The sequence below is a fragment of the Lontra canadensis genome, unplaced genomic scaffold (assembly GCF_010015895.1).
Source record: "Lontra canadensis isolate GAN:19392208 unplaced genomic scaffold, GSC_riverotter_1.0 scaffold123, whole genome shotgun sequence".
Classification (NCBI taxonomy): Eukaryota; Metazoa; Chordata; class Mammalia; order Carnivora; family Mustelidae; genus Lontra; species Lontra canadensis.
The window spans coordinates 2,026,350-2,162,836 of record NW_022631117.1 but is presented as its reverse complement, the minus strand read 5'-3'; the positions used below and the strand labels follow the sequence as shown (position 1 = coordinate 2,162,836).

Here is a 136,487-nt window from a genome sequence, read left to right as displayed (position 1 = left end):
GGGGGGGGGGGGGGGGGGGGGGGGGGGGGGGGGGGGGGGGGGGGAATAAAGCGACTCCATGGGTGAACAAATCACACAGAGAAGAACACAGAGAGGTCGCTGTCATCTAGAGTAATGAACAGCGTCAAGCTGGAGAGGTTTAGTGCGCTAAGAAAAAGGTTTTAGTTAGCTGTTGGCAAGAGCTAAGGGGCCACAGGGAAGGGAGAGGGCGGCTTTTGCTTTGAGGGTTTATGGGTGAAAGTCAGAGGCAGGCAAGCAGATTCTGGGCCCGGTTAAGAAAAGCCTCTCCAACCCCACGTCGGTGACGGGGGCTGCGCGGCTTTGGGGGAAAACTCGGGTTTTGTTCACGTTGAAGAGCTGGCGACGGCCCCTGCCTGGTAAACCCGTGGGGAGTGTCGAGGGCCCTGGTTCACCTGGTGGGACGGTAGGGCAGGCTGGCGGACCTCTGCCACTCCAGCCGGGTTTGGGACTCTAAGAAGTGAGGCTCACCGGGCCCCCAGCTCAAGCGTGGCAGTGATCGTGGCCACGTTCAGTCCTTACCTTGACTGAGGACTTCCCCTTCTGCTTCCAGGCTGGAGGCCAAGCCGCACTGGGTCCGCCCCCTGCCCCGGGGCTTCCCATAATCCCCTCCCGGTTCCAGCCCGGCCAGCCCCACCCCGACCCCTATAGGTCAAAGGCACCGGGGATTTGCCTGACCTCTAACCTCCCTGCAGCGGGCAGGGGCGTGAGGCCAGTTTCCTTCATTTTCCCACCAGCGGAGGGTTCAGAGCCTCTAGAGAGCTCAGGGAGAGGGGACAGGGACTCTGCTGGGACACTTCAGGAGCCGGGAGAGGAAGCTGGAGGGTGAAGCGCAGGGCACAGGGACAGAAAGGATAGTTTCTAGAGTCACTATTATCCTTAGAGCGGAAAACAACAGCAGGACTCAAATTTCATACTACATAGGGAAGCCCTGAAAACCTTTGAACATTAGAGAAAAGGGAAATCAAAACACCTGTACTATGAGACCACCTTCATCAACAGTTTAAAAGAGAAATTTGAGAAAGCAACACCATGTTTTGGCTTTCTAAAGCTTTAATTTGGTTTTGGTCCCTTGCCCTTGACCCTGTCAGCCAATAATTCTGGGCATGGGCAGACTTGCCCCAAGAGCTCCTCCCGCACGTTCTGTTCTGGGTTTGGATCTGTCTGGCCTTGAATGTGAAGTACATGGTCTTTCTATTTTCTGTTTCATCGTGGACCTCAGCTCTGAATTAGCCATAGTTATTCTACATTTAATAATCTGGAGATCATTTTACTGGATTGGAAAAAATAGAATACAATAGAAGCCAAACGGTGAATTAAGCTTCCCTTAACCTTTATATTAGGTTGTATCACATACAATTGCCAATATGCAACCAGCAAAATGTCTTGAGAAGCTGTCTGTCTATTCCGTATTCTGTTCTTGACCTAAAGAATCTTCAAAAACCTCTCAACATTTTCCCCAGTCTCGGCTTTCCTCAGTTTAGGCCTGAAGCCATCCTTAAATGTACCCACGGCCTTGACCTGGAGGGCTATCTACACACACCCAACCCTCTCCATCAGATTAAGACACACCCCTATGGAAGACAGCACACAGTTACCCCATGTATGAATCAGAACTTTTTCTTTTTCTCCCTTTACATTGGAAAGGGGGTGGACTGGGAGAAAGATTTTATACGAGGGGTCTAAGACTATAGACACGTCCTGACCTGGAAAAAGTAACCCCCAAATGATAAAGTTTCAATTAAGAGAAACAAAAACATGACACATGTAATCTCACCTGGCCCCACAAAACTATTTTGGACAGAACATTTAGATCATTATTCTCTAAGATGGATTGATGAAAGCTATTTCAATGATGAGTGTAGTTAACCATTAAAAACCGAAGATGAAAAAGAAAATGAGCATCCCCTCTGTGCCCAGAAAAATGAAGTTGGACCAATGGCTGGGTGAGTCACACCGGTGGGCATAACAAGCTGTACACTGTGCAGAAATGGTTTTGCTTTTTATTTTTTTATTTTTATTTTTTTTTAAGATTTTATTTATTTATTTGGCAGACAGAGATCACAAGCAGGCAGAGAAGCAGGTAGAGAGAGAGGAGGAAGCAGGCTCCCCGCCGAGCAGAGAGCCCGATGCAGGGCTCGATCCCACAATCCTGGGATCATGACCTGAGCCGAAGGCAGAGGCTTTAACCCACTGAGCCACCCAGGCGCCCCTGGTTTTGCTTTTTATATGAGAGAACGAGTGTGCAAACAGAAAAAAGATGTCATTTGAAAGCTGGAGGTGGCTACAAAGAGAGAAGAGTTTACTGAAAATCACAGGGGAAGGCCAGATTCAAGTTAAAGGTTAGGAAGAGAATAGCTGGGGGACAGCTAGTGCTCTGGGGTGGCATTATCAATGAAGAGCGTCCGTCAGAAGAGCTATGTGAATGTGTACTTTGTAGATGGATGTGGGTGAGTTTGGTGGGCATCTGTGTATGTGTCTGAAAGAGAGAAAACAGGCTCCTATTAGCATAGGACAAACATGAAAAGGGTTGACAGATCAGAACTTGGATGCCTTGCTCAGAACATATGCTTTCCCGTTTTTCCCTTCATTTTCCAAAGTGATGTCTTACAAGAACTTGTCCTTGGCCAAGCAGACAGCTCATCCCCAAATAGCTCATATTTAGATAGTTGTGATCCTGCAGTAGCCAAGCAAACATTCCAAAATCTAGTCATTTGTAATATCTTTAAATGCAAATATATTTTCGGGCTTTTTCTTGGCAAAGACGTTTGCTAAAATTTCTAATACCAATCAGAGATTGGCAAAAAAAAACAAAAAAACAAAAAACACCACCACCAACAACAACAGTCTTCAGGCTCAAAAAAACACAATCCTATTTCTCAGCCATCCACCAGAAAGGAATAGAAGCTCCAGGCAGCAAGTCTTTGCCAGGAGTCACACAAGCTACATCATAGTCTCTGTGCCCAGGGGCCGTGGATATCATTCAGTCTGGCCTAACCAACCCATTAGACTGAGAGATGTCGACTTACCTCTGTGGAACTTCTCACCACCTCCCTGGAATGGATTCTCGACCTCCCACTCCCTTGTCACCTGGTTCGTTGGCCAGGCCTGCCTCCTCCTCCCCATACATGCCCAATGGCCACTGCCACCCTCAGTTCATGGCATGCTGGCATACCCCCCTCAGCCATCGTCGTCACCCTCCTCCTGCACCAGCACAGGGAGGGTCGAGGTTGGGTGTACACACTCTGTGCCGTTTGGGGACGGGGCATGGCTACATAGCATCTTAGGTGTGTGTCACAGCTCATTTGGAGGGTGGATGGTGGGGGCAAGCCTCTTGCCCACCTCCATTGCAGGTGCTGAGCGCGTCCCGCCATGGAAGCTGTAATCCCTTGGGAATCACGCCTCCACTGTTGGTTGGTGCCCTGGGCCAGCGAGAAGGGCCGATTGACTTACCTTCCTCTGCTGCGACATGGGACTGGTAGGAGGGGGACATGGTAGCCAAGGGTATTTGTGCTTGCATGCCAAAGCACAGGGGGCAGCTCCCGGTCGCCCGGTAGTGTCTGTACTCTCCCAGCAAATAGCCCCGAGGCCTGAAAAAGCATGACATGAAGTAGTAACATTAAAAACACCATGGGGGCACCTGGGTGGTTCAGTCAGTTAAGCAGCTGACTCTTGATCTCAGCTCAGGTTTTGATATCAGGGTTGTGGGTTCAAGCCCCATGTCAGGCTCCACACTGGACGTAGAGCCTACTTAAAAAAATAAAATAAAATAAAATAAAATAACCCCTTGGGGTGCCTGGGTGGCTCAGTCGGTTAAGCATCTGCCTTCGGCTCAGGTGGTGATCTCGGAGTCCTGGGATGGAGCCCCATGTCAGGCTCCCCGCTTAGCGGGGAGTCTGCTCTTCCCTCCCCCTCCCCTCTACCCCTTCCCCCTACTCATGCTTTCTCTCTCTCTCTCTCTCTCCTCTCTCTCAAATACATAAAATAAAATCTTTTTTTTTAAATAAATAAATAATAAAAAAATTAAAACCCCATGACAGATTGCAAGAGACCACAGAGGAAAGAAAAAAAAATTGTATTTAAGTATTTTCAATGGCATGTTTTTTCCTGGCTTTTGAACAAGGGATTCCACATTTTCACTTTTGACTGAGCCCCACAAATTATGTGGCCAGCTCTGTGTAGATGGAGCACTTTCGAAACATAAAGGTCATGAAGCCTTGGAAATTCAGAAACAGAATTTCTCAAACTTAATTATGCATAGGGATTTTCTGGAGATCTTCATTTCCTCCAGTCACACCCACCAAATATTCTGATTATTTGCCGAGGGAGGGGGCCTCCAAATCTGGATTTTACAAGCATCCTGATGATTCTACTGCCATTGGCCCACCAGCCGCACTTGGAGACACGCTGTGCTCCTAGGAGCATAGACTCTGAAGGCCAGAAGACGAGGCTTTGCATTATAGCTTCACCACTGACCTTAAAGGAGTTAATGTACGTATCTAAACCTTGGTTTGCTCATCTGTAAATGGGCATATTAATATTACTCCACAAAGTGTTGTAGTAAATGTACGTAAGCCTTAGCACAGTGATTAGTCCATAGTAAGCAATCAATAAATGTTCAAAAAATTTAAGAATGACTGTTAAGTCTGGATGATGGCGGCTACACAGGTGTTTATTATGTTATTATGTGAGTTTTCCTATATTTTTACATAAAGCATTTATTTATTTACGCATAATTGTACAAAAAACAACAGCCAGAAAATGAGAAAGTAAAGTGTGGAAAAGGGGTCGGGGCCATCTGGGTGGCTCAGTCGTTAAGCGTCTGCCTTGGGTTGGGGTCATGATCCCAGGGTCCTGGGATCGAGCCTCGCATAGGGCTCCCTGCTCGGCAGGAGGCCTGCTTCTCCCTCTCCCACTCCCCCTGCTTGTGTTCCCTCTCTCGCTGTCTCTCTCTCTCTGTCAAATAAATAAATAAAATCTTAGAAAAGGAAAGAAAAGCAAAAGGGGTCAGAGGCTTGCCGTGAGTCCACCCCAGAGTTCTTCGGGTAGGAGGCTGACGCTTGACTGTCTAGGACTTAGTAGGTGTTCAGTAAATTGAATTTAAGGCAAAAAGAATCTTCACTAGAATATGCACCAAGGACCTTCCCAGACTCACACTTGAGGCCATTGATCACTTTTTTCCCTTAGCTGAGAAACGGATTTATAGTGTGAGACGAGGTGTGCTTTAGAAAAAGAGCATGAGTTCCTAAGAGCTAGTCGGCTCCCGCATAAGGTTTACCAAATGTTCAGTGCGCCCTCTAGTGTCCATACTTCTCAGCTTTCTTCCTGAAGTGGTGGCTCGAGGCCCTTGGGCACACTGGAAGTGAAAATTCTCCGAGTTGATCTAGATATTGAGGGGGTAAAAATATCCACTGTCCACTCTGGTTATATAATCGATGTACGGATGAAAGAATGGACTGGCCTCTTGTCTAATAATGCCCGGGCTCAAACCAGCCCCCGAACGCCTCCATCCTGGCCCAAACACAGCAGCTAAGGAGATCTTTCAGGACAGAGGCAGCTTACTGGCCAGCCAGGGGGGAGTGGAATAGGGCTAGGGGAAAAGAGAAGGAGTGCATGTGTCCTGCTGTTCCTTACCGCCCTGATGGCTGTAAGCACAGTTCTATGGAGGCCAGTGGTCTCAATTCATAGTCTACAAAGGGCTTTAAAAGACCCGAGGGAAAGATCAGTACTATCTTAAATCACACTGTAGCAAGATATCCTCATGCAGCGACAGAAAACTCAATAGTAACAATGGATCTGGAGGAGTCAATTAAATTTCCGAATTTAGCTGCCGTATTCCCATGAAGCAATCTGTGCCATCAGAGAATCCGACTCACCTGGAAAAGGCATCCAAGGGCCCCAAATCACCAAAAGAAGCTGTCCCCTCCTAACTTGCCTCCTCTAGAGCTCCCCCTGGCTCTCCCTGCACATCCTCTTCAAGTCAGTTACAGAAATGGCTTTGTTGAGTGCGCTCCAGAAACACTAACTCATCTGCAAAGCTGACACTTTCCAGAAACACTCCAGCTCTGCCAGCACCTGGAATCAAACTTTGTGCCCACTCCTGTCAACAGCACCCGTATTTCTTTTGTTCTGGATCGAACACCTTAGGTAGTCAGTTTCACGATTTTGTTTCTACAGGTCCTTTTGAATGGGAGGATCGATGCGTTCTGTGGAGGGTCCATCATCAATGAAAAATGGGTGGTAACCGCAGCCCACTGCATTGAGCCTGGTGATAAAATTACTGTGGTTGCAGGTAAATAAACAAAAAAGGGTAGGAATCTGCAGGATCACTAGACCTTCTATATGACGGGTGCATCATATTTTCCTAAGGTCTACGAAGTTCTTTGCGAAATAATTTGGGTTAGTGCTAGGGGAGCCCTATTTCCGGACCCAAACTTCTTCCATCCTCCAAGCCCCCCAAAGTTCTTTCGGCGTGCCCAGTTTCGCCCCCATCTCGAAGGGGTACAATTACGTATGATGTGTGCATTTCCCCACCAGACTGAGCCTTCCCCCAAAGCCATGTCGTATCATTCGCCTTTGTACCTCTGGGGCCTGGCACAGCCTTTGAATGACCCAATGTCATTCTGTGCTCAGAAAAGGGGTCGAAATACTTGAAGTTAGGAGTGTAGGGTAATTCATGCCAAGTAGAGTAATTACCCCCTTGACCAATGTAAGATTTATACCAGCATGGGAGAACACGCCAGCTCCATGTTGGTCCCCATTGGGTTTTTGGTCTGAAATGTCTGCATGGGCCCTCGTTACTTTTTTTTTTTTTTTTTTTGCATTTTAAAAAAATTTATTTTTTTTTAATTTCTTTTCAGTGTTCCAGAGTTCATTGTTTATGCGCCACACCCAGTGCTCCATGCAATACGTGCCTCCATAATACCCACCACCGGCTTCACTCAAGCTCCCATCCTCCTCCCCTCCAAAACCCTCAGTTTGTTTCTCAGAGTCCACAGTGTCTCGTGATTTGTCTCCCCCTCCGATTTCCCCCCACTCACTTCTCCTCGTTACATTTTACCAAAACCCTAGCAATATAAGAATGAGATCGTTGACACTGGGCTGCCAGTTAATTGAGGGATGCCGAAAATCTTGGCCAAGCTGTTTCCTTACGTGTAAGTCTACCTGTGACCGAAGAGAAATTTTCTTTCCGTAGGTGAGCACAACACCAAGGTGAAGGAACATACAGAGCAAAAGAGAAACGTGATCCGCATTATTCTTCACCACAGCTACAATGCGACTATAAATAAATACAACCATGACATCGCCCTTCTGGAACTGGATGAACCCTTGACGCTCAACAGCTATGTGACCCCTGTTTGCGTTGCTGACAGGGAATACACGAACGTCTTCCTCAAGTTTGGATCCGGCTATGTGAGTGGCTGGGGGAGAGTCTTCAACAGAGGGAGATCGGCTTCAGTTCTCCAGTACCTTAAAGTTCCACTTGTTGACCGAGCCACATGCCTTCGCTCCACAAAGTTCACCATCTATAATAACATGTTCTGTGCTGGCTTCCATGAGGGCGGTAAAGACTCGTGCCAGGGAGATAGCGGGGGGCCCCACGTCACCGAAGTGGAAGGTGTCAATTTCTTAACTGGAATCATTAGCTGGGGCGAAGAGTGTGCAATGAAAGGAAAATACGGCATATATACAAAGGTGTCCCGGTACGTTAACTGGATCAAAGAAAAGACAAAGTCCACTTAAAGAAAAATCTGTTTCCAAGGTTGCCGTATTCGCGGTTGAAAATGGACAAGGTCCTTTACTAATCGCTCTCCTATCTCTTTAGATTTGACCGCATACATCCTATGAATACTGCTTTTTTTTCTCTTTCGGGGGAGAAATCGGTCTAGAATTCCTATCTTGCTAGAGTAAGTAGATTAGAAAATGGAATCACTAAAGAAACGTACTGTGATCGGGAACTATGACCATTCCCACAGGTCTAGCCCTTGACAAAACTGGGAAGTGAAGTGCTTCATCCCGCCCATGAGGCATGAAGTTTCTCCACCAGAGCAACTCTTTGACTTCCCCTCCTTAGCAGCATTCCATGTTCCAGATCTTTCTTACCTCTCCCACCAAAATCATCAAAATGTTTTAGATCTGTATCTGGGCTCTTTGGTCTAGTTCACGACAAGGTCGGCACCACCCTCATAAAGGAAGGACACAGGAGGAGCTGACAGGTTGAAACTCACCAGAAAACACCACTTCCTTTTCTGTACCCTTATTCCCAATTCCTCTATCTCTTCCATCTCCTAATCCCGAAATCAGTTTCTCTCTCTCTCCCTTTCTCTCCCTTTTCCTCTCTCTGCCCTTTTCCCTACAAGGGATTAAAGGAGGGAAGGGACACATCACACCGTTTTACTGCTGTCCACAGTTACACATGTCTGTCAAACCCAGACTTGCTTTCAGTTTGGTCTTTGACTTGCTTTTCGGAGCATCCGGTTGAAGTGAGGCGCCCGAAGATCTTGGAGGAAAAGTTACTCTGAGAGAGTAATGTTATTCACATACACACATCATGGAAGGAATGACCCATCAAAAGAGTTCCCCAAGAGCTTGTCATTGTGTTGTGATGGAGGTAACTGAGAAGGGTGACATCAACTCAGTGTATCTCCAGTACCATCCAGGGTTGAGGAGGAAGTTGTCCTGGACCAGAGAACATGAGAGTCATGTCTCCTAACCTAGCATATCCCCACTGTAGAGAAGGGTGCACTGGTGGCTCACTCCCCCTTTTCTGGCTCTCCGGGCGACCGATTATAATTAGACCTTCCAGATTGAATTTTCTATAGGGTTGCTGACCAACCTACACAGGTACTTTGATGTGTTAGAATGGCTTCCATTATGAGTTAATAAACTGATGTTCTGGTTCATAGCGCAGCTTTTTGTGAATTCGGTTGATGTGAATCGGTCACCCTGTATTTCATGATTTGTGAGACTCCTGAAGAAATCACGTTTGGGAATGCTTTGACCCCACTGGGCTGTAGCCATCACCTCACCCCCCAGCCAGGTCTCACTCTTGCTGATTTCTTTCAAGATCTACTAGTGAATCCCTTTTAATTTAGTCTTTCAAACATAAGTACCGATTAACGTATTTTCAGATTTCTCAGGAAGCGTTTCCTGTCACATCATTCACAGAGAAGTAGCACAAACACCACATTCAGCAGAACGCTGAGCATAAGTTGTCCAAGGACAATACCACACATCAGAGTCTGAAGCTCTACTACCACTGGCTTTCATCTGAGGCAATGTGTTCTGTGCCCTGGAGAGGGCAGTGGTCTGGATCCGCCTAGGACAGAACCGAGTTTAAACAGCTGTGGCTATGGCCTTGAATAAATCACTCCACATCTGGGGCTCTGATTTCTCCATTTGTACAATGAAGTTTGACAGGATGCTCTCAAAGGCCCTTGTTGACCTTGATAGTCTGTAATTTCCTGTTTTCATTCTTTCATTCAACAAATATTCAAGGACTGAATACTGCGTGCCGAACACCAACATGTTCATTAAACTTGAATCCGCATTTATGTATTTTGTGAGTGAACTAAAACACCGTATATAATTTGCTTTGTCCACGCCTGCTACATGACCAAACCAGGAGAGGCTCGACAAATGTTAGCTGAATCTGAACCCGTGTTCATCCCAGAGCAGGAATTAGCCTTGTGTTAAGTATCCTGAAAGGAGGCCATAATAAATAACAATAATGAGCAGGATGGAGGTTTCCAGAATAAACAAAAGAAATCAGCTCTGCTATTGTCAGCTACAATCGTTCAGTTAGGTTTGAGGAAGGTACGGATTTGTGCTCGAAATCAGTGACTTCACATTTGAATGACGGAGGGTCTGTAACCCCAGCACTCTGCAGCTGGTCAAAGGGAGCCATTCTGGCCTGGTTGCCATGGAGACTACCCCTGACAAAGGGAGCGATGGGGGGCGGCTTTACACCTCCTGTGATTGTCTTCCTGGCGGCAGAGAAAGAAGATCCCGGGCCCAGAAAGCTCTGAGCCCCAGTTATCCTCTTTCCCTTGAGCTCAAATGTGACAGGCTTCATCGCGAGCCACCTGAGGGCCCGTGACGTCGGAGTCAGGGCCTCGCTAGACTCTACCTGGGGCACGTGCCGTGGCAGTGAAAGAGTCATCAGTGCGTTCAGAGTCACTGGGGCACTTCACCTAAACGGGCGGAGACAAGCCGCTCCACTACGGGAAGTGACAGATGAAAGCGGAGCTCTCGCTGCGGGAAGAAAAGCGTGTTCGTGCGGTGCGGTCATGCTAACTCGCTGCTTAAGTGGGGCTGGTTTGGGTTCTTGGGAAGGTGCGTTGTTCTGTGATGGCAGGAACAGAGCCCTGTCCGACTTGCTCCGTCCAGGGAAAAAGAAAGGCTTTTCTCCCCCGCTCTCCTAAACCATGGCAGACCAGTTCGCAGAGTCGCTTAATTGTATACTTAAAATTCCTCGACAACTCCTGAAGGCTCCCAGTCCCATTTAAACATGTCAGAGCTGCAAGGGCCCATAGAAACCATCAAAACCACTGGGCCGCTTTAACAGAGGCGGCGCTAGAGGCCCAGGTAAGGCCACGGCCAGAGGACCGCAAGGGCAGAGCCAGGACCCGAGCTCAGGTCTCCCGCTCCCAACCGTGGAAGCACAAAGCGCGCTGGGGGACTTTCGCAGGGGAGGCCACCCTTTCGGCAAACCTGGGACCGAAAAGCACCTAGAATTCCTACCAGCGATGCTCTCCTTGATAAACAGGACCGACTGAGGACCCGCAGGGAGTCTGGGAGGCAGAGTGGCGGCGAAGATGGGGCGGGAGCTGCAGCCCCGGCTCCTAGCGGGCGCTCGGGAGCACGTGTGGAACACACCTGCGGGGCCGGGCTCTGGCTTCGAGCCCAGCGGGGAGCACTGGGCCTTCCAGATGTGCCATCTGACCTGTAGAGCAGGTTTGTCAGTGTCATCCCGGCAGCTGTGCAGGCTGAGACCCTCGTGGCAATGGAGACAGCAGCTGCTCCAGAAGCCGGGACCCCCACGGCCGGCAGCTGAGCTTCCCACCGTGCCGTGCAGCCGTGGGGGGCCAGGAAACCGAGGTCGGCTGCTGGCAGGTCCGTCTGCGCAAAGCACTCAGGAAATTGGGGCTCCTTCCGATTTTGAACCTAATGCCATCTAGAAATCTCGAGGTTAAGAGCTACAAAAATCAGCACATTCTGCAAACTCCAGAGGCTGTGGAAGGAATCTCAGGAGGCCAGAGACTGTGGAATCCCCGCCCTTTCATCCTATGCAGACACATAGACCCCTCAACTCGTTTTCTCTGACTGGACTTACAAAGCAGACCTTCTTTATCCTCTCCTTGAAGTTCTAGCTGACCTGGAGAGTCCCAGAGTTATTTCAACCTCTAGCAAAAAGGAAGAACAGCAGACTCTCTTATAGATAGACAAAGTAGCACTGGCTTCTGGAACAGGGCCATAGCACCTTCTCCACACCCTCACAGAATGACAGCAGTATTTCGAATGCCTGGCCAGATCATTTCGCTCTGGCCAGATCAAGTTTCCCTCTTGGTCCAGAGAAGGATGGAAATAGAAACAGGGATATTCTTGATGCCAAAGACTTCTTTTCAAAAGGCTGCTTCACTGCGATGTTAAATATGTGATCTTAATCTATAAAAATTGCCTAAATTGTAAGTATCCTGAATGCTGTCATTGTTTGTTCTTTTAATATTTTATTTGTTTATTTGATAGACAGAGATCACAAGTGGGCAGAGAGGCAGGCAGAGAGAGAGGAGGAAGCAGGCTCCGTGCCGAGCAGAGAGCCCGATGTGGGGCTCGATCCCAGGACCCTGGGATCATGACCTGAGCCGAAGGCAGAGGCTTTAACCCTCTGAGCCACCCAGGTGCTCCAATGCTGTCATCCTTAAACTTCTAGGAACGCAGTACTCTTTAACTTCTCCAGATCTCTAACCATGAAGTGGCTTAAGCACCGACCTCATAAAGATAAAGGGATCCCATGACTTAGACATTACATGCTTTGGTGAACATCTCTATCTAAAAATCTATTTTCCTCTTGGAACATATGACAAAAATAAGCACGCATTTTCATGATATTGAAACTCAGCTCTAAAAGAAGCCAAATTAAGAATGCAACAAGTCTCTGAGAAACTCAGCACAGGCTTGTTAAATGAACGGACTGCTTCATGAATGAAATGGGAGGACAAAGACTGCTATGGACCACATCAGTGCAAAACCCAGGCATCTAAGGTGGGAGTGAGATTGTCATCCTGAACGCATAAGGGAATATGTCATAAAAAGGGAGACGGACCAATAGAGAGAGACAAAGAGACCTCCTACAATCATTTCCTTCCAAAGATATTGTTAGGTCCGTTATTAAACGAAACGAGACTGAGACAAAGTGAAAGTTATTTAAAGCCTTATCTTATGCCAAGTATTACAAGTCAGACTGGTCAGGGGAACGAGACTGAAACAAAGAGTTATGCAAAGCATTATTCTATGCCAAGCATTAGAAGTCAGACTGATCGGTCACGGCCGTCTCCGAAGAGAGCGACCACCCCCAGCTTACAGACTAACTTTTATAGAGCAAAAGCCTGGCCACACAGAGGTGGCCAATGAGATTGTAACATTGCATAGTCATGTTAGGCCACACGCAGGTGGCCAGTTGAATTACAACTTACCCTTTAGTAGCTGTTTGAACGAACCTATTACTCTGGTCAGAACTGGCGCTCAAGTTTGGCGCCCAAAAGGCGGGGTTTACATTCTTTGGTGGTTATGGAGACAACATGTGTGCTTTTTACTGATTGGATGTCTCCACCTGGCCTGACTCGTCCTTGTATTCTGGGCTCTGTCATTAGGAACTGGCCGACCGTATTTTACTGGTTTCCCAGACTTGCTTCTAAGTAAGTTTCTCTGGGGGGAGGGGGCAGGGTCAGTTTAAGTTTTACTGCACAAACAACAAAATGGCTTTTTAACCAAGACGGAGTCGCTCTGGCTAAATAGGTCCTTACAGATATGAAAAGGAGTTAACACTAATCTCTAGGAAATGCAAAAAATAATAATAATAAAAATAAAAGATTAGTCTAGAAGACTATGCTTACAGCCCTGGCCTTTTCCTCTCCTGGTAACATTTATTGCTTTTGTGCTTGTGTTCTCTAGAAGCTGGAATTACCTCTCATCTGTGCTTCGTATCCTCATTTAGGTAGATAACTTGTTGTTGTACCTTTTTTCTATAGAGTCAGTTCTTGGCTTTATTTTGGATTTTAAAGTTTTATATCTGAATAAAACCTATTCTTTGCCACAAGGATTTCATTTCTTCTAATTAAAATATGCCTCCCCTATATTTCACTGTCCAGACACGTCCATATACTGTTTCTAGTCCTAGATGATCATGCTTCAGATCGGAATCTCTGCTTCTTTGGTTTAGAAAATGTAAATTTGTGTTATAGATATGCTAAAAGAACAGCTACGTATTACATAAAGGTGGATTATAATTCAGAATTCTTAGCACACTCTAGTAAGAAATGTTACTGAGCACTTGCTGTGGGCCTAGCACTGTGTATTTCATAAAAGTATCAGTAGTGTGCTAGAACTTGTATATTATGCCAACTCACAAACGCCAATTTTGCACATCTCCTTTCAAATCCCAGTACAGTGACATCATGTCAGTGGCTTGAAATCTACCATCGCAGGGACATTTACACTATAGATATTGACAAATGCTACAGATATGTTTGTTTTTGTTTTTTGTGAGAGAAAGAGACATGATGGGGATGGGGAAAGAGGGAAAGGGAGAGAGAGAAAATCCCAACCAGGCTCCACACCTAGCACAGAGCCCAACGTAGGACTTGATTTCATGACACTGGCATCATGACCTGACCAGAGCCGAAATGAAGAGGGAGACGTTTAAGTGACTGAGCCTCCCTAGTGCCCCAAGATTTTATTTTTTAAGTAATTTCTACACCCAACGTAGGGCTCAAACTCATGACCCCAAGATCAAGAGTCACATGTTCTACTGACTGAGCCAGCCAGACACCTGTTTTTGTTTTTAAAGAGATGCCATTGTTTAACATTTACTAACAAACCAATGGACGCAATCTGATTGTTTGACTAAAAAGCTTTCATTTTTACAGTCCTGCTACTCAATTACTGCTATGAGTGAGCACTAAATAACACTGTAAATTAAAATATAAAAGTTATTTTTGGAAGGATCTTGTTCGCAAGTTAGAAATACTAGAAAAACAGACCATTAAAGTTGTTCTCAGCAACAGGTAGTTGTTTTATGTTGTAAAATAAAACATTTTTTAAATGCAAATATTTCCCCTACAGAACACATTCATACGTTAGGTTGCCAAAGGTTTAGTCTATGGTAGTTTTCTGCTGGTATGTTAGTTCACTGTAATTGGTAAGATATTTACAAAGACCTTGGGAAAGAGTCCTTAACTGCTATTTTCAGCCAGCATGTAAGATTTTTTTTAAATCCCCACAAAGATAAGTGGAAATATAAATTTTGTGTAGGGCTTTACCGCCTTTAAATCATCGGGGGATAAGACGTTATACTGCACTTTTCCAGTACTGAATTAAAGTGAGCATAGTTTTCTACAGTATACAATGTTTTGGACACATAAAAATGTATAGAGAACAGTATCATGAACTCCCAAGTATGAACACCATCCATTCCTTCTCTCTCCCACCACCCACTTTCAGAGGTAGCCACCATCCTTAATTTGATGTTCATCATTATCTAGCATATACTTTTACTTTAAATTATCCATTAAAAGTACACATTTTGGGGGCACCTGGGTGAATCTGAACCCGTGTTTATCCCAGAGCAGGAATTAGTCTTGTATTGACTATCCTGAAAGGAGGCCATAATAAATAACAATAATGAGCCGGATCGAGGTTTCCAGAATAAACAAAAGAAATCAGCTCTGCTATTGTTAGCTACAATCATCCGGTTAGGTTTGAGGAGGGTACTGATTCGTGCTCGAAATCATGGTTTCTTCAGTTACATGTCTGCCTCCGGCTCCGGGCGTGATCCCAAGGTGCTGGGATGGAGCCCCACTTCCCCGCTCTCGCTCCCCCTGCCTGTGCTGGCACTCTGTCAAATAAATAAAATCTTTTTTTAAAAATGTACACATTTTGCATGTTTTTTAAGATTTTATTTATTTGAGATGGAGAGAAAATGAGAGAGAGCATGAGCAGGGTCCAGGAGAGGGAGAAGTGGGAGATGCAGTCTCCCCACTGAGCGGGGAGCCCAAGTGGGACTCGATGCGGGGACTCTGGGATCATGATGTGAGCTGAAAGTGCATGACTGACTGAGCCACCCAGGTGCCCCCACATTTTGCATATTTTAAAACTTGATATGAATGTTCTATCTATCCTACAGTTTCCTATGAGAGTCATTGATGTTAACAGCATAGCTCTAGATTTATTTTTCTAGATCTTTCATTTTAACTCCCACACAGTACTTTGTTGTAAGGATATTCTATAATATTCCATTCTTCTGTTCATGGTCATTCCTGTTGTCTCCAAAATCTTTACATTGCTGCTATGACCACTCTGGCACACATCTCCGCAAGCATGAGTGTGTGCCTGGGGCAGATACCTAACAATGGGACTGCTAAGCTATGTGATACTCATTTCAACTTCACTTAGTATTAGAAAATCATTCACCAAAGGGTTGTATCAATTTGTGTTCCCACTAACAATGTGTAAGAATTCTTCTTGCTTCATATCCTCCCCAACACTTAGTATTTTTAGAAATACTGGCAGATTTTGAAGTTTACTACTATTTGCCCGTAAAATGGCTGTTTTGCAGTACATTCGCGTATTTGGAAAGTAGTTAGAAGTGTATAGGTAAGTATAGCCCTGCATGCTCCCCGGGCTCAGGAAACAGATCACTTTAGCTTCTAATGACAGATTCCAAAATGTCCACAGTGGTCGAAGAGTTACACTGCACTTAGTTAAAAACATTTTGTGGGCTCTTGGTTGATTTCTCACAGATCTTCGTAACATAAGATCTGTGAACGTAAAAGCACGTTCACCAACAAACTGAGAGTAAAACTTACTTGAAGTAATCCTAGGCACATCAAGTTCTTTTCAAGCTTGAAATCTTTGACTTTCTCTTCTGCTTCACTGTGGTACCTTACTTTCTTCTTCAACCTGGTTGTACTTATTTGCTTACTTTGGTAGTAATCAAGTTAGTGAATCTATCTCACAAATATGGAGATGAAATGTACCTTTGAAACTGTTTCTATTTTATTTTGGTTGGCTTTAAGGAAAGTTTCATTTAGCTGAAGGAATCCAACTTCATGAAGTTCAAGTTCACTGGCTGTTCTTGGTACATGTTAATAGTCCTATTTGGTGGACATATGCTGAAAGTCTCTCCTCAGGATGTAATGGGCTAATTTGCACATGTGAAATGAGCGATCTACAAGTATGAGGTAGGCCCTCACTAAATGTAAAGGAGCACTTAAGACTTGAACACATCATGAGCTTTAATATAGAAGATACATTTAGAACTAGAGAGAAAAGCCTGCTGTCATGTCTGTGATTTTTTTTTTGAACAATATAAAGGGTTTAGATTATCTCTTTAATGCTGGTTTGTTCCTAAGTATTTCACTGTCCTTGGGCAGGCCCCATGACGCCAATTGCAAACCAACCATTCAAAATCAATGTACGGAAATGTACTAAAATGTAACAAAAATAACTTGTTTTCGCCATTACTTGCTTGTGACTTGATTTGTTAAGTACTCTTGAGTCTGCCACCCCTATGGGAAGCAGGTTCTTGTGCTCTAATACCTACTAATAATAAGCATTTTTCTCAGAGAAAGTCAATATTGAGTGACACTGGGTTGATTTCTGACTAAGCCCCAAATAAAATCACTAATTTCTCTTTCTTTTTACACTCTCTTACTTATGCTTACAAAAACATACTCGTGGAGAAGCTCTCTCTTGAGAGAATACCGTAGCCCAGATGTCAGGGTGGTTTCAGTAACTCTATCGTATGAGATTCATACACAGTTTTCGAAACATCAACAATAACATTTACTCTTCAGCCAACAGAGGAATAAAAACTGGAATACACATTTTAATCTTCAAGGAGGTCTTGGGAGATGGGTCAACTTATTAACTAGCTCACTGACAACACTTCCTTGAAAGGACTCACACTAAATTTACAGGCAAAAGAAATAATTTGATTCTGCACTGAGATGCTCATTGAGGCATCTGAGACATTACTCAGTTTTCACGAAATGGGAAATTGAGTCAAACCAACTTGAGAGATGTTTATCCCTTCTCTGTATTAAGCCCAAAGTTCTAGCTCCCTAATGCACCATGCACCCAACCACTGCATCTATCGAGGTGCTTTCCCGGCTTCCTTGGGCTCCAGTATATGGAAGCAGATTGTTTTTCAGTGTGTAGAAATATCCACTCATAAACGTGGCTACCGACCTATCCCCCTGAAACCTCATTTGCTGCTATCCTACAAATCCGGGTGAAGAAACTTTTTGAACAAAACATTTTACTCTGGTTCTAGTCAGATCTCCCTGTCTTTGTCTCTCAGGGAATCATGAAGCAAGGCTGAAGGTTAACATCTATTTTTTCCCTGATTTTCCTAGCGTCATTTACCAAACAGTCTCCAGTTGCCCCACATACAACGCTGTATCCAATAACACAGCACATTCCGTGTATGTAAGACTCCGTTTCTGGTTTCTCTCCTCTGTTCTGTTGCATCTGGCTATCATTGAGCTCAATGTCATTGTTTTATTTATGATGACGTTATGACAAACCTGAAGGTAAATACTTAACTCAAAATACTTATTGGTGCCTTTAGGGTGTCACTAATAAGTGAGAGGAAAGGAGAGGTCAATGTATAATTGATACTAAACTGAAAAAAATGCATGAATAAATTGAAGGTTGAATATTTTTAATGTGGAATTAACACAAGTACATTTACATTGTAAGTACATTTATGATGTAATTAAATTTTGAAGACGTAAAGGGAAATTGCTGCTATGTTTTATAGTAACACACATTTATAGCCCAATAAAATTAATACAGTGCAGTTCCATGTACAAATACATATACGAATGGAGCATTCATTGTACAGTGATTAAGACATTAAAAGACCATAACTGTATGTTTGAATCTATAGAACTCATTTTGTCTTAAAGGATTAAAATCCCTAGTTTAATACCATAAAATTAAAATGTTCTGTGCAGAGGGGCATCATCAATCAACCATTTTATCTCTGAATTCTGTCTTCAAACCACAGGATCAGCACGCAAAAGAAATGTACTTCGATCTCATTGTGGTGTTGTTATTGTCATAGAAGCATTAAGTGAACTATCAAATATATGGGCATTTTCGTGAGTGAGTTATAAATCACCCATCACATATTCAGCAAATTGGACATTAGAAGAGTTATAATTTACAGGTACCTTTGAATAAAGTACAATTGGTTTGTCATACAAACTGCTACATCGAGTGATACCACTGGCATAAACTATGATCTTGACATGACACACAAACCTATTTAAAAGAGAAATTTACATATAATATAGTTGTTGTTTATTGTAAAACCAATAATGAAAAAACATGCACCTAATATGCCAACTTGACAGGAAAACTCACAATCCATGATTCAAAAGGCAGCAATTTCAAACCATCGTCTTCGCTGGTCCAGCATATAAAATACTCCAAGCATAAACTCGACACTGCATGCAACAACTGGCCCTGGGCTTTAAAAGAAGTGATCACACTTTTTACATGTTTAAAAGAAAGACACGTACACGTGTATCATTAAAGAAAAACCCTAGGAAGAGGCACAACATAACTGAAGAACACCTTTCCCAGAATAGGTCTTTCTACAAAACTCGAAAGCTACTCAAGACACCAGAACGCAGAACTTGTGCAAATATGAATATTTAACTTAAAGCTGGGATAGGTGTATCTAAATTTCGATGCATAAAATGTAAACTTCAACACATCCTAACTACAGGATTTTTTGGCTTTGGATCTTTCCAGAACCATAAAAGACAGCTCTGACCACCGTAAATACCAGTCAAAGTGCAAAAGAGGTCCTTCAGAACATATATCCCTTTGGTACATTATAGTCCCCTAGATAGCAGAAGCAAAGAATAAAACTACCAACCAACAAAGGGGTTTAAAATCTCTGGTGATCTTTCTTCTCTCTTTGGATGTTTGTTTTGTTTTGCTAGTGAAAAGTTATGTCAAAAATGACAGGTACAGCTTTTTGCCTGCACATGTTCAAAATGATTGATTTCTGGTTTTGAGATGGGATCTGAATGCATGCCGTGAGAAACCCCACCAGGGACCGCTGTAACACTGCACTTTGCACCCGAGGGGACCGGAAGGTGTGAAGATGGTTCTCGCAAGAATGAGACAAACTGTGAATGACGAAGTCCTCCTCAGTCCTGAGGAATTTCTGTGAATGTCATGGGCAGCATAGATCATCCTGACTCTTGTGCTGTTTGCCTGTAACGCTTTTAAGAAATAGAATCTAGTTCACACCTCCAAAGGAAATCTTATTTTTAAAAGTCTATTCATTCTCCTTTAATTCAAGGGGAACTGAGTTTCCTTGTGTTACTCAGAGCAGCATCTACAAAATAACGAAGAATGATGTTAATACTCGAGAGACTTTGGAGACCCAGACTGCCAGTGCTAGGGCTTCTAACACTGAATGGGAGGATTCGAAAGGTTCATCTGAATTCAAAGGTGATGGCTTTTGGTTGGTTGACAACGAAAGCTGTCATTCTGTTCCAAAATCATTTCTTAAAGGCCTCTATTTTATGAATGGCACAGCTTCACTGGAAGCAAAAGAAACAGAATTCACATCTCCTGCAACTGGAATTCATAAATATCATATGAATTATGCTGTGTGGTCTAGAGAACAGGAGACATGGTAAGGACATAAGTATCAGAGACTTTTACACTGTATTTGCCAGATTTCAAATAAGATAGCCTAATGTCTATTTTGAAACCTAAACACTTCTGACAGGTGCATATGTGGTCAACTGTAATCTCCTAATCCACAAATTGGCACACATTTTTGTAGGCCACAGTGTACCATTTTGCTTGATGCCATGTAATGGGCAAGATCTCGATCAAAACCACTTGATATTATAGCATTCAACAGAAATCTATCAATAAGCATGAATTTCTCAATCAGCTGAAGTCAGAAGTGCATGTTATTTGAAAGGACTGTATACTTCTAAAAGATCTGAAGTATACTTCACTGTATACCACTGAAAAGATCTAGAGAACAGGGGCCAAGGGAAACTTAGTTCCTTGATCTAGTAGCACTGCCACGCTGAGAGTAATGACTGCTTTCAATGCTGATGATCTAGCAATACATTACGCTTCTGCCCTCCCGATGGCACTGCGAGAAAGAAATGGATCTTGAAAAGCAGTACTGATGGGAGAAAATAAAAATGGCTACAGAAGAAGAATGTGCTTTTTTTTTGCCAACTAACGTGGATATATGTTAACACATAAACTCTTTACCGCCTGAAACAGAAGCAGGGGCCCAAAGCCGATTTAAGTTGCTGTTTTGCCACACACTTTTCAAAAGGTAGCGCTACACACTCCGTCTGCCGTCACTGGTTACAGTAATGGAATCGTTTCAAATTAAAACTAATCAAATATGTAATTTTACATGCCCCGCATTACAGTTAGCTAAAATGTAATTAATTTTGTCCTGAATTAAGTAGGAGGACGTCTGGCTTTAAAATGATGATTTCAAATTTAAAATGATGATACAAGTTAGGGAAAACCTACCAAGTCTTCCTATATTATATGGAAGTTAGGTGAATACACTTGGTGTTTTCAGTTTTGAATCTTGGAGACCTGAGCACAAGAAAGGCCATTATTTTCAAGTACACACGTGGCTTCACTGGTTTTTTTTAATTGCTTCACCCAAAACGATTTATATACGTTAATGTCAACAGCTTCTTGAACACATACTTTAAATGACTCACGTATTTCTTCTCTCATTAATGATTTAACTAAGCACAAAGCATTAGCAGGAAGCTGGCCATGTTTACTTTCAAACTTAACTTTTCAACGTAGAAAATGGAAATCAGTGAAATTCAGGGGAAAATGTGATTCATTACAACTATTTGGCTTCTGAAAGCATTCATAGTGTTATTAGCTTAGATTTTATCTTATTCTAACAGATTTTTTTTTTTAGAAAAGGAGTGGGCAGGGGGAGAGGGAGAGAGTGAGAATCTGAAGCAGGCTCCACGCCCAGTGAGGAACCCAATGTGGGGCTTGATTGTTACCTGAGCCGAAATCAAGTGTGATGCAGAACCAATTGAGTCACCCAGGTGCTCCCTAACAGATATAAATTCTTATTTTTATTTATTTTTTTCAGATATAAATTTTTAAAGTGACAAAGTGCATAACTCAACATGTGCAACATTTCTTTCTATTTGCCTGACACTCTTTTTTTAGAGTTAGTGCTTTTTCTGTCTTGTATAATACAAGAAAGAAATTATTAACTGCTCAATGTCATGAAGCTACTGTCCTATGCTTTTAGAAACTTTGACTCTAGGTTTTATGTTCAGGCCTATGAGCCAACTCAAATTGCTTTTTGTATATGGAGTGAGATGTAGTGATGAAGGTTCATTTCTTTTACTGTATGGCTACCCAGTTGCTGGAGCACCATTTGTTAAAACAACCTTCCTTTCCCTATTCAGTGGACTCAGTACCTTGACTCAACATTCATTGATTATGTATATGTGGATCTACTTTAGAAATCTCTATTTTTCTATACTTATTCCCATACCACACTGCATTGTAGCCTTATAGTAAATCTTGAAATCAGATATGTAAGTACTCCAGATTTTTGGGATTCTTTTGTTCTGATTTTTTCCTCTCCATATACATTTTAGAATAAACATATATGTAGTTGCCCCCCAACCCCAGAAGGGGCTGCTCAGATTTTGACTGCATGGACTCCAGAGGCTGATTTGTGGATAATGGATTTCCTAACAACACCGTGACTGCCAACACTTAAAACAGAGTCTCTCTGTCCCTTTATTAGGTCATGTTGAATGTATCTCAGCAATGGTTTGTGGTTGTCATTATAGAACCCTTAGACATCTACTGGCAGATGTATTCCTACTTATTTCACAGTTTATATTATGAATTTAAATGGTATTGTTTTTTGAAATTACAGTTTTTTTTCAGTTCTTTGTGGCCAAGATATAGAATTACAGTTTATTTTGTATAATGGTTTTGTATACTACAGCCTTACAGAATTCACTTGTTACTTCTAGTAGGGTCTTTTTGTGTAGAGATTCCTTACAGTTTTGTACATATATGTGATCTGCTCAGCATGACAGTGCTGCCTCTTCTTTTGCTTTCTCTCTTTATCTTGAAGTATGACACTGGCTATAACGGAAATGGTGACGTGAGTATCCCTGGCTTGTTCCCAATCTCAGGGTAATAGCTTCCAATATTCTACCATCAAGTATGATGTTAGTTGTGGTTTCTTATGAGTGTGCATCATCAGATCGAGGAAATTCCCTTTACTCCTTATCTGGTGAGTTTTTATCATGGAGGAGTATGTAGTTTTGCTAAGTGTTTTTGTGCATCGAAATGATGACAAAATTTCTCCTTCTGTTATGTTAATATAGTGAATCACACTGATTTTTAAGTGTGTGATACAAGTATTTAAACTTCTAATTTGAAATAATTCAAATTTCTCTTACGTTTTCCTTTTTGCCCCATGTGTTCTTTGGAGGTGTGTCATTTAATATCCACATAGCTACAGATATCAGATATCAATTGTTCTTTTTTTTTTCTTTTTAAGTAGGCTCTGCACCCAACATGGGGCTTGAACTCACGACCCTGACATCAAGAGTCACACACTCTACCAACTGAGCCAGCCAGGTGCCCCCAGGTAGCAATTTCTACTATAATGCTTTTTAAGACTTTATATGACTGCACTCTTCTGAAATGTATTGAGACTTATTTTAAAGACCCAGCATATCTTGGTGAAGGTTCCACGCACACTTAAAAGTAATGGTGTATTCTGCAGTTGCTGGTTGTAGGTTTTAAGCAAATGTCAATTAGTTCGCATGTCAAACTCTTCTGATTACTAATTATCTAAATAATTCATCAATTCAGTAATTATCTAAATAATTCAACAACTGGGGCACCTGGGTGGCTGAGTCAGTAAAGTGTCCGACTTTTGATCTCAGCTCAGGTCTTTTTTTCTTTTTTAATTATTTATTTATTTGAGAGAGAGAGAGAATGAAAGAGAACATGAGAGGGGAGAGGTTAGAGGGAGAAGCAGACTCTCTGCCGAGCAGGGAGCCCAATGTGGGACTTGATCCCGGGACTCCGGGATCATGACTCAGCTCAGGTCTTGATCTCAGGGTCAAGAGTTCAAGTCCCCCCCACTAGGCTCCATGCTGGGCATGCAGCCTACTTAATAATAATAATATAATAATAATAATAATTCAACAACTGGTACAGAAAAATGTTGAAAGGTGATCCAGATATAGAGTACCTAAAAAAAAAAAAAGAAGTGACCCTCTTTGTGGGGCTCCCATATGTCCTGATATTTTATATTAAGCCCTGTCCCCTATATATTTTGTTTCCTGCCATAAATGAAATTCAAAACCAAAAAAGTTACTCCTGGTGTATTAGAGTCATTTCAACCCAGAGTACCATTTCCCAGAATACAAGTCCAAAACTAAGAATTCAAGGGAAACATGTGCATATGATAACAGTCTTGTTCACAAAAAGTCTGGGGTTTTTGTGATACCTCTTTATAGATAGTTCAGTATCTAGGAGGGGGGAATATATAAGAATACTGGTTTATTTTAAAATACAGAAATTTGGGACGCCTGGGTGGCTCAGTGGATTAAGCCACTGCCTTCGGATCAGGTCATGATCCCAGGATCCTGGGGTCGAGTCCCACATGGGTCTCCTCACTCAGCGGGGAGCCTGTTTCTCCCTCTGCCTGCTCTGACTGCCGCTCCCCCTGCTTGTGCTCTCTCTCTGACAAATAAATAAATAAAATCTTTTAAAAAATAAAATACAGAAATTGTATGTATTAAGGGTTGGGTTAATAGAAAGGAATATCAGGTTGGCACTCATCACTTCATACTACATTAAGTCTTGGACATAGACACGGGTGTGTGCGTGTGTGTGTGTGTGTGTACGCATGTGTGCACGCACGTGCGTGTAGAGCTGAAAGCTACCATAAGGAAATAACATGCTCTTAGAACTGGGTGAAAACACACTGGTAAAGCATTCTTAGGCATTAAGGCTGGTACCTTAAAAGCGTATCATCGGTATTTAGTTCTGAAGGATCTCTTACAAGACACCACAGTATCTGAAAATCTCTTCCATACCTATCAACCGTGTAGGGAAGAGTTTAACGTGTTCTAAAAATCTATTCTTTGTTAACTTAAAACCGTTAAAGGAAAAAACTAAATCCTAGCAAACGTAACAGGCTTGCAGCTCTGTTTCTAAGCGCAGAGAAGTTCTTACCCTAGGTCACCTGCATCCTTGGCGGAGCTTTAAAAAGTTTAGCCTTTAAACAAATAGCATACAGTCTGTTCATATTATACCTGGAACTTTGGTATTCCGAAACCTATAGTCACCAATTAAGACCTGTGCAGTGTTCCCTGGAATCAGACCTTCTTTTCTTCTGTTCAGATTTTTCACCAACCTAAATAATAAATGAATTAGTAGCCAACAATGGTAATATAAGGTGAGCAAAATTAAAAACATTGCATTGCAGTTCAAATTTTCACAAAGCTACTACAGTATTCAACGACCTACATGACATTGTGCTTGAGTCCTTTGAGTAACTTACAAAGGACATGGGTTACTAGCAAAAATGGTTATTACTTTAATGATCCATCATTACTTTCCCCCCCATGTGTACTCTTCCACCTTTAGAGCCAAAGTACACACAGTCATTATAGCATTTCAGCTAAAGTGACTGACACAATGGAGACAGAACTATTTCACGAAAAAGTTCCAAAAGATTTATGGAAGCTTCGTTCAATCCTCTTCCAAACAGTATTTCCTTCCTGCTCTGGGTTCCCTATAATTACGCAGTATATTTGGCAGAACCATCTTTGCAATTGGTGCTGTATGAAGTTGAATGCATGAGAATAGAATGGGAAGACGAAAAAGTCAATATTGGAATTGATAAAGAGAAGGCTGGCTATGTTGTAGGGTAGCAAAGCATGGCTCCTGGCACATAGTGGGCATTCATTAGAAATGTGATGAATTAATGAATGACTTAAATGACCAAACACTGTACGATCTGTAGCCATTACAAAGCCAGATCTATCAGCTGAAATGTCTGAGCCAAAGGTAAACCACAAAAGAGCATGCAGACTCATAGCATTTCATTCTTTCAAAGCATTTTACACTCACCAAAGGTTAACATTCCTTTCAGTGAGCTATATAGGCATAGCTGAAGCAATGAAAATGAAACACTGATAAGAAATGTGATATTTCTGCTTCTTGAGACTGTATAACAAAGATACAAGGAAAGCAGAACATCTGATTAGATATCCATGTGCCCCTGGCTGAGGTCATCATAAGCACTGAGAACACACCTACCATTGACCTTCAACGTCTTCATGGAGAAATTGAATGACATCTCCATTTCTAATCAGGAGATCTTCTGGGCCCCTCTTCCTACAGTCTGCTAGGGCTTTGTATTTGCCTGGAGACTGGAAGGTTGTTTTGAAAAATCATGTTACAAATTGGACCGTAAAACAGCTTGTATTAACTTCACGCTCTGTGACGCAAAGAATACACACTTTACGTCAGCGGAAACAGTGGCGGCTACAGCAGCTTAGGCAGGAACGAGCAAACACGGAGCACAATGTGTATTCATTTCACCTAAAGAATTCATTTTTATTTGCAAAAAGAGAATTACACAAAAAATAACAGAGCATGACTAATTTACCTTATACGAATTAGAAGCATAAACTCAGAAAAAGCCCAGCATGAAAATAATTTTTAAATACTGTTATTTGTAAACTAGGCTCATGGAAAATTTATCTAGGCATATATTAAAGGCAGCAGCCCTGAACAAAGACCTACTACTAAGCCCTCAAAAGGATTTCTGGGATTTGTATCATTTTGCACAGGTAAAAATAATTAGCATGAAAGCTCTGGGTCCAATAAAAGCACATTAAACTATACTGTTGTGCTTTACTTAGCCTTAATTTTTGGCAGTTATAATTCGAACTTGATTCATTAATAAGCCAAATTATCCAAGGCACACTGACTGTAATTCGTTAAACAGTAGAGAGAGAAGAAATAATGATTTAAGTCCAAAATATTATTTTTTTTCAAGATTTTATTTTTAAGTCATCTCTACAGCCAACATGGGGCTTGAACTTGTAACGCTGAGCTCAAGAGTCCCATGCTCCCCCAGCTGAGCCCGCCAGGTGCTGAAGTCCAAAAGTATTCTGAGATGAGGATTTTTCTAGCACAACATTGAATACATGAATTTTTAAAAAAGAGTACCACAGCTAAAACTCTTTTAAATGAAAGACTTACGCGGCGTCGATTTTGTGCACATGGAAAGGAGTTAACCTCAAAACCCATACCCACATCACGTGGGCTTAAACGTCCTTTGAGCAGTACATCCCCATCTCCGAGGATTACAGCAGTCACCCCTTCTGCATATTTGCTTTAGTCTCTGACACCCGAGCAGGGAACATGCTGACTCGAGACCTGGCGGAAAACATTTAAACCCAGACTGGCTTCCTCTGATTTTCTGCTCCCATCCGAACAAGTGCCTCTCCCGTCCTCAGACAGAATCATGAGGGAAACTGCCGTACACATATGTATTATGGTCACTGTATTACTAAGAGAAAGAATACCCTGTTGCTTTCTTAAAGAAAGCATTCCAGAGTCAGTGCTCTGCAGCCTTGCGGCTCTCCATGCCATTAGTCCCTGACCCTGACATCAGGACTGCTGAACCCAGCGTGTCCCTGATGCTTTGTGCAGCACCCCGTCCTCCGAGCTGCGGACTTCAGGAAACTGTCAGTATACAAAAAGTCCAAAATATTCTTTTCTAACTCCCTCCACCAGTAATCTACCAAGATCTTAACCACACTGCCCGCAATTTCTTCTAACAGTTACTCGTACTCTAAAGCAAACGCCTTTCGTTTTACGGGGTGCTCCCTTGCTCTGCTGTGCCAATGTGGGTATCATTAACACGTGCTTTGGCTGCCCATGGAAATATATTCCCCAGATGTCCTCAAGTAGTTTCATATGTGTAAAGTTGATTCCCTAGATTTGTCGATCTAGAATCTAAGCTGATTATTTTAAAGTATATCTGACTCTCCTCTGTTCTCTGATTTCATCTCCTACGCTTAGATTGAAAACACAGCGGGAAAGCTCAGCTAAAGATAAAACTGGTCGATGTACAGGGACTGGAATGACGGACCATTTGTCTCATCGGCTTCAGTAGGAGCGTCACAGAGACCTCAAACAAGTTCTTGCGGACAGAAGGGCTTACTGCTGCACGTTCGTGGTGAAACAGGTTTCAAATCTTTGGGCGATGAAATCTACCTAATGACCTCGAGGACACGGACAGAAGATTGCCCGCACATGCCTGCCTCCTGCGGCAATAATACTGCTCCAAGAGTTTTTATTTCTTTATTTGAATATGTCATCACTAACCATTAGGGGCCTTACTTCTTCATTGTCATCGTAAGAAGCATAGAAATAGTTGCTCGGCCATTCCTCGGGGTCTTCAGAGATTTCTGCAGGTGCGGACATCTGGGTCCAACCTATAAGAAAAACACAGAAGGGGGCAGTTACTTAATGGTACTGGCCCAACACAGGCAGAGAAGTGAAACTAACTGTAATAATCCAGGCTGTCACCTTCAATGTCCAAGAATATTATCTTTATATAATAAAACCTCCGATTAGCCTGTATTATCTTAGAATTTCTGATATTTCAGAAAGGGCCTGGAATGTCAGAGACTCCTTTTACTTTTTAGAAAGGTTTCAAGGTGGAGTTGGTGTGACAGTTATTAAAAATAATAAGTTAAAAAATATTCCACAGAGCATTTACCTTTTCTTATAGAAAATATTCCTTTCCTCAAATATTGTCTAGGGCATTTTTATGGGTCCACTCAAACAGCACTTAGAACATCCTGCCTGGTTATGTTATTATTTTGGAATTGTCTCCTCTGTCTTACATGTATGTGTAAGAGGGAATTCATCCACATGAGATATTGAGCTCATACAGAGTAAGCAATCTAACACAGGCAGAGATAAACAGAATCTCATCTTGGCCACACTAAACCACTCATGTTGTCTTGGAAAAGTCACGGCAAGTTTCTCTGACTTGGTTTCCTCACCTTTCAAATGAAGGCATTGGTACCAGGCTCTCTGCTGAGGGGACCACCACACAGAGGAGCTGAGCACAGTGGCTTTCGGTTGAACAAGACTGCCACTACTTGTTTCTCTTCAACTAGTAGAGAACCCCTCTAGACCCAGGACCGTCGTATCTAAGTATTGAGTACCAGTTCCGGCAAGCATTTCCCTAGGAAAGTCTACGCTGTTTACCCCGGGCTGTGTAGGTGACCTTGTCAGGTGCCTCTACGGCACCTTGGACTTCTCTGTTATAACACTGATCACATTTCATTTTAATTGCTTGCTGAATTCTCTTTCTACCCTTCTGGCTTCTAGAGATGCCAGACTGTATGCCCAGAGCTCTGCGCAATTCCCGGTACCGGGGCTGCATTCTATTAGTCGAAGTAAACACCTTGTTTGAAATCAGCTTGAATGAGATAAGGTGCAAAAGAAAAATAAACTTTCCAGCTGTCAATGATTCCTCTTGATTCATGACAGCTATGGTATATGTGTCTTATTCATCTCTATGCTGTGGAGCAGGGGATTTCCCACCACCCCCCGAACCCGGCCAACTTAAGCATGCGTCAGAAAGAATCACATGGAAACTCTGGGAGTGAGAGTTTCTGACTCAGAAGGTCTGGGGCAGACCCAGAGCTTCCTTACAAGCTCCCACGTGCTACCGGTCCAGGTGCCACATTGGCAATTCCCCACCTGCAGTGCCCACCAGAGTATCTTACATGTGGAAAACAAAAGAGCCTCATAAAAATAGATGAGCTCTGGTTTCTTTATACAAAGGGAAGAGAGAGGTAGATTTTCCGAGCTAACATGGTGGAAAAGAAGGTGCACAGCACGTGCCTCGCCTCCCTAGGGCGGCCACGCTTACCCGTGTTAGCTTCAGCCCGAACCAATGGGACCGCCTCCTGGACCTCCGCCAGAGCACCACTAGGTTCCGGGACGCGCTCCTCGGAGCCCAGAAAAGATCCGTGTTGCCTTCTGAAATAGTCAATGTGTAAAAATAAGTGAGCTTTTATTGCTTAAGAATAACAAGACATTAAAAATGGTATTTTTTTTCCAGTGATACTGTGTGTTAGGAACATTCTCTGAGAATCATTCAAACCTAGCTGATCCCCCCTCCCTTAATTTAAGTCTGTAGAATGATAGTTCGCAATACAATAAAAGCTTAAATTCTAGGATCCAAGCCAGCAAGTTGTCTAATATGCAAAGAAAAAAATGACTGCCTTCCGGACCCACAGCAGGTATATTGTTTAAAATTCCTATTACGTGTTATATTATATACTTGAAATTTGCTAACAGGTAGATCTTAAGTGGTCTCACCACACACACACACACACACACACACACACACAGAAGGATGGCTGGGATTAATAATTCACAATGCATATGTATAGCAAATCAAATTTTACTCTTTAAATATATACAAATTTTAAGTGTCGACCATAACCAATACAGTTGGAAAAATGTAAACAAAAAAAAAACCCATAAAAGGAGAAATTTATTGGTTCATTTAACTGAAAGTCTAAGGATTAATGCTGAACACATACAAATCCAGGTGCTTAAGCAAAGTCATCAGGAATCCAATATTTCAGCACTGCTTTACCTCTGTGTGGGATCCCCCCTTGCTTCCCTGTCTCCCACAGTCACATGTGGAAGGAGAACTGGCCCTAGTAACCCTAAGCTTAGAGGCTTAATAGAACTTCTCAATTCAAAGGACAAGACCTCCTTCCTGACAGCTCTGATGAAAATTCTGGTGATGGCCATCATGGGCTAGGTTGGTTTACATGTCCATCCCTGAACTAGGAGAGGATAACAGTCTGACTGGTCATATGAGCTGTATGGGCTGAATAGGGCAGAGGAGGTTCTTGGAAGGGAAAGTCAGAAAGCTACCAAAAAAAAAAAATCCCTATTGCTTGCTGTATGATGTTTTAACCTCAGTGAATTAAGTAAGGTGTATATAAATGACACTGAAACCTTAATCTGATTAACGCTGTTGGGCTGTGTCACCTACTATAGAGTCAATTACTGTATGAAACCTAAAGACATTCCTTCCATAACGTATAACAGAAGATTGAGTATTGTGACTCAGGAAGATAAAGACTTCCACTGTGACTTTTAAATGATTTTCCTAAAGTCCCAGATGAACCAACACACTTTGATCCTGATTTTTAGCTACCTCTAAAAGATAATATCCAACAACGAGAAAAAGAGTATCTTTTATTTTAATTTTTTTAAAGATTTTATTTATTTGAGAAAGAGAGAGAGAAAGAGAGAGAGAGAGCACACGCGCATAAACTAGGGGCAGGGACAGGGGAAGAGGGAGAAGCAGAATCCCCGCTGAGTAGGCAGCCTGACACTGGACTCAATCCCAGGACCCTGGAATCATGACCTGAGCCAAAATCAAGAGTTGGATGCTTAGCCAACTGAGCCCCCCAGAAACCCCTTTATTTTACTTTTTTTTTAAGAGTATTTTGGGAGGGCACCTGGGAGTCTCAGTTGGTTAAGCATCTGACTTGATTTGGGCTTAGGTCATGATCCTAGGGTCGTGAGATCGAACCCCATGTCAGGCTCTGCACTCAGCATGGAGTCTGCTTAAGACTCTCTCTCCCTCTCTTCCTCTCCCTCCCTCTCTCCCTCTCAGAAAAAACAATCTTAAAAAATTATTTTTAGTAAACCATTCAATGATCCCTGTATCATGCAGATGCTACGTGGTGAATTTCTGTGCACAGGCTTTGGAATCAGCGTGGGGATTCTTTCCGCATATATGCACTTGTTCTATGGGCAACTCCACCTTTTAGCATTCCTAGAGGCAGAATATGAAGACATCTGTCAACCAGCAGCAGTGCTATCATGTAGGCCCACTACCTTCCTCAAAGACTTCATAGCTGTGCCCTCCCAGGATGCACGCCTCCTCTCTGACCACACAGAAAGAGAGGCTAAGCTGCCAGCCAGCAGTCTTCATCTAGGGACAGCGGAGCAGAGGGGCCCTCAGGGACTGCCAGTCCTTCATCATCCTGACCACACTCTTTCTCCAATCAGATGGAAGCTGACCAAAACTATTGCGAAGAGAAAACCATGAGGGCAGCCACTTTTCCCCCACACGCCCCTCCCCTCCCCAGGATATACCAAGAACAAGGCATCTATAATCATGCTTAAAAATTAGCCCAAACTCTCATATTATTTTTAACATCAAGGGGAACAAAGGGATAATGATGATGGGCCATCAGCCTCCACATATATGGTTAGAGCTGAGAAGAGGGTGCATTTAAGGTATCTGATGAGTTACTCTAAAAAAGGAGGCTGGTCTGTGTCTGAACTACTTGATAATGAGGCTGTCTCATGTACATACGCAAAACAGAAGATTGCAGGAGTGATATTCCTGGAAGAATAATCACTTACTCATCATTCCGCTGAGAAGAAAGGTGATCCAGGTCTGTTAATGGATTATGCTGCTTTCGTTTTTTAACTGTGAAATAAAACAGAGCTTATGGAAGCATCATTGAGAAACCACACTTCTTCCTCGGAAAACAATGTCCTTCACATGTGCAAGTGCGTGTACGTACACGCACATGTGCGCGCACACACACACACACATACACCATTCCCGTTGGCATTAACTTTCACAGACTTCAAGTAACCAGAGGAAAGGCCAGTCTGGATTTCAAACATGGAAAAGGATTGAACCGTGTAATATTTTATCAAGAAATTCAGGCCCATAACTATAACCATCACCATGCCAACACTACCAGGCACTGATGCCTTGAGGTCCTTGGTAGAGTTGACGCATGAGAAGGGATTAGAATTGAACACAGTTCGTTTGCTATATTACCTTCTAGTGTAAAGTTCATTCTCCAAAATAGTTTAAAGAACCCCCTGAATCTTGATCTTCTTCTAATTAGTTTAACAAACCCTTTCATTACAGTCTTAAGTAAATTTCAAACCCGTTCCTTGTACCAGTTATCACAAAGCCTGCGCCACTGACCTGTCACTCTTTTTATTCTGAAATTACCTGTCATAAGTTCCTGTTGCTTCAGCAAAATATTTCTGATTTCTTTTAACCATGTCATCTTCACGTCTACGTTCGGAGCCTAAGGATTTTAAAATTTGAAGAAGAAGCCTTTATAATGAAACAAACATCACCAGGTATACCAAGCCTGATCTACATCCTAAACCACCATATTCAAATTCTACTGTTTTGCTTTTTAAAACTCCTAAGAGGCAAGTAAGTAGCCATCTGTTAGATGAGATAATAGTCAAACCATTTTGGAACTGCCCTTAAAAATTAATGCTAAGAGAAAAAGTGAAATATAATGTAACTTTTTTTCTTTGTAGGAGGGTCCTTTTATTTTTTTAAATTTATTTTACTGAGGGGGTTCTTTTAACACTGTCAAGGCTTTTATGTTTAATTTTGGTAAAATTAAAAAAGTTCTGTTTCTGAAAAGAAAATCTGTTGCAATCCTGATACCTTCCAAGTCTGTAGGAGAGCAAGAAGTCTTATGTCTAAATCGAGCCAAGAAAATGTATTTCTATGGATTCACCTAATACAGAATTAAAGTAAAGTAAAAACACTGACGCCTGTCACAAGTCATGATACACCTATTGAGATGAAATTTTCTCATTCCTCTCCCCTTCCCTGAAACAGGTTGGACCTTATAGCACATCAGGCCAGGGCTTTAAGCCTGTTTTTATTTTTATTGTTTTCATTGCGATCAATGTAGTCCTACGCATACTTTTTAGAGACAAGGCTCAAATGTGAACTGTCCCATCCCTGTGTCCCGCATTAGAATGCCGAGCACAAGAGGAACCCAGAACAACTCTCAGTCAGGAACTCTAGAAAACTGATGGGGGCAGAGAAGCACCTGCCATGTTCTTGGCCATCAGCTAGAGTCCGTAAGTATCCTGGTGTAGTTGTAGAACCTCAAAGCTCTAGAAAGTCCCAGAGGTACCTCTCAAGTCGGACAGAACATGTGCTACTGGAAAACTGCTTAACAGCCTCACAAAGAATACTAAATTCTCTTTAAGTGACCTAGATGAAAGGAATGAGAACTTATTATAATAACGTGGCCAACATTGTTTTTGTTTGCAAATTCAGACTCTTGTGTCTTAATGCAGGTTGTGGTTTGCAGGTTGTGGTTTCTAGAATAATATTTCAATGACCCACCTGGACAATATAAACTTCCTCCTTGCCAGCATACCAGATTTCAAACTTGCGGTTATCTCCTTTTACATACTCAGTGATGCCGACTTCATCCATCTGTAAGATTTTGGTCAAAATCTTCATGAGCATTTTACTTGGAATATGAAATTACATTAAATCTACCCCCACCGTCTTCTAAGTAAACCAGGATTTCTCACTTGGCAAAATACACATTTTATATTCAAGAATATGAAATGATAAATACAGTCATGGCCCTATTTAAATGTTTTCACTGAACCAGGCACTTAGGACAGAGATGACATGCTCCATCCCAATGATCGAAACAAATGTCATAAATCCGAACATCCAACTAGTCCCCCTAAGATTAAATCCTACTATAAATTAACTGCACACAATTAAAACAAATTATCATGTCAAACACAGGTCTAAAAGTAATGAAACATTAATAAAATAGCTCATCCAAAATTAAGTTAAATGGTTATTTTTCAAAATCATTTGTCAGATAAGTTTATCTTATAGATGATTACTTATCTTGATAGAAGTTTTATAACTGATAAACATGCAATTTATGGGGTGGGGGAAAGCCCGCTGGGTACCCAAGACTCCCCTTTATTTCTACCGACCTCTCCGCTTCTCTAGAAAACAAGCGATCTCTCATAGGAGAGTGAGATCTTCTTGCAGCCAGTGAAATTTGTCTACAATATCCCTTCCTTACCATGATTTTTCTTCCCCATATGACTGTGCAGAGCACACCCTCTTCCCTTTTCTTTCATCCTGTGCTGTTAATAGCTTGGTTAATTCCATTTCGAGCAATTTCCCTCCCTCGTACACGCATTCTCCTCTAGTCCTCTTCTGCCTCCTCTTTTTGTTTAATTCCAGTCTAATTATCTAAAGGAATAGCTCACTCTCTGTTCCATTTACAAGTCCCCCAAACGGCCCTAACTAAGGCTGATAAGCACTAAAAAGTAGGGCTAGCAAAATCGCACATCAAGGGAAAGAAAAGGGGTTGTGCTGAGAAATGAAATGAGATCTACACACACAGGACTCTCTGACACCTACCCTGAATGTAGTCAGCAGCGACTTCCAGAAGCCCCACAGATACCTTCATGTTCCGACTCAACCGCTCTAGCTAAACCTACTTTTTTGCTCAAGCATCAGGATTTAAGATGAATAATAATCTCATGTTCAATCTCTACTTCAATGGCATTGAAATAGCATAAAATGGATAGCGTGCAGGGCTCTGGACTCTGACAGGCCTGGATTGGACCTTCCTTGCTGACCATTATGAGCTCCGTGTTCTGGTGCAAAGTGTTTAACCTATCTGAGCTGTGGTTTTCTCAACCACAAAATGGGAAGAATACCTATTTCACAGAGCTGATTAAAGGATTAAATAGCTTGCATTAAATGCCTAGATCATATAATGAGCTTTTTTAAGTATATGAGCTTGCTTTCTAAACTTTCCCTTATTTGAATTGCAAAACAGGTTTGTGGTTTTTCACTGTATACATAGACCACATCCTTATAGATTAAATGATCTTTTTTTGAGTTACCCTGGAAATCTAACCATTATGTCTATCAGACAATGTTGTCCTGAGTTCCAAACAATTTGCTTACTTCTTCCACTGGGATACAATCCATTTGTATTTTGTGGATGTATATATTTTCTCAAATATCAAACTATAAAGGTTTTATTGAAAGGCTTCTAAGTCTCATTAAATGTGACTATATCATGAAATGTTCACTATACCATGAAATTCGCTCAGTTTTAGAATCCAGAGGCAGTTAAAGGTCTAACTATATGAGTATAGTTACATAATATACTACATAATACATATTATAATACAATAAAATAACAAGATAACAAGGCTGATTCTGCAGTCACATCCTAATTGTGGCATCTGCCTTATCTTTCACATTTTCATTGATATTCCTAGTAGCTATGAATATAAATGCTAAATTATAAAATATCTGATCTGCAGACATCACAGTGTGCCAAGGGTTGAGGGCTCCAACTTTTAACTAATTTTTTGTCCTCAAGGTAGTGTAAACATGTCAAACACCTCGTTAAAAGTCACCTGGTGGGTCAAGAACTCTGCAATTATGGCCAAAAACTACCAATCTTCTGACTTCTATTTATAGCTCTGGAATAGAGTTTATTTACTTCTTGAGTTAGTATAATTTTAAAAAATTGATCTTGAATCACAGCAACAAAAAATATAGCTCAACTTAACTGCTACGAAGCAGTGAGAAGCAAGAGAGTGGGTATACCCCAGTCACGTGGCTGTATCAGAAAAACAGTTTCTGACACCAGAAAGAGGAGAAAGAAAAAGATTATAAGAGAACACAGTTTATGAATATCCAACAGATGTGCACAGAACATTAATATACATTTAACAAAAACACACCAACTGAAGGACATACATCAAATCAGTTAGAATGGGTGCTACAGGGGTAGAGAGGAAAGGCAGCATGGAGATTAAGGAATGAAGGAAGGGATAAAAGAAGGAACCAACAAGACACAAGGCCTGGCGACACGGTGCCCTAACTGAGAGCAGGGAGTCTGGAACCATCGGCCTGGGTGTGACTCTGCTAGCTACGCGCTCTTGGACAAATCACTCACTTCTCTGGAACTTGGCTTTCCCATCTTCAAAATGGGATTCATAATAGTTCCTATTTCATATGAAGTTGCTGTGTGGGTTAAATGAGTCAACATTGCTATTTATAAACACTTAGAACAGTTTCTAGCAAACAGGAGGCACTGTGTATATGTTTATTAAGTTAAAAAAAAAGATGATGATGATAAATGCATGAACTGAGGAATTTGAAGAATTCAAATCTCGCCATCTGAGTGTGACCTTAGGGCCTTTTCTTGTCATAGAAGTGGCCGACTTCAAATCCAGTCATGAGGCCAGGATGACGCCAAGATGAGAGCCCCCAAGAAGGGACAGGGCAAGGGCTCAGCAGCAGATAGCATTCTGCACCTGTCCCCTCTACCAAGGAGAAAACTCTGAAGCCAGTAACCCCATTGTTTATGTCACACACGGACTATTCTTGCTGGCCAGGATTTAATCCTGGAATCTCACAGTAGGAAAGCAAGAGGGTAAGCAGAGTGAGGCTTGAGAAATCGCCAAACTTCCAGCTTTCTCTGTCGGCGGGATCACCATTTTCCTAGTACACCTGGTCTAAATCTTTGCAGGCATCACTGAATAATCTTTTTTTATTAAAAACACTAGGCGTGGGGCGCCTGGGTGGCTCAGTGGGTTAAGCCGCTGCCTTCGGCTCAGGTCATGATCTCAGGGTCCTGGGATCGAGTCCCGTATCGGGCTCTCTGCTCGGCAGGGAGCCTGCTTCCCTCTCTCTCTCTCTCTCTGCCTGCCTCTCTGTCTACTTGTGATCTCTCTCTGTCAAATAAATAAATAAAATCTTTAAAAAAAAAAAAAAAAAACACTAGGCGTGGGGTACCTGGGTGGCTCAGGTCATGATGTCAGGGTCCTGATCAGCGGGAGCCTGCTTCTCCCTCTCCCTTTGCTGCCCACCCCGCCCTCTTCCCCACCACCCCTGCTTCTGCTCATGCGCACTGTCAAATAAATAAATAAAACCTTTGAACAAAATGCTAAGCATTATTGGGAAACCAAAGAAAGATCAGATTGATTTTTGCTCCTTCAGCTGTCAGATATTATTTCTTTCCTGTATCTAGTAAGTCGCCCAGCCCATCTGTCTACCTTCCACTGAAACGTTTCTTACAGCTATCCCACCGTTTCCACGGTAACCATTATACTTTGAAATCTCATGACTTGCTTCCCTCATACCAGACCCTCCTTACTCTGATGTGCTTCAGAAACATTCTGCTGCCCATCATTGTGACAAATTAAAGCTAAAAAAAGAAAAGAAAGAAAGAAAATCAATACACACCAGAGATACTACATCAGGTATTGACTAGGTCACCCCACAAGTACAAAGTTAACTGAGTGCATCTGGGTCCAGCTTGCTTATGGAGATCACGTCTCTTCCCCAGAAACAGACATGTAGACACCAAGAATCCAACGCCCGGCTGAGGTCAACTATAAAATCTTAGTTCTCGGTCAATGTTTATTAGAGACATAAAATAGACCAATGGAGATTTGGGGGACAGGGAGGTGGGTTGCTAATAGCAGAGGAGCAACTGGGCATTGGTTGTCAAAACAAGTTTTAAGGAAACTTGACAGCGGGGCAAGTGGACGGTAGGAAGAAGTCTGAGAGATAACTCTGGGCAGGAACTTTGTTACAAACAGCATGGGACTGTTGACCTTCTGGGGAGAATCCCAAGCAGGGCCTGCTTATCTGGTTGACTCCTGACACAACACCCTAGGACACACTGCTTGTCCTCTTCATCACAGTGAAAGAACATGGTCAGAAAAAATGACTCCAGTGATAGTGGTCGAGGAAGCGAGGTCATGGTTTTCTCTATGTGCCAATTTTTCTATAACCAATATCGTTTTGCTTTTACACTTTATTTGTTCAAAGATTTTATTTGAAGGTCATCTCTACACCCAACGTGGGGATCAAACTCAAATCCCTGAGGTCAAGAGCCACACCCCTCACTGACGGAGCCAGCCAGGTGCCCCCAGATGGAAATTGAAATTTCCAATTGAAAACTTGAGAGATAAAATTAACTCGGTATAAAAAATGTCAAGTTCGCCAACTACAGGCTTGTATGAATGAAGTGGACTGCCAGTGACTCCCTCAAACATCGCTGACCTCATTTTAATACCAAACTAGTATTAGGACAAAACTAGTATTGGTACGAAAGTTTGGGTTATAGGAGAGAAGTTACAGGAAGGAAGAAGATGTGGACAGGACTCGGCTGTGGGTGGCTTTGGACACCCAGGAGGAGAAGAGCTAAAGAACAAAGAAACACCAAAAAAAAAGTGGGACTATGCTAAGCACAGTCGCCCACTTTTACACTGCATGGAGGAAAAAAAAAGAAACTGTCTTCGTCATGTGCCCCATACAGTGAAGGCTCCCTGCTCCCAAGACCATCAAGTCTACCCAGCACCACTGGTAAGAGAGAGCTCATGAGAGAACCTTGGTCAGCTCCCACAGCTGCACACCGTGCTCTGCACTAGGGCACTCAGGAGCCACCTTGGGGAGTGCCTGGGATTGGAGTGACAGAGAAAAGAAAGGAGGTAAGGCTCTGCTCTCCCTCACTCTTATTTCCGAAGTTCTGGGTTACGGATTTAACACAAGACCTCTACTTAAGCTTTTGTGGGCTGCAGGTGGATGAAGCAGGTGAAGGGGGTTCCAGGGTACACATTTCCAGTTACGAAACACGTAAGTCCTGCAGATGGGATGTACAGCACGGTGACTGTCGCTAACCATACTCCACTGCACACTGGAAAGCTGCTAGGACAGTACAACTGAAAAAGTCGCCACAAGAAAAAGTAACTCTATGTGTGGTGATGGATACTGACTTACTGTGGGGATCGTTCTGCAATATACACAAATACCTCCTCATTATACTGCACACTTGAAATGAACCCAGTATTGTAGGTCAATGATACCTGAATAAAAAGATTTCATTTAAAAAAAGGGGTGCACAACTAAAGTATAAAACCCACTCATTTCACTTGCAAAGGTGTGCCAACTTTTATATTTATACGTATATATATATATCTGAATGATATATTATGTTACACAATTTAAACTGTCTTACTTTCAAACAGTGCTTAAAACTGTATGACGGGTATCTGTCAGAGCCTTCTCCACTTTCAACACGCCTCTTACAAAAAACGATGGCTTTTTCATACAAGAAGAGATGCCGCTGCATTGGTTTGAATCTAGCAAAATCCTTCATTTTTGTAGCGCCTTTCTTGTGTCCAGTCCAAACACTGAATGCACCCTGCATAATCATCTTGCCCAGTTCATTTAAGTTTCCCTACAAAGGAGAATCAACACGCATCAGTACAAGGCACAGCTCGGTTCACACCTCTGCCATCAGCGTGATACTGTTTAGCTTGAGCCACTAAAACCCTGAAACGCAACTTGTACAGGTTTTAAAATTCTATACCCAGTGACTGACTACATTAACACATGCCTTGTGTCACACAGGTACAAAAGTACGGCGGGAGCAAGAGACAGAAGAGACCGCCATATGGATGTCTTTCAACTAGGGTAGCTCCCCCCATCTTCTCAATCCTGATTGGTGACTGACGTCTGCCAGACCAAGCATCCCCACTAGGAGGAGCTTACATTAAAGACTTGATTTGATGTTTTGTTTTGTTTTGTTTTTTATCTTGGACTAGGGCAAGAAGCAATCCTGGGACAATACATCTCTTTAGAAGACCCCAACAGTTCCTTCAAGCAGGCTATCCCAAGGTCGGACTTGGGGGTAGGCTTCTAGGGACAAGGGGGAGATCACAAATCCATTGGCTGCTGATCTCCGTAACACTGCTGACATTTGGATCTCCATTTTTCTGCCCTTTTTATTTCTCACTTGGTTCCAGAAGCCGAAGAAAGAGATCTTTACGTGCTTACCCCCAAAACCGCAATGATCATTAAAATTGACTCACAATATAGCCATTTATTGCAATCTGATGCATAGAGTCATTAACTGACTTTAGTAAATCCAGCATCGTGTCCAGTGCCTCCTTTAACTGTTCAAACCCTCGGCAGCCTTTGCTATATTTTAGCAGCTCCTGTAATTAGAAGTCAAGAATTAAACTTGATATCAGGCAGATATTAATAGCTGGAGAAAACAAATACAGTTTCGGCTAGCATGCTTTCAAGGAAGAATGCAAAGATGATGTCATTTTTTAAGCAATATCTTTCATTTGCTATTTGTCACATTAATATTCTATTTTAAAAACCCTGTCAAGGGGCACCTGGGTGGCTCAGTGGGTTAAAGCCTCTGCCTTCGGCTCAGGTCATGATCTCAGGGTCCTGGGATCGAGCCCTGCGTCGGACTCTCTGCTCTGCGGGGAGCCTGCTTCCCTTTCTCTCTCTCTGCCTGCCTCTCTGCCTACTTGTGATCTCTCTCTCTCTGTGTCAAATAAATAAATAAAATCTTAAAAAAAATAAAAACCATGTCAAAATTTGGGAAGAAATGGAATAGTGCCTAAATAGTATCAAGTAAAGGGCACTCGATGCTCTTGGAGCTGCAGAAAAGGAGCTATTAGGACACACTATAGATTGATTTTTAAAACAATCACACTTTTTTGGCTCTCCAAATGCAACAATTTGTTTTCTTTATTTTGCATAGACCACAGAACATGGTTAACATATATTATAAAATATGCTCGCGGTGCTTATACGTAACGTGATATTTCAGGAACTCTGTCACAGGACACAAGGGGTGTGCCATCTGGAGTTTTCATGGAGAAGGCACGCGTGAAATGCAGTCACAAACTCTAAGAAATATTTGTTTAGTTCTTAACGATCAGGAAACTTCTGCATTTGTTATGCCTACATCAATGTAACTTGTGTGGCTAATTAAATAGCTAAAAAGACTCTAGAGATTCTCTATCTAGGCATTGGGCACTTGAGTCACCGCAGTGAAGCGAGGAGGCATATTGTTAACTCCAGCCTTCCCACTCACCAAGCCTCCCTGTGCCCCGTGCTTCCTCACTAGCCACTTCCTTTCTAACGTCTTTGCCACATCTGACCCACAGATGGAAGTAAAGAAAGAATTCACGTAATTACCTTTAACAGTAACTGATACTTAGTGATTCGTTGCACGGGTTTGAGTAAATAGGAATCCAGACCAAGTCTGTGTTTTAGTTTTCTTTGACATTCCTGTTATTAAAATATAATTATCAGTACATTTAATCAAGACATGTACCTGTGAAAATGCCAAGTGTTTGCAGATGAAACCCCATGCACACAAATTTCTTACATCTCGAGGAGATTCTACTAGAAAAGCCGCTGTTACGTACCGTATGGAAATTCTAAGTGGCCGTGAATATAAAAAAAACTACTGTAAACATTATTTCAAGCATTTGAGAGGTAGAAAATGCTAAAATTTCAAATGCAAATACATTTTTACATAAAATGCACGTTGACGTGGAATGCTTGAAAGATGACAAAATGATGAACATGACAAACAAAACATGACTAAAAGAATAGTGAAGAAAATTAACAAAAAGCTCAGCTTCACAGGCCAAGGCCCAGAAAAGAAACAGGTTGTACCAAATAGAAGTCAAACTGGGTACGAGAGGGAGTTTTGTTTTGTTTTTTTTTTTTTTTTTTAATATCACGAGATATACAGCCCTCATCAACCAGTGCTATAGTTCATCTGATTATTGGCTTACTGCCATGATAAATGAAGGGTCATGACTTTGGGTCCTGGGAACGCTGTAGGGTCCGTAACTACAGCAAGATGGGGCCAATTAGGATGAAATGTGCATTTAAGAAGTACAGAATGCAAAGGGAGTGGGAAATGATATACATGTGTTAAGATCTGGGACCTGCTTCTGGGTATGGATAAAAACCAATATACAATCCAATTCAAACAGTTAGGGGGCCCTGGGCTGGCTCTGGATCTGGGGAATATGCGTTTGAGCCCCACGTTGGGTGCAGAGATTACTTTAAAAAATAAAATCTTTAAAAACAATTCAAACAGTTAGCAACTTACGGTTAAATGTAATGGACTGATACATGCATTTAGCTCTCCTCACTCATGAAGCCCAACTAAAATGATTTTTAGAAGTCATTTTTACAAGACAAAACCCAAAGTTACAAAGACGGGAAAGGAAAAACTATCAATCGAATATGGAAACTGAAAAAAAAAACTGACAAGTGACAAGTAAAGGAGCACACTAGAGAAGAGCGACTCTCAGGATGGCAGAGGGAAAACCTAAGGAACAACTAACTCAATTTCCCCTTCCCCTCCACAGAAAGTCCAGAATTACAGACATCAAGTACCCCCTGAAAGTGGGAGATGAAGGTGTGTTTGAAAGTCTGTTTAAGAGGTAGATACTGGTAGAGGGGGAGTGTGCGGGGATAAAAAAGAAGTAAGTCGAAACTAATAAGGGCTGGTGAGAGTGTGGAGCAATCGGGACACTCATACACTGGTGGAAGGGATATAAAATGGTGCAGCAACTTTGGAAAAGAATCTAACCCTTCTTTAAAAAGTTACAGAGAGTTACCAAATGACCTAGCAATTTCATGCCCAGGTATATGGCCGAGAGAAATGAAAATATATGGCCACAGAAAGAACTTGTACACAAGAGGTGGAAAAGAACCAAATCACCATCAGTTGATGAATGGGTACATAGAATGTCAAATACCCATATGAAGAACTGAAACAGGCTACAACGTGGATGAGCTACAAAAAAAACGATGCTACACGAAATCAGTGAAACACAAAAAAAATCACATATTTTGATTGCATTTACACGAAAGTTCAGAACAGGCAAATCTCGAAAGACAGAAAGTAGCTTACTACTCGTAAGGGTTGGAGGAATGTCCGGGGTGATTACTAAAAGGTATGGGTGGGGTTTTTGTGGAGCATGACATTGTTCTTTAACCCACTGAGCCACCCAGGTGCCCTGGTATGAAATTGTTCTTAAACTGACTTGGCAATGGTTGCACAACACTGTGGATACAGTAGAACTACTTAATTGCACTTTGAAGAGGGCGAATTGTATGGAATTTTAATTACATCTTAATAAAGCTGTTACCAAAAAAAATAAATGGGCATACAAGTTTTTTGAAAAAGGGAAAGAAAGGGGGCACCTGGGTGGCTCAGTCAGTTAAGCTTTCAGCTCTTCATTTCAACTCAGGTCCTGATCCAGGGTCATGGGATCAAGCCCCAGGAGAGGCTCCATGCTCAGTACGGAGTCTGCTGCAGGTTCTCTCTCTCTCTCTCTCTTTTCCTCTGCACCTCCCCCCACTCATACTCTCTCTCTCTCAATAAATAATCTTTATAAAATCTTTAAAATGGCAAATTAAAAAAAAAAAAAGGAGAGAAGGCTCTCAGAGAGCCATGCTACTATGCATAACTGGGTGCCTGCCTTTCCTGCCGGACAGTAGAAGAACGGATGTGTATCTGAAAAGAGTAAAACAGAAGGCCTCTGAGCTAGGGAATACCAGGTCCAGCTGAAGACAGAGTACCATACTGGATGCAACTGAATGCAAAGAGATCGCTTGAATATTTATGAGACAAATCACTCAACAGTAAAAACCATGGTCAAATAATCCATATGTGACTTGGATACTTCCAATGAGCTTTTTATTCTAGTGCTTACTCTTAAGTGGACAAAAAGTGTCCGTAGACATTTGAGGAAAGTATCTGATATGAGTGACAGGAACAAAATGAAGAAAAAGAAAACACAAAAGCAATCTAAAGACAAAAGAAATTGTGCAAGCAAGAAAAAGTGATTTTCAGGAGGAAATTCTATTATCATTATCCTCATATAGATGAGTGAAGATATTGAATTCACAAAGCAAAAATAGGGTTCTATTGGAAGGAACAGTGAGAGAACAAAAAATGGTAGAGGTTCTCCAAAACTAAAAACTTAATGGCAGAGACAAAATCCTCATTACAAGGACTGAAAGACAAATTCCAGAAAACAGAGCAAGATAAAGAGCCAGAAAATAGAGAGAAAAGATTAGAGAATTAGAGGACTTGTCGAGGATATCAAACATCTGTACAACAGAAATTCCAGAAAGAGAAAATAGAAAAAAATTGTGCTGAGAAAAAAAAAAAATCCAAGTAAATGTGGACAAGAGTTTCCAAATTCAAAGGGATCATCACAAGACTGACATGATGGATGAAAATAGTGCCAACATCATGGCACAGAAGTGTGAAATTTCAGAACCCCAAAGGGTAAAAATGTTCCCATAAGCTTTCAGAGAGAAGACAAAAGTAGGTAACACACAAAGGATCAAAAACCAAAATGGCATCAGATTTCTTAACGGCAACAATGGAAGCCAGAAGACAATGCAGGAAATACCTTCAAAATTCTGAGGAAAATTTTTTCTTACATTGAATTCTATACTTAGCCAAGCTAGCGATCAAGTATTAGGGTAAACTTTTGTCACATGCAAGCCCTGAAAACTTTTACCTACCAGGCATACTTCTCAGCAAAACTACTAGTGAAACAAGAAAAAATATGGCACTTGGAAACAGGAGAGCCTATCCCTAAAGTTATATTCATCAAGATCCCAGGTTGACAGCTACACAACAGGTCTAGTGAGTTGATGAGAAAAGTTGAGTTGATCAGAAAAGTTCAGAAGAGATTAATTCAAAATGAAATTCAGAGAACAGAGAGTATGTTCAATGCACTAAGAAGAGATTTATGTAACTCTCAAACCTAGGAGAGGTTAAGGTAAAATAGGGGAAAGTATCCGAAAAATTAAGTGAAGGGCGCCTGGGTGGCTCAGTTGGTTAGGCACCCAACTCTTGATTTCAGCTCAGATCATGATCCCAGGGTTGTGAGATCAAGCCCCACGTCGGGTCCATGCTCAGTGGGGAGTCTGCTTCTTTCCCTCTGCCCCTCCCCTTGCTCATGCAGGCGCTCTCTCTCTCTCTCTCACTCTCTCTCTCAAGTAAATAAACCTTTAAAAATAAATAAATAGCTAAAATTCTAAAAAAATGAAAAAATTAAAAATTAAATGAGTACAAATGACAATTGCAAGAAAAACAAAAGCGCTAGAAGAGCAACCATCTTATACCACACGATTCATCTGAGCATAGGAATTACAGTCTTAATATAACACCGTGTATCTACATGACGAGACTTCTAGCCATATTGGATGTGTTGGAGGAAAAGAAGCGTGTGTGTGTATCTGGTGGTGAGGCAAGGGCAGTGAAGAGGGCTGAAGTAGCAATATCAATGTTTTTTGGCAACATGGAGGCAAATACCAAAAGAAGTAGCTAAAGGAACTGTAAGTGATTACCTCCGAGAAGCAGCATATATGTCTGTGAGCACGTGGTCTGTGTGTGCACGTGCGTGTTTGGCAGCAGGGTCAAACTATTCTTTGATCTATAGTATATATAACTTGAGTAGAAAATGAATTTATAAGAAATATCCCAGTATCTTCCAGAAGGAGGACATCCAATACCTGAAAAATTACTATACCTGGAAAAAGGCGCATTCTGAATACTTCTTCCAAATTGCCTCTGATCTGGGTTTGTTCTGACAGTATTTCGCATACATCTGAAAATCATCTTTCTGTGACAAAAAGTAAATTCAAATATATTATCAATTTGTGAACATGTACTTTTCTTACCAAGAAAGGCTGAACAAGAATGAGTGGGGCCAAGCATTCTAGGGAATGTGGTTTAAAGGGCCCACCACACTGACAGCTGGCCGGGAGCCCTCTCTGTATCCCAAGAAAAGCACACCCACCAGACTGAATAGAGGGACACATCATTATCCCAGTAATTTCACGACTTTCACTTACCAAGTCTGAGAGTTAGAGAGAGAAAAGCCTTCTCTGACTGAACTAGAAAAACAGATGCATTTTTCTCCTAAGTATGAGCTAGTAGGGTACAAAGAAACATGCTCTTTCCATGCTCTTAGTTTCTCCATTCCCTAGTGAACGAAGATGGAGCTAACTTCCAAGGTCCTTGGTTCGTCACTGGGATGTTGTCATCGTATTAGAACCCCACTAGGCATCTTCCCATGCTATTCTCTCTGCTTGGAATCACCTCTCTCTGACCCTCATCTAACGGGCTACCTCCTACTCACTCTTTAACATCCTTCTCATGAGTCATCTCTTCTTGAAAGCCATCATTTATACCTCCCATCTACGTAAGATACCCCTCTTCTTGGCTCCTACAGGATCCTTCATATATCCTTAATAAAGCACAATTCACACTGAATACAATTATTTTTCCCCCTTTCTCTATGGGAATAGCCTTGGTCTTGCTATCCACATTGCCTAGCACAGTGCTTGGTGTCTAGCAAGGGTTCAGTAGAAGGATGTTGAATGAATGAACCAACGCTGGTTGCCAATAACTCTGCTCACCTTAGGAGAGATACAAAGATATATATAAAGCGTTTTTCATCTAGTTGGAGACAGAATTCACAAATGTGTATAAAAATGCCCAGCAATGTAAAATCCCCAATGAGTAGCATGGGCATTAAGTACTACACAAGTCCAAAGAAAAGAGACTGGTGTTGATTAGGGAAGTCAGGGAAGAATCTAGCTATCAACCAAATGTGTTTGAAGTTAGAATATATTGAGAAACATAACAACAAATAATTTTTTCTTAACCTTATCATATTCTGAGTCCATTAACACTCTTTGGGATAAGACATCTATTTGGAAGCTTTCAGTGATCGCCATTATCAAACTGACTCTCAAATCAAGAGGGAACTGATTTTCCAGGAAGAGGAGGAAGTAGATAAGCAGAGAATAGTCTAAGGAAAAATGCTAATGGAGGAGAGGTATGATTACAAAGCCTGGGAAGTCAATTGTGATAAGCATTCTCATGAGACATGGAGAAATGAGCTTCCCGCAATGATCTCGTAGAATAAAAAGAACAGACAGCCCTCTATTTCACAAAGTTCCTGGGACAGATAACCCGGTGTCTGAAGGCCAGACTACTTTGGAGTCTAAGACTCTACATGTATTCAAGGGAAATGCCAAGGCATCTCTGAGGCTAAAACTTAACCAAAGCAAGAATGGTCACGTGAAGGTGATTCCAAGTCTCACATCTTCCCAGCCAGGATGTTCCCTGGACTCCCAAGACTAGCCAGAGGTCAGTGGTCACAAGCTGAGCCACGGAAGACAACAGCCATTCGTGAGCTCTGGATACTTCCCTGCACCAGCTTCTGTTACAAAACTTGGTCTAACATTAAATGCTTGCTGGAGTGATGTGTCTCCTCCAAAAACAAAGACATAAAAAAACAAGACCCACTGTGTCTCTAAATCTGGTCCTAGAAAATGAGCTGCTACTTTAGTGACCCATATTTATATATTTTTAAAATAATAATTAACAAACCCTTTCCAGGAAACAAGGTCCCACTCTTTCTGGAGCGTCAACACAATTTTCCAGACTGTTCAAGAAAATGCTGTGAAAATTTCAGAGGAAAAAAAAATGATATAATTTTATGTAAAATGTAATAAATTTGTCAATAGCCTTTAAATAATATGATGAAAAAGAAAATTCAATTCAGCAATTACATACTTGTTATGGAATTCATATATTTCGGCCATATTTCCAAAGAGAACGTCCTTTTTATTTCTCAGGAGAGGTGGCATAAGATCAAACATCTCAGGATTATCCATCTCCGCTCTATAGCCCTACCCAAAATAAATACATGTATTCGTTGAGAAATGTTCACATTAACATTTGTTTGAGCCACCAAAGATACAGATACAGCAGAATGTATCGGGGATGAGTGGGTGAAGCTGTTGGTAACTTTAACAATCAAATTTTCCAGTACCCAAAGTTATCCATTTTTAAAATTTTTTTCTTTTTTTTTTTTTTTTTTTTTTTTTTTTTTAGAAAGCAAGACAAGGACATCATGGTTTCCCACTTAACGGGTAGAATAAAGTGACTTTCTGGCCTTGAGGGTAGCTTATAGTGTAGGAAACAAAATGGAAACCAAGCATGAAAAATTATATTACAGGTCAGTAACCTCTCCTTAAACTGGCAATATGTGTTTAGGTTTTTCAGACCAAATTAATATTATGACATTTGTATCAAATGACTGTTTTACTCCCACTTTTAGTTCTTTACATCACCATCGCTAAATAGCACCCTGGGAATAATTATTATAATTATAATTATAACAATCTGCCGGATCCTTAAGAAAACAGCTTATCTCTTCTGTACTAAAATCTGGGTCCCACAATTGTCACTACTGAGGGAGAACCTGACCACGCACATTTCCCACACATGCAGCCTCAAACAGTGGGAGAACTACGCACTGCTGGCGTGTGAGTCAAGGAGGCAGACAGCACAGGAAGGCTCAACAGCTCTTACTGAATGCAGCAGGAGAACATTCACTCAGAGATGGGAAAATACCGTTTGAGTCGCTTACCAACAGAACAGTAAAGAGCTCGCGGACATACACCCTCTCTGTCTGTATCAGCTCATTCAGGACGTGGCTAAAGTGAAAAGAGAGTATTTACCAGTTATTTTGTTGCTTTAGAATTGTATTATGATCTCTCAATCTTTCTCCTTACAAACCGTAAGGTAAAAATTATTAATGCGTGGCAACTACCAATGGTTTTGGTTTTACCATCAAAATATGAAATTAATGGTATGGTTTCTAGAATAAGTACCACCCATAAGACTAAAATACATTTCGAGGAAAGGAAAGGGGGCTCAGGGCTTATTTTACACGAGAAAAAATAACCCACTTTATTTCTATCTCACTAAGCTTATGAATCAATTTACTGGGTCCCTGGGTGGCTCAGTCAGTTAAGCGTCCGACTCTCGGTTTCACTTCGGGTCATGATCTCAGGGTTGTGGGAACGAGCCCTGCCTCGGGTTCTGTGTTCAATGGGGAGTCAGCTTGAGAATCTTTCCCCTCCTCCTTCTTCTCCTTTCTCCCCCCGCCCCCACCACTCTCACTCTCTCTCAAATAAATAGATCTTTATTTTCTAAAATTTTGGGTTTTTTTCCTTCTGACCATTGAGTTGTAAGAGTTGTTTTTTAAGATTTTATTTATTTATTTATTTATTTATTTATTTATATGAGAGAGAAAGAGCACAAGTGGGGGAAGAGGCAGAGGGAGAGAGAGAATCTCAAGCAGACTCCGTGCTGAGCGTGGATCCCAACTTGATTCTTGATCTCACAACCCTGAGATCATGACCTGAGCTAAAATCATGAGTCAACCACTTAACTGACTGAGCCAATCCGGTGCCCCCAGATAAAATCTTAAGGAAAAAAGGGTGAATATTCTTATGTCTAGCATAGTAACATAATTTTATAAAAGTAAACAAAATAATGACTTTTGTCAACATCTATAAAATATCATTATATATCTACATAACCCTTACAGTTTTTGAAACATCATCTCGTTCACGTTTACCTCTTTTAGAAAAGAGGAAATAAAGATTCTGGAAAACTCTAGTTAATTTTCAAGTCACACAAACAGAGCATAGGTTAGCCAGGCCTAATTCTAGGACTTCTGACACCTCATCTAGTGCTCTTTTCATCAACATAACAGAACCCCATTTTGTGATTTCAAAATCCAAGCACATTTGCCTTCAACACTGAATCACAGATTACTACTGGTAGATGTGTATATGAGAGTATGTCAATAAAGAAAAGATACTTCTGTAAAACATCCAAGGTATTGTCATTGTCCAAACTGGAGGATTGACCAGAACTCTTCTCCCGACCATCATGCACCACTTCAATCTGAAATAATGAAAATAAGTTAAATTAGATCTACGTATGTATAGATCCTCTCGAAGAAAATCAAGCTCAAATTAAGTTTTTTCTAGGTCCTGTGTACATAAACTTGAAAACACTAGGATTATTTTTTTCAGGAATAACTTTGATACATATTGGTAAAAAAAATTATTTGAGTTGCCAAAGAGGACAGATTTAAGATACTAATTAGGACTTATTTTATACATGGGGCACTTGGGTCCCTCCGCTGGTTAAGTATCCGACTCTTGATTTTGGCTCAGGTCATGATCTCAGGGTCGTGGGATTAGGATTCTCTCTCCCTCTGCCTCTCCCACCACCTTTTCCCCGCCCCCACTCCTGCTCTAAGAAAACAATTGTATTTTCCATATTAAATAATGTCTCATTTACTTGGCACTTTGGGGAAGTGAGGTTAATTGATAAAAAGTTGAGTTTCCAGATAACTAAAGTTTATTCATTGAAGAAGAAAAAAACCCAGCTTTTTAGCCTTAATGATTTTTGATGGAAACTTTCTAGGAAACAGTACATGAATCCTTGAGTTCTTTAACCAAGGATACACGACATCATTGACTCTCCCTCTAATAAATCAATGGTACCATCAGGAACGTGAATGATGTGATAAAAACTGACGATCCACTCAGGGCTGATAACATCTGGGTAACTGTCTATTCTTTCTTAAAATGGTTGTAGCCTGTTGATCTCTGTCTCTGCTCTCTACCACATGTCAGTTTTTGCTACAGGTAACTTCCCCGAACCTAAGCCACTGTCTTATTTTGAAGACTCTACAGGACTTGGACTTGCCGAGTGAGTCAAAAACATGAGATTTGTGGCGGGTTAATTGTTCTTCAGAAGCTTTAGAAGTATCTTCCAGGGATCCTAGCTGAATTTGGACTTTTGAGCCTGCAAAATGTCTGAACCCCAAGCTAACGCAGCATTACTTGGTAACAAGTAGAACCCAAAGTGAAGCATGAGATCTGCCAGCTAAAAAGCATTTGCACAAAACATTACAAACACGCGTGGAAAGGACCAAACATTTACTGACTATTTCCTAGATACTGTGCAGGCACAGTTGTAGGGACTTAACGTGAATCACTGTATCCAATCTTCCCAGCAATTTGGCAAGCTATGGCATACTTATCCTCATTTTGCATATGGGAAAACCGAGGCTAAGAAAGGTTTAGCAACTGGGCCAAGGTCCCATACCTAGTTAAGTGACAAAACAGGGTCAAGCCCACAGTGTGCCACCATTATGCTCCCTCTTTAAGACCATGCTTTGATTCGTTCTATCTGAATGTATTGTTATCATTTTAATACTAAAACTAAGACTGATAATGCTGCGTACTTCTTTACTCATCAGATAGGCATGCATCCCTTATTCCTAACAGGTTTCTGAAATTCAAGTTTGGAAAGTTTCAAAACATAAATTTATACTTTTAAATGCCTTGCCAAAGGATTGCGCAAATTGACTCAAATTGAAGAATGTGCGCATTTTGGAACTCCGTTCACTAGCTAGTAATCTCACCAAGAAAATGTACAGAGCCACAGCCTCCTACTTTTCCCCCGAGATATGTAAATGAATAAATCCCCATAGAGGCACGTTAGGGTATCATGAGCGGAAACGGGAACCGAAAGTCCCCTTAAGACTGTGGGATTTGGTCTTCAGCCTGTTTCCTTCTCGATAACAGAAGTTGTGGCTGTACGCCGTGCTAACTAGGACACTCACTAGCCTGCTCATAATGGTATACAACACGTAAGATGCTTCATTCGAAATACTTTCCAAGTATTATTTTATGTTTACGTGACCTCTACGATGAGAGTATTCTGTTATTATACCCATTCTATAGATAAGGAAACGGAGTTCCTTATAGGGTAATGGAATTACCCCAGGTTATTATATGTAACCCACAGAAACTGACAGAGTTGGGATTAAAAGGCAGGTAGTCTGCCTCTTGGAGATCTAGGTTCTTGTCCTTATTTACCATCAAGAAGACACAAGGAAAATGTAGGGCCCTACCGTTATGATGAGGCTACTCTCTGCAGATACCAGAATGTCCTGGACAACTGAGAAGGAGACTTGTATCAATCCACAAACGAACAGATGTCCTTTTTTGAGCCTAGCGCATGGACCATTAGAACCTGTCCTTTGTCCATGCTTCATACTTATAGGAATGTAATCAGTTATGAAAGGAATCTTCTTTTGTAGAAAGGCTCAATAATTTAAGTTTATTGAGGTGGGGTGCGGGAAAGAGAAGCTGGGACTTACAGATATTTTACAGAAATTAATTCCAAACTCAAGCCAAGACTTGAGAAACTGCTCATACACCTGGGGATATGCCAGAACTGCAATTAGACACAATGCAGCAGCAGCTTTTTCTTTTAGATTAAATAGGCTTCTGAACATACAATATTGGTTTAGTGAACTAAAAATATGGTTTAAGCCTCCATACCAATTCTGCAACCACAGCAATAAAGCCAGTTTTGAATTAATTAGTGGTATTTACTTTTAAGTTGCTCTGATTTTGTCTCCAAGTCTTCTTTCCTGGTAGAAAAATATGAAAGAGGAATTTCAAGCCAGAATTAAAATCAACACTTTTAATTAATTAAAATGCATGCATGTTTATTAAATAGAGAGCTATGAATATTCTGACATATTTATGTTAGTATTTTTAAATCACACCATACAAAACAGTTGACTGGTTAGATTCATCTACATGATTTCAATTTCTTATTTAGCATCACTTTGCTACACCTTCACTCATTCTCTGACTCATCAAACATCCATGTGATTGCCGAGTGAGCAGGAAGGTAAGTGCTAGTGTTATGTAATTATTTGCGGATTTAATGTTCATTTGCACACATAAGCGTTTAATCAGATTGTAGCTCACTGCCTAACGGTATCAAAAAGAGTTTGGAAAAACATCTGCATTTAACTAATAACTACATGCCTGGCAGCTCTAAGCCCTACACACCCATTTTGGTGTTTAATCCTCAAAGCAACCCTAACAGATACGTACTATTTCTATCTTCATTTCTTAGATAAGTAAGGTTAGTATCTTGTCCAGGAAGCGAGGTAGTGTTCCGTAGAGTCTACTGTCAGAATATGTGCTTCTAACAACTACATAAAACAACTCGGAACCATATTAAAATGCTAAAACGAAACAACTGCATCAAAATTCCAAGCTTTAATCTTTCTATCCTACTATTTCATCTCTCCCTTTCTTTTCTTAAAACACATTGAAAGTGAAGTTATCTGTATTTTTTAAAGTTTATTCATTTGTTTTTAGTAATCTCTACACCCAACGGGGGGCTCGAACTTAAGACCCGAGATCAAGAGTTGCACGCTCTTCCAACTGAGCCAGCCAGGTGCCTCTCCTTTTCTTTGTTTCAACTTTCCATTCTGTTTACAATGGGTGAGCCCCTGTATTATTGAGCAAGGAGTCCAAATGTTTCTACAAACCCCTGAGCATGGTCCAGTGCAAGACCAGGTCATTCGTGTTCCTTATTTTTGGTGCTGCTAAAAAAGGCTGCCACCCACACAGGCTACAGGCATCTCTTCTCCCTATGGAAGAAATATACTTTTCGCCCTTCCCTCCTTGGCAGGAACCACTGCAAGGCACACTCAGGGAAAGGATATGCTGTTATGTTCTCTGAATTTTATACTCCACTCTCATCATTTAAAAATATTTTAGGAGCCCCTGGTTGACTCATCAAAACAGGGTGTGACTCTTGATCTCAAGGTCATGAGTTCAAGCCCCACATTGGAGGTAGAGATTACTTTAAATAAGAAAGTAAAAACAAAAATAAATTTTACAGGGGTGCCTGCCTGGTTTAGTCAGAAGCACACGCAACTCTTGATCTCAGGGTCATAAGTTCAAGCCCCACGTTGGGTGTGGGCCTACTTAAAAAACATATATATATATATTGTACAGAACACAGCATAACGTATTGAGATGTTGAATCACTATGTGGTACAGCTGAAACTAAAGTAACTTGTGTCAACTAGACTCAAATAAAAAAGTTAAAAAAATATATATTTTATACAGAAGCTGTATGTTTATAGCATCATATATTTAAGTACATAAGTTAGACTTAGTGGCACTTACCACGTAAAATCAATTTTTCAATGAACACTGATGTTTACCACTTTAAAGACACCTGATAAACAGAGATCCAAACTTCTTTATAAAGGTAACTGAGGGAGCCTTACTACTTAGCTTTACTAATAATTAATTCTTTGCAACCACATTAAGAGATGAAAAAGGAATATATATACACAACTTGGGACAAAGCAGATTCTTCTGAAAAGCAAGCTGGAGAGATTCGTTCTTTCAACGACGTAAATGGATCCGTGAAAATCAGGAGCGCTGTACTCTACGCTGAGCTCTGTGTTTGGTGTTGGGGCTACGAGCATGACCTGCGCACAGTCCCTGCCCCTACAGAGTGGACAGTCTAGCAAGAGGGACGGAAAATGGACAATTCTATGAAGGCCGTGAAGACACACAGCCAGCCTTGTCACCACACAGCACAGCTGCTCAACCAAACTGGGCACTGAGCAGGAGAGGCAGGGAAGAAAAGCTTCCGGGAAGGAAGTGGACTAGGGACAGGAAATCTGCTGGAGGGAAAGAAACCAGCAAAGGGGAAAGGGACAGGGAAGGACACAGCATCCCAGAGAGAGACCAGCACTGTAAAGTCCAACAGGCCAGACAAACAGGGGCATGCAAAAGGGAAAGTGGGGAGACAGGGAGACCGCTATAGTTGTCAGGGCAACAGGTGACATGAGCTTGGGTTAAGGAAGTGGCAGCGAGGAAATAGCAGTGGGGATGGAAAGAAGTGGATTTTGTGACTGATTAAAGGTGGGGGCATGAGAGCAAAGGGGAAGCCAATGGCCCAGGCTGGGGCGAGCGGGGACATCATAGTACTGTTCCTGGAAGTGAGGCACAGGGGAAGAGGGGAAGGTTTGTGGGAGAGGCCACCAGGCAGAGCCTGAGTTGCCTAGAGGAAATTCAAGGAGGCAAATTGTAAATGCAGGTCTGAAGCTTACGAGGAAGATGCAGACTAGAGCTACAGGTTTTGGAGCTCAAACCACAGTTTACCCCTCACAATGCTTTGCTAACTTCCCTCTGTATTAATTCAGGGGTTAAGCAACTGACTCTTGATTTTGGCTCAGGTCATGATCTCAGGATCGTGAGATCGATCCCCACATGGGGCTCTGCCCTCAGCTGGGAGTCTGCTGGAGAGTCTCGCCGTCTGCCCCCCCCCCACTCGTACCCCCTCCTACTCTCTCCCTCTCTCGAATAAATAAACAAAATCTTTTCCAAAACTTAATTCAACAAATACTGATTGTGTCCTGCTAGTTGCCAGGCACTGCTCTAGGTATAGGATTCTGTCTGATGCAAATTAGTAAAAAGAAACAAACAAAAACAAACAAAACCAGTTTGACTGATCGTACGAAAGATGAACACAATTTGATTTGACCAAATCCTATATATTTGGCTTAGCAATTAAAAGTCTTGAAGAGTTATTTAGTCCTGACTCTTATAATCCCCATTTCTCAGAGAGCAATGAGGTAAAAATAAATACGGTAGCATAAATGACGCTTTGGTTTAATTTAGAAACCATGATAAATAATGAGTAAAATCATTTATCCATCCATATCATTCAGGCTGCTTTTTCCACATAAATGCATTAGGCAGTCTTAAACTGAAGAAAATTCAAGCTACTCCCCACAAATTGGTGTACTGTGGATGATACAAGATTCTCTAAAACGAAAGAAAGCTTGATTAGTTTTAACGCTGCCAATTGTTTTTCTTGATTTCTTTTGACGAGTGGTCGTACGACGATATTGAGTTTAGAAGCATAAGCTACTTTTCAGGGAGTCATTTTCCAAGGTAAGTTTCACGCTGAGAATATGGATGATTATTATGGAAGAAAAGGGAGAACGTTAACTGTGGGCAAAATTCCAGGATGAACTGCTGCTGGTTTTAGATGTCAAACTGGTTTTTCACACGTACACAAACTCAGAAAATGTACCGAAGAAAAGTAATAAAGATGGGTACCTTTGGAAAAAAGTTTACATGCTTGAAAGAAAGAGTATCCAACTCCCACTGCAGAAAAAAAGTGTAATGCCATTAAATAAGAATATTGGAAAGAAAAAAATAAAACCAAATGTACTTTCAGCAACTAACGCCTTCAGCAGAGCTGAGTTCTCCAATGACTACCCAGCAAGAAACCTTAGTCAGCGGGCTGGTCTAGTTTACTCAGTACTTCTTACACTCTGTAAGGTTTTTTCTCTTTGTCTTCACAACAACCCACTCCAGTCAGTAGGCATTATTGTTCCTATTTTCAAATAGCGAAACTCGGCTAAAAGAGGGGAAGTGAACTGGCCCAGGTCACACAGCTGGACATCTGACTGAAGTCTGTCTTCCACTAAGGAATATAAACCTATCCTATTTTTATTCCCATTGCTGCTGGTTTGTAGCCCCTAACTGGTTTCTTGGGTTGTTTTAGTCTTTTGCCCTATATCTTCTTTGTCAATATTCTGCACTTAGAGCATTGTTTACAGTTTTATTTGTGAGTATATTTCTATATTTAATAACTCTTAACTACATAACTTTTAGCTTTGGTTTTCATATGATCCACGTGGAGACAGCAAGGTTTTGATGCTCCTTCCCATACATTAATGAGGTCTCTGAGCCTTCAGATCAGACAGACCAAATTTAGTCCCATGTTCACCCGTTCAACTAACTAAGGGCCCCAAAGGCCAAATTACTCTCCCCTAAGAGGCCCCGGCTCCAAAGGCAGCTCAAGGGAAACTTTGGGCAACAGAATCATCTTACTTCCAGACTAGCTCCCCACCACAGTCAGGAAAGCTATTCTATCTTACAGAATGTAGAAAGGAAATGGGTACCACATGGTTAAAACTAGTCTACAAAGATTAAAACAAGAAAATCGACTCTAACAGTTTAATGACTAGCAAAATTACTCTGTTTACCAGCACTTACTTAGAAAAGGCAATCCACATGTACCAGATTCATATGCTTTCACTTCATTACTACCATGTTTGACTGTTGTACGATAATCTCGACCACGATTCCTGCCTCGTGCAACAGAGTGCAAACGTGACCAAAGACGCTTACATATAATTTCAACTTATCGGGACTGAAGAATGCATTCAGTATCTACATCAAGAGTGACAGACCACAGCAGGAAGAGAAGAGTGAACGTAAGATACTTTACCATGTTTAGGTGAGAACGACGCTCTAGATCTCATCAGATTGTCAGAAGCGGGTACCACAAACTCAACTGGCTTCACGTTCTTGTCTGTCAGGTTCCTGAAACCGGCTTGTTGGTTCTCAAATGCACTTCGGATGTGTTCGAGCTTGAGTTGGACGGTCTGCATTTGAACCTGCAGGTTGCGTGAGACTTTTGTGAAATATTTTCTGAATTGGGGTCATTACAGATCTTATGACATTGCTCGGACCCAGATGGTCAGAGAATCAAAACAGAACTAAAAAAAAACTTGGAAGGCAACAGAAAACAGATGAAGATCTCAACCAAAACCACTCAAAGAAACTGATCGAGCGATCATGACATAGGTCCCTGTCTACAGCGCTGGAAGGAGCGAGGGCTGGAAGAGGTGGCGTGTGGAGCACAAGAAAGGCACCCGCTAAGCAGTGTCAGAGCACTGTGTGATGTGTTAGCCTGCCCCAGACGTCCTACAGTTCTTGGTGCGTTCTAAAAAGCTCCTCCTAGACCCTCCTAGATGATCTGAGGCAGTTAGGGATTAGCTCGGTTGCTTCCAGAAAAGTCACTTGGTTATTGTTGTGGCCACATTTCTGCTTTTCTGGGACGTCCCCTAAGATCTGCAGCTAAGCATGGTTTTAGATACTGTTCCAAACTTAAGAGTCAACCACACCTTTTGGTGACAGCATGACAAAAATCTCTTAGCGCCACTGTCGTGAAGGGGCCTCAGGACAGCTCCAGCAGTGTGGCCCTGCAGGAACCCGGAGGTCTCTACCTTGTTCATGGCAACATCTGGTTGCACCCCACCCCTAAGAAGCCCTGGATCATTTCTTTACCCCTTCATGCTCAAACTCAGCAGGAAAGCCAGATCTGTGTCCACACAGTACCTGTTGCTAGTAAGTGCAGCAGGAAAACAAGCTATTTGGAGTAAAATGCTCTTGACAAGGGCCCAGTGTTGCCCTAGGACAGCCTTAGCTCCTTCTCTAAGGATGTGCAAACAAGGTATGTGAGAACTCCTAATAGGGGAAAAGAGTTGGAGGAGAATGGCATCACAGCTCATTCTTCATTTTATAGCAAGCATAAAGCCTTGAGAAGCTTTTTTTTTCCAAGTCTATGTAGTCAGTTACTTTTAAGTAATCTCTGCACCCAACATGGGGCTCAAACTGATGACGCCGAGATCAAGAGTCACAGGCTCCGCTGACTAAGCCCGTGGAGAGCTTCAAGGCTTTGGATCCTCCCAGGCTTCACGTGGTACTAATATCACACCTCATCCTTAAGAGAAGCGCGTAACTGTGATTTGACATAAAGTCAGCTGTGAGGGAGTGAAACTCTTGCCAATGCTACTGGAATTACAGCTTTAAAAAAAATCTGTTCATTTGAAAAGAAAAAAATAAATAAACCAGCCTCTTACCTTGAGTTCAGGAGATAAAATTACATCAAATTCATACTGTAGGGTATCGGGGTCATAATTTATAAAGGGCAAAGCCATCTCAAGAAAATTCTCGATGTCTTGGAGGGCTTTCTGAGCATCTTCTTTAGACTGAAACTTATCAATTTCCTGGTTAGCTAGAAGGCATTCTCCTTCATCACAGCACTGGCGAGCCTGATGAGCAAATCACACACAGACACACACACACACACACACACACACACACACACACAAAACATGAATGAATACATAGAAATACGTTTGTCCTTTAGGAGTGTTTACCAGCCCTGGCTTCTGTGAATCAGAGTTGTTTTCAGAGCTGTTAAAAATAAAGATATCTGGGTTCTGCCCCCAGAAATTCCGATTCAGCAGCTCTGGGCCCTACGCCAAGCGCTGGGATTTCTGCAACGCCCCACAGGTGATCTGAAGACGCACAGCCGAGGCTGGGAAGCACCGTATTTATTTCATAACGAGGAACTCATTCTGCAGTAAAGGGTCTGACCGACCTCACAACACTGACGCTTCAGCCGCACGATCCCGTCCCCAGGTCAGTAAGTGAAACGTGGAATGCGTCGGCAAACATAAAGTGTAACATAAATGGGTAGTGACTGCCAAGGACAAGGACACAAGCCTCCTTGCCAAAGAAGGAGATGTACAGATTCAAGTGTTCGTGTTCAGATACGATATCTGCAGATGATAGCCTCGTTCTACACTCCACTTCCGAGGCCAGCTCTTCTCTTCACTGCCTAACTCTGAAAGGGATCAGACCTCTAGCTTCCCGTCACTGTTTAATTTCTGACTGCGGTCCCTACGGAGCGTGGAAGGAGTTTCTGGCTTTAGCAAAACGCCTCTAGGGCTCTGCAGAGTGTGCTGACTGCAAACTACCACCGGAGGAGAGGATTCACAGATGTACCCAAAATAGAAAGGAAGCCATCACGACCGCGATCTCAATACTCGGGACAGAAGCCAAAACCCCTACCATACTCCACTTGCCACGAACACGGCAAAGGTACGTGCATGAAATGAACATCATCAAAGCCAATCCTTCAACGTCTCACAAGTTTAATTCCAAAGCTCTCTCAGACAGACCTTTACCCCATAACCATTAAGAAAAAAAAACAATTATCTCCTTGCTCAGAATGTTCTCAGGCCTCGTGACACTACCTGCTGTAGGAGCTTATGCATTTTGAAGATCTTGCTGAGCTGTATCCTTTTGGCTTTGATCTCTTTAACCAAAATATCAGAGAGGTACCGGAGCTCGTTGCACCTCTGGCAGATCAAATCAAGGGCATAATGGTGATTTGCAGCAAGTCTGTGTCCGTGTAGTATCACAAAGCGGGCCTTCGCTAACAGATCCTAATTTTGAGAAAGAAGTAAAAACAACAACGGTACGACAGCTGTTCAAAGAGAGGAGGCACAAGAAAGTAATTGAGAAGCAAACTGGTTTAGCAGGGCAGAGAGGGTGCCAGAAATACAATTGCATGTCACACTTCTGCAGGCTCTAAAAAAGCTTACGGTTGCGTCATTAGCTACAGCAGTGACGGCATCAGGAACCCACGTGGTTCTGGCCCCAGAGCCTGCTCGAGGGTGCATGAGCTTTGCCTCGCCTGATACGGGCGGATTTAGAACAGAACCGCATATACTCAGTGATGTACCCAGGGCCAAGAGCAAGCTAATGGATTTAGTAATCTGGGCCTTGGGAATCTCCTTAGTCATCATCTGCCTCATTACTGTTCGCACCTGAAGTGAACACCGCAGGGTCTCCAAGTCTGCAGGGATCTTAGCGGCCCCCACTCTGTCAACGACCGGCACCCCCCCCCGGCCCCCAACTTGCTCCTGACCTGGTGACTGAAACAGGAGGTGGTGAGGAAATAACTGTGAAGGGAAAACAAGAAAAACTAAAGCCATAACGAGGAAGTGCCCAGCCCACCTAGCTGGAGGGGAGCCCACGGTTAAAGCAGGGAGTTTGGGGGTGTGTGTGTTTTTTTTTTTAATGGTATAGTTTCAGATTTGCAAAATGAAAAACTTCTGGCAATCTGTTGCACAACAATGCAACTCTGATTAACACCACTAAGCTGTATACCGGAAAATGTGGAAGACAGAAGGCACCAGGGTGGCTCAGTAGGTTAAGCGCTGGACTCCTGATTTTGGCTCAGGTCCTGATCTCAGGGTCCTGAGACTGAGCCCCACATCGGGCTCTGTGCTGAGCGTGGAGCCTGCCTGAGATTCTTTCGTTCCCTCTGCCCCTCTCTACCCCACTCATGCTCACTCTCTTTCTCCCTCCCTCTTTCTCGTACTCAAAAAAAAAAATTTATTTAAATGGTTGTGATAGTAAATTTCATTTTATGTGAGGTTTTCTTTTACCACAAAACTAAAAAAAAATTAAAACAAAAATAACACTCCAAACCTCCCTTATTTCCAAGCCAATTTGCCTTCTCTCTTTTTTTTTTTAGATTTTATTTATTTATTTGACAGACAGAGATCACAAGTAGGCAGAGAGGCAGGCAGAGAAAGAGAGGAGGAAGCAGGCTCCCTGCTGAGCAGAGAGCCCAATGCGGGGCTCGATCCCAGGACCCTGGGATCATGACCAGAGCTGAAGGCAGAGGCTTTACCCACTGAGCCACCCAGCTGCCCCTTGCCTTCTCTTTCTACCACGCCACAGGCATTTATCAATTACCACACAGTCACAGCAACCTATAAGCATAATTCTAGAACTGGTCACTGCAGCTGCTGCCTCACAAATTCCATTTTTAGACGCTTACAGTATACCCACAAATCTACTTGTTTGCTGGGAATGCACCTTTAAAAACACCTATGACAGAAGAGCAAAGCTAGTTTGTCAACTATGAAAGCCTTGAGTCCAAGCTTTAAGACCAGCAAAATGAAAATTGTTGGCTCTTTTGATTATTTATTATATGATCATCTATCCCAGGTACTGTGCTAAGTGTTTTACCTACAACATCTAAGAGAATCCTCACAATCAGTCTGGAAAGTAAATCACTTTATCCCCAATGTATAGATGCAAACAGCAAGGCTGAGAAAATTTAATCAAGGTACCCAAGGTCACAAGGCAAGTAAGACTAAGCAGACTCATCTGTCTGAATGGCTATCTGCTTCAACTGCACAGCCACAGGATGGATAGTTAAGGAATTATGCTCATGTCTATTTCTATCATTTCCAGTACCAAATAGCATTCTTTTTTAAAGATTTTATTATTTATTTGAAAGAGAGAAAGCAAGGGGAGAAGCAGAGAGAGAGGGAGAAGCAGGCTCCCCACCGAGCAAAGAGCCTGACACAGCACTCGATCCCAGAACCCTGATATCATGACCTGAGCCGAAGGCAGACGCTTAACACACTGAGCCACCCAGGCGCCCCTCAAGTAGCATTGTTGATGGGCATTTTTTTCTAGCTTCTTCAAAATGATTTACACCTTTGTTCCTAATGACAGGTCTGAAACCGTTCATATCATCTCAGAGGCCACCTATGACAAGCACAGGACACGTCTGCAGTGTCACATCTGGCTAACCGTGATCAGAAAAGAATATAGAACAGTATTATAAACCAATTATACAGACTACTGTGATGAAAGGTGGCCCATAAGGGCTGATATTACGGAAAACCATCAAAATGTAACTATTAGAATAGTGAACATCTCAGATGGGATCTTACCTGAGAATTTTCATCTAAGTTTTCCAACTTCTTTATTTTTTGTTTTACTTGACCTATGTTCCCTGTTACATCTGCCAACTCTGCTTGCTGGTTCAACATAAGTTCAACTTCACTCACAAGCTATAAATGGGGAAAAAAATACAAGTCTTAAAAGCATACAAGGTATTAAGCATTTTCCCTTAATCTAGTTTTGTAGGAAATGCTAGTAAAAAGGAGAGCAACATGGAAAAATGGCATGTGTGGAGAATACTTTGTTATTTTATTCGCAGAAACTGCTATACTCTATTAAAATCTAACCTCCTGGATCTCAGGGTGTGCTCATGAGATAGAAGATATCACTATGTACACAGGCAGGTATATGCGGATGTGTACCAAAGTATATGCACGTGTATTTACTTGCATATTATATTCCCAAGCTCTGTGGTCAGTGGTCCTGGGAACAAAGACCCTCCAGTAGTAATGAACACAACTGGAACCTAGAAAAGGAACCCAGGGCTCCTCAGCCAGATGGATGATTCCAGGACTAAGGCAGAGTACATATGAGATGAACTTGGAGTATCTCTTTATCCCAGAAAGTAAGGAAGTGATAACAATAAAAGAAGTCTGGCCATGTCACAAGGACACAGTAGTCAGTCTGAAACACCAAAATCGTGAAGAACAACAAAGAATGACAAACTATCACAAAACTGGGAAGTCACGAACCCCCAAATCAGATAAACAAAGAAACGGGGAGAAGGGAGAACTCTGGCTCCCAGCGGCATGTCTGTGGGAACTGGAAAATATGGAGGGCAGAGTGAAGTGGGAAAATCAGCATTTTGCAACCATCATAGTAAGGACAGGTTGAAGCAAGAATCATTAATCAATGCTAAACCCACCCAGAACTTTTGACGAGCAGCAAGAAGTTTGCATGACCTTACATTTTCTCCCCACCCATTTCCTACTAGTTACAAGCGGAAGGAGAGTAATGGTACCGTGGAGAACTTCTACAGCACCCCGACCGGGTGATTAGAGCGCACATCAACAAGGAGGGGCAGGAGGACCCCATTACCACTGAATGGAAGAACATGTCGCTTACATAGTACACGTGCTGGTCACACAAAGATTAATCTAATCGTGAGAAAATGTCAGACAAATGGGAAATGAAGAACATTTTATGTGAAAAAGAACTGTACTCTTCAAAAATGGCAGTGTCATAAAAGACAAAGAAAGGCAATGGAAATCTTCTGGATTAAAGGGGACCAGACATGACAATTTATACAATACCTGACCCTCTAAGGCTGAATCCTGTACTGGAGGGGGAAGAGATGATAGAAATGACATCACTGAATCAATCACTAAAACTGGAATACCAACAGTAGGTCATGTAAAATACTGCATCCTTTAAATGTCCAGAATTTGATAATTGGACTGTAGTTATGCAAGAGAATATTCCTATCCTGTATATTCAAGAATATTTCAAGTTTGAGAATATGTAAACTCTTCTGGATGGCTGGAATTTGCAAACAAGATTTTTTTGAAGTTAAGCTCCTACCTATAGAACCTATTTGCAGGTGACCATGAGATACAGATCATGTCCGTGAAATTCAAATCCAAGACCAATGACGAAACACTGATTAGAGGCAACAAGGATTTAAAGAAACAATAGAACTACAGGGCAAGAATTTTCTCTGGGTGGCAAATTAACAAGGAAGTAGAGGCACAATGGGTGTGCTTGGGAAGGAGTTATTTTTGCATGTGTTCGGTTGGGGAGAAAGACACAAATATCCGGAAGGCCCAAGAGCAACCTGGCCTATTCTTTCCTTAAGGAAGGTTTCACAGAGAGCACCGCATTCCAAAATCTGCTGGCATCACAGGAGGGAAAGGGCTGGAGGCACCTGATCCCATGTTCAGAACAGATGAAATACTGAGCAAGTGTGAAAGTCATGGGTGGGAAACAGGCTGACCCCATTCGAGAGAGAAAAGTAGGGAGATTTCCTCGGACCTCCTGGTAAAGTACTATGAGAGAGACTATGAGGAGCCTGACCACATGTGATGCATTTTCCAGAAGCATCTGACAAGAAGGTACTTTTTTGTAACCTTTACCATAATGTATAATTAGACACGGTTTCACTTCATGCATTAGGCTTTTCATAGAAATAAATTATTGGATCTGAAAAATTTTGTTATATCATGTTAAATATGGTCAATATAGGTATATGGTATTAAAAAAAATCAAGAAGGAAGTGGGTATTATTTCCTTGGAAAGCTGAAAGGAAATTTCAGGCTGAAAGCATTTTATATGTAAAATAAATTACAATAATAAACATCAGGGTGAACAGCAACTTACATGTTAGCACTCACGTGCTTTCTTATAGGACATTAGTAAGCAAGAAAGACAACTTGGAGAGGCGGGCGGGGGATAGGGGTAATTGGGGGATGGGCATCAAGGAGGGCACATGTTGGAATGAGCCCTGGGCATTACAGGCAAGTGACAAATCACTAAATTCTACCCTGAAACTAATAATATGTTATATGTTAATTAAACTAAATTTAAATAATTTTTTTAAAAGAAAGACATCTTGGCAGGGTTCACTCACAACTGCCCCCTCTTCATCTCTCTCTGGGTATAAATGGGCATCTTGTGAGATTATATTTCTGATGATCAAGGAGTGAGAATCTCTGACATAATGGAAAAAAAATGTGGAAAGGAATGTTTTTACTGACCTCTTGAAAATCCTGCTCAAACTTCCATAGTTGCAAATACTGCTGCATTTTTAGTTGGTGTTTCTCCCAAAATCCATCAAAAGCTATCTCCATATCATGTACTTGAGTCAGCAACCTTAACAAAGGGAAGTCATTAGAATCCCTTCCCGTCTTGTAGGTATGTACATAAGCCCGGTCTGGACATTAAGAATTAGAGGCAAAGTCAGAGGCCGTGACACTTGGTCCACGAAGAGACCATCGATGTCCACAGAACCTCTTTTACAAGCAAACTATTCTCTGGGAGACAACCAGGGAAGGTGTTCTGATTCCCAGAGGTCCAGGAATATTTTCATGCCTAACAGATGGCAGCGAAATGCATAATTCCCTTTCAGAAGGATAAAATAAGAAACTCCAAACCAAAAGGAGAGTACTCACTTGTTAACAGTCTGCCAGTCCCCATTCACGTGGTGACGGTGTTCGAGCCTTGAACCGACAGGGTCTTCGGCGCCGGGCACTTCCAGACTTGTGAGGAGGATTTTCCCCTCTTTGGTTACTGCTGTAATATCGTTCTGTAAAAAGGCAGAGTGGGATGAGGAAGCCTGCTAGTAGCCTAATCGGAATGACCTAAAGAGAAGGAAGCATACACCTACAGCACGCAGAAGACAAACGGCCGTTCTAGAACAGCCTCTACTGAGGACATCAGTGCCACAGAATTCAAAACCCATGAGGATCTCCAAGAAGCCTCTGGCTGCTGAGACAGATGCTGCAATCACTGTTTTTATAAGATCTTTATGGGCGGAAGTACTTCGTGCTCCATTTGTCGTTTCCTTCTCTTACTGGTAGAAATTTCTAATTTATTCTGTTCTACGACTATTTTTAATGTGCTCCAACAAAGCAGGAGTAGCGCGGCACATTCAAAAGGAGTCCAGGGCCTTTCCTACAATCCATAATCATGACCAAGCGCTGACCGCCCTAAGTAGGACATTACTGCACGTTTGGGTTAATTCATCATGAAGCATATGCTTTTTTTTTTTTTTAAAGATTTTATTTATTTGACAGAGAAAGATCACAAGTAGGCAGACAGAGAGAAAAGGGGAAGCAGGCTCCCCGCTGAGCAGAGAGCCTGACGCGGGGCTCGATCCCAGGACCCTGGGATCATGACCCGAGCCAAAGGCAGAGGCCTTAACCCACTGAGGCACCCAGGCGCCCCACATATGGTTCTTTCTATTCAGAAGGTCTTAACCTTGGTGGGTAGATTCTTCAGGCATCTAAGAGTGATCTGTGACCTCCTTCAGGAGATCCAAGGGTTCTCTGAAACGTTGAGCAAAAAATCCAGGCGTACGTGTATTTGTCTGGGAACAGGTTTTGTGACACTACCCGCCATGAGTGAGAACACAGACAGGACACGCGAGCATTTATGAAGCACCGGCTACGTGCCGAACTCTGTGCATGCCAAACTCATCGCATACTCCATTTCATCCTCACAGCGACCCTACAACGTGCGCAAGCATCATCAGCACCAGCCTCATTGTGCTCGTAAGTTAACTCCACCTCGGAGAGAGGAGAAGCCAATTCTCCGATCACGCAACTCAGGAGGGACAGAGCTGCCTTTCCTTGAACAGTTTTACGTTTAGATTACGATTCAAAATTTCAGTTTCTCTCCTCTTAATTTAAAAATGTCACCTCAAAAAAAATAAAAAATTAAATAAAAATGTCACCTCGACACAGAGTGTCTAGCTGGGAGGGCCCCCCCAGCAAGCCTACTGTATATGAAGGATGTGAATTATTGCACAGGTGCTTCTTTAGATCAATCTTTTCCTTTTTTTCTTCTTCAGATCATTCTTCAACTTTCTGGGGAAGGTGAATCTCAGAGCACTTGGTGATTGTCTGAATGGTGACTCGGAATCCTTCAAAAGCCAACACTCCAGACAGCTGCACAGGAGGGCAAAATAAGCTTGCCATCTAAGGTCTACAGCATGAAACATCAAGAACTAGGACCCTGGGGGCTTCTGTTGTCAAATCATACAACTCTTGGTCTCAGGGTCATCAGTTCAAGCCCCACGCTGGGCATGGAGCCTGCTTAAAAAACAAACAAACTAGTACTCTATGGAAAAGAAAGCTTGTAACCAATTTGGCGATGTTTGCCTTGGTCACAGGTCTCCTGCCTCCTCCTCTGGTTCTCCTTTTCCATTTCACGTTGCTCCTGTAGTGGATATTGAACTAGAACACCTGTCTGCCTTTTGATTCTCCAACTTGCCAGATGAGAGGGCCTTTTGATGAGACAAAGAATACACGATAACGAAGATGATTCTAGGTTTCTATTTCTGGGGCACTTAAAAACCATCCTATGAACAAATAAAGCACTTCTCAGGAGAAGACACCATTTGTAAAGGGGACCGTTGCATTCAACACACCCAGGACATTCTCCCTGCTGCCTCCCTACCCACTAATCATCATGAAATGGACGGGCACTGTCCTTTTCTCACTAGGAAAAGAAAGACCATGGAGAATGTTTGTTTGTTTGTTGACTCTACCAGACATACCTTTAACATGTGATACCTTTCGGCACGAACTGCAAGGATTTCTTCTATTGAAGGAATGTCATCTGGTAGTTCTGTCTCTGCCAGTTCAGTTCCAAAGGACTGTAACATCTGAGCCATTTCTTTCACTGTGAGAGCAAAATTTTCTATAGCCTGTAAAGAGCCAGTGATCCTTTTAATTCCATGGAAACGGCCATGGACCAGTAACTGTATTTACTTTTATTTAGCTCTGACAATGCACATATATGATGACCTCTCCTCTGCTAAGAAAAGGTGACGTTGCCCTTGGCAATCAAATCCAATTTTGCATCTGAGCCTCTACGAAACTAATGCAAGGTGAAGAGTCTTCTCGAATACCTTTTATCCAAACATCTGTACTTACTTCTTGAACATCACCGAAAACAAATTTCTTTTTTTAAGTTTCTTTTTTCTAGTCATCTCTACACCCAACGTGGGGCTCAAACTCATGACCCTGAGATCATGACCCTCAAATTCCTCCACCTGAACAAGCGAGGCATCACTGAAAACAATTTCTTAAAGATGCCATGTACTGAGAAATTTGTTTTCTGCCTTGGTTTAGGCTAAAATGGCTTTCTAAGAACTCTACTTCTGAAGAGATGAGAACACCAAAGCCACTTGACGTTCTTTATTATAACTTATGAGCAAGCATTAGCATTCCAAACACAGCAATGGACAAAGGTGATGGGGGAACAAACTGGTCACGACAATTCATTCAGGCAGAAGACTTGAAACTGTGATCCCAAAGGCCCTGTTGCCCTAAAATGTCAAAGAAGGTCGTATGGTTGATTGTTTCCAAAATCAATTACTCAGGAAAAAAAGGAAGGGGGCAGCATGTAGAAACCATATAAAGGTTATGTTTCCCATGCAGCTCAATGTAATCTGCTCTTTCATTTAAAGTCTCATGGCTTATTAAAGGCTAGACAACACTAATTTTGACAATAAACTTTTCGTAGGAGTGAACAGAACTGCTGAATGACAAATAAAGATGAACACAGAATCCTGATTTAATTCAATATCACTTCCTTCAGAAGGGTTCCCTAATCTCGGGGATATGGCGTAAAGATCCTTATGCTATAAACTCACATCTTGAGGCACGGGGCCCTTGCCTATTGTAAATTTCTCGGACAGAAGCAATCTCTGCTATCATTCTAACCGCCTCAGAAGCATCACTCGAACAAGATGAATACCACTACTCACATTTCTTGAAGGCTGCTTCTCTCATTTGATCTTCCCAGTAGCCCAAGGAGCTAAAGTACTATTATTCCCACTTTATAGTTGGGAAAACCGAGACACAGCGGGTATATAACTCGTGCCAGGTTATATAGCTAAAACTCAGCAGTGCTAAGATTTGAACCCAAACCCTTTGTTTCTTCAAGTTACTACAAGGCCACCAGGAGGGGGTGGGTGGAGCGTGATCGCCTTACTCCCTAGGGCCCTCCTTCAATGGCCATCCTTAGTGACTCTGCAGCATTCCTAAATATTTCCTCTGAAAGAAAACCGAGAAGTTGAATTATATGTTTTTTGAAAATAGGCACCCCAGATACCTGTTTTTCCCAAAGAGGAAAAAAAATTCTCGAACTAGATTTAAAGGCAAATATGAACTATAGGCTCTACGGTAAGGGCGAAGACAACATACATTTCTGAAGATGATCCATTCACTGTGGCAGTACTGCAAGGTGCCGCCTAACTCAGGGGTTAATTGCTTGTCATCAATGTATGTCAGCAAATCACTAACTGAGCTCAGCATAACCACCTATATAAATAAGCAAGAAAGATACTGTTAACTGCCCTTCGTGGCATCCCTCCATTCAACTGTACAACGAACTTCAGCATTCATCAGCACAAAGTTATATAAATGGTTCTAACAGTCCTCTCCTGTACCTCCCCCCCCACACACGTACGCACTACCTTCTTTAAGTAGTAACCGTTTTCATTTATGAAACATTTCTCTGTAAAGCAAAACTGATCTCCATAGAAACCCAAATACCTAATTCTCCTTGATCTAAAATTTTGTACTGTTAATGGCCAACCTTCTGAAAGAATGTTACGCCTACACCAAAGTAAAAGGGCTTCAATGTGGTAAGTTAGAACTTAGGAGGAGGGACTGGTCTTTGCAAAAGTATCACAATTTATGAGGGCTCTATTCCTTACCCTGAAAACGTATAGAAATCGCTTTAAAAAAAAGATCATGGTACTATGAACTAGCTCAGGATGTAAGTTCATGGGAGTCAAATACATAAAACACACACACAATTTTTTTTCTAAAAATAAAATGTCCTGATTTTATACACACACACACACACACACATATACACACACACATATATAACGTATGTGACATAGATCTTTTTCAAAAGGAATTGCTCATTACAAACTGATTAGACTATTCCTTTATTTTAACAACAGAAGCATAAGACTTTTAGGCATTTCAAATTTATAGTTTAGGAAGACAAATTCTATCTTTCTCTTTTACATGCTTTGTGAGCACAGGTAAAACATCAACAGCATGGTACAAATTCTTTATGATAATTAAAGAGAGAAAACATTTAAATAAAATACTCTTACTGGTAATTTGAGCATGAAGTCTTCCTGGCTAAATCGAAATCCAATGTCTGTGAAAGTTCGTTGAAGAAAACTGGTAGGACGCAGAACCAAAACCAAGTGCAAGTTCCCAGGAAAAGAAACCTGCAGAAAGAAAAAACTGTCAAAACATCCACTCAAGTGAGCACGTAGCAGAAAATATGTAATGAAAGGAACTGACTTTGAAAGTAATAAAGGCCACTAAAAGGACAAAACTTTAAAAATGGATATTGATACAATCTAAAAACATGGAAATGGAAATAAAACTAGTGTAAGGTCATCAGATCAGACCCTCGCAACATCCACAGCCTGGAATTTTCTCATGCTACAGTAAATCCCAAGTTACAAAGAATTCTACTCTTGAACTTCATTTTACTTTTTTTTTTTTAAGATTTTATTTATTTATTTGACAGAGACACAGTGAGAGAGGGAACACAAGGAGGGAGAGTCGGAGAGGAAGAAGCAGGCTCCCCGCTGGGCAGGAAGCACGATGTGGGGCTCAATCCCACGACCCTGGAATCATGACCTGAGCTGAAAGCAGAGGCTTAACCCACTGAGCCACCCAGGTGCCCCTTGAACTTCATTTTAAAGTTAGTCATTTGCACTTGAATTGCATTTATTCTCTGGGAAACAGAATTGGGAGGCAGGATCCTGGGATAATCCTACAAACCAAAGGGAGCTTCAATACTGTGTACCTACACTAAAAAAAATGGAAGAAACCTGTGCTGTGGAATCTTATTTCTAGTTTCACCCAAGCAACACTCACTGAGTATCATCTCCATGTCCACTCCCTGAAGTTAAGTGCATGATTGTCACGCACCATTAGCATTCAGTGCGCCCAAATTAATAAGATGTAGTCCCCACCCACCTTGCAAGAAAATGACAGTCTACCAGTGCAGTACATCAGTAACTGTCACTCTATAACCCAAGTTAATAAGTGAAATGAAGGAAATATAGAATACTATGTAACAGGAAGTGCTAGTACAGGGCATCCTAGACCTAGGAAGGTCACAACGGTCTCTCTGAAGCATAAAAAGGAATTAACTGGGTCAGAATGTCATTCTGGAGCACTAATGTTTCTAGAATACTAAGATGCAGTAGGCAGCCAAGACATAATTACTACAAGACCAGGAGGGCACTATGTAAAATTAGTGAGAGATAAAATAGAACGGCCCACTATTCATATGGGCCAATATTCATATTCAATATTCATCAAATGCCTACTAGGTCAAGTAACTTGTCAACTTTATCATAGTACGTCTTCATAATAATCCTGAGAAGTAGGTCCCAGTCAAGAAGGGTGGAGGAAAATGACACCAGGGAGTGTGGCAATGGGAGGTGGTTCTAAAAGATGGACAGGAGCCAGATTAGGAGAGACCTTGGGTTCTTCCCTGGAGGCAAGGGGAGACTCTAAGAGGTTTTAGGCAACAGAGCAATATAGTCAGATCTGCGTTTTGGAAGGATCGCTCTGGCTTTAGGAAAGGACGGGACTTGGACAAGAGTAGAAACAGCCTGATGAGCTAGGAGGCCAGCCCAGTAATGCAGATCAGGGCTGATGAGTTTCTGAAATGCAGGAACAGCTGCAGTAATTAGTGGAGGATTTAGGAGGTACAATGTGCAAGACATGATGACAGAATGTGTCTGATAAGAGACTGCACCAGTCAATAACCAATCGCTCGAGTAACGGGGTGCATGACAAGACCCTTGCTGACATGGGGAACACAGGAGAAGCAAGGGGTTTTTTTTAAACTTTTTTTAATTTTTTTTTTTTTTTTAGTAATCTCTACACCCAACATGGGGCTCAAACTCATGACCGTGAGATCAACAGTCGCATGCTCTTCCAACTGAGCCAGCCTGGCACCCCAGAAGTGGGTTTTAAGAAGGGGGACAAGAGACTGATTCCCCATTCCTGCACACATTGGGCTGGAAGGGTCAGCAGGACATCCAGATGATGGCCACCAGACAGACATGTGGACAAGTCCAGAAAGAAAGAAGTCTGGACTGGAAATGTTGAGTCATCGGCCCCCAAACAGTGGATTAAAGCAGAACAGAGACAAACATGACAAAAATGCTTAAAATGAGCCATCTTTCAGGCAGGCTGGAATATTAATAATGGAACAAAACTATAAAACAAAAATTAATAAGATACAAAGTGGAGACGGGGGTTACATGGGAACTCTGTGCTTCCTGTGCTCGATTTGCTATGACACTAAACCTGCTTTAAAAACAAAAGTCTAAACTGACAGAATGGGAGAAGGTATTTGCAAACGACATATCAGATAAAGGGCTAGTGTCCAGAATCTATAAAGAACTTAGCAAACTCAACACCCAAAGAACAAATAATCCAATCAAGAAATGGGCAGAAGACATGAACAGACATTTCTGCAAAGAAGACATCCAGATGGCCAACAGACACATGAAAAAGTGCTCCATATCACTCGGCATCAGGGAAATACAAATCAAAACCACAATGAGATACCACCTCACACCAGTCAGAATGGCTAAAATTAACAAGTCAGGAAATGACAGATGCTGGCGAGGATGCGGAGAAAGGGGAACCCTCCTACACTGTTGGTGGGAATGCAAGCTGGTGCAACCACTCTGGAAAACAGCATGGAGGTTCCTCAAAATGTTGAAAATAGAACTACCCTATGACCCAGCAATTGCACTACTGGGTATTTACCCTAAAGATACAAACGTAGTGATCCGAAGGGGCACGTGCACCCGAATGTTTATAGCAGCAATGTCTACAATAGCCAAACTATGGAAAGAACCTAGATGTCCATCAACAGACGAATGGATAAAGAAGAGGTGGTATATATACACAATGGAATACTATGCAGCCATCAAAAGAAATGAAATCTTGCCATTTGCGACGACATGGATGGAACTAGAGGGTATGCTTAGCGAAATAAGTCAATAGGAGAAAGACAACTATCATATAATCTCCCTGATATGAGGGAGAGGAGATGCAACGTGGGGGGTTAAGGGGGTAGGAGAAGAGTCAATGAAGCAAGATGGGATTGGGAGGGAGATAAACCATAAGTGACTCTTAATCTCACAAAACAAACTGAGGGTTGCTGGGGGGAGGGGGGTTGGGAGAGGGGGGTTGGGGTTATGGACATTGGGGAGGGTATGTGCTATGGTGAGTGCTGTGAAGTGTGTAAACCTGGCGATTCACAGACCTGTACCCCTGGGGAAAAAATATATGTTTATAAAGAAAAAAAAAAGTCTAGTAACAAATAGAGTAACTTTCACTGAGGTATAAGACCTAGACTTTCGGGAAAGACACGTTTAAAACTGGAGATTTTGGGGGAACACCTGGGTGGCTCAGTAGGTTAAGCCTCTGACTCTTGATTTCAGCTCAGGGTATGATCTCAGGGTCTTTGGACTGAGTCCCACGTTCGGATCCACGCTCAGCGGGGAGTCTGCTTTTCTCCTTCTCCCTCTCTCTCTGCCCACCCCCTGCTCTCTCTCTGAAATAAATATATAAATCTTTTTTTTTTTAAAAACTAGGGATTTTTTTCCCTCTCCTAAAAAAGAGGGGGGGCACCCAAGTGACTCAGTAGGATAAGCATCTGACTCCTAATTTCAGCTCAGGTCATGATCTCAGAGTCCTGGGATCCAGCACAAAGTCGGGCTCTGCAGTCTACTTGGGATTCTCTCTCCTTCTCCCTCTGCCCCTCCAACTTGTGCTCTCTCTCTGTTTCTCTCTCTGTCTCTGTCTCTGTCTCTCTCTCGATCTCAAATAAAACCTTTAAAAAATTTTTTAAATCGAAAAAAATTCCAATTTCAAGGGCACCTGGCTGGCTCAGTAGGTAGAGCATGGGACTCTTGATCTTCAGGCTGTGAGTTCAAGCCCCATGATGGTTACAGAGATTACTTAAAACTAAAATCTTTCAGGCACCTGGGTGGCTCACTGAGTTAAAGTCTCTGCCTTCAGCTCAGGCCATGATCCCAGGGTCCTGGGATCGAGCCCTGCACTGGGCTCTCTGTTCAGCAGGGAATCTGTTTCTCCCTCTGCCTGCTGCTCCCCCTGCTTATGCGCTCTCTAGCGCACTTGCTCGCTCGCTCTCTCTCTCTCTCTCTCTCTGATAAATAAATAAAATCTTTAAAAAAAAAAAACCTGTTGTTTATAAGCCAGGCACGATATTCTGTTGTCACAGTCCAAACATAGCCTCTTACTAATGTTAATACGGGTTCCAAATGAGAACTGCTCTCTTTCTTCAAGACCTCGCCTCCCAGTACATCCTGATTAGTAGTGGGATGAAAAGCTGATGTCAGGGGGACCCAAGCCCTGCCCTGGGTTCTTCAAACTAGCGTTGCCAGACGAAAGCTTGGAGGGTGCAGTCAAGACCCACTGGCAGCCACGAGCCCTGCGGCTGGAGGAGGCTTATGTCAAAGAACAGAGCTAACGTGAGAGAGAACTGGAAGGAGAGACAGAGTTCCAGAAGGATGTATAGTCTACCCTATAGCATGTACATAATGTGCATTTTACTTTATGCTAAACAGGGTACATACTTCCTACAGTTATTGTAGGAATTAAAATAAATAATGAATATAAAGGCATTCTATAAACCCTAAAATAAAACACTCAAATAATGAATCATGGCACACTACATCAAAAACCAATAAAGTACTTTATGGTGACTAACATAACCTAATAAAAAAATAAAGAGATCGTTTTTAAATTTTACCATGGATTCTTGGACTTAAAGGCAAGTGGGTTTAGGTAGAAAACTTGTGGGTTATCAATAAAGGCTTGCTGAGGGGGAGGCTGGCAGAAACTTGTGAGAACTCTGGACCTATTTTTAGACTGACAGAGGAGTCTGCTTCTACCCCATTCTCTTTAGGAGAGAAGCCTTTCCTTCTTTTTTTTAAGATTTTATTTATTTTTTTATTTGACAGAGATCACAAGTAGGCAGAGAGAGAGAGGAGGAAGCAGGATCCCCGCTGAGCAGAGAGCCCGGTGCGGTCCCAGGACCCCGGGATCATGACCTGAGCTGAAGGCAGAGGCTTTAACCCACTGAGCCATCCAGGCGCCCCGAAGCCTTTCCTTCTTCTTCAAATAGATACATTCCCAGAATCATTATTATACTTACCAGCCTTGACCCAGCTTGCCTTTTTACTTTTTTTCCCCTTAAATGAAATTGAAAGCACCCTACCTTTGCCAGCACTTCAAGCAAAATCTGTTTTGTTCTTTCCTGGACTCTAGGTGGACCTGGTCTCATCACCCTTGTCTCTCTGACTTTCCTTAATGTCATATTCTCTGGTCTCATACAGGAAATCTCTAGATGCAAGGCCCTCGGGCTAAGCGAATGAAAGCCTGGAACACTGGCCCACCTCCCAAACTGTCAGGGGCTGAGGGGTGACACTATTAGAAACACAAAAGGCCACGTGGCAGCTCTCTGGCTGAGGTAAGGCCCCCGTCTCAGGCCTGCCATTCCTCGGAGAGCAAGGCTGTCCCGCAGCTATGTCCAAGGACAACGAATTACACAGGAGGGAACAAAGCTGAGAGGAGAGAAAATTAGAACCGGTGCCCACAGAATCCATAGGAAAGCACATACAGGCAGGGTTTGGGGATATCCATCTGCTGATAAATCAGGGATTTTATGTTAGCTATTTTTTTTTCATATTTCATTTTATTTATTGTTTTTTAAGTTTTATTTATTCATTTATTCTTAAGTCATCTCTTACACCCAACGTGGGACTCGAACTCAGGACCCTGATATCAAGAGTAACACACTCTTCTGACTGAGCCAGACACGCACCCCTGTTAGCTATTTATTAAGTCAGTTATTGCCTATAGGGCGCCTGGGTGGCTCAGTTAAGCAGCTGCCTTCAGCTCAGGTCATGATCTCAGGGTCCTGGGATCGAGCCCATGCTTGATCACTTCAGGCTCCACGCTCAACAGGGAATCTGTTCTCCCTCTCCCTTGGTGCTCTCTCTCTGTCACCCTCAAATCAATCAATAAAATGTAAAAAAAAAAATCAGTTACTCCCTATATTTGAAAAAGTGGTTTATCCCAAACACTGAAACCTGTAAAAAAAAAAAAAATCCTCCAAAGATAATTCTACATTCTAATCAAATCATTCTTAAGTAAACTTCCTGATTATTTTATCATACATTCTCCTTCCTTAATTCATTCAAAATGCTTAGTGATTTGCTCATCACAAAAAACCCACAAAATTAGCATTTTTAAAGAAAATGTATTATCAAGGATGAAAACTTCAGCTAGTGCTTGTATAATTACATTTACAATGTTTTTCATTATACGGTAATTTTAGAACCCTTATTTTGCTACCATGCGGATCCTCCTAGAACACATGGGCTTTGTTAAACGTATAGCTACTCTCAAATTTAATAGCCATTTGGAGCAATAAATACCTTGTAGGCCAGAGCTTTATAACCACCAAACAGCTGGGTGGCCCTCAATCCCATCTGATTGGTCAGTTATGTTTTCTTAGAAAATGAAATCCTACAGTTCAGACCCTGTATATGGTTTCCATCCCTCACACCCATCAGATCCCACATGCAAACCAGTTGTACTGGATTTTTCGATCCCTGTCCCATTTACTTATCCTGAACCTAAACAGGTGCTTGCCACACTGTGTAGTTACAGCAAATCCACAACCTCACATGAACGACTACTTTCCTTAGCTTTCTTTAGCAAAAAAAGTGTGTGTGTGTGTGTGTGTGTGTGTTTGTGTGTGTGTGTGTGTACATACAGCACACGGAATACAGAAAATGATCCTATGTGGTGTTATACGGTGACAAATGGGAGCTACGCTTGTGGGAAGCACAGCATAGCCCAAAGAAGTGTCCAATCGCTATGCTGTGCATCTGAAACTAACATAATACTGTGTGTCAACTAGACTGAAATACAAAATTTTGTAAAGTTGTTTTTTTAAGGGACGCCTGGGTGGCTCAGTCGGTGAAGTGTTTGCCTTCGGCTCAGGTCTCGATCCCACTTGGGATCGAGCCCCACATCCAAGCTCCCTGCTCAGCAAGAAACCTGCTTCTCCCTCTGCCTGCTGCTCTCCCTACTTGTGCTCTCTGACAAATAAATAAAATCTTTTTTTTTAAGTTGTTTTTTTATTATTTTATTTTTAAATAATTTCTACATCCACCATGGGGCCCAGACTCACAACCCTGAGATCGAGAGTCAGATGTACTTCCAACTGAGCCAGCCAGGTGCCCCAAATACAGAATTTTTCAAATACACACATTCATATATACTCAGGACCTCTCAAGGCCTTATGGTAGGGGAGAGGAGACTGGCTGGGTAAGCATGGGTGAGAATATAGCTTTCTACCGAAAGCACTATTATAAGAATTACGATCATCATGAGCATTATTATGACATTGTGCTAAGTACTTTCCATACATTAGGTTCTATTTTTATCCTCGTTTCACAACTGGAGAAATTAACTGTGGTAGGCTAGATAATGAGTCCCCAAAGATGTCCACATCTTAATCCCTGGAAATTATAAATATGTTACTTTATAAGGCAAAAGGGACTTTGTAAATATGATTAAGTTAAGGATCTTGAGATGGGGAGATAATTCTGGATTATTGGGGTGGAACAATGTAATCACGAGGATCCTTATTAAACAGAGAGGGAGGCAGGAGAGTCAGAGGAGTTGGGACACTAGAAGCAGAGGTCAGTGATACAAGGTCATGAGCCAAGGAATATGGGTAGCCTCTAGAACCTGGAAAAGTCAAGAAAATGGATTCTCCTCTAGAGCTTCCAGAAGGAACACTGCCATGCTAATAACACACCTTTCTTCTAGCCCAGTGAGACTTATTTTGGACCTCTGATCCCAGAACTGTTAATAGAACACATCTGTGTTGTTTTGAGCTGCTAAGTTTGTAGTTGTTACAGCAGCAGTTGGGCGCTAATACACTGAGAACTTCTAGCTTGGAAGTAGCAGAATGAAGAACCCAGCTTCTCCTGACTGCAGAGCCAGATTCTGAAACAGGCTATGGCCGGAAAATAAAAAGAACATACATTTTTTTCATTTTAGCTCTCCTTCCTCTGGACAAATTCCTAATGGATAGAAAAAGGAGCAACAGGAAGAATTTGGAGAAGCATGGCAAAGATTGTACAAGGATCAGTTTCAAGGCTGAGAGTCTAAACCTGAAACCTACAGCAAAGGTGACAAACATGAATGCCTACCATGTGTTAGGGGGACAATGTAAACATGTGAAGTAGGCAGGGTTTAATCGAAAGACAGCCTGAATGAGGAAGCAAATGACAACTCACACTCTCCCGAGATGACGAGGAGTAATAGGAAATGGTGGGGATTCTGGTGAACTGGAAAGCATCGGGCGCTGGGAGAAGGATGGCACTCACTAGTCAGTTTCAGCTGAATGTAAGACAGAAAGGTGGGCTTTGCCAAGTCACTGATTTCTCAAAAGAAGCCAGAAATCCAGATTTGTGTGAAACTTGAGGATCTTTAAAGATGGGAAACAAGTTCAAATTTTGCTGAAACAAACCAGACACGTTTGTCTAAACAAAACACATCTTTGGACTACCAGTTTGCATAATGTTTCATGTATCTGAACACGGGCCAGTATCGATACTATATACTCTTCTGTGATCGCTGGCTAGGACAATCTTGAGGGGACAGATCGCTGGAGAAATTTTAACCTGAAAGGCCATAGGGACTTAAGATCAGGTTGCATGTATTCGAGTGTGAACATACACATGGGTATAGAAAGTCCTTTTTTTCTATATGCAGATATTTATCTAAAGGTTTCAAGAAAATCCACTTTAAAACTAGCATTTAAATGAACCACCTGTCACCTATCATAAGGCATATCCCATGTACCTATACGACAGCGAAGATAACTCAAGACCACCGAGCTTTTCCATTTCAGTTTGGGGATACTATATTTCTAAATTCTTTGCTGTGCTGCTTTAAGAATCGCTAATCTGTATGGTTATATAAACATGAAAAAGCACAATTTCTATTTTTTCCACAATCAAACCCTACATTTTACAACTATAAATCGTTTTTGAGAACCTGTCGAAAAAGCAAGGGCATGTGGGCAAAGGTCAGCCTTATTTTGTTTGTATTTTTATAAAAAGAAAAAGAAAGACGGCATGAGAGAGGAAACAGCATTGCTTTTAAAAAGCTTCTTGCAGGCATTTTTTTTTTCTTTTTGGAGTGTCAACATGTGACTGCTTAAAGGCACCTCAGTAAGATGAACACGCTGCCCACCTTCAATAGGGCTTGGAGCCATTTCTCTAGTCACTGCACACGGCCACTCCCCAGCCCTCCCCAGCCCACCCCAGCCCTCCCCAGCCGTCCCCCAGCCTGCCCCAGCCCTCTGCAACAGCTCTTACTGGTTCTTCAAGTGAATGGACACAGAATTAACCAGCTCTTTCATTTCCCACCTAGAGATGATTTACTCCCTTCTCAAGCCTACCCTCAAATTCTCTAGTTACATGGCCCTTACAGCAGTCAGAACGCCAGTAGCAACAAAAGGCATAAACCTGATGCATCGTTTCAGTACGACAGTCTGGAAATTAACCTAATTTAGATCCTTTGTGCGGCATCTAAGAGAGGCGATTCATACACCCTATACGCACTTGTCAGTTACTCTAGTTATTTCTTTGAAAATGTTTTCTACATTTTCTACCTCAGGGCAGAACAGTCCTGGGTGATATTCCTTCCTTGAGGTTTTGCCCTTCTTGTCTGTTCTCTTCCCCTCCCTCTCAATGGCCACAGTCATCGTGATTTCCACTGAGTGACCCGTTTAATCCTCTCTTTGGACTTTAGATCCACTGTCCCATCCTTTCAGGTGAAACCTATCATAGCCTCCAAAATCAGCCCAACTCCAGAGATCCCACAAGGTCAAACCACGGTGTCACCAGCAAGTTTCAAATTTTTCACTCTGGTCACGCCCACACATGTAAACAGAGCCAATGTATCTTCCACTATAGTTCTAGGTCTTGAACTTAATCCAATAAATTTCATTTCAAGATATGTATTCCTGGGGGCCACTTAAAGTAATTCATTGCGGAGAAAAATGGAGGACAGAAACAAAGTAAAAGAAACATATGCTCTTGCTTAAGGTCCAAACAAATGTCACCTGCGTAATAGTCCAGTATGAACACATCCTACCTTCTCTAACTAGACTCAGAGCCTTTTCACCTCAGTAGCCATGCCATGGTTTCCTTGGTAACCTGTATCTTGTGTAGAACAGCAGCAGACTAGATAGGTCTATTCAGTTAGAACTCGTGTGCTGTATTTACGTGTGTGCATATTAACATATGTGCATACAGATAGAACTAAGTTCGGAACTGAGAAAACATCTATGTATATAAAGGAATTAGGAACTTCCGGAAAGTTTAAGTCAGTTTCTTTTGAGAACAAAAGTACCAATGTCAGTTGCACCCAATACCACTAAGCACATACACAGGCATTTCCTGCGCACTAGAAATTGTCTGTCTAAAGTCTGAAACTATTTACTCCCAAGTACAAAATCATGCGTAGAGCTGAAGATACAATTTTGTCAAGAGAAAAAGATTCACATCTTCAACTGCAATTTTTAAAATATCATTCTGTCCTAAAAGCTTTTTAAGAAAATAAATCATTCATTTACCCAGTGATTCATTTACTCTCATCCAGCAAAAATAAAACTCATACTGGTTTAGTTCCCCTATCTTACTTTTGATTCCAAATGTCATTTTTTTTTCCTAAGGCTGATTTTTACTTTGTTTTTGTGTGTTGCCTCGGTTTTTTTAATGAGCAAGTGTTATATTTTAAATGGTAACATCAATAATGTTAACTTTTCAAAGAAAAAGAGTGGCATTTAAAAGATGACCAGTTATTAAATTAGCCAGTGTTCTTTCACATGTCCCCAAAATACATCTAAATATCACTTTAGAAATTTGCTGGGAATTTAGCATACAAGTGAATCAACGAAGGGAAAAAAAAATAATTACAAAAGTGTTTGAAACCTATCTGAAAGAAGAGGTTTCTAAATCCTAGTCTACAAGGAAAAGCAAGTCACTTTTTTTCCCTTAAAAAAAAAAGTTGTCAACAGGCTAGAATCCTGCATCTTTAAAGTTGGAATCTGGAGAACAGATGAAATCTGAAATATCTCAAATCATTAGACTTAAAATTTTTCACTTGAACAGTAAGTAACACCCAGGAAAGGGCTGCCTTTTCAGATGCTGATGAAGTCGGCTCCAGATCTGTCCAGGATAACAACCTCGCCTTGACCACGGTGAAAGAGAGATGAATCCTTTTGTTAGCTATTATTTTAACTAGTGATTTAAAGCTAGTCTGCCCAACGATTCAAAACTGTTCATATGGTCTGACACAAATAACCTCACTAATGAGGCTTCTTCATCAACTGAATCACAATCAGATTTCTGAAATCACGTTCAACCTCCTGGACTCCCTTACATTTCCCTGTCAATATCGCAGTAATCACATCAAGGCAATTCATGCAAATACACATCTCCATTCTCTCCATCTGTCCTTAAAAGCCCCATTCAGCCTCAGTCTGTGCTATAGCACCATGCTGCAGCATCCCTGCACTTGAACTTGGGAATACAGGCTTTCCAGGACTGCAGGCAGAGCCCTTACCGCATTCCTTCTGAACCTCATCTTGCCTCTCGGGGGAGTTGCTTCTGCCATCTCGCCTATACACAAGAACACTCTTCTTTTCCAATTGTCAATGCAACATTGATGAAATATGAGCTGCTTCTGGGGTAGTGTTTAAAAGCGGCAGCCAAAAATCTCTGTCACACAAAGCTACTGTGGCTGCTTCCATTACCGCGGTGGCGGTGGCAGCTCGCAGAAACCCCACTACCCCTGATTAGTCAGCTGACAGAGCCTTCCCGGCTGCTCATTGTAATTCACAGGGGACACATTCCCCCAATTACTTAGCCAAATTGAGCCTCATGGATTAGCTCAGGAAGATCAGGCATGTCCTAAGAGTGGAGGAAGGAAAAAAAAAAAAAAAACCACACTCGACTCTCCTCCTAGGGGCTTGCTGGGACTGGCTTTCTCCTCTGCGCAGTTTGCTTTTTAAGGTGGAATGCTAAGAATCTTTGTGAAGGTAGTATTAACTGATATCTTTATTCCTGTCCTACACTACCCGGCCCTATAACTTAAAATACACTTCAGGATTTGGGTTTTTTTAATATTATTATTAAATTCTATTCTGAGTTTAAGCCTTGCGAAAAGTCAACAATTTATGAAATTTTGATAATAATCCAGAAAGAACACACCAACTTTTTCCTGGGGCACCTGGGTGGCTTAGTCTGTTGAGCCACAAGCTCTTGGTTTCAACTCAGGTTATGATCTCAGGGTCCAGGGTCCTGGGACTGAGCCCCATTTGGGCTCAGGCTCAGCACAGAGTCTGCTTCATCTGAAGATCTTGCTTTCACTCCCTCTCCCTCTCCCCCTGCTCATGCTTGCTCTCTCTCTCTCAAATAAACAAAAGTTCTTTTTAAAAAAATTATTTATTTATTTGAGAGAGAGAGAGGGAGACAATGAGATAATGAGAGAGGGGACACAAGCAGGGAGAGGGGGAGGGGGCAAGCAGGATGTGGACTCGATCCCAGGACCCTAGGATCATGACCTGAGCCAAAGGCAGACGCTTAACGACTGAGCCCCCAGGCAATAAAAGCTCTTTTTATTTTAAGATTTTTTTTTATTTTTATGTATTTATTTGACAGACAGAGATCACAAGTATGCAGGGAGGCGGGCAGAGAGAGAGGAGGAAGCAGGCTCTCCGTGGAGCAGAGAGCCCGATGCGGGGCTCGATCCCAGGACCCTAGGATCATGACCTGAGCCGAAGGCAGAGGCTTCAACCCACTGAGCCACCCAGCTGCCCCAATAAAAGCTCTTTTTAAACAGTTTTGTTTCTAATCATTAATTATGAAGTATAACCTAACTGCACAGTTTATTTTGGAATTTACAAATTAAGGTCTTTAAATTGAGTTGTATGATTATTTCAAAGATACTTGTTCAAAGTAATATGCCGAAGACAGTTACAGCTATCTATACAGGGGCAATCTGGACCAGAAATCCTTTCTGAATGCAACTCTTGCTCTTGAAATTAGCTTGCATTCAGTATTTATCTTTAATGCAAACTGTGCCCAATGGCTAGTTATGGTAGAGATGTAATTAATGTGCTCTTGAGTATGGGCATAGAAACTATACATTGAATAGAAACATTTAACCTGTTAAAAGGAAACAGCACTTAATCTACGTGTCACCCTCACCGGAGCCCCCATCTTGCCTCGCACCAACAGTCTGGCAGTTAAGAGAAGGAAGAGACACTGAGTGCCAAGCTCTGGGCTCAACTATGGTCCATACTTCTCCATTGAAAGACCATCCCTAGGGAAACAGAAAGGGGACCTTCGCCTCCCCAGAAACAAATCACTATTACTCTGTTGACCCTCAACTAACAGGATCAAGACCAAATCTTATCTTTCTCTTTTAGAAGAAAAACAAGACTGTTCCAAGTGGCCTATTTGATTAATAGAAATAAAACCTTAACAAGAAATGAATGCCATGTGCCCAATGGTCACTCAATGAAAATTAATTTAATCAAGTGGATAGTTTGGGCCAAAAGAAAAAAGCTGGGCTGTGTAATAAAAAAAGTTTTATTATAATAAGCGTTTTATTTAGTATAAAAGAATCGTGAACCGGGTCCCATATTGAACTCGAGTTGGAAGAGGCGAGTCCGGTCTCAAAATGGAGGGCCATGATCCAAAGGAACCAGAGCAGTTGAGAAAACTGTTTATTGGTGGTTTGAGCTTTGAAACTACAGATGATAGTTTAAGAGAACATTTTGAAAAATGGGGTACACTTACAGACTGTGTGGTGATGAGAGACCCCCAAACAAAACATTCCAGGGGTTTTGGTTTTGTGACTTACTCTTGTGTTGAAGAGGTGGATGCAGCAATGTGTGCCCGACCACACAAGGTTGATGGGCGTGTAGTGGAACCAAAGAGAGCTGTTTCTAGAGAGGATTCTGTAAAGCCTGGTGCCCATCTAACAGTGAAGAAAATTTTTGTTGGTGGTATTAAAGAAGATACAGAAGAGTATAATTTGAGAGACTACTTTGAAAAGTATGGCAAGATTGAAACCATAGAAGTTATGGAAGACAGGCAGAGTGGAAAAAAGAGAGGATTTGCTTTTGTAACTTTTGATGATCATGATACAGTTGATAAAATTGTTGTTCAGAAATACCACACTATTAATGGGCATAATTGTGAAGTGAAAAAGGCCCTTTCTAAACAAGAAATGCAGTCTGCTGGATCACAAAGAGGTCGTGGAGGTGGATCTGGCAACTTCATGGGTCGTGGAGGAAACTTTGGAGGTGGTGGTAACTTTGGCCGTGGTGGAAACTTTGGTGGAAGAGGAGGCTATGGTGGTGGTGGTGGCAGCAGAGGTAGTTACGGAGGAGGTGATGGTGGATATAATGGATTTGGAGGTGATGGTGGCAACTATGGTGGTGGTCCTGGTTACAGTAGTAGAGGAGGCTATGGTGGTGGTGGACCAGGATATGGAAACCAAGGAGGTGGATATGGAGGTGGTGGTGGAGGATACGATGGTTACAATGAAGGAGGAAATTTTGGAGGTGGTAACTATGGTGGTGGTGGGAACTATAATGATTTTGGAAATTATAGTGGACAACAGCAATCAAATTATGGACCCATGAAGGGGGGCAGTTTTGGTGGAAGAAGCTCGGGCAGTCCCTATGGTGGTGGTTATGGCTCTGGTGGTGGAAGTGGTGGATATGGTAGCAGAAGGTTCTAAAAAATTTTCAGAAGAAAAGGGCTACAGTTCTTAGCAGGAGAGAGAGCGAGGATTTGTCAGGAAAGCTGCAGGTTACTTTGAGACAGTCGTCCCAAATGCATTAGAGGAACTGTAAAAATCTGCCACAGAAGGAACGATGATCCATAGTCAGAAAAGTTACTGCAGCTTAAACAGGAAACCCTTCTTGTTCAGGACTGTCATAGCCACAGTTTGCAAAAAGTGCAGCTATTGATTAATGCAATGTAGTGTCAATTAGATGTACATTCCTGAGGTCTTTTATCTGTTGTAGCTTTGTCTTTTTCTTTTTCTTTTCATTACATCAGGTATATTGCCCTGTAAATTGTGGTAGTGGTACCAGGAATAAAAAATTAAGGAATTTTTAACTTTTCAAAAAAAAAAAAAAAAAAAAAAAAAGAATCGTGAACCAAAATCTCAACAAGCCCAAGGACGGATGTTAAAAGGCCAGAGCAAGGTAAATGAATAGCTTTTACTTAACTTTGCCCCACTGACACAGCCCAACAGTATATTCTGGGCAGATGTACTTTCTCCAAAGGAATTTTACCTTTTTCTAAAAAAACACTGAATGTATTTGTTTACCCACAAGTCATTTGGAAAACAATAGAAAACAGCAGGTGGAAAGAGTACCAAATGAAGTTCCTGAAAATTCAGTTCTTGCTTCGCCTGGTTTTGCTCTGTCATCACCAAACCCTCCCCTAAGTGTGTATATTAATGTAGTTCCCTCATCTATAGGACAATGACAATACCAATGTGAAAGGCAACGATGCGTTACAGGAAGTCAAGGTTTCGCTATTTTATTTTACTAACTTGTGTGCATTTCCTGTTAACTCTTCTCCCCACTGCTTACTGTTACACACTTCTGTTAAAGAAACAAATGAAAAAACCACTTGGATTTGCTCAAGATGAAGAATAATTTGGGCTGGGTATGAAGAGTAATGATCTCATCCGTCGTACCATGTGAGCGCATTTCTTATGCTCAGCAGCTAGGTTAGTAGAGCAAAAAGAACACTTGGCTCGGAAGTCCAACACCTTAGATTTTTGTCTTGCTTTCACGACCAAATCAACTGCCTCGGGAGAGAGTGGCCTCCCATGTCAGTCAAGGAGACAGAATTTCTGATGATTGATGATGCTGGGTTCTCAAAGGAAAAAAATATATTGATTCCCAGCTACTCTGGTCTGATGGAGGAAGTCAGCCACATGGTACTTCCCGCCAGCTCAGTCATCTACGGGTTCCTCACCTCCCTCTTCTATGAACAAGTGTCAGACAATGCCACCATAACCCAGCTGAGTCAGACACCGTGAAAGATGATCTTGGCTGTGGGCAGGATTGCAGCTCTCGTATTTTCCTCTTAGGGACACTGTTTTCTCTGTCTGGGTCTCAGGAAGCTGGGGGCTAGATTCTAAAAGGGAGCTAAATCGTATTATAGTTGAGTCACTTCCCTACTCTATCCCAGGGAGGGAAACGGTGAGAAGGACACACATCAAAATGTTAAAAGGTGTTTATTTATGGATGGATGAATTATGACTACTACTTTAAACTCTCTTCTTTATGCTTTTCCATATACAGTGAGTATACAACAGAGCTATTTCCATTAAAAAAAAAAAGCTCCCATAAAAACTCACCTTGCTCTGAAAGGCACAGAGAGCCATGAGTCTCTTCTCACTCATAACTTGAACCACTAACTACTTATTCTTTCCCATTAGGTTTTATTTTGGATGAGCTGTTTAGCTTAATCTCCTCTATCAACCCTTCATACTTTCCCATCTCACCATCTCATCATTTTTTGTTTTTTCATTGTGCACTTTTATTGTCCTCATTGATGAATACCAAAATATTCTGTACTCCCACAAACAGAAAGCATTGTGTAAAACAAAAATAAAAAGCTGCTGAAGAGTGCATTGGTGCTTACTGAGATTTTCTGGAGAGAAATTTTGAGGGAAGACCATGTATCCAGTCTTCGATCAAGTATAATGGTAAACCGAGAGTCAGATCCATTTTGCCTGCAAGATAAGAGGAAATAATGTTGTTCTTAGTAACTACCCAAATTTGCTAGGTTGTGCCCTTAATTCTGACTGTTTCATTACATTTGATGTCTTTTTTTAAAAAGATTTTATTCATTTATTTGACAGAGAGAGAGAGAGAGATCACAAGTAGGCAGAGAGGCAGGCAGAGGGGGAGGGGGAAGCAGGCTCCCTGCTGAGCAGAGAGCCCAATGCAGGGCTCGATCCAGGGACACTGAGATCATGACCTGAGCCAAACGCAGAGGCTTAACCTACTGAGCCACCCTGGCGCCCCTACATCTGATGTGTTAACTAAAGATAAATTTGGATTGGGAAAGCTATTAAAAAGTGCTATGCTGGAAAACCAATTTAATTCCATGTTCTACTACTCAATGTTTAAAATTTCTTTTTTGACACTAACATCATTCTTTTAAATAGTCAAGTGATAGCATAATGCAGCTAGGTCACTAAAATGAATGTGACATCCTGCAATCTTGGGTAGGAGAAAACCTTGTAGACAGCTGTCCTTTACGACATCAGATTTACCTTTTCGTGGCAATCCATCAAGAGCCAATGATCCATCCATTCATTCATTCACTCAGAAAAACACCATTAAATATAGGTTTCTATCTCGTCTGCTCCTTGAGAAGGCAGTTTAATGAATAATAAAACTTGTATTTGCCCTAAGAAGATCTAAAATACTTTCAAGCTTTAAGGGATGCACTACAAATTCAGTTTCTGTGATTTGACTTCTGTTCACGCAACTCCATATTTTTACCATTGTAGATTTGTGGCCTCTCAGTCTTCAGGGTTAATAAATAGAAAATGTTTCCTTTAAAAACTTTTGTTTTCAACCTACAAGCACCTGGGTGGCTCAGTCAGTTAAGTGTCTGCCTTTGGCTCAGGTCATGGTCTCCCAGTCCTGGGATAGAGCCTCACATCAGGCTCCCTGTTCAGTACGGAGCCCGCTTCTCCCTCTGCCTCTGCCCTTCCCCTCTGCTCGTGTTTTCTCTCTCTCTCTCTCTCTCTCTCTCTGTGTGTGTGTCTCCCTCAAATAAATAAATCTTTAAAAAAATTACATAGATAAAAATTTTGTTTCAACCTAAATAAAATCTTCAAGGAAGCTTTTGAAACTTACCTTTTAAAGCATTCTAGTCTCAAATGACTTCTAATATCAAAAAGATCCTCCTAATAAATTCCAATATCACTTTTGAGTCTACTTAACATTTGACCTTCATATTTTACCCATGGAAGAAGAATTGCCCTCACTCTGGGCTAGTATGATTTCCTTTTAGGTAAATCAAAGTCTTGAAGTATGATCATCATTTTCAACCTATGTTTTTCTTCATGAAGACAAATATCTCCAGACTCCCAATTTTGTTTTCATAGATCCTCAGTATAATTTTTATAGCAATTTAGGTAGCTGTTGGCTTCCCCTTCTAAGTTTTATTTCTTATCTGCTCAGACGGTGAGTCTTATAATCATAATAATAATAACAGTCACACTAAAAAGCTCTTTTCCTGTTATTACATTCAAATAGGTCTCTAACACATACCAAACTGAAAGAAATGTAATGAAATACTATACCTGGCAATAGATGTCAAGTAAGTCAGCACTTTTGCTATCACTTCTTCTGGTATACATCTGAAATTACAATTTTCTGGGAAAGTAATGATCCAATCATTTTCCTTTCCCCGGCCACCTAAAACCATTTAAAAAAAATCAAACAAATTAACAATTCATGTAACAGCAATGCAAGTAAGAGGATTTGAGAGGACAGTTTTGGGCCAATGTAACTTTTATAAGGATAATGGTCTTCACATAAATCAAAATGGCACCATGCCCTTAAGTTAAAAAAAAAAGTAGCCAAGGGGCACCTGGGTGCTTCAACCAGTAAAGTATCTGACTCTTGATCTCAGGGTCTTGAGTTCAAGCCCCACACTGGGCATGGAGCTTACTTAAAAAAAAGAAAAAGGTAGTTAAGTAGTGTCTAAATGAAAACAGAATTTAAGAAAGAGAAAAAAGAGAGAGAGAGAGAGAGAGAAGGCAAACGGAATGATTATACTCAGAAGAAATTTTCATGGAATTTGTATAATTAAAAACACAGCTGACCATTCATGCTGGACAACCAAGGGTACCGGGAAATAATGGTTTTTACACCAACGCTATGGGCCTCAATTCAAACTGGGCAACTTGATATAATCAACCATTTACACCTATGATGAGCCTGAGAGAATACAGGATATAAACTATAGGAAATAAGTGCTGTTCTAATGAATTTGTAGAAAAAACAACATAAGCTTTAACAGCAACAACAGTATAGGACTCTTACTAATGCAAAGAAACAAGGCCATGAATTCTCTGTGGATTAAAATTCAATGTTCAGATAATCACGTCAAAAAATGGGCAGAAGACATGAACAGACACTTCTCCAAAGAAGACATACAAATGGCTATCAGACACATGAAAAAATGTTCATCATCATTAGCCAACAGGGAGATTCAAATAAAAACCACATTGAGATAGCACCTTACACCAGTTAGAATGGCCAAAATTAGCAAGAGAGGAAACAACGTGTGTTGGAGAGGATGTGGAGAAAGGGGAACCCTCTTACACTGTTGGTGGGAATGCAAGTTGGTGCAGCCACTTTGGAAAATAGTGTGGAGATTCCTTAAGAAATTAAAAATACAGTTACCTATAATCCTCCAATTACACTACTGGGTATTCACCCCAAAAGATACAGATGTAGTGAAAAGAAGGGCCATCTGTACCCCAATGTTCATAGCAGCAATGGCCACGGTCCCAAACTGTGGAAAGAACCAAGATGCTCTTCAACAGACGAATGGATAAAGATGATGTGGTCCATATACACAACGGAATATGATGCCTCCATCAGAATGGATGAATACCCAACTTTTGTAGCAACATGGACGGGACTGGAAGAAATTATGCTGAGTGAAATAAGTCAAGCAGAGAGAGTCAATTATCATACGGTTTTGCTTATTTGTGGAGCATAAGGAATAACACGGAGGACATGGGGAAATGGAGAGGAAAAGGGAGTTGGGGGGAAATGGAGGGGGAGATGAACCATGAGAGACTGTGGACTCTGAGAAACAAACTGAGGTTTTGGAGCGGTGGGAATGGGAGGTTGAGTGAGCCTGGTGGTGGGTATTGTGGAGGGCACGTATTGCATGGAGCACTGAGTGTGGTGCATAAACAGTGGATTCTGGAACACTGAAAAGAAATGTAAAAAATAAATAAAAAATTTTTAAAAATTCAGTCTGTACCTACTCGAGAGCCCTCTACAAAGCATGGAGGATAAGGAACATTGAGAGTGAAAGCCACCTAAGTACAAGGATGAGCCTTACATGCGTTCAAGGTCCCACCCTACAGCTGGTCCAACAACTGGACAGAGTAGACACTCAGTAAATATTTAGTGCTAAATGGAAGTTGAAGGATTATTTAATGAGGAAAGTTACAGGGTGGTGGTTGAATTTAGCTTTGGTACTAGAAGATCTGTGGTATTCTGGAGTATTACTCAACCATCAGAAAGGATGAATACCCCCAGCTTTTGCATCAGCATGGATTGGACCAGAGATGATGCTCAGTGAAATAAGTCAAGCAGAGAAAGTCAGTTATCATACGGTTTCACTTATTTGTGGAACATAAGGAATAGCATGGAGGACGTTAGAAGGAAATGATAAGTGAATTGGGGGAAATCAGAGGGGGAGAGGAGAGAGACTATGGACCCTGAGAAACAAACTGAGGGTTTCAGTGGGGAGGGGTGGGGGGTTGGGTGAGCCTGGTGGTGGGTATCAAGGAGAGCATGTATTGCATGAAGCACTGGGTGTGCTGCATAAACAATGAATCTTGGAACACTGCATCAAAAGCTAATGATGTATTTTATGGTGACTAACATAACACAATAAAAAAAATAAAAAAATAAAGATGTAAGGTTATAAAAAAAATTCAATGTGCAATAAAAATATGTAAATGGCAGGGCACCTGGCTGGATCAGTTGGAAGAGCATGAGACCATTTTTTTTTAAGATTTTATTTATTTATTTGACCAAGAGAGATCACAAGTAGCCAGACAGGCAGGCAGAGAGAGAGAGGGAAGCAGATTCCCTGCTGAGCAGAGAGCCTGACGCAGGACTCGATCCCAGGATCCTGAGACCATGATCTGAGCTGAAGGCAGAGGCTTAACCCACTGAGCCACCCAGGCGCCCCAAGCATGTGACTCTTGATTTTAGGATTGTGAGTTCAAGCCCCACGTTGGGTGTAGAGATTACAAAAAAAAAAAAATTTAAGTTCAAAAAATAAGACAATGGCAAAGGAGATAAAGTGGACTGATAAAAATACTTAACCCCAAAGAAAGCAAAAATGGAGGGGAAAAAAACAAAGAACTAAAGGGGTGAATAGAAAACAAATAGTAAGATGGTAGATTTAAACCCACTCATATGAATAATCACATTAAATGTAAATAATCTTGACATCCCAATTAGTTGGAGATGATCAAATTGAATTAAAAAAAACTGAGACCCAACTATATACTGTCTATAAGAAACATACTTAAGTTTTTAATGTAATCTTATTTATTTATTTATTTATTTATTAAGATTTTATTTATTTGACAGAGAGGGAGAGATCACAAGTAGGCAGAGAGGCAGGCAGAGAGAGAGAGGGAAGCAGGATCCCTCCTGAGCAGAGAGCCCGATGCGGGGCTCGATCCCAGGACTCTGGGATCATGACCTGAGCCAAAGGCAGAGGCTTAACCCAATGAGCAACCCAGATGCCCCTTATTTTTATTTTTTTAAGTAAGTTCTACACTTTATGTGGGACTTCAACTCGGAAGCCCAAAATCAAGAGTTGCATGCTCTACCAACCGAGCCAGCCAGCCACCCCAGAAACACAAATAGGAAGCACAAATGCATTAAAAGGAAAAGGACAGAAAAAGATATACCATGCTAGAATTAGTCAAAAGGAAGTTGTCTAATTTTAGACAAAATAGATTTCAGAGTCAGGAATATTACTACATATTAAGAAAATCATTGATTATCAAACTGTGGTAAATTCATCAAGAGAATATAACAATCCTAAATGCTTATGTACCTGATAGCAGCTTCAAAATACATGAAACAAAAAAATGGTAGAAGTGCAAGGAGAAACAGTCAAATCCACAACTTCAGTCAAAAAATTTTACCACTGGGGCGCCTGGGTGGCACAGTCAGTTAAGCATTTGACTCTTGGTTTTGGCTCAGGTCACAATCTCAGGGTCCTGGGATCTAGCCTTAAGTCAGGCTCTGAGCTCAGTGAGAACTCTGCTTGAGATTCTCGTGTGCTCTCTCCCTCTCTCCCTCTGCCCCTCCCCCCACTCATGTACATGCTCTCTCTCTCTGTAAAATAAATAAATCTGGGGCACCTGTGTGGCTCAGTCAGTTAAGCAGCTGCCTTCAGCTCAGGTCATGATGCCAGGGTCCTGGGATTGAGCCCCGCATTGGGCTCTCTGCTCAGTGGAGAGCCTGTTTCTCCCTCTTCCTCTCCCTCTGCCTACTGCTCCCCTACTTGTGCGCTCTCTCTCTCTCTCTCTCTGTGTCAAATAGATAAATAAATAAAATCTTAAAAAAAATAAATAAAAGGGGCACCTAGGTGGGTTAAGCCTCTCCCTTCGGCTCAGGTCATGATCTCAGGGTCCTGGGATCAAGCCCCACATCTGGCTCTCTGCTCAGCAGGGAGCCTGCTTCCTCCTCTCTCTCTCTGCCTGCCTCTCTGCCTACCTGTGATCTCTGTCTGTCCAATAAATAAATAAAATATTTTAAAAATAAATAAATAAAATAAATCTTTTGAAGAAATTTTAATAAAAATTAAAAAATAAAACATAAATTTTACCACCCCTCTCTCAATAATTGATAGAACAAGTAAACAGGAAATCTTCAAGGATACAGTACACCTGAGCATCAATCTTAACCAACATGACCTAATCGACATTAACAGAAGATTCCATCCAACAAAAGCAGAATATACATTCTTTCCTGGTGCACTTGGAAAAAAAACAAATTCATTCACTGCCTTAATCTTTACCAAGAGAAACGTGACAGAGAGTCCCCATTCCCAAGTCATCTTCTTGAATCAAACTATTACAACAAATGATAAATCTTCTAAGCTTAGAGAACAGGATGAAGATTATCATGAACAATGACAGCGTCTACCCAAGAATTTCAAAGGAACTCGAAGGAGAAACTGTACAACTCTAAACCAAGACATACATCAAAACATTAAACAAAGGGCCGCTATCGGTAGAATATGGCAGAGAACTAGTCATATGAGTATTACATAACAAGGGCACCTGGCTAGCTCAGTCATTAGAGTGTGTGACTCTTAATCTCGAGATCATGAGCTCGTTGGGCATAGAGTTTACTTAAGATAAAGACATAAAAAACAAATAAACAATACATAACATAAAATTTAACATATGTATATTATATTTAATATAACAGACTTTCCCAAGCAAGCTGGTAAGCACTCCAGTTAAAGACAGAACCAACTAGCACTTAGGAAAGCTTTATCTATCGAAGGAAAGAATGCGTATAGGTTCTCATAAGGGTAAATTATCATGGGTGAACCTATAAACTGTTATTACCGCTGAGTACCTACAAGTGCCCCGCTAGGTAGTAAATGTATGAGAAAAGCATGAGAGGGGCTTATATTCCAAATTGGAAGGTTTTAATTATTTTTCCACTGGAAACCCTTTCTTCACAAGAACCAGTATGCTGAAGCATTTTGAAAACAATAACCAGAATCTTGAAAAAAATAAATAAATAAAAAGGGGGGGGGGTGTGCCTGGGTGGCTCAACCATTAAGCGTCTGCCTTCGGCTCAGGTCATGATCAAGTTCCACATCGGGCTCCCTGCTCGGCGGGAAGCCTGCTTCTCCCTCTCCCGTTCCCCCTGCTTGTGTTCCCTCTCTCGCTGTGCCTCTCTCTGTCAAATAAATAAAAATCTTTAAAAAAGAAAAAAAAAAGAATTACCAAAAGCAGTTAAAGAAACTGTGGCAGAGGTCTGGATGGGGGGACAAGGCTTGAGGGCTGTTCTGTATGGAACACAGGTGGGGATTTGAGGAAATCTCAAGAGTGAAAATATGTCACACATTTATAGCACTTATAAGAATAAAACATAAAGCTACATTAATTAAGTCACCACTAATTCACAATTACCATTAATTATAATCATTAAAGCAGAGGCCAGACCGAAGTGTCCAATTAGGATCATCTATAAAGTACATGCTTGTTTAGTAAACTGAGCATGCTGATACCACTTCAGGCGCAACAATTAAACTACATAAAAGGAGTGAGATCTGTTCTTCTCCTCTCAACTCCGAAGAAGCATTTATTTTCATGCAGACAATGCAAACTCGTAAATTTCTCGTATCTGTTTAGTATAATAATGTTTAATGCTATAGCTCAAATTAATACTTGAAAGTCATTTGCTTGTCTTGAAGCAAAACTTTCCTAGATTTCTGAATGAGTCGGAAAGAGAAGGAGGGTTTACCAGTTATCTCTCTAAGAATAAGGAGTGCTACTGAGCCATACTACTCACAGCAGCCAGATGGTGGACGCAACCCAAGTGTCCCTCAGTGGATGAATGTAGTAGATACATGCAATGGAATAATATTCAGTCTTAAAAAGGGAGGAAATTCTGACATATACTGACCTATACAGCTTGGGTGGACTCTGAGAATATTATGCTAAGTGAAATAAGCCAGTTACAAAAAGACTAACCCTGTATGATTATGCTTCATGTACTACCTAGAATTGTCAAATACCCAGAGGCCCCAAGTTGAATGGTGGTTGCCAGGGGCTGTGAGGAGAAGGGAATGGGGACTTACTTTTCAGTGGGTACAGAGTTTCAGTTTTGCAAGATAAAGAGTTCGGGAGATGGATGGTGGGGATGGCTGCACAACAGGGTGAATGAACTTGATGCCCCCCAACTGTACATTTAAAAATGGTTAAGATGGGCTCTCTTGGGTCCTCGCTTCCAAGATGACCAAGAAAAGGAGGAATGACAGTTGTGCCACAAAGGGCCACAGCCACCTGCAGTCTATTCATAGCACCAATGGCACCCACTGCATCCCCAAGGACAAGACCATCAAGAAGTTCCTTGTTCAAGGGCGCCAACTCTTGGTTTCAGTTTGAGGCATGATCTCAGGCTCCTGGGATGGAGCCCTGCATCAGGCTCTGTGCTGGGAAGGGAGGGAGTCTGAGCTTTCTCTCCCTCAGCCCCTCCCCCAACTCGTGTGTGTGTGTGCACGTGCACACGCGCACACACACACACACATACACACACACACTCTCTCTCTCTCTCTCTCTCTCTCTCTCTCTCAAATAAATAAATAAATAAATAAAATCTTCCAAAAAAAGTTTGTGAGGCACATGGGTGACTCAGTGGGTTAAGCCTCTGCCTTCGGCTCAGGTCATGGTCTCAGGGCCCATGGATCGAGCCCCACATCGGGCTCTCTGCTCAGCGGGGAGCCTGCTTCCCCCTCTCTCTCTGCCTGCCTCTCTGCCTACTTGTGATCTCTCTCTCTCTGTGTCAAATAAATAAAATCTTTAAATAAAAATAATAATTAAAATTTTTAAAAGTTTGCTATTCAGACCACAGTAAAGACTGCCTCCGTCAGGGACATTTCCAAAATTAATGTCTTCCAGGCCTCTGTGCGTCCCAAGCTGTCTGTGAGACGTTACTGCGTGAGCTGCGCCGTTACCAGCAAGCTAGTCCAGAATCTCTCCTGAAGCATGGAAGGACCCAACACATTCACCCCAATTTAGACCCGTGGGTGCTACCGCCCACCACCTTCACAGAAGCCCATGTAAGGAGCTAAGTCCTTAAGCACTGAAGAGAAACTGTTCTCTGGAAAAAAAAAAAAATACAATGGAGCTCATACACTAAAAAAATGGTTAAGGTGGTCAATTTTATGAGTATTGTATCTTAAACTTTAAAAATTATATACAAATGCACTTACACTAGTGTATATACATATATATTTTAGAAAAATAAACTTACTTTATCATGTGTAAATGAAAGCCTAAAAAAAATAACTCAGTACGTGTTCTCAATTAGGCTGACTTGACAGCATCTGTAAGAAACACTTTAATCAGAGCTACGGTGGAGGAGAAAATCTCCAAGAAGGCACCTCAGTTGCCACCTTCCCTCTCAGCCTGCACCCACCTAGGTGAACTCTCCTCGTACCTATCATGCGGTTCCAAAGGCATGCCTGAAAGTCGAATGCACGAGGGCGGGAAGATGGCTTTCATCACATATCTAAACACATTTAAAAACCTCTATCCTCTAAATGTCTATTCGTTTAGCAACTATGTGCACATTGCATTAATGTTTATCAAAATAGTGCTTCTCAGCATGTGACTCTTGATCTCGGGGTCTTCAGTTCGAGCCCCGTGTTGTGTGTAGAGATTACTTAAATAAAAACCTAAAAAAAATAAAACAGTGCCTCTCAAACTCTGTATGTGTGTGCGTACACACACACACACACACACACGCATGTGTGTGTGGCTACTTATATCATAAAGCCCACACTCATTTTGCTAAGAGGGTCATACATTTCACTGGTCGAAATACATGAAAAGTCCACTTACCAGACAAGAAGGCGATATCTTGCATTAAGAAATGACTGATGTCCTTTGCACAGAGAAGCAGCTCAGTTTCTATGACAAACAAGAAAGGGACAGAGATGGCATGCACGTTAGAGCACAGCTAGAAACATCCACATGATTTCTCATGATGCTGAAAGGCACCCGGGGGGGCCGCAGACGCACTGCTCCATCTCTTTCCTCCTCCCAGCTACACGGCAAGCAAACTGCACCCTTGAAAATATCACGGGGTAAGTAGGACTGGTGTCCATGTTCTCTGAACTTGAATGTAGGACATAAACTACTCTCACTCCCCGGAAAGCCAGGGACAAAGGTCCCAATTCCATAGGACATCCAGATTTATTTAAAGGGTAGACTGTCACATAGAGACATGGTGGCAGACAGTCTGCTACTTCTGATGAAGCCTTTCATTCTACAAAGTTTATGATCAATTACAAAGCACTTCTCAGATCTTTTATCTTATTGGATCCTTAAAATATCCCTGAAGAAGGTATTCTTATCCCATCTTGGAAGTCAGGAGAAGAGTCAGAGAGAGTACAGTGGAGTGGTTAAGCGTGTTGCTTTGGGGCCAGACAGACACAGGTCCAAATCTCAGCGTGTTGCATTTACTGGCCATACAAACACGCCCTTGCCCTATAAACTGGGCACGATAATATCTACCTCACAGGGCGCTGTGCCAACTAACTGCAAAAGAATCAGCATACTAGTTGGTGTTCAGTCGACGGTAACGTACGAACTTGGCGTTGATTATCACGGGCGGAACAACGTCCACACGCTGCTTGGTAAGTTTTAGTTGCCCCATATCGCAAGTGCTGATCTGTAATGTTCCATTCTGGTGAACTCTACAGGGGCTGAAAATCAAAGTCTACTACCTGCCTCCGGTCCATGAGCAAGGATAACTTTTTAAAGAAAATGGGTCATTAAACAAGGCTATTTTGGATTGCTGGTTTTAATGCCTGTGGTTCCGCATCTCTTACAGAAGCCGTATTTTCCACCGCTCTCTGACACAAAGGGCCTTCAGAGGCCTAGCATCAGGTGGTGTCAGGCCGATGGCACATTACCCTCCTTAGTGCTCCTCAAATCATGCCATATGGTTGCTGCTTACCAGAAATAATCCTGCTCAAGGGCATGAGAAAAACAAGTTCTCCGGGAGTCCACAGTAGACAGAGGAATGGGTTTCTGTTACAGAATGACCTGTCCCTCACCTAAATACTGATTTGAAAGGTAAAAACTAAGTGACAGGGCGCCTGGGTGGCTCAGTGGGTTAAAGCCTCTGCCTTCAGCTCAGGCCAGGATCCCAGGGTCCTGGAGTCAAGCCCCTCATCGAGCTCCCTGCTTGGCGGGGAGCCTGCTTCCTCCTCTCTCTCTCTGCCTGCCTCTCTGCCTACTTGTGATCTCTGTCTGTCAAATAAATAAATAAAATCTTGAAAAAAAAAAAAAACTAAGTGACATGTTTATTTTCCTAAGACACATGCCATTAAAAATCTGCAACTTGTCAGGACATAAAAATCAATTCCTAAAACTTGTCTTGTAGGGGCGCCTGGGTGGCTCAGTGGGTTAAGCGTCTGTCTTCAGCTCTAGTCATGATCCTGGGCTCCTGGGATCAAGCCCCACATCAGGCTCCCTGCTCAGTGGGGAGTCTGCTTCTCCCTCTTCTCGTTGTATTCTCTCTCTGTGTGTGTCAAATAAATAAAATATTTAAAATAAAATAAAACTGTCTTGTAATGACAAGAAAGAGTAGACTCCTGACATGTGCGTTCACCTTTCTGGGCCTCCACATCCACACTGTGGAACAGTTATTTTTTTTCACACTGCAGGTCTCTTCAGCTAAAAGAATGGGTTTGTGGCAGCCGCAAACGTGGGTCCCACATGGACACGCTTAGGTGTGGAGACGTGGAGAAGGGGTGAGAACAGGGATAATGCAGAGATCTAGAAGTCTCTCTGCTCTTAGAGGCCTGCAAAAATGGCAATGCCCCACGTGTGTCGCATCGCTTCCATGACACGGCATTAGACATTAAAACATTCCTAAATAATAAGAGCGAAATTTCTCCCCTGTACTGATCAGGAGGAAGCTCTCTCGAGATCAATCAGTGAGTCCTACATCAGAGGGCCTGTCTGGAAGTACTAACATCTGCAGCTTGATGCCCTCCCAGTACCACTCAGGCTCATGCGTGACTACAGAGAGCGTGTCCTCCTGCCATCCAATTCTTTAATCCAGTCATGTAGTAAGAGGCACCAGCACATAAAAATAAAAGGCCAAGGGCTGTAAGTGGAAGGACCTGGGCCTAGAGCCGACTCTGTGACCCTGAGCAAGACGTGCCCCACTGCATGCCTCACTGTCCCCCATTCTAGAAGTGACTATGATAATGGCAAATGCTTTCTCGGGCCCCTCACATTCTAGGAGATTCAAGAGCAGGTAAAATCCAAAGTTATAAGGAAAACATACTGATGTTTCCATAGTAAAAGATCTCCCACGACTGTGCCAAAAAAGTCACACTTCCATACTAATGAAAAAGGATGAGATCGTGGCTGAGAGAGGAGAGGTCGCTACTTTCAGAAACGATCGAGTTCTGGACGGGAAACGGACTGAAGGGAGAGCACACAGCGGAGGAAAGGAGGCAGAAGACACAGGGTTACCAGTGAGTAGCCGCAAACACAAGAGATTGCTGCTGAGAACAGAGAGAGAGAGAGAAGGGACTTCGGGGAGAAAGCGGATGCTGACCTTCTGGAATTTCCACACACATTTCCTCCTGAAATTAAAAAAAAAGTGAGAACAAATAGGATCTATAACGTTCCTCTAGCTGACCCTTTAAACTCCTTTACTCTGGGCATGAGAAATGAACAGCCTAGGTCGTGAAAATGGAATCAAGTTCACATTCCAGCATGTTCCTAGGCGACCAGGTTCAGTTGACAGGAGGCCCATGCGGAAGTCAAAGGCACGCGTTCTCACTTCGGACTAGTTGCTCAGCTGAGAAAGAGCTGACTGGAAAGCCAAAAAGAGGGCACGAACTCAACAGGTCATCTGACAAACACCCTAACCACCCCCGCACCCCGATGGAGGAGCTCTTCAGCTCTGCGGCAGAACCCCGCACCTGCACAGCCGAGAATGATCAAGTACAAGCTGCAAACAAAAGACAAGGGCTTTGCCGACTCATTCAATCCACATGTAGGATTGGGAAGCAAAAGAGACCAGCTTTTACTGCCTTGACCATAAATCACAAACTCATCAGTAATATTTCTTCTTCTTTCCCAGGCGCCCCTAATATTTCTTCTTTAAAAAAATATATATATTTGTTTTAGAGAGAGAGAGAGCGAGCAAGCAAGCACAAGCGGGGGAGGGACAGAGGGAGGGGGAAAGAGAGAATCCTGATTCCATGCGGGGCTCAGTCTCACGACCTCAGCCGAAACCAAGAGTCAGACGCTCCACCAACTGAACTCCCCAGGCGCCCTGAATATCATTTTTTTTTTTTTTTTACTAATATCTCTTTTACAGAAGATAGCTGTGCAGGGGTCCCTGGCCAGCTCAGTCAGCAGAGTTTGTGACTCTTGGTCTCAGGTCATGACTTTGAGCCCCACGTTGGGTGTAGAGATTACTTAAAAAAGAAAAAGGGGTTGGGGCACCTGGGTGGGTTGGTCAGTGAGGTGTCTGACTCTTGGTTCCAACTTGGGTGCTGTTCTCGGTGTTGTGAGATTGGGCCCTGCACTGGGCTCACACTCAGGACAGAATCTGTTGTAGATTCTCTCTCTCTGCCCCCTCTGTCCCTCCCACTCATGGTCTCAAATAAATTAATGAATCTTTTTTTTTTTTTTTAAGAAAGGATTTGTGCAGGGGCACCTGGGTGGCTCAGTGGGTTAAAGCCTCTGCCTTCAGCTCAGGTCATGATCCCAGGGTCCTGGGATTGAGCCCCACATCCGGCTCTCTGCTCAGTGGGGAGCCTGCTTCCTCCTCTCTCTCTGCCTGCCTCTCTGCCTACTTGTCTGTCAAACAAATAAAAAAAAATCTTTGAAAGAAGAAAGAAAAAAGAAAGGATTTGTGCAAATGAGGAAACAAGCTCAGAATTCTAGTATGAAGAATTTAAAAGTCCGAAAAGGTGCAGAAATCAAGAGTATATTTTGGATGGATGGTTCACAGAGGAGGAAGGTCTACCCATCCAATTAGTTGACTCATTTTGGTTGTATCACTTGCAGTGATGGAGAACACCTGTCACCTTGATACAAGGTACCCTTCATAAAGATCGATTTTGTATTCATTCACTTTTTTAAACAAACATTGATTGAGTACCTATTATGTGCTACATACTGTTAAGATTGGATAGATGTTCCGGGTAAGAGTACAGGTTCCTGAACATACGTTTGTGAAATGCTGAGTGTTAAGCATACTGCAACCTTCCCAGCACGTACACATACACACGATGCAACTCCTTGGGCTATGTATGCAGAATGTGTACCTATTTGATTGTGTACTCTTTTGGTTGGTTGGTTGGTTGGTTGGTTGGTTAATTAGGCAGTTGGTTCACTGCTTGGTTGGCTTTTCCTCTGAGAGAGACAGAGTGAGAGAGAGAGAGAAGGACAGAAGACAAAGCAACAGCAACAGAGAGAGAGCTATCCAGACTCCATGTAAAGAAGCATTTTGTTCTAAAAGTCAGATCTATTTATAGATGAAATGAGCCACAGTAGGGACAGAAAGCAGCCCTTCCCTATCACAAATTGTGCTGGAACAAAACCCAAGGTGCTCTTTGGTAAAGAGGCTGGCAAGGACAATCAAGTGTGTAGTTGTGTTGGAATAAACGATCTTTCATGTCCTATTTCTCCAAGAGTCTATACCTCCATGATACGAGTATGTATTACCATTCCAAGGAATTCAAATTCTACTGATTTATCAACTCCTGTAGGGAAAATGATAGCTTAGAAAGTTAAGTAGGTGGGGGAGGCAGTGGGCACCTGGATGATTCAGTCAATTAAATGTCTGACTCATGATCTCAACTCAGGTCTTGATCTCAGGGTCATGAGTTCAAGTCCCATAATGGGCTCCATCCTGAGCATGGAGCCTACTTAAAAAAAAAAAAAAAAAAAGAAAGGACATTAAGTAAGTTGGTATCTATAAGCATTCTCATTTTTTAAGATTTTGAAATCTTTTTATTTTTATTTTTTTAATTAAAGAATTTTATTTATTTGACAGAGATCCACAATTAGGCCCCTTGAAATCTTTTAAAAGTAATCTCTCTACCCAGGGAATCTGGTCAGCTCAGTGAGTAGAGCACATGACTCTTGATCTTGGGGCTGTGAGTTCAAACCTCACATTGGGCATGGTGCCTACTTCAAAAAAAAAAAAGTGATCTCTACACCCAACATGGAGCTTGAACCCACAATCCTGAGAACAAGAATTGCACGCTCCACTGACTGAGCCAGCCAGGTGTCCTCTAAGCATTCTCATTTTTTTTAAGATTTTATTTATTTATTTGACAGACAGAGATCACAAGTAGGCAGAGAGGGAAGCAGAGAGAGGGGGGAAGCGGGCTCCCTGCTAAGCAGAGAGCCCGATGCGGGGCTTGATCCCAGGACCCTGGGATCACGACCTGAGCCAAAGGCAGAGGCTTTAACCCACTGAGCCACCCAGGTGCCCCAAGCATTCTCATTTTATAGAAAGCATTTTCACTCTAGATTCTGGTGTATAAGAGCAGTAATTTCAACCCTTGAACTTTATTTCACAGTGACACTCTCTCATGTACTTCATCCTTTCTCTGGGGTTTCTGTTCACATGCAACAGAAGAAAAGTTCTAAACCACGGTGCACACACGTGACATTCTGCCCAGGAACTGAAGAGCTACGGCAGACAAAATGCTTCAGAGGGAAATAACTCTATAATCTCACATTTTCCTAAAAATCAGAATCAGAAGCAAAACTAAAGCTCAGATTAAAATAAAAGGGAAGGGGCGCCTGGTCTGCTCAGCAGGGAGCCTGCTTCCTCCTTTCTCTCCGCCTGCCTCTCTGCCTACTTGTGATCTCTCTCTTTCTGTCAAATAAATAAACAGGGGCGCCTGGGTGGCTCAGTGGGTTAAGCCTCTGCCTTTGGCTCAGGTCATGATCTCAGGGTCCTTGGATCGAGCCCTGCATCCGGCTTTCTGCTCAGCAGGGAGCCTGCTTCTGTCTCTCTGCCTGCCTCTCTGTCTACTTGTGATCTCTGTCAAATAAATAAATAAAATATTTAATAAATAAATAAATAAACAAACAAACAAAATCTAAATAAAATAAAATAAAAGGGAAAAGAGTTCCTGAGTAGCTCAGCTGGTTAAGCATCTGCCTTTGGCTCAGGCCATGATCCCAGGGGTCCTGGGATTGAGCCCCACATCTGGCTCCCTAATCAGCAGGGCGCCTGCTTCTCCCTCTCCCCCTCTCCTTGCTTGTTGGTTCTCTCTCACTGTTTCTCTCTCAAATAAATAAATAAAATCTTTTTTAAAAAATTAAATAAAACAGAAGGGAAAGTAACAGAAATGTCCACCAGAGGGATACGGTCTCTTCTATGGCCATCAATCTGGTGCCATCACCAGCAGGAAAACAGAGGAGAAAGTGGCAGATGTGATTGAAAACGGTTATCATCTGCCGATCCTACTACTTGCCAGGCTCAGCCTAGAGCACTTCAGATGCATTTGCTCTGGTCTCAACGACAAAATCCTCCAAGAGGGATAGTGAATCTCTTACCTTACAGAAGACCAAACAGGTTTGGAGAAGCTCTTTCACATTCATTGATTCAAGAAATTCATATGAACAATTGCCAGGCACCAAGCATGTTCAGACTCAAGGTAGCATCTAGTAGATCTAGAAGAAGCTTTTATAGTGTCATCTATTTGGTTCCCAGATAATCTAAAATCTGCACTAGGAAGAATGTAAGCAATTAGCTCTAATGCAAATTACTAACTAGATACGTCTCTGTGACCTCCCCTCTTCTTCCAGGAAGAGTATCATTCCAAACTATATCAAGAATGTTTATAAACAATCTTTTGCAAGGAACTCCATTATTTTTACAGCTTGAAATTCTTAACAATGATGCTTACTTTTAGCAATCATCTCTCTGAAAGTTCCCTATTGCTGATGTGCAGAACTCAGATAAAATTAGGTTTTGAGTCCTAAATCCTGTTGCAAGGCAGATGGGATTCTACGAGTGTAATTTTTCCCTTTCACTATGAAAGGCAGATACACTACCCATCTGTAAATAGTAATGACTTAGCACGTGCAACAAACTGAAATGCTGTCTTGATTTGTGATATGCTTTAAATAGTGGAATAAACAAAAGGGTAATTCTGAAAACATCACAAGATGAGTTCCCGTTACGCCACAATAGAACAAACCATGCCACATTCTGTTCTACAACAGAGGTACAGTATGAAAGACTCACATAATTCTGTGCTAACAAAAGACAACCAAGATTCTTGCTAAATCCTTCTTCTGCTAACAATGTACGGGAGCCTCCAGCCAATCCACTCTAATTCAATTCGCCAAATATCTACTGGATTTCTATTTGTTCTTCTCTGCTGGGTGCTATGGCCCATTGGAATATAAACAAGAGATTCTCACCTTACAAAGCTTACAAATTAGAAGATAGGACACCAGGCCATAAAAGACAGTGTAAGACAGTGTCTGCTATAAGAGAAACATACAAGAGAGGGTAAGGGGGGAGTGAGATTATTACATCTACATTGAACAATGAGAAAAAGGAAAGTGTCGTAGATGATGTGACATCTGAGCTGGGCCTTGAATACTGATTAGGATTCAAACCGTGGACAGGAGACCAGAGGACATTCCAGGTAAAAGAAACAAGGTTCCAATGCAGAAGTAAGTGAAGGCATCAGGGCCTCTATGTAACCCGATAGGATTTGAGTTTAGAGCATGGGCTAGCCTAGCTACAGCTAGAAAGCAAGACTAGAAGCAAAATGGAGAGCAGCCTTCTGAAATGCCTCTGAGCCAGGACCACTGATTTAGCACAAAGATATTTTCCAAGCAGGCAATTCCTGTAACAGCACAGCAGGGTTACAGCGGCTGGTGGATTCCATAATCAATGAGCTATTCACTTACAGTACAACCTCAGGCCACATGAGTCAGGTTGTTTGTAAGCTCCTATACAAAAAAACATGTGGGAAGAAAAAGGAAAGTCCTTCTTTTGTGTGTTATAAACTCCAGACAAACCTTGACTTGACTACTCTTCTAAAAGACCCATTTTTTCCCACTGGTAACATTTCTGAAATCTGGAGGTATCTTGGAAACGCCAATACATTTTACTCGGTTTTTCCTTTTCCCATCTAAAACCCTATGTTAAGGAGACAAACCATGAGAGACTCTTAAATTTAACTGAATTTAAACTTTTTTTAAAACCTATATTGGGGCAACTGGGAGGCTCAACGGGTTAAGCCTCTGCCTTTGGCTCAAGTCATGATCTCAGGGTCCTGGGATCAAGCCCCGCATCGGGCTCCCTTATTAACAGGGAGCCTTTTTCCCCCTCTCTCTCTGCCTGCCTCTCTGCTTACTTGTGATCTCTCTCTCTTTCTCTCTCTCTCTGTCAAATAAATAAATCTTTAAAAAAAAAAAACTATATTAAGTACCTTAGAACAAATCAATTACAAACACGAAAAGGAAAAATAGGAAATCACAAAATTAATTCCCAAGCTCTTTGGGGTTGAGCTATATACACACACATATACATATGTATACATATGTGTGTGTATATATATGTCACACATATATGTCATTACCTTTCATGACTGTCATTTTATTTTTTCAGTTAGGCTCCATGCCCAATACGGGGCTTGAACTCATGACCCTGAGAGATCAAGAGTCAGATACTCTATGTACTGAGTCAGCCAGGTGTCCCTACAACCGTTGTCTGAGATGTCATATGGTATAAGACAATGTGGCATGAAAAAAAAATCAAAATTGTCCATTTAGGGATGCCTAGATGTCTCAGTCGGTTAAGCATCTGCCTACAGCTCAGGTCATGATCCCACAGTCCTGGGATCAAGTCCCACATTGGGCTCCTTGCTCCTTGGGGAGTCTGCTTCTCCCTCTGCCTGCTGCTCCCCCTGCTTGTAGGTTCTCGCTCTCTGACAAAAAAATAAAATCTTTAAAAAAAAACCTGTCCATTCAATATAATGTCAACTATGTATCTATTAACAAAATCTGTAAAGAAATATACTCCAATGTTAATAGGGTTTTTCCTCTGGGCCATAAAATTCATTTTGGGGGGCATATTTTCCACATTTCTTTTGCAATGATCAAGTTCACTTTTTAAAGACTATTTTTAGGGGCACCTGAGTGGCACTGTCGGTTAACCGTCTGCCTTTGGCTCAGGTCATGATCCCAGAGGAGTCCCAGGATCAAGCCCTGCAGGGAGTCCAGTCCCGCATCTGCGCATCCCCCGCATCCCCCGCATCCCCCGCATCCCACCCCCCACCCCACCCCCACATCCCCGCATCTGGTTCATTGCTCAGCACGGAGTCCTCCTCTCCCTCTCCTTCCGTTCCTCTCCCTTTCACTTGCTTGGTCTCTCAAATAAATAAAATCTTTTTTTAAAAGATTTTTTTAGAGCAGTTTTAGGTTTACAGCAAAATTGAAGGGAAAACACAGAGAGCTGCCATATACCCACCACCCCTGCATATGCACAGTCTTGCCCACTGTCAACATCTCCCACCAGAGTGGTACATGTTGAAATTGAGGCAACTAAGCTGACACATCATTATTAATTGATTTTTGACAAGGACGAGACAATTCAATGAGGAAAGAATAGTCTTTTCAACAAATGGGGATGGGAAACCAGGATATCCACATTCAAAAGAATGAAGTTGGGGGGGGGGAGAATAAAGGTGGACCTCTACCTTATACCATAGATAACAATGAATTCAAAATAGATCAAACACTGAAATGTAAGATCTAAAACAATAAAACATTTTTTTAAAGATTTTATTTATTTATTTGACAGACAGAGATCACAAGTAGGCAGAGAGGCAGGCAGAGAAAGAGGGAAGCAGGATCCCTGCTGAGAAGAGAGCCCGATGCAGGGCTCGATCCCAGGACCCTGGGAACATGACCTGAGCCGAAGGCAGAGGCTTTAACCCACTGAGCCACCCAGGTGCCCCTAAAACAATAAAACTTTTAAAATATAGAAATAAATCTTTGGGATGTTGTGTTAGCCAAAACTTTTTTATGTATGGCATCAAAAGCACAAACAAGAAAAGAAAAAAATTGTAGAGGTGCCAAGGTGGCTCAGTCGGTTGGGTGTCTGCCTTCGGCTCAGGTCATGATCTCAGGATCCTGGGATCAAGCCCCAAATTGGGCTCCCTGCTCAGTGGAGAGTCTGCTGTTCCCTTTCCCTCTGCTGCTCCCCCTGCTTGTGCTCTCTCACTCGCTCTCTCTCTCTCAAATAAATAAATAAAATCTTTTTTAAAAAAAGAAAAAATTGTTAATTTGACTTTGTCAAAATTTAAACTTTTGTGCTTCAAAGGACACTAAGAAGAAAGTGAAGACAATCCACAGAAAGGTAGAATATATTTGCAAATCATTTATCTGTTAAGGAATATGTATCTAGAATACATAAAGAATACTGGGGCGCCTGGGTGGCTCAGTGGGTTGAGCCTCTGCCTTCAGCTCAGGTCATGATCCCAGGGTCCTGGAATCGAGCCCCGCATCAGGCTCTCTGCTCAGTGGGGAGCCTGCTTCCTCCTCTCTCTCTGCCTGCCTCTCTGCCTTACTTGTGATCTCTGTCAAATAAATAAATAAAATCTTTATTAAAAAAAAGAATACTTACTAATCAATAAATAAAAAGGCAAATACAATTAGAAATGGGCAAAGGATTTGAAGACATTATCTCCAAAGAAGATATAAAAATGGCCAATGAGCACATGCAAAGGTGCTCAACATCATTTAGTCATTAGGGACATGCGTATCAAGACCACAAAGAGATACCACTTCACGTTCATAATCAAAGACAGACAATAAGTGTGAGCAAGTATGTGGACAAATTAGAAGCTTCACACACTGTACATGGGAATATAAAACAGTTTAGCCCCTGTGAAAAATCAGTTGTGTAATTCCTCAAAAACCTACATGGACAGTTACATGACCCCGCCATTTTACATGCAGGTATATGCCCCCCCAGAAATGAAAACAGGGTGCCTGACTGGCTCAGGGGATGGAGTATGTGACTCTTGATCTCGAGGTTGTGAGTTTAAGCCCCATGTTGGGTGTAGAGAGCACTTAAAAATAAAATCTTAACAAAAATGAAAACATACATCTACACAAAAACATGACAGGGACATTAATAGCATTATTCGTAATAACCAAAAGGTAGAAACAACACAAAAAGCCATCAGCTGTAGACGGGATAAACAAAACGTGGCGTATCCACACAATGGAGTATTACTCAGCAATAAGGTAAGGAAGGACTGACACAGACATGGATGGATCCTGAAAATATTTTACTAAGTGAAAGAAGCCACAAATCACACTGTTCCATTTATAGGAGATACCCAGAACAGGCATAGAGAGAGACGGAGAGTAGATTCGTGGTCCCTTGGGGCTAGGGAAATGGGGCCCTTGGGGGCATGACAGCAGAAGGGTATACAGAGTTTCTTTTAGGAATGATGAAATATCCTAAAACCGACTGCAGTGACAGCTACACAGCTCTGTGAATGTGTTAAAAACACTGAATTTGGGGGCACCAGGGTGGCTCAGTGGGTTGAGGCTCTGCCTTCAGCTCAGGTCATAATCCCAGGGTCCTGGGATCGAGCCCCACATCAGGCTCTCTGCTCAACAGGGATCCTGGTCCCCCCCTCTCTCTGCCTGCCTCCCTGCCTACTTGTGATCTCTCTCTCTCTGTCAAATAAAAATCTTAAAAAAAAAACACTGAATTTTACACTTCAAATTGGTAAATCGTGCGGTAAGTGAATTATATCTCAATAATTAACTTCCAAAAAAGAAATGAGGGGAGGAATTGGTGTTTGTAAGAAAAAGGGTCACTGGAGCAGAGGATGCACATTTTCTACGTCTCCTTACTAAGGAATTTCATCATGAGAAACAGAGGTAAGCTCGTCTTTTGGAAATAGGTGTTAAGGGAAAAAAAGGTGAAGGTTGTGCATAAAGATAAGCCACAGTGACATGGGGGCTATATATGGCTTTTATCTTAGGTGATGTATATACACAAAATGCTGTTTTTTTCAGAAAATAAGTATTTTTTATTGAGGTAATAGAGCACAGTCCTGAGTACCTGCTCCAGGGACAAAGTGTCTGGGTTCCAGTTTCAGCTTGAGCACTTGCAAGTTGTACCACCTTAGACCTGCTAAAACAGGTGTCTCAGTTTCCTTTATTGGTAAAATGACCAAAATGATAGTCCCCGTTTCATCGGGTGATTGTGATGAGTAAATCTGTTAATACAAAGACTTGGAACACTGCCCGGTGTATGGCAAGCACTCAATAAATGTTAAATTGTTAGAGAACAAAGGAAAAAACAAGTGTAATGTTAAAGGCTTAGTGTACAAGGGAGCATTCAGGAAGCGGCAGCAACCATTGGGTTAGCAGTGTGGTCCTGCAAAGATTTAAATTCTCCCCTTCCCCAGTCACAAGTGCGCCAGGGGCCAGAATACCACTTTCACCTTTTAGTTCAACTGCAAATAGGGGAATATGTACCTCGTGTTTCTGGTCTGTATCTCGGGTCTTGTATATAAGGAAAACTCAGAAGATCTCATATTTGAACATAAGACTTGAACTTCCAGGGCGCCTGGGTGGCTCAGTTGGCTAAGCACCTGACTTTGGCTCAGGTCATGATCTCAGGTCGGGGTGAGGGGGTGAGGCAGGCCTCCCCAGGTCAGGCCCCATGCTTAGCAGGGAGCCTGCTTCTCCCTCTCCTTCTGCCCCCACCCACCACTCATACTCTCGCCCTCGCCCTCTCTTCTCTCAAATAAAGAAATAAAAATCTTTTAAAAAAATAATAAAAGACTTGAGCTTTCAAGTCTAAAAAACACAGAGAAGCTTCCCTTATTGGTTACATGGGGAAAAATCCTGAAAAACCTTCCTGTTCCAGAACACGAAAGCGTGGTGGGAAAAATAAAGCTAAATTTCCTTTCAAATGCTTGACTAAACTGGCAGGAAGACAAGGAAACCCTCAGAGGCTAAAACCATTTCAAGGGCGCATATCCTGAGAGAGAAGCTGACTGAGAAAGGCAGCTGCCCTCTGGCATGGGCCAGTTCCCAGGTGACTTAGAACTTGGTTCGAATGGTCATGCACTTGTGACGATTCAAAGCCCACAGCACTGGGAATCAGATCAGAGAAAATATAGGAGAATATCTGTACCACCTGTGGATAGAACCTCTTACATAAACAGAATACAAGCAGTACAAAGCATAAAAGGCTGATAATTTAGGCTACATGAAATTCAAAATTTTCTTTCATCAAAAGACATCATAAAGAAAATGATGAGAGAAGCCACAAATCGTGCAGATATCTGCAATGCGTACAGTGACAAACACACAGAATCTAGGATATATGAAAGATTATAAGTCAATCAGAAAAGACAAATCACGCCATAGAAAATCGAAAAGAGTACCACAAACAGGCATTGCACAAAGAAGAAACATTTAAAAAGATCCCTGATTGCCTTTGTAATGTGTGAAATGCAAATCTGAAGGACAATAGGATAAGCTTTTATACCAACCACTTAGGGAACAATTTTTTAAAAACCAACATTAGCAAGCACCGAAATGCGCAACAACATAATCACAGATCTGTTTTGGTTTTGGCCTTGGCTCTTAACCACAGATCTCTTTTTTCATGAAGCATCCATTTTGAAAGACCACATTAAAAACTGGTCCAGTGATGATAGTAAGAGAACACATCAGGTAGCATTTTTACACTGATAGAGCTGAAAGGTAAAGACGATGACTTGACCCCGTCTAAAATGGAAAAAAAAAAAATCCATTCAATGTGGCAACAAAAACCAAAGGAACTCTGAGGTTTGCTTTTTAAAGACATGTAGTATGTCAAATCACACACCGGGAAGTGTCGCCTGGGTACCTACTATGCATTCAAGGTCATTCAAGGTCGTCCCAGCACTCGTTTACAAAGCCCATAATAATGAATAGCTTCCAATTCCTGGAAGAAGGTCCACAGATCTGGCTGTCTTCAGATGCTCAACCTTTTAACTGCCCTTTGAAGGAAGGCACCTTGGGATGATTTTACCCTCAGTAGCATGAAGTGGAATTCTAGGGGAAGATGGGAAACGGAAGGAAGTAATGAGGAGGAAGGAAGGAGGAGGAACACAAAACAGGGATCCACATTGAACAAGGCACATGTCTTCATTTGCTATCAGCCATCCTATTCGCTCATGCATTTCTTCTTTCAGCAAAACTTTGTCAGACTCCCTGCCTTGTGCCAGGCTCTGTCTGGGGCCGGGGACATGGAAACCAGTTAAAACACTGGCCTGGATCCCACAGGACTCTGCACCTAAGAGCGGGAGGCAGTGACAGCCCAGAGTGCGGAGTCATACGGCACGGAGCCCAGGATGCTGGGGGCGCACTGAGAAAGCACACCTGGCACTAAACCCATAAAAGAGATCACAAGTCAAAAAGGAATAATAAGACAAAAGCAAAAACAGAAACAAATGGTTTGATGCCCTAACCTCTGCTGAGTATCTCCTGGGGCTCAGTTTCAATCTGTGAGTTTCGGGCCATGACTCCACGCCGTTCTGAGGTCGCTGGACCCGGCCCTGCTTCCAAAGATCAGACGGACTTGGGGGTCCTGCACATGAAGGCAACGATTCACTTCTGCAATTTCTGCAAACACTGATGTTTATGTGTGCAGGCACACGCACGCAGTACACGAATGGGACCATTTCCAGCGCGGCAGTTAAAATGGCTGGGTTTGAAAGGGCCCTCCTGCATCTTTCAAATCACTTGCAAAGTCAATCTGCAGCACGAAGGAGCTCACAGGGAGCAAAAAGTAAAAACTGCCGGGGGCGGGGGGAGCCTCTTCTTACTTTTCCAGCGCAAAAGCTCTTTCGTGACTTGATCATGTATCATAAAATTTACAGCCCCTTTAGTCAACTGTACCCAAATAATTAATGAAATAAATTTACAGTCCCCCTCAAATTGACATAAGCACTTTTAAAACTGTATCGGCATCATCTTCAAAACTATATGACTGTTAGGAAAATCAGTGTCTTTGAGGGGCGCCTGGCTGGCTCCATCAGAAGAGCACGTGAGTCCTGATCTTGGGGTTATGAGTCTGAGCCCCATGTTGGGTGTAGAGATTACTTAGAAATAAAATCCTTGGGGCGCCTGGGTGGCTCAGTGGGTTGGGCCTCTGCCTTTGGCTCAGGTCATGTTCTCAGGGTCCTGGGATGGAGCCCCGCATCGCATCGAGCTGTCTGCTCAGTGGGGAGCCTGCTTCCGCCCCCCACTCTGCCTGCCTCTCTGCCTACTTGTGATCTCTGTCAAATAAATAAATAAAATCTTTAAAAAATAAAGTAAAATAAAATCCTTGAAAATAAGTATCTTTGAGAATTAGCTCCCTTGGGTACTTCTGAAGGCACAGTTTAAAAAAAAAAAAAACCCTCCTCATCACACAATTTTAAATGTTCCGATTTATTCCTTAACCAAAGAAATTTGGGGGAAATGCATGTAAACCAAAGGGACATCATCCTAGTCATCCAAATCATCCTGATTCACTACCCACAGTACAAATGAGCAGGGACATGTTAGAACATGAGCTTAAAGATAAAATTTTACTACCCAACCCCTACAGCCACAGCTGCCACTAGATAATTCGGAATATACTAGCTTAGCAATAGGCAAATATTAACATTATCCTCTTTTTACCTTTTTATTATAATTTTAGGCCTTTCGAGAGGAGTTATTTAAAGCACAGCTATAAAAGTAGACGAGATGACCCACTAATGTCAGAACTTGCATACGTGTGGACATACACGGATACGTGTAGACACAGGACTAGAGGCCAGATCTCCTACACCATGGCTATTCATCTCTTCTTGGGTTCAGAGAATCTCATTTTGAAATACACAGCATCTGCAACCGTAAGTCCAATTAAAATGACTTACTTCAGCTCATAAGGCATGCAGAAGAACACACAACATCTGTTCGTGGTCCCTGGAACGTATTAACTCAGGAAGCAAACCTGACCCTCTTTTGTAAACTGTCAAGTGCAAAACGGCAAAGAAAGACCCGGCTGGTTGCTGCCTTTTGCTGGGATGAATCACATGGTTTAGCCGCAGTTGCAAACTCAAAGATGTCCCTCGGATGCACATATTACTTTTAAGTGTCATCAAAGAGCCTAAGAATATCTAATCACACCATTTCAGTTTAAATGGAGAGAAGATCATTTAAAATCATTCCGTATGGTTTTTCTTATGAGGCCGTATATTGAACAGCAGAACAGCTAATGCTTCAACTTAACTAACTGTGGCACAATGGTGCAAATGAAGGCTCGAGGAAGAAAAAAACCACGATGTCCACCCCCCCCACCCCGTCCCGATCGCGAAGGTAACTGGCTGGCTGACCGCCGCAGCACCGCAGCAGATGCTGACCCAGCCAAAGTATATTTGAAAAGGCAGCTCGACCACAACCAGACCAAACCAGACTTTCTGGCCACAGAGTTATTTAAAATTAATATTCTAGTAGCATCTACAAGCTTCCTATTTGGCCCAGAAGCTTTACAAAGAGAGCCATTAGCAACTTACTAAAAATGAAGTCAGTATATAATTATATATAATACACATTTGCGTGCATATAAAAAAAATCTGTATAACTTGATTTTAAAACTTGATTTCCAGTGAAGAAAATGTTGTCAGTGAACTCTTGGAGGGGGTGGGTGGGAAGTGATAAGTTGATTTTTTAAAGTTCGGATTTCTTATGAAGTGAGTAAGAGATAATTTAAGTATCAGTAAATTAATAATGGTGACACTGACATTAGATTTTTTTTTAATTTTATTTATTTTATTTATTTGACAGACAGAGATCACAAGTAGGCAGAGAGGCAGGCAGAGAGAGAGAGGGAAGTAGGCTCCCTGCTGAGCAGAGACCCCCCCCCCCCGCCCCGATGCGGGGCTCGATCCCAGGACCCTGGGATCATGACCTGAGCGGAAAGCAGAGGCTTTAACCCTCTGAGCCACCCAGGCGCCCCAAGAGTCAGACGTTTAACCCACTGAGCCACCCAGGCGCCCCTAGATTTTTCTTTTTAGATTTTATTTATTTATTTGACAGAGAGAGAGAGACAACGAGAGTGGGAATGCAAGCAGCGGGAACAGGAGAGGGAGAAGCCAGCTTCCCGCCAAGCAGGGAGCCCAATGTGGGGCTCAATGCCAGGACCCCGGGATCACCACCTGAGCCAAAGGCAGACCCTTAACCCACTGAGCCACCCTGGTGCCCCCTGAAATTAGACGTTAAAGCCATTGGTTCTTTACATCCATAAATATATATCAGACAAATGAGGATCAATTTCGTTCTTTTTTTTAAAAGATTTTTATTTATTTATTTGACAGAGATCACAAGTAGGCAGAGAGGCATGCAGAAAGAGAGAGAGGACGAAGCAGGCTCCTAGCTCGCTAAGCAGAGAGCCTGATGCGGGGCTCGATCTCAGGACCCTGGGATCATGACCTGAGCCTAAGGCAGAGGCTTTAACCCAATGAGCTACCCAGGCACCCCGAGGATCAATTTCTTAAATAATGTCTCTACTAGAATCTCCTGTTTAAAAATAATAAATAAAAAAGAATCTCCCGTTAATGTTAATTATTTTCCTAAGTAGCTAGAGGTGGTCTCCATGTAAAATTGGGCCAGTCTATTAAGGACATACAGAAAGATTAAATAAATTGTATGTACTTATTCAGACACAAGCAGTGTGAATAACTGTGTAAAGAATGCATCATTCTCAAACACAACAGCTTCTCCAGGGTTTATTGCAACTGTGAGTTCACTAAGACAAAACTGGACAAACGCTTCCTTTGTGCTGAAAAGACGCAGTAGCCTCTTTGTGCTCTACGAAAGGAAAACGTGTAAGTAACACAACAGGCTGATTTCACATATTTCATTTCCTGTACTCTTGCATCAAAAGTTTCAGAATGAAATCATTTAAAAATAAACACACTAAAAAAAATAAAATAAAAATAAACACAATGACATGTAAGCCATGTATCAGCATACAGGATATGATCCCAGTTTGCTAAAATACCTAGATATACGCGGGTTTTTCAGTTGTTATTCCCACCAGTTAGAAATAAGCTCCCCGAAGGCAGGGATTTTTGTCTGTTGTTGACTGAAATATCCCAACAGTGTCTAGCCCATAGAAAGTGATCAATAAATATTTATTGAATTGATAAATCTGTGTCCATAGAAAATTTCCAAACCCGAACTGTTAGTAGTGCTTTCCTCCAGAGAGTAGGACTGGGCTGGGCACGAGGGTAACTCACTTATTAGTTTACGGGCATATGTTGTTCAGATGTTTTACAAAGATCATATATAAATAATTTAAACAGGGGCACCTGGCTGGCCCAGTTGGTGGAGCATGCGACTTTTAATCTCAGGGCCGTGAGCTCAAACCCCCACGCTGGGTGTAGAAATTACTTACAAAAAATAGAACCTGGAAAAAGAATTTTTTGATTAAAAATAAACACAGAAAAAAATGGAAAAATAAAAGATACTCCCTTTCCAAAAGCAAACAAACAAAAAAACACGCCATCCACAGGAAAGAAGGAGCACGTAAGGCACTTGGCAAGGAGAAGAGCGCTAGAGAAGAAAGCGAGAAGAGAAAGGGATGAAGGGCCACAAAGTACCTGAGGAAAATGAGGTGCGGCAGGTGGGAAGGGCCAGGGGGCCCACCTCTACCCAAGAGCTTGCTGCCCCTCCCAGGCTGCTGGGCCTCGCCTGGCCTAGGTCTCCCGTAGGTGTTTATCTCTGAGCAAGGCTATGGAGCTTTCCCGTCCTCTCCCTCCCTCCCTCCTTCAGATTAAAAACCACCCAGTGGAGACAGTGGGTTTTCCTAAAACAAAGGCAGGAGCTGCCACAGTCTTGGGGACCCGCCTACCAATCCCAGCCTCATGAATTCATTACTCAGAAACGGCAGTTTGCGGAAGGAGATTTTGAGAAGGACTGAATCATTCCAGAAGGTGGTGACTTACTCTAAGTACAAATAGGGATAAATCAATGTTTTTCCTTCTTCAAACAACAAGCAGAACTGGCCCACACTTACCTGTCTAGGCCCCACACTCTATTTTCCTAAAAGACATCTCCCGCCACAGGGATGGGGATCACACTCTTGACGGACAAATGGGCTTGTCCAGCCCGGAAAGGTCTTTACAGATTCCCAGCCAATGTGGGATCAAAACGTGTGCCTCTCTTTTGCCCCGATATTGTCCCATCCTGGTCCCACACATACTCAAGTGCAAAATGCGAACCAAAAACACTAAGACAACTGAGTTAGTGATTATAGTGCACTATTTTTGTCTTCATTTGTGCTTTTGTTTTTCCTTGGAAAACCTCTCGTGGATATTTACATGTTTGCCTCTCAAGCTTTTCTGCAAGGTCTCCAGAATAAGTCTCCTAATAGGAATGAGTTAATATATCTCAATCCGTCTACACTCATAAAACACTATGGATGAATAACCATCCCGAATGAGGAATGCGGGGCCAGAATGCATCATAGTAAATAATTCCCAAATACCTTGAATGTGAATTCCCCACACTTAGGAAGACCTCAATTTGTACAACTCTAAAAGTGAAGATCAGACACTCCCTAAATTCATCTACAAATTCAATGTGACTCCTGGCAAAATCCCAGCCAGTCTTTAATGCAGAAAATAACAAGCTAATCCTAAAATTCATATGGAGACGCAAGGCTCCCAGAATGACGACGACAATCTTGAAAAATTCACACTGTCAGATTTCACATTTTCGTACGCGGCTACAGTAATCAAGAGAGCGATAGCAGTATAATGATGGACTTAGGGACAGATCAGTGGAATCGAATTGAGAGTCCAGAAATAAACCCTTACATTATGGTCAGTTGATTTAAAGCCGGGGTACTAAGACATTTCAATGGGAAAGAATATTCTTTCAACAAACGGTGTTAGGGACACCTGGATACATGACATGCAAAAGAAGAAACCCATAACTCACATAGTGCACAAAAATCAACTCAAAATGGGTCAGACCTAAATGCAAGAAAACTAGAAATCTCCGATGAAAACGCAGGTGTGATTTTGTGACCTTGGATCAGGCCAGTGTTTCTTACATAGGACACCAAATGCTCATGAGTAAAAAATAAGCCAACAAGTACATAAAAAGATGCTCAACAGTAACGAATCGTCTGGGAAATGTGAACCAAAACCACAGTGAGCTGTCTATCCCCTCCCGCCAGGCAGGACTGCTAGCACCAGAAAGAGGAGAAGGAAGGAATGTTGGGGACGATGCAGAGAAAAGGGAAACTTTGTGCCCTGCTTGGTGGGAATGGAAACCGCCACGGCCATGATGGAAAACAGAATGGAGGTTCCTCAACAAATTAAAAACAGAACTACCATAATATCCAGCAATTCTGCTTCTGGGGGTCTACTTCCGAGCAAAACAAAACACTAACTCCAAAAGAGATCTGCGCAATGAGCACTGCATGTTCAGATATCAAAAAGATAGCTGTTCAGGACAACAGCCAAGATTCAGACGCAACTTAAGTGTCCATCCACAAAGGAATGGATAAAGACAACGTGGTGTGTGTGTGTGTGTGTAAAATGAAATAAATTCAGCCATAAAAAGGAAATGTTGCCATTTGTGAAAACATGGGTGGACCTTCAGGCTGTTAGGATGATCTCACTTTTATGCAGAATCTTAAAAAAAAAAAAAAAAAGCAAGCCAGCTCACAGAGCACAGATTGGTGGTTGCCAGAGGCGGGGGAGGGGTCAAAATCTACAAACTTCCAGTTACAAAATAAACAAGTCATGGAGATCTAATGTATAGCATTAATTAATAATACTGTATTGCATATTTGAAAGTTGCTAAGAGAGCACATTTTTTAAAAACTCATAAGAATAAGATTTTGTAAATTATGTGTGGTGACTGATGTTAACTAGAGCAATCGTGATCATTCTGCTATATATACAAACATCCAATGTTATAGACCTGAAACGAATAATGTTATATGTCAACTGTATCTCAAAAAAAAAAAAAAAAACAACAACAAATTGAGGACAGAGACTCAAAACAAAAAGGAAAAAAGAGGGGGAAATTTGACTTCAAAGTTTAAAATGTTTTTGTGCTTCAAATGACACCATCAAGAAAATGAAAATATAGCCCACAAAATAGGAGAAAATATTTACAAATCAAATATTTGGCAAGATTTTGTATAAGGACTACAGAAAGAACTCTTATAACTAAACAGTTAAAAAAAAAAAAGGAATAGCCCAATTTAAAAAAGGGCTAAGAATCCGCATAGACATTTCTCCAAAGAAGACATACAAATGGCTAATAAGCACATGAAAAGATGCTCAACTTCACTAGTCTTCAGGGAAATGCAAATCCAAACCACAATGAGAAACCACTTCACACCCACAGGGATGGCTGGAATCAAAAAGACAAGATTAACAAATCCTGGGAAGAAGAAATTGGAACCCTCACGCAGGGATGGCTGGAATGTAAAATGTTACAGCCGCTTGGGAAAAGTCTAGGAACTCCTCAAGAGATTAAACACACACCCACTCTACGACCTAGAAATTCCACTCCTAGATATATGCTGAAGAGAAATGAAAACATATGTCCACACAAAATCTTGTATAAGAATGTTCACAACAATGTTATTCACAACAGCCAAAAAGGTGGAGGAAACTCAGGGCGCCTGGATGGCTCAGTCCATGAAGCAGGTGCCTTCAGCTTGGGCCATGATCCCTGGCTCCCTGCTCAGTGGGGAGTCTGCTTCTCCCTCTCCCTCTGACACTTGCCCTGCTTGTGTTCCTGTCAAATAAATAAAATCTTTTAAAAAGGTGGAAACTCAAATGTCCATCTACTAAAGAAACAGATCATTAAAATATGGTGTATCTCCATACAATGCGGTAATATTCAGCCACATAAGAGAATGAAATGCCGACCCGTGCTACAACATGAATGAACCTTTAAACGTTACGCTAAGAGAAAGAAGCCAGCAACAACAGATCACATATCTTCCGAGTCTGTTTCTCTGGAGTGTCCAGGACAGACTAGTCTGGAGAGGTAGAAAGCGCTGTGTGACATTTGGCCACCAGGGGCTGGTGGGAAGATCTGTGGGGAGAAAACAGGGAGTGCCAAGTTTCTTTCTGGGGTCCCAGGAATGTTCTAAACTTCTAGTAATAACTGCAAACGTCTGTAATTACACTAAAAACCACTGGAATGTATACTTTAAATGGGTTAATTGCATGATATGTGAATTATATCTCAATAAAGCTTAAAAAAAAAACTTGAATGGGGAATGCTTGGCTGGCTCAGGTCAGTAGAGCATGGGACTCTTGATCTCCAGGTCATGAGTTCCAGCCCCACATTGGGTATAGAGATTACTTAAGCAAATAAAACTTGAAAAAAAAAAAAAAACAACTTGAATGGGATCCTGGTTCTCTTACTGGCTTTCTCGTTAACAAAACTCTTTTCTGCTCCTCCTTGCTAGGAATCGATCTTGTTCCCTTTTCAAAATAATGCAAAAAAAAACCCATGCAAAAATTTATCTGAAAACAGAGTAGACCCATCTCAATAAAGTTTCTGGCACTTAATTTTCCAGAGACAGAATACACACGTGGAAACTGTGAGTGTTGCTAAAAAGTCTGTTTTCACAGCATCTGCAGGCTTAACAGCCAACTTAACTTCTTCATGGCAGAGATGACAACGTCATCACTAAATATCTGAAAGAAAGAGAAGATACTCGATCTTTAAAAGTACACTGCAGTATACTGAGTGTCACTATTCCTACTACCTGGGTACCCTGAAAAACCATGACTCAACTATTAGCTAAGCCCCAAACTTTGGGTAAAGTAGTCCTTCTTTCCAATATGCCACCAGCCTGTGGTTTTTCCATTAAAATATAATTTTTAAAGAAAATTATACCATGTATTTATTTACTTATTTAAGATTTTCTTTTTATTTGACAGAGAAGAGGTCACAAGTAGGCAGAGAGGCGGGCAGAGACAGAGAGGGAAGCAGACTCCCCGCTGAGCAGAGAGCCCAATGCGATGCAGGGCTTGATCCCAGGACCCTGAGATCATGACCTGAGCTGAAGGCAGAGGCTTAACCCACTGAGTCACCCAGGCGCCCCATACCATGTATTTAAAATGACAGGAGATAAATGAATAAAGGTCGTCTCCATTGGAAAGCAAGAGTGGCTGCTTAAAATTTTCGCTAAAGGAAGAGTAAGTTGGGAAGGGATTCATCTGTGGCATGAATTTAAACCCCAAGACCCTCAACTACGGATTTCGTGAACCCAGAAAGAAGGACCAGTTAGCACTGAGGCCGCGGTTCCTCTCGCTGGAGAGCTTTCCACGCAAACCTTTTCTTCACCCCCAGGCACGGATTACACCAGTGTGATCTGTGATCCTCAGCAAAGGAACATGATGGGTCAAAGGGGCCTGTGAGCCGATCTGGCAGCGCGAACGTCTGAAAAACAAACTACAGAAATGCTCTGTCTCGTGCGGCTCAGCCTCCCCTCGGGGTGCGCCGCCCTCCTCCTCGCGCTGCTCGGAAGAGGTCATGGGCAAGCCTTCACCGCGGGACACAATCAACAAACAGCGGTCCCTTCTGCCTGATCTTTCTCTCTCTGTACTCACCCAACCAGGCTTTAAATACCACCCAGAAGCCTGGGGGCTCCCCAGTCTAGATCCCCACCCAAGATCCCTTCCTTAAACACAAACGCGGGAAGCCTCATCCAACCGCTAACTTGACACGTGGGCATCTAAGCCCCTCAGGGTGAACAGGTCCCGGGCCAAACTGCTGCTCCTCATCACGCACCTCTGTCTCCACGGATGACGATTCCTGCCATCCTTTTGCTCGAGCTAAAATTCTTAGAGCCGATCCCGGACTCTTCTGCTTTCTCTCGTACCGTATAACCAAACCGTTAGCAAATGCTTTTGGCTCCGTCTTCAAAATACACCCAGAATCTGAGCACCTCCAACCAGCTCTCTGGTTCAAGCCGGCATCACCGGTCCTAACAGTCTCCCTGCTTCAACCTTTGTCTTCCTTTCCGCCCGGGGGGGACAGAAGTCACTCCTTTGCACAGCACCTTCCTAGAGCTCCTCGTCTGACTCAGGGTGAAAGCCAAAGGCCTTACCGGTGCTATACGACCCAGACCGGGTACCTTTCTCCCTTCATCTCTGTCTGTGTCCCTCACTGTCACTCTCTGTCCCTATCTCTCCATCTCTGCCTGTCTCTCTTACACACACACACACACAAGTTGCTTCAACTTGTCAGTATTCTCTCGTCTCTGAGCCTTTACACCCACTGTCCCCTCTGCCCGGAACACCTCTCAGGACGCACTTCCTCGCCTCCATGAGGTCTTTGCTCAATGTCACCTTGCTAGTGCCAGAAGGAGCCAGCCTGTCAGATACATACAACGAGGGGATGGTTTGGGTGAAAAATAAATTTTAAGAAGTGCTCTGAGCTGGCCAAGGTGCAAGACCTTGGTGGCAAGGAGAAGGGAAACTCACCTTGGCAACGGTCAGATAGGAGGCATCTCCCCTTGAGGGGCTTGCCTGTGCCTCTGCCCTGGGGCGGGTGGGGTGCAGCTTTGTCACTGAGCCTTCCAGGGAGCTCCTTTGAGAAGATGCTATAATAGGGACATTTGCTTTCCTTGGGGACAGCTTCTAAGACTGACTACCTCCTCTGGTGAGCGCTCACAGGCATACCCGAGAAATGCAATGGGTAAAATTCATCTTGACTTCCTGAGAGTTTTTTTTAAACATTTATTTATTTATTTGAAAGAGAGTGAAAGGGGGGGAGGGCAAACAGAGGGAGAGGGAGAGAATCCCATCAGACTACCCGCTGAGCCGAGCCGGGGTGGGTGTCGGGGTGGGTTCCATCTCAGGACCCTGAGATCATGACCTGAGCTGGACGGTTAATCGACTAAGCCACCTAGGCACGCCCCTCCTGACAGATTTTGAACAAACTGCATTTGTTTTACAAGAAAGTAAAGTATTACAATTTCACATATTGTAATATCTTCACTTACGGGAGAACATAGCATACTGATAAGATATTTAACATCAAGAGCCACCCAAAACACAACTAAGATCTAGAAAAACAGGAAGTAAAAGGCTTTTATGCAATCAGAATAGATAGCTCGGAGTCCGGGCACTGAAGTTCACACACGTGAGTAGAAGCAGACCTCTCGGGGCCCTATTTGTGGTCTACTGATTCATAATTTGCAGACAAATTGTGTCCATGCCTACCTCACAGCGATACACTGGAAGGAGCAATGGCTCAGGAAGGACCTGCTGGTTGGCAGAAACAGTTAAAATAATAGCAGCAAGAAAGGACGGTAACAGGGAGGGGATGGAGGAAAAGATTAGAAAAACAGGCATTGCAAATGCAGAGGCAGAACAATCTGTACCCCGTTTCATGCAGGGACAAACAACCCTGCCAACTCTAGGAGCCCTTGAGGCCACACTAAACACAGCACGTTGAAATAACTAATGCTATTACAAGGATAATCTGGAATCATCCAGAAAAGATGCAATTATTACCAGGTTCAGGAGCCAGCTGAGGAAATAATCTTTCTGAAAAGCTTCCCACCCAAAATGGCTACAGATCTGGGGATGGAGGAGGGGCGCGGGGGGTTGAGGTGATCGAGTACCCGAAGGGCTAAACCTCAGTTACCGGGGCGTACGTGTGCACACCATACCACAATGTATACTGAATATTAACTCGTGCTGTGATTAACACATCTTCTGGAGCTGAACTCTTACAAAATAAACCTTGCAGTGAACAGGTTTTCACGACTACTTATCTGAGCTATCTGAGGTTACCTTAGATCAGTATAGTTTGCATTCTTTGGTCCTGCAAGGAATGTAAAACATTTCTTTTTTTCCTCTTCGCCCCCCCCCCCATCATCAGGTAAGGAAGGTGGGAAGGGGGAAAAAACCTTTATTTGAGGGCAAGTTCAAAAGGTGATTTTATCATAAACGTGGGCTACTTCTGTACTAGACTTTTATAAGTTTAGGGAAAGAACGTCAATGAACTTCAGTGCCAGGATGCCGGCCACAGATGAGAGTAAGAAAGAAGATTCGCTTCTTCCCAGCTGCAGACTATGGATTGGCTCTCTCTGAATGTTCCACAGAAACCACATATGCCAAGTTGAACCCAAAATCTGTTTGTCCTTCCTCCACCCTGTCACACTAACCAGAAACCTGGAATTAACCCAGTCTAATTCCCTGCCCCTTAAACCTCACAACCAGTCACCAGGTCAAATCTCTTCTACCCTCTCAATTTTACAAGCTTGTCCTCTTTGCCCCGAACTCACTTGGCCCGTACCTTCAGGCAGACTTACTCAGCCTTCTACAAATGCCTTCTAAATGGCCACCCTACTTCTCGGCTTCCTCTCTACTGCACAGTCCACATGCTGTGGCCTCTGCACAAACACGAGAATGAGAGTCCTAAAAACAAGAAGCCCCACCAGGCCCGGCCACTGTTGACCACTGTGCACACTGTCCAGGGTACAACCCTAGCCGGGGCACTTTTCAGGATGCGGTCTGTGTGAACGGAGCCCTGAAGAGTTGCGCAGTGTACAACTTGTATAACCACATGCAGCAATTTTGCCATGTTCCTCGGCTTACAACACTCCTTTGGCTCCCCATGGCCCTACAAATAAAGTAAAACCCTTTAGTATGCATTGCAAGACTGCCTGACCCAGTCCCTGCCTACTTCTGCAAATTTCTCTCTCCAGTACTTTCTACACTTTACACTCCAATCATTCAAAAACGAAACAATTCCCCAAACCTACTATGCTGCTCCCCTTCCGCTTGTTTTTGTTAACTCTTAGTTCTTTTGCCTAGAATCCCCCTCTCCCTACCTATCCACACCACACTCCATCCGCTATCCCCAATCCACCAAGGAAATGTGCCCACCCTGAAGAATCAAAAAGAGGCAACCATCTCCTCTCTGGCTGCCCCTCAGCAGATACTGCACAAGCACGTGTAATTCAGCTTGTTACATGGTACCATGTTTCTCCTAGTGATTAGTTCATGAATGATCATGATTGAAACGATCTTTCGGAAAGTTCTATACCACAATGAAAAGCTTTATGAATGTATTTTTTTTAAATATGTGACCATTTAAAAATTTTTAAAATATATTAAATATATGTGAAATCCTTTTCACATGTAAAATGATTGTACTACGGCATGTGTTCTAACAGCACGGGTACATACCACTCCTAGGACACTTTGTTGGTGCATAAGGTGGAAGAGAGACTGTTAAAAATGCTGAAAGGCAGAGAACTACTGCAAGCTAGTGTAAAAACAGCCACATGCAGGAGTCTTCAAAACTAGGGAAAGACGAAACTTCACACAACTATAGAAGTAAGAGAAATCACTGGCTGTAGAAATGTCAGCTTGCATTTCAGAGCAGAGCTAATTTCATTTTTGTGATAAAGCATACATTTCTCCTATGGAAGTTTTTTGTTTGTTTGTTTGTTTGTTTTTTAACCCTTAGGAAGATGCAGAGAAGGAAAATGAGAACAAGACGCGAGACGCGAAGTACTCCCCACTTTCACTGAGCTGCACGCGTTTGGGTGAGATTTTGTGTAGCATCCAAAAACCATTTCAGTTGCTTAAGACCTGAAAGAGTTTGTGTCCCCATCACCATGCTCCCACTTAGTGATTTATTAATAGAGGGAGAAAATACTACTGACCACCTCAAAAACCAAGCAGGTAAGACCAGCAAGTTCTGTGTTACGAAGATGCACAGACGGGATTCGTGGATGATCCCGAATAAGGACGAATATTTGGAACATGTGTTGCGGCTCCCTGCTTTGCAGAAAATCGCCAAGTCTGTTTTCCGTTGCCAAACCCCCCCTGGCGAGGCTTAACAGCTGCTGGACCTAAACCACAAAGGCAGCGGAGGAAGACGTGTCCATCACGGGCAGTACCTCGCAGACTTGTCTGAAAAGCCCCGGCGGAACTTCAGGTCCCAGAGTTGCACCCTGTCCGTGGGGTGCCCCGCGCCCCAGTCTGCACGGTCCCTGGGAACGTAGCTCCTCAAGAGCCCCGGAGCCCGGCAGCTCCGACGAGGGGGCCGCGGGGGCCTCGCAGCCGCCGGGTGCCCGAGTCCACGTTCCGCCGCTCACACCCCTTTCCCAAACCGCCGCCGAGGCACGCAAAGTTTTGTGAGTTTGTTGGCTTTTTTGTCCTGACAGACAAACAAAAACTTCGGCCTTTGTAGCGAGGACCCCAGGGGGGCAGGAAGCTCGAGGACCAAGCCGGAAAGATGCACCGCTCCGGGCGGGGGCAAGCCCAGCGGCGGCCGCCCCGTTCCTCTCCCCCTCCTCCAACTGCGGGTCTCGGATTCCCGCGCCTCTTTGGACTCGGTTTCCCCCACACGTGTTGCTCAACACCGCCGCCCCCCCCCGCCCCACTTTCCCGGCCTTCAGGGACTGTTCGAAGGGACGTGCAGCCCGGGGGAGACCGGCTTCAGGTCGGCGGGATGCGGATTGGGAAGAAGCCGTCGGGTCCCACCTGTCCCGTGCCACACGGCAGCGCGGGGGCCCGGTGGGGCGCACCCCGGCCCGGCAGCGGCGGAGGCCCGAGGAACTACGGCCGGGGAGGGGCGCCCCTGCAGTGGGGAAGGGGTGCGGGGCGCGAGCGCCAGCCCGCCGGCCGCGCTGGGGAAGGAGCGGCGGGCGGCGGCGCGGGCCGGCGGGGCGGGAGCGGGGGTGCCCGGCGGCGAGCGCGGGGAGGGAACTTACCTGCGACGAAGACCGCCTGCAGGAGGCAGAGGTAGCTGCGGCCGTACTTCTCGGAACTCCTCCCGCGCGGCAGGGCCACGGCCACGTCCACCTGCAGAGGGGCGGCCTGGGCGGCTGGCACCGACGCGTAGCCGTCCCGGCCCAGGGGCAGGCCCAGGGTCCCGCCGCACCGCACGGGGGCCGGGGGCGCCGAGGCCGGCCGCGCGTCCGGGGCGGCCAGCGTGGGCGAGCCCAGGTGCGGCCCGGAGTCGGCCGCCGCCATCCTCACGCCGGCGCCCGGGACCGGACCGCCGAAGCCCGCCCCGCGTCCGGAGAGGGGTCCCGCCGGCGGCCGCGCTCGGCTCCGCCGCCCCGCCGCCGGGGCCTGCCCGCCCGAGCCCGCTCGTGGGGCCCGAGGCGCCAGAGGCCGGAGCGCGCGCGCCCGGAGCCCGGGAACTCACTGAGAGTTTGCGGCTCCCGGGCACTTGCCTCTGGCCGCCGCCGCCGCGAGGGCGACTCCTCCCGGGGCGCACACACGCCCCCGCAGAGCTTCGCGGGGGCCGAGCGGAGGCGGGGAGGGGGAGGAGGGGCTCAAGTAGCCTAAAGGGAGAACCCCTGCAGGGACGCCCATTGTCAGGGGAGGGAAGGCCGGGCCGGCCTCGCGCACGTGGTGGGAGGAGACGGCCGGCCTCGCACTCCCATGGCAACTCGTGCGAGTCTCGGCGCTCCTCCTGCGTCCCGGCCCGCATCCGGCGGGCGGTCGTTCGCCGCGCGGGGGCGTCGCTCCGCGCGCGCACGGGCAGGTGGCCCTGTCGGGACCGCGGGCCTGGCCGGAGCCCGCCCTGGAGGGTCTGCGGGGGTCTGTGCGGAAGCCGGAGTACGCGCTCCCCACCCCCAGGGCAAACGCGCGCGCGCGCGCGCACACACACACTCTTGCGGTCCAGATCCCTGACCCCAAAACGCTGGGGTCCTAGGAAGTACCCGGTACACACACCTGGGCTGCCATCCCAGGGACTTGGGAATCTTAACACGTCTTAGAGCCCAAGCGCGAGAGAGCACAAGAAAACAGGCAAGAGGCGGCAACTCCTTAAAGGAGCCAAGTGGGAAGTCTAAGGAGCCAGAGCTCATTCCTTTCCCCCAAACCCCCCCAAAACGGGGCAGAGGAAAGATGGGGTTCTACAGTGCCTGGAAGAAAAGGCGTGAGCAGGGCCTGCGGGAGCTTTCCCCAGACCCCGCAGCCTGCTGTTAACGTCTGAAGCCCAGTCAGCGCCATACGGATTCGCCCCAATTTTGCTTCTTTCTGGGAACTGCTGGTGCCAGTTCTTTCTTTAAGCCTCCGCCTTTTGGACGTTTTCTGTCAGGAAGAGTGGTCTGATGTTGTATAAGCCAGTCATCGCGGATGGATCTTTTAAACACTCTTGGGGAATCACCGATTTATACCTGCGGAAAATGGGTGCAGGCAAGTGCACAAAAAGCAAAAGCTTTTTGCACAAAAGGCAAGAGCAAGCAAGGAAATGCGCAAGCACCTCTTCCTCCAGCCGGTTTAAGCTCTGCCCGAATGCGGCAACAGGATTGTTTTCCAGCCCCTCTCCTGAATGTGTACAGAGGGGAGAGGAGCAAAGGCTCTTAATTATCCCCTCTGCGGTAGCTAAGATGACAGTAAGCATTCCACCAGTGCTACACTTGTTGATCTTTTACAACTTTATTTTAAGTTAAAAATAAATAAGAAGCAGTCTATAAAAGTGACTCTACGGAAGTATATTTTTATAATCATGGGGTAGAGAAGGCTTTACTTAGCATAATAAAAAAAAGTATGTGATCCGCATATGGAGAGATGCCTGCTATATTGTCAAGTGAAAAAAGATACAAAACAGCCTTTGTAGTTGGATCGCACTTTGTTAAACACTGCACGTGGATATGCATGGAAATTGGTTGGGAAGGGTATACCAGCTAACAGTGGTGGTCTCTGGAGGGTGCAACTGGGAATCACTTGGTTGTGCGGCAACTCTTGCTTTTTGCTTTATAAGTAATTATGTTAAACTTTTTGCAAAGGCCAGTTGTGTTGTGTTTTGTTGTTTTTTTTTTTTTTGGTGACTTTTTTAAAGATCTTATTTTTTTAAGTTGTTTTAAGTTATTTGACAGAGAAACACAGCGAGAGAGGGAACACAAGCAGGGGGAGTGGGAGAGGGAGAAGCAGGCCTCCCGCTGAGCGGGGAGCCCCATGCCAGGCTGGATGTGGGGCTCAATGTGGGGTTTGATAGGGGGCTCCATGGGTGGACTCCATGCAGGGCTCCATGTGGGGCTGGATCCCAGGACCCTGGGATCATGACCTCAGCCAAAGGCAGATGCTTAACAACCCTGCAACTCATTTTTTAAGTAAAGAAGAAAATAAATAGAAAAACTAAGTTTAGCTTCAGAAATCTATTAAAAATTAACTATGAAAATGAATTTTGTAAATATAAAAGCAATAGAAAAATCAAAAAGGAAAAGATCAATGAATTGACAAAAATGCTCAGCTTCTATATGATTAAAACTCATAGAGTCAAACCACAAATGGAAAGTTATTTGCAAAGAAATATAGCAATCAAAAGAATAATATCCTTAGGACGCCTGGGTGGCTCAGTGGGTTAAAGCCTCTGCCTTTGGCTCAGGTCATGATCCCAGGATCCTGGGATCCAGAATTGGGCTCTCTGCTCAGCAGGGAGCCTGCTTCCCTTCCTCTCTCTGTCTATTTATAATCTCTCTCTGTCAAATAAATAAATAAAATCTTTTTTAAAAAATATCCTTGGGGTTCCTGGCTGGCTGTTAGTAGAACATGTGACCCTTGATCTGGGGGTGGTGAGTTTCAGCCCCACGTTGGGCATAAAAATTATTTTTAAAAATAAAATAAAGAAGAATATCCTTCAAGGGACCCAGAATAGCCAAAGCAATCTTGAAAAAAAAACAAAGTTGGAGGACTCAAACCTCCTGATTCCAAAACTTGCTACAAAGCTGCAGGAATCCAGTGTGAGACCAAAGTAAGAATATACTTACAGATTAGCGTAAGATAATTGAGAGTCCAGAAATAAACTTTTACATTTAGAGTCAATTAATTTTTTTTTTTTTTTTACCAGAGTGCCAAGACAATTCAATGGAGAAAGCATTTTCTTTCCAACAAACAGTACTGGGACAACTGGGTATCCATATTTGAAAGAATGAAGTTGGACCCATAGCTTATGTCATAAACAAAAACTATTCAAAGTAGATTAATGATCTAAATGTAAGTGTTAAAATGACAAAACTATTCATGACCTTGAATAAGGTATTAATCTTAGAACCTTGAATTAGGCAATGGTATATTAGCTATCCCACCAAAAGCACAGGCAACCAAAAACAAACTGGAAAAACTAGGTATCATAAAAAAAAAATTTAAATTGTGCTTCAAAGAACACTATCAATAGAGTGAAAAGAGAGCTCATAGAATGGGACAAAATCTTTAGAGATCATATAGCTGACAAGAGTCTAGTGTCCAGAATACATAAAGAACTCTTACAACTCTAAGATAAAAAGACAAACCAATTTAAAAATGGGTGAAAGATTTGAATGGACATTTCTTCAAAGAAGATGTATAAATGGTCAAGAAGTATATGGAAGATATATATCCAGATAACCCTCAGGAGAAAAATTTTAAAAATCTAATATATATATATATATATATATATATATATATATATATATATATATATGGAAGGAGGGGCGCCTGGGTGGCTCACTTGGTTAAGTGCCGGACTCTTGATCTCAGTTCAGATCTTGATCTCAGAATCTGGAGTTTGCTTGACGCATTGCGCTCCATGCACTGTGGTGCCTACTTAAAAAAAAAAAAAGTATATGGAAAGATACTCAGTATCATTAGCCATCAGGTAAATGCAAGTCAGAACTACAATGCAATACCAGGGGGGCCTGGCTGGCTCAGTCAGTAGAGCATGAAACCCTTTTCTTTCTTTCTTTCTTTTTTTTGGTAAGCTTTTATTTTTAAATAATCTCCACACCCACCACGAGGCTCAAACCTACAACCCCAAGATCAAGAGTTGCATGCCAGTCACCCGGAGCATGACATTCTTGCTCTCTGGATTATGAGTTCAAGCCCTACACTGAATGTAGAGATTACTTCAAAATAAAATCTTCTTTAAAAAAAACTATTACAATGTAATACCACTTCACGCTCACTAGAATGGTTATAATCAAAAAGACAGAGAGTAACAAGGGTTGGTAACGTAGAGAAAATAGAACCCTTGTTCATTGTTGATAAGAGTAAAATATTTCAGTCACCATGGGAAACAGTCTGGCAGTTCCTCAAAAAGTTAAATATATAGTTAGTGCATAACCCCAGCAACTCCACTCCCAGGTAGCTACCAAAGAGGAATGAAAACATGTCTACACAGAGACTTATGCACAAATGTTCAAAGCAGCATTATTGATAATAACCAAAAGGTTGAAACAACTTAAACGTCCATCAACAGATGAACGGATAAACAAAATGTGGTGTAGTGGAATATTATTTGGCTTTAAAAAATATTATTTGGCTTAAAAAAAAAAAAACAGAATGAGGGGCACCAGGGTGACTCAGTCATTAAGCGTCTGCCTTGGGCTCAGGTCATGATCCCAGTTTCCTGGGATCGAGCCCCGCATCGGGCTCCCCTGCTCTGCGGGAAACCCGCTTCTCCCTCTTCCACTCCCCCTGCTTGTGTTCCCTCTCTCACTGTCTCTCCTCTCTGTCAAACAAATAAATAAGATCTTTAAAAAATATAAAAATAAGAATAAAAAAAGAATGAAATTCTGTTACATGCTGCAATATGGATAAGCTTTGAAAACAACAGACTAAAAGTGAAAGACATCAGCCACAAAAGACGGCATATTTTGGATCCCATTTGCATGAAGTGTCCAGAATAAATACATATGTAGAGACAGAAAGTAGAATAGTGGTTGCCAGGGAATGGGGAGGATGGAGGGATTGGGAGTAACAGCTAAAGATATTTTTAGGGTAGTGAAATATTCTGAAATTGATTGTGCTGATGAATGCTCAACTCTGTAAGTATACTAAAAGTCATTAAATTGTGTATAATTTAAATATAAATTATAAAACGTATGGTATTTTAATTTTACCTTAATAAAGGTGCCAAGTGATATCCTTAACATGTAAAGAGTACTGATAAATTAATAAGAAAATGTAATGGAAATGGTCAAAAAATAGAAACAGATAACCCTCAGGAGAAAAATTTTAAAAATATTATATATATATATATATATATATATATATATATATATGTATATGTGTTAATGTTTACCCTTGATGATAGTAAAAATCAACTTTAAAAATCCCAAGATAGCAAAAAAAAAAAAAAAAAAATCCCAAGATACCATTTTTCACTCATCAAATTGGCAAAGACTTTTAATACTCAACACTGGTTAACGTGGTGAGCCAGGAACTTTCATGTACTGCAGGAATATAAGTTGGTATGACCCTTCTGGAAAGCTATTTGGCAATCAGTATTAAGAACATGAAAATGGGTTGCTGGGGGGAGGGGGCTGGGAGGGGGGGTGGGATTATGGACATTGGGTAGGGTATGTGCTATGGTGAGTGCTGTGAAGTGTGTAAACCTGGAGATTCATAGACCTGTACCCCTGGGGAAAAAAAAATATATATGTTTATAAAAAATAAAATAAAAAAAAATACAGAAAAAAGAAAAAAAAAAGAACCTGAAAATGTACATATGTTTTGACTCAGCAAAGCTCCTTCAAGGAATTTCCTCTATGAAAATGATCAGCTATTTTGGCAAAGATTTATATACAGGGATGTTTTCTACAGCATTATCATAGTCCCAGATCGGAAGCAGTCTACGTGTCAACAAAGAGCAGGATTAATAGGTTATGATACATTTATAAATTGGATTATTAGGCAGTTAAAAAAATGACATTCCCCCGTGGTGATGGAATTGTTCTGTATCTCGACTGTATCAATATCAATATACTGGTCATGGTATTGTATTATAGTTTTGCAAAGTGATGCCATTGGGGGAAGCTGGGCAAAGAGCATATGACATCTCTCTGTATTCTTCCTTACAACTGCTTCTAAATGTACAATTATCTTAAAATACAAAATCTAGGGGCACCTGGGTGGCTCGGTCAGTTGAGCATATGACTCTTGGTTTCAGCTGAGGTCGCGATCTCAGGGTCGTGAGATCCAGCCCCGAGGTGGGCTCTGCACTCAGCACAATCCACTTGGGATTCTCGCCTTCTCCTTCTGCCCCTCTGCTCCCCCTGTTTGCCTGCTCCCTCTCTAAATAAATAAATAAATAAAGTTTTTTAAATGACATTACTGAAGAATTTTTAAGAACATGAAAAAGTATTCGTGCTCTGTTACTGATTAGTCTGTCTGCAGCATGAACGTGAAGCATGATCACAGTTTCATGCCATCTATAAGCACTGAAAAAAATGTTGGAAGAAACATTGAGTAGAGAGAAAGATAGAGAGACACAGGTGATAGATCAATACATAAGCAAATTGATGAGAATGCGAAGACTGGGCTTACATTAGCTCCTTCCGTGTCACCCATAGGACAGTTAATTATCCCATCATTAGAAATTATCTCCTTGGGGCGCCTGGGTGGCTCAGTGGGTTAAAGCCTCTGCCTTCGGCTCAGGTCATGATCCCAGGGTCCTGGGATGGAGCCCCGCATCGGACTCTCTTCTTGGCAGGGAGCCTGCTTCCTCCTCTCTCTCTGCCTGCCTCTCCGCCTACTTGTGATCTCTATCTGTCAAATAAATACATAAAATCTTAAAAAAAAAAGAAATTATCTCCTCCTTGAAGCTTTGTCCCATTCTCTGAGCCTGACACCTTCCCTCAGGTCTCCTTGTCCTATCTCCCTCCCCCTGGTTCTCATCAGGCGTAACTGCTCACAGGTCAGTCATTTAGACAGGTTCTGAGGTTCCCAAGAACCTGGGAAAGGTGTCACTAAACCCTGTCTTCCAGGGCCTGGCACACAGTAAGCACTCCGAATGTGGGTTAATCAAGACGGGTGAATAAAGCAATAACGGATGAACGGTCCTCAATTTTACTGTGGACCCTTATTCAGAAGAACAGTGACCTCAGGGGTTCCCAGGGCTGAAGAAGGAAATTCAAACTGCGGACCGACTCCGTCTTCCCCAGTTTTTATAGGATGGCACTTACCCTACACTGAGCTGTCCTACAGAGCAGCCCTTGCTGTAACTAACATCTTTGGAAATAGGGTCCTTTGGGATTTCATTAATGTCCTTGGATAAAAGGCAAGGCTGAACTCAACTCACAAAAAATTCCTTTCTCTAGTAAGAGTGATTTGAAATAATTTCATCCCATTTACCTGAATCCATAGATCTCATCCCTCCCAGGCAGAACAGGGGGAATTTGAGTAACAGGGAATTCTATTTTATTTTATTTTTTTAATTTTATTTATTTGACAGACAGAGATCACAGGTAGGCAGAGAGGCAGAGAGAGAGAGAGGAGGAAGCAGACTCCCCACGGAGCAGAGAACCCGATGCGGGGCTCGATCCCAGGACCCTGGGATCATGACCTGAGCCGAAGGCAGAGGCTTTAACCCACGGAGCCACCCAGGCTCCCTGGGAATCCTATTTTATTACAGCAAATAAGACACAGGTTTTGAGACACCCGCATCTCTGAAATGCCGAAAGCGGAAGGGGACAGTAGAATTAAAAGGTATCCTTATTTGCTCCTTATTACCTTTGATTTTGAGAAGGTTCTGCTGAATTCAAGAAGTCTATTGACATGGGACAGGATTACAAAATGAAAGCCCATTCGGAGGATAGAAATACTAGCAACCTCACAATTTGCATAGATTAAATACGGTTATATATTTAAAGGGCGGTGTCGAGTTCCACGTTGTGCTACGTTCTTTGCCATGCACACGAAGGGTATCTGTCATTTTTGCCTGCCTAGCATTTATATATTTCAATGTCCCTGTGGAGAATCTTCCCTGCCCCATTATATATATAAGGTTTATTTAAGTCATCTCTATTCTCAACGTGGAGCTCAAACTCATGACCTTGACATCAAGAGCTGTATGCTCTACTGACTAAGCCAGCCCAGGGCCTCGTCCCTGCCCCACTCTAAATCCACGTGTTGCAGACAAGACTGCCAGTAACACACACACACACACACCCTTAGGAAGGTGACCCAAGTCTAGTAAATCAGTGTGTTCTGTCCCTTGGCCACTGTGATAGGCTTAAACCAACGAGATACCATCCCAGAGAACCACTGAATGGGAGAATACCTCTTCGCTGGGGTCGTCAGTTCCGGGGTGAGGTAAGTGTGGGGCTTGCTGGAGAATGAAGCCAGCGTCATGAGTGCAGTTACTGGAACATCTGGACCCAGCCATGCCTGAAACCATACCCACCCTCTGGATTTTTCAGTTACATAGATCAATACATTTCTTTTTTATGCTTAAACCTATTTGCAGTTGGGTTTCTATCACTTGCAACCAAAAGAACCCCAACTATCTAACATGATTAATGCAACATATAATCTCATTTAATTCAGGATTGGCATCGTGAAACCTAGATGCGTTTATAAACCCAGAATAGCATTTTAAATCCCGAGGCGCCTCTTTGACACCCTGGGCTAAGTAAATTCAAAGAGATTAAGTGTTTGGTCTGAGCTCGGTCCTTGACATTGACTTAAAATTCACCCCTTCTCAGGAAACTCCACAGAAATCTTTTCATTTGTTATTTTTTAAAATATTTCAGTAGTTGCCATTTTAAAAGCCAAAATTTTGCTTCCCAAGGAAAACATTGTTTCAGAGGAAGATATTTTAATTTCTGTTGTTTGTTAAAAGAAGTGACTGCTTCTAACTGCTCTGTTCTAACTGCCTAATGCATTTACTCCCTGAGCACCCCCCTCCAGCTTTGAGGTATATTTGACAAATAAGCCTTTCAAATGCTTCTGAAAGGCTTTCAGAGTATTTCAGATGTAGTTATGCTTCTGTACAGCAACTGCTCCTGTAATTGTTGGCAGTCCTTTTATGAAATGCTCTGGTACTTTCTCAGACTATGAGAATATACTGGGAATGTAGGTGTTAAGTACTTGAGACAAAATTTGAGTCAGAAGTAGAAATTTGGAATCATTACCTCCCAGGTCTTTAATTTCTAAACCAGGACTGCCTCTTTCCACATCAGCCATGATGAGTCTCAGTCACTAACAGTGAATTAGAAATAGATTGTTTTAAAAAAAAAGGAAATAGATTGTTTTCTGCAGAATTTCTATACTGTACAAATATTTATTTTTTTAAGATTTTATTTATTTATTTGACAGAGAGAAAGATCACAAGTAGGCACAGAGGCAGGCAGAGAGAAAGGGGGAAGCAGGCTCCCTGCTGAGCAGAGAGCCCAATGTGGGGCTCGATCCCAGGACCCTGAGACCATGACCTGAGCCGAAGGCAGAGGCTTAACCCACTGAGCCACCCAGGCGCCCCTGTATGAATATTTATTAATATTTACTTATTTATTAAGGTGGCTTAGAACTCAAAATAAGTATCTGAAAAGACGATCAAGTTAAACAGCCTGATTTTAAGAAAACCACTTTCACCAGAGTGGTTATATAGCTCACATGAGGATAAAAGAAGTAATAAACCCAAGTTAAGGTCCATAATTATACATATTACCTATTTTTTTCTCAAAAATATATATCATTTGGGGGACCTGGATGGCTCAGTTGGTTAAGTAACTGCCTTCGGCTCAGGTCATGATCCCGGAGTCCTGGGATCGAGTCCTACATCTGGCTCCCAGCTCCATGGCAAGTCTGCTTCTCCCTCTGACCTTCTCCCCTCTCATGCTCTCTCTCGCTCTCTCTCAAATCAATAAATAAAATATTTTAAATACATATATATATATCATTTGGTATGACCAATGAAAAATACAAGACCTGTTATTTACTTTATATAATGCCAAATGTAAAGATCCAAGCCTACAAGATTAGTAGGTCATCGTCTTTTTTTTTTTTTTAGAGATTATACTGCTGGGGTGCCTGGGTGGCTCAGCTGGACGACAGACTCTTCGTTTCGGCTCAGATTGTGAGATCAGACCCTGCCCCAGGCTCACGCTCAGCACAGAGTCCACTTAAGACTTTCTCTCCCTCTCCCCCTGCCCCTCCCCCTCTCTAAAATATATAAATAAATCTTTAAAAAAATTTTTAAAATAAAGATTTTATTTCTAAGTGATCTCTACACCCAACGTGGGGCTTGAACTCATAACCCCAAGATCAAGAGTCGTGCCTCTGCCAGCTGAGCCAGCCAGATGCCCCAGCAGGTCACCATCTGAATCTAAGTGGAGTTGCTGTTATTAACAATAATAAAATTAATAAATGTACCATCTTCACTTTCACACTTCATCTTTTCTTTTTTTTTTTTTTTTGTAGGTTCCGCACCCAATGAGGAGCTTGAACTCTTGACCCTGAGGTTAAGAGTCTCATGGTCTCCCAATTGGGCCAGCCAGGTGCCCCCTCATACCTCACCTTTATTCCCACTTGCAAGTACTTCTTCATGTCATCTCTTTTGATCCTCCCAACAAATCTGTGAGAAAGATGCGGTTTATTTATCCCCACTTTCTAGGGGAGGAAACAGGTTTTGAGAGACTTTCGAGAGAGTTGCCCAAATTCATACTGTTAGTCTCTAGCTTAACTAGAACTAGACTATAAGTCTGCTGACTAAATCTTGGCATTTTTAAAGATTATTTTATTTAATTATTTGTTTTTAGAAAGATTTTATTTATTTATTTATTTATTTATTTATTTAAGAGAGAGAAGAGAAAGCAAAGGGAAAGCAAAGGGAGAGGGAGAAGCAGGCTTCCCGCTGAGCAGGGACCCCCCCCCCCCCATGCAGGGCTCTATCACTGGCTCCTGCAATCATGCCCTGAGCCAAAGCCAGATGTTTAACTGACTGAGCCCTTTATTTTGTTTTTTAAAGATTTTATTTGAGAGAGAGAGAACATGAGCATG

At 42.5% G+C, this 136,487-nt stretch overlaps 3 protein-coding genes and 1 pseudogene across 9 annotated transcripts in view; 3 read left to right on the top strand and 1 right to left on the bottom strand.

Annotated features, from left to right (window-relative positions):
* Positions 1-8,923, top strand: part of F9 (coagulation factor IX) — a 34,444-nt gene extending 25,521 nt beyond the window's left edge. Inside the window, exons 7-8 of the mRNA XM_032841412.1 lie at positions 6,196-6,310; positions 7,214-8,923. Coding sequence (XP_032697303.1) covers positions 6,196-6,310; positions 7,214-7,761 — 663 coding nt within the window. The 3' untranslated portion in view covers positions 7,762-8,923. The remainder of the gene's footprint in view (positions 1-6,195; positions 6,311-7,213) is intronic.
* Positions 8,924-17,951: 9,028 nt separating this feature from the next.
* On the bottom strand, positions 17,952-125,623 carry MCF2 (MCF.2 cell line derived transforming sequence). 7 transcript variants are annotated; one of them, XM_032841383.1, is made up of 31 exons: positions 125,489-125,590; positions 96,529-96,597; positions 88,468-88,582; positions 86,790-86,880; positions 70,053-70,172; positions 69,124-69,240; positions 67,470-67,619; positions 65,362-65,495; positions 64,948-65,062; positions 62,245-62,364; positions 59,740-59,931; positions 58,558-58,749; positions 57,141-57,309; positions 55,961-56,008; positions 52,406-52,443; positions 49,807-49,892; positions 48,565-48,631; positions 47,706-47,821; positions 47,520-47,589; positions 45,649-45,741; positions 41,267-41,359; positions 40,138-40,263; positions 39,282-39,503; positions 33,593-33,685; positions 32,441-32,519; positions 31,831-31,897; positions 29,300-29,409; positions 27,736-27,845; positions 25,654-25,766; positions 24,645-24,745; positions 17,952-19,657 (listed from the first exon to the last, which is right to left on the bottom strand). In XM_032841383.1, the coding sequence occupies exons 2-31, from the start codon at positions 96,551-96,553 to the stop codon at positions 19,617-19,619; spliced, it is 3,213 nt and encodes a 1,070-aa protein (XP_032697274.1). In that variant the 5' UTR covers positions 96,554-96,597; positions 125,489-125,590; the 3' UTR covers positions 17,952-19,616. The 7 variants fall into 7 exon arrangements, with proteins under 7 accessions (XP_032697274.1, XP_032697278.1, XP_032697275.1 ...); XM_032841387.1 differs by lacking the exon at positions 17,952-19,657 and adding an exon at positions 20,319-20,904 and having other exon boundaries at positions 125,489-125,623; XM_032841384.1 differs by lacking the exon at positions 17,952-19,657 and adding an exon at positions 20,319-20,904 and having other exon boundaries at positions 27,751-27,845.
* LOC116857374 (heterogeneous nuclear ribonucleoprotein A3-like) lies at positions 83,755-85,249 on the top strand. Its single transcript, XM_032841390.1, has one exon. It carries the CDS (start codon positions 83,794-83,796, stop codon positions 84,859-84,861), a length of 1,068 nt encoding a protein of 355 aa, XP_032697281.1. The 5' UTR covers positions 83,755-83,793; the 3' UTR covers positions 84,862-85,249.
* LOC116857383 lies at positions 94,918-95,748 on the top strand (annotated as a pseudogene).
* Positions 125,624-136,487: the final 10,864 nt, after the last annotated feature.

What these genes read in the sequence shown, in the direction of transcription:
- LOC116857374 (XM_032841390.1), top strand. Translation starts at nt 83,794, where the DNA reads ATGGAGGGCCATGATCCAAAGGAACCAGAGCAGTTGAGAAAACTGTTT.
- MCF2 (XM_032841387.1), bottom strand. Translation starts at nt 96,553, where the DNA reads ATGCAAGATATCGCCTTCTTGTCTG. An exon ending in GTCGTTCTCACCTAAACATG is followed by an intron (nt 56,009 to 57,140) that starts GTAAAGTATCTT and finishes TTTTTTCTGCAG; the next exon opens with TGGGAGTTGGATACTCTTTC. An exon ending in GTTTTAAGCACTGTTTGAAA is followed by an intron (nt 33,686 to 39,281) that starts GTAAGACAGTTT and finishes AAAATCTTACAG; the next exon opens with ATGGATGAAGTCGGCATCAC.